This window comes from Culex quinquefasciatus, chromosome 3, assembly GCF_015732765.1.
Source record: "Culex quinquefasciatus strain JHB chromosome 3, VPISU_Cqui_1.0_pri_paternal, whole genome shotgun sequence".
Lineage (NCBI taxonomy): Eukaryota > Metazoa > Arthropoda > Insecta > Diptera > Culicidae > Culex > Culex quinquefasciatus.
Genome location: NC_051863.1, coordinates 151,298,737 through 151,436,921, shown reverse-complemented (window position 1 = coordinate 151,436,921; position 138,185 = coordinate 151,298,737). Strand labels below are relative to the sequence as shown.

General features: G+C 37.4%; 9 protein-coding genes and 1 long non-coding RNA gene across 14 annotated transcripts; 5 read left to right on the top strand and 5 right to left on the bottom strand.

Moving 5' to 3' along the window:
• The first annotated feature begins 5 nt into the window (after nucleotides 1-5).
• Nucleotides 6-5,222, top strand: LOC6041329 (neogenin). Its single transcript, XM_038262241.1, is given in 23 exon segments — nucleotides 6-616; nucleotides 863-881; nucleotides 884-911; nucleotides 914-979; nucleotides 1,287-1,848; nucleotides 1,945-2,435; nucleotides 2,438-2,555; nucleotides 2,557-2,723; nucleotides 2,784-3,102; nucleotides 3,104-3,158; nucleotides 3,160-3,697; nucleotides 3,700-3,726; nucleotides 3,729-3,830; nucleotides 3,833-3,935; nucleotides 3,937-3,994; nucleotides 3,997-4,027; nucleotides 4,030-4,065; nucleotides 4,126-4,248; nucleotides 4,251-4,323; nucleotides 4,540-4,559; nucleotides 4,562-4,692; nucleotides 4,725-4,784; nucleotides 4,787-5,222. Coding segments are annotated over 23 exon segments (3,912 nt in total). The 3' UTR covers nucleotides 4,961-5,222.
• Nucleotides 5,223-16,850: 11,628 nt separating this feature from the next.
• On the top strand, nucleotides 16,851-47,659 carry LOC6041328 (probable cytochrome P450 301a1, mitochondrial). 2 transcript variants are annotated; one of them, XM_038263534.1, is made up of 7 exons: nucleotides 16,851-17,095; nucleotides 33,497-33,874; nucleotides 38,265-38,415; nucleotides 39,043-39,155; nucleotides 46,220-46,615; nucleotides 46,680-47,094; nucleotides 47,169-47,659. In XM_038263534.1, exons 2-7 carry the CDS (start codon nucleotides 33,549-33,551, stop codon nucleotides 47,490-47,492), a joined length of 1,725 nt encoding a protein of 574 aa, XP_038119462.1. In that variant the 5' UTR covers nucleotides 16,851-17,095; nucleotides 33,497-33,548; the 3' UTR covers nucleotides 47,493-47,659. The 2 variants fall into 2 exon arrangements, with proteins under 2 accessions (XP_038119462.1, XP_038119464.1); XM_038263536.1 differs by having other exon boundaries at nucleotides 16,851-17,144.
• Nucleotides 42,290-45,039, top strand: LOC119769839. Of its 2 annotated transcripts, none has more exons than XR_005278536.1 (3): nucleotides 42,290-44,750; nucleotides 44,809-44,877; nucleotides 44,937-45,039. XR_005278536.1 is itself a non-coding variant. In XM_038263537.1 (3 exons), the coding sequence occupies exon 3, from the start codon at nucleotides 42,953-42,955 to the stop codon at nucleotides 44,627-44,629; it is 1,677 nt and encodes a 558-aa protein (XP_038119465.1). In that variant the 5' UTR covers nucleotides 42,290-42,659; nucleotides 42,718-42,786; nucleotides 42,846-42,952; the 3' UTR covers nucleotides 44,630-44,958. The 2 variants fall into 2 exon arrangements, 1 of the variants encoding a protein (XP_038119465.1); XM_038263537.1 differs by having other exon boundaries at nucleotides 42,290-42,659; nucleotides 42,718-42,786; nucleotides 42,846-44,958.
• A 45-nt stretch (nucleotides 47,660-47,704) lies between the features above and the next one.
• On the bottom strand, nucleotides 47,705-48,829 carry LOC6041352. The gene is made up of 4 exons (XM_038263538.1): nucleotides 48,475-48,829; nucleotides 48,291-48,407; nucleotides 47,981-48,226; nucleotides 47,705-47,794 (listed from the first exon to the last, which is right to left on the bottom strand). Exons 1-4 carry the CDS (start codon nucleotides 48,673-48,675, stop codon nucleotides 47,711-47,713), a joined length of 648 nt encoding a protein of 215 aa, XP_038119466.1. The 5' UTR covers nucleotides 48,676-48,829; the 3' UTR covers nucleotides 47,705-47,710.
• Nucleotides 48,830-49,190: 361 nt separating this feature from the next.
• LOC119770342 lies at nucleotides 49,191-50,126 on the bottom strand. Of its 2 annotated transcripts, XM_038265022.1 has the most exons (5): nucleotides 50,058-50,126; nucleotides 49,951-49,992; nucleotides 49,788-49,892; nucleotides 49,458-49,731; nucleotides 49,191-49,395 (listed from the first exon to the last, which is right to left on the bottom strand). In XM_038265022.1, exons 1-5 carry the CDS (start codon nucleotides 50,100-50,102, stop codon nucleotides 49,334-49,336), a joined length of 528 nt encoding a protein of 175 aa, XP_038120950.1. In that variant the 5' UTR covers nucleotides 50,103-50,126; the 3' UTR covers nucleotides 49,191-49,333. The 2 variants fall into 2 exon arrangements, with proteins under 2 accessions (XP_038120950.1, XP_038120951.1); XM_038265023.1 differs by lacking the exon at nucleotides 50,058-50,126 and having other exon boundaries at nucleotides 49,971-49,992.
• A 17,075-nt stretch (nucleotides 50,127-67,201) lies between these two features.
• On the bottom strand, nucleotides 67,202-68,097 carry LOC119769987 (general odorant-binding protein 68-like). 2 transcript variants are annotated; one of them, XM_038263992.1, is made up of 5 exons: nucleotides 68,012-68,097; nucleotides 67,914-67,955; nucleotides 67,700-67,855; nucleotides 67,416-67,668; nucleotides 67,202-67,354 (listed from the first exon to the last, which is right to left on the bottom strand). In XM_038263992.1, the coding sequence occupies exons 1-5, from the start codon at nucleotides 68,048-68,050 to the stop codon at nucleotides 67,308-67,310; spliced, it is 537 nt and encodes a 178-aa protein (XP_038119920.1). In that variant the 5' UTR covers nucleotides 68,051-68,097; the 3' UTR covers nucleotides 67,202-67,307. The 2 variants fall into 2 exon arrangements, with proteins under 2 accessions (XP_038119920.1, XP_038119921.1); XM_038263993.1 differs by having other exon boundaries at nucleotides 67,416-67,689; nucleotides 67,751-67,855; nucleotides 68,012-68,088.
• Nucleotides 68,098-71,429: 3,332 nt separating this feature from the next.
• Nucleotides 71,430-72,387, bottom strand: LOC119769823. Its single transcript, XM_038263509.1, is given in 6 exon segments — nucleotides 71,430-71,620; nucleotides 71,681-71,789; nucleotides 71,791-71,955; nucleotides 72,016-72,123; nucleotides 72,182-72,223; nucleotides 72,295-72,387. Coding segments are annotated over 6 exon segments (540 nt in total). The 5' UTR covers nucleotides 72,334-72,387; the 3' UTR covers nucleotides 71,430-71,543.
• A 2,478-nt stretch (nucleotides 72,388-74,865) lies between these two features.
• On the top strand, nucleotides 74,866-75,679 carry LOC119770171. Its single transcript, XR_005278688.1, has 5 exons — nucleotides 74,866-74,976; nucleotides 75,042-75,083; nucleotides 75,145-75,252; nucleotides 75,312-75,582; nucleotides 75,639-75,679. It is a non-coding gene; the product is annotated as an uncharacterized LOC119770171 (long non-coding RNA).
• A 2,146-nt stretch (nucleotides 75,680-77,825) lies between these two features.
• Nucleotides 77,826-91,086, top strand: LOC6038610 (general odorant-binding protein 67). The gene is made up of 3 exons (XM_001848334.2): nucleotides 77,826-78,140; nucleotides 78,206-78,466; nucleotides 90,764-91,086. Exons 1-3 carry the CDS (start codon nucleotides 77,922-77,924, stop codon nucleotides 90,938-90,940), a joined length of 657 nt encoding a protein of 218 aa, XP_001848386.2. The 5' UTR covers nucleotides 77,826-77,921; the 3' UTR covers nucleotides 90,941-91,086.
• Nucleotides 91,087-91,185: 99 nt separating this feature from the next.
• On the bottom strand, nucleotides 91,186-115,871 carry LOC6038609 (palmitoleoyl-protein carboxylesterase NOTUM). The gene is made up of 5 exons (XM_038263016.1): nucleotides 114,678-115,871; nucleotides 93,665-94,166; nucleotides 93,306-93,602; nucleotides 93,036-93,242; nucleotides 91,186-92,974 (listed from the first exon to the last, which is right to left on the bottom strand). Exons 1-5 carry the CDS (start codon nucleotides 114,801-114,803, stop codon nucleotides 91,947-91,949), a joined length of 2,160 nt encoding a protein of 719 aa, XP_038118944.1. The 5' UTR covers nucleotides 114,804-115,871; the 3' UTR covers nucleotides 91,186-91,946.
• Between the last annotated feature and the right edge of the window lie 22,314 nt (nucleotides 115,872-138,185).

Genomic DNA, 138,185 nt, shown 5'->3' with positions numbered 1-138,185 from the left:
TGCGAATGGATCTCACGCGGATGCTTCTGCTACCATCCGGCGCACTTGAAATCGATGAAGTCATCCCAGCCGATCGAGGAACGTACCAGTGTAACGTCACATCCGGAACCTTTTCGCGCCTCAGTAGTAAATCAAACCTTAACATCAAATCAACCGCCGGACAACCGCAAAGCTTCGCACCACCCTCGTTCGTGATAGTTCCGCAGCCTCAAACCGTCAAAGAAGGTGACACCGTCATTCTGGACTGTGTGGCCAACGGAAATCCGAAGCCAACCATCAAGTGGCTTCGCAACGGGGAAGAAGTAGACATGAACGATCTGGACTCGCGATTCCGAATCATCGGAACGGGTTCGATGCAGATTAACTCCATCCAAGATACGGATGCGGGGGATTACCAGTGCAGGGCAAGTAATTCGGAGGACTCGCTGGATGCCTCGGCGACGGTGCAGGTTCAGGTGCCGCCAAAGTTCATCCTGAGTCCGGAGGATAAGGTTGCCTACGAGAAGGAGGAGCTGGAACTGCAGTGCAGCATTCATGGCAAGCCGACGCCCGTGATTCAGTGGTTGAAGAATGGAGACCTGATTACTCCGAACGAGTACATGCAGATTGTGGCTGGGTAAGTGCTTCAAGTTTCCCCTTGATGCAATTGTGGGTAGTCTTTAAAAGGTTCAATCTCTAGCTTCAAGAATCCACCTTAAGATACACCTCCTGCTGCAAGTCTATCCACAATTGCATTAGCATAATCGATACTGCATGCCATTGACCTTGCGTCAGGAGCAGCACATGAAACTTGGCGTTGACTCAAACTTTTCATTTCTGTCTACTTTCTTTCCTGTTCCGCCGCCGCCGACACCACCTCCAGCCACAATCTCAAGATCTTCCTTCATCTCACGGTTCCGACGCCGGCATGTTCAGTGCATCGGCACGAACCCTGCCGGCAGCGTCCAGGCCGCGGCCCGTCTGGAAATCGTCGAGCCAGGTAATTTATCGTTATTTGATGCAACTTTGGTGCTGGCGCAGTGCGCTGGATTTGAGTTTGTCTTTTTTTGCTATAAGTTTTTTTTCTTACTATTTTTATTGATGTTTTTTTCTTCTTCTGTTTCCGATTTACTTTTCGTCTTCATTGGTTCATTGCGATGTATCGATTTCGGTTACTGTTCGTTTCGTCACGCGGCACCGGATTGTGTTGATTATGATTTATTGCCATTCTTTGCGACAATTTTGCATGCAAATGGTTCTGTTTGTTTGGCACGCTGGTTGGATCTTCCTTGGGGTGGTGACACCAGGGCAATCGAAACGACACAAGGGCAAAAAGTACCACCAGAATCAATCCAAGATGAAATCGTACGAGAAACCCATCATCCCTTCCTATCCTACCGACCCCAAGCTCAAGGTGGTTCTGGACAGTTTGCTCTCCAAGACCAAGGACAAAGCGAACGTGAACCAGAACAAGTTCCAATATGACGAATATACGGACGACGATTATCTCGAGCACGAGGAAGAACACGACGAAGACGAGGAGGAGGGCAAAATCTACTCGCTGCGACCCAACGAAGATCCAAACAAGCTGTACCAATTGACCGTTCGGTTGCGGTCGGCGGAAGACGGCGGTGGCGACATTGGCCACTTTTCTAACTCACACTTTCCCAATGCTGTCACGCGAAAATACCCGAAATTCACCCTAGATGGTGGAGAGAGACTGGCGGCACCACTTCCGGGACCCCCGCGGGATCTGCACGCGCAAATCGTGAAGCCCCGGTTCGTCACGCTCAGCTGGCTGGAACCGGCCAAGAATCCGGACGAGGTCATCTCGTACTCGGTGTACTACAAGATGCACACCAGTGATAGGTGAGTGTTCCGTTTTCTATATTTTAGAATCTTTAAGCTTCAAGCTTAAGCTTAAGATTTCCGTTAAAATGTCTCAATTCTGTACACTTTTCTCAGGGAGCGCAAAATCACCACCAAGTCTCGCGACGAACAGGAAGTGAACATCCAGTCGCTGCTTCCGGGCAAAACCTACCAGTTTCGCGTTGTCGGCAACAGCAACCACGGCTCGGGGGAATCGTCCGCGGCGTATGAAGTCCGCACGCACTCGGAAGAGAACATCGCCGGGCCACCGCAGAACCTCCGCGGCCTCGCTCTGACCGACAAGGAGATCCACCTCCAGTGGGAAGCGCCCCTCGTCTCAACGGCGGAAATCTCCAAATACCGCGTGTACTACGCCGAAATCGAAAACGGCGACGAAATGTACTCGGACACCACGTCCACCGAGATCACGATCAACGAGCTGCGACCGTACACCGAGTACACGCTGTACGTGGTACCGTGGAACCAGATGGGCATGGGCGACCCGTCGCACGAAATCGTCGTCAAAACGCACTCGTCCACTCCGACGGAACCGCCGTCGAATGTGACGCTGGAGGCGACGAGTTCCACTCGATCACGGTCCGGTGGCAACCGCCTCCGGTGGAAGATCGCAACGGGCAGATCACCGGATACAAGATACGGTACAGGAAGAACAAGAAAGCGCTGCAAGTGGAAACGACTCCGGCTAACGCGGCACTGGGAGCTGAAGGGGCTGGAACGGCTGTCGGCGTACCAGGTGAAGATCGCCGCCATGACGGTAAACGGATCCGGGCCGTTCACCGAGTGGCACCAGATTGAGACTTATGAGAATGATTTGGACGAGTCGCAGGTTCCCGGGCAGCCGGGGTGGATTAAAAGTGAGTATTTTTTGTTCTGGGATTATTTATAATGGGTTGTAACGTTGCTTGTTCTTTCAGCACGTCCTGGAGCGGACAGCATATCAGTCACGTGGACTCCACCGATTCACCAGGAGATCAAGGTGCGAAACTACATTCTCGGCTGGGGTAAGGGCATTCCGGATGAGGACACTACCGACGTAGAGGAGCACATTCGGACGTACGAGATTCGAAATCTAGAACCCAACACGGAGTACGTGATATCACTGCGTGCTAGAAATAACATGGGCGATGGTCCACCGATCTACGACACCGTACGAACTCGAGAAGATTCGCCGATTGAGGCACCAACTCCGCTGGAAGTTCCCGTAGGCTTGCGAGCCATCCCAATGTCGGGTACTGATCGTAGTGTACTGGACGGACACCACCCTAAGTAAGAGTCAACACGTGACCGACAAACAGACACTACGTGGTCAAGTACTCGCAAACGTCTGCCTCCAGTAGATTCCGGTATTACAACACGACCGATCTGAACTGCATGATCGGTGATCTACGTCCCAGTACGCAGTACGAGTTCGCAGTCAAAGTAGTCAAAGGCCACCGTCAATCGGCGTGGTCAATGTCTGTGATAAACTCAACCCATCAGGCATCGCCAGTTTCACCTCCACGGGATCTAGTCGTGTCCCACGACGAACGCAACCCGTTAACGGCGATCCTCCAGTGGGAACCTCCACGTCACACCAACAGTCCAATCACCGGCTACGTGGTCCTTTACACCACCGATCCGAATCGACGCGATCGAGACTGGAACGCCGAAGCGGTCGTCGGAGACAAGACCAGTGCGGAGATCAAGAACCTGGAACCGCACACCATGTACTACTACAAGGTTCAGCCGAGGAACTCCAAGGGTTACGGCCTCTTTTCGGCTATGGTGTCCCAGACGACGGGCGCCGAGGTAGACTCCAGTGGAAACATTACCATGCCCCAGTCAATCTCCCCGAAATGGTGTACGTGATCGTTGGGTTTCGCTAGTCACGGCGGTGATCGCCATTGTAATCGTAGTCATGATTTGCCGGAAGAAACCGGAAGGAACGCCGGAGCACGCGAAGAAGAGCTACCAGAAGAACAACGCGGGATCATCAAACCGCCGGATCTTTGGATCCACCACGACCAGATGGAGCTTAAGAATCTGGACAAGAGTAATCACAGCACAACAACGCCCGGCTCGGTTGACGGGGAGCGTCCAGCAGGGGGCGATGACACTGCCGCGATCGGTCGCGGGCCATGAGTACGAGAGAGTGAGACGCCGATTGCGCACGTGACGAACTCCTGGACAAGCGGACCTACGTTCCTGGTTATACAGGTGGGTGGATTTTAGTTTAAACTCAAATGATAATGTTGACATCCAGATCATTTCTTTCAGGAACCACTACCCCGCTCAGCTCCACCATGGAACGTCCGCAGTACCCGCGGACGCAGTACAACATGGCATCCCGACCGCATATATCGCTCGAACAGCAAACCCTGTCCCAGCAGAGCTTGCTCCAGCACCCCAGCTGCCGCCGGCCAATCCGATGGTCCAAACGCCGGAGAATCCGTACACCTACGAGGGCAACTACAGGTACGACTCGGGGTTACTCTTGAAATTATAATGCGCATTCACTTGGGGATGGTAATCTTAGAGGGTTGTAGACTGGATTTCGTCATGTATACAGTCACTTTTTCGTTTGAACAGGTTGAACAGAAGTTGTTTAATAATTGGCCTCCGTTTCACTTTGAGGGGAGCTCGGGATATCTGTTGACATTTTTATTTATGACTGACCTCTTACTTTTACAGTAATCCAAACGTGACGTATGCTCCGGCATGACCGTGGATGCCCCCAAACGGGGCAGGGTCATCCCGAAGAGCTTCAGCGTACCTGCGCCACCAGCCTCCACCCCCATCATCACCAACCAGGGAAAGCACGGTAAGAATTTCCGGCTCTGACGCGTTGAACGATTTTACGAAACCCCTTCTTCCAGTGCAAACCCTCCGTCACGATACGCCCCCAGAACTCCTGTCCGTACAAGAAGCCCCGCTGTCAACGACCGGCTCGCTAACGAACCGACTCCAAACGGGGCCGCCGTCCCACTCCACAGACGAGATCCAGCGGTTAGCGCCGTCCACGTCGACCGAGGAGCTCAACCAGGAGATGGCCAACCTCGAGGGCCTGATGAAGGATCTGAGTGCAATCACGGCCAACGAGTTTGAGTGCTAGTAGCGAGAGGAGCGCGCGATGAGGAATACGATGCGAGTGAATCATGAGCCGTTGCTGGTGGATCCGGATTTTTTGTTTGGATCCTAGCGACGAAGTATTTAGTCATTATTAGGTTAGGGCGTGTCGCCGGTACTTGTGACGAGTCGCTAAGCTGCGTTTAGTTTTATTGTGGGCTTCTACAATCGATTTGCCGTTGTCTCAAAATGATATTGATGCAAACCTAAACCAGTATACCTGGCCCCGGTGGTTGGTCACATCTTCGTTTGACACTTTTAGCTTGTACCCAAGTTGGTTGGTCAAAGTAAAACTAAAAAGTGACGGACTGTCACTTTACACGGCGCTCACGCACACTATCAAAACAAACGTTTGGTAGTGTGTGTGAAATCTATATAAAAGGGTGTCATTTAAAAGTGACTGCCTTCGTTTGACAACAGTTGGTGTCAAACAATCGGGCTGAGAGTATGAAAAAAGAGGTGAAATTGAACCCATTTCTCCATGGCAGCTGACCGAGTTCGAGCGAAGCGTCAAGTCGCGAAACGCATTAGTGCTAATCTTATTTATTTGCTGTTTCTACTAAAACGCGAACGCGAATGGCGAAGGGTTGTCCTTCGTTCGGAGCAGGAGTGACAACCCCCTAGACAGGCGACATCTGCGTAATTATTCTGTAAATAGATAAAAACATCCCCCTCTAGTGAGTAAGGCTTTCCACACGCTAAACAAGACACACAAGATATTGAGAGTCGCGCATCACAGCGGAATGCAAAAAAGTAAGAGCGACTGAGCCACTTTTGACTTTGTTTTATTTAATTTATGCTAATAGATACTATTTAAAATATATATTTTAAAGCGTCAGATAGGTAGCATTTCATTCCCAGTGATTTTTACTTTTAATGCGTAGCCGTTAGTACGTGTATAATTTTAAAAACAAGAATCGAAAAATGTGCATTTATTTTGAGAGCTGTATGGTTAATCGTGCGTTTCTCCAGCAAACTAGTGAGAACGAATAACTCAACAACTACAAAACTAGCACCCAGGATCAAAACAGTTGCAAAACTCGATAGGTGAATAAAAAAGCTTACAGTTTCAGGTATTTGTTAAAATTTGGGCGGAGAGAACTTTTATTTTTAGTTTGTTTTAATCAATTTGAAAAGCTCAAACTTTTGTAATTTTTTACCAAGCGTTCATTAATTTTGTCGCTTATAATTTTATAAGCGAAATATTTTCGCTTTAAATGCATTTTTTCTGATTTCAAGTTGATTTTAAAATTCACCGTTTGAGATTCCACATATCTACTGCCGTAATGGAGCTTAAAATTCCTATCTACTCAAAATTTTACAAATACCTGAACACCATCCATCCACTTCAACTGCCATAAAGAGCTCCATAATTTCGTTAAATCCATACTCTCGTTAGTGTAATCCCTTTCTTCTCTCACGTTTGTAGTTCACGCAGATAAAGACTTATCAGCTCATAATGACTTTCCCACTCTCATATTATCACACTTACGCATCACTGTAAAATGTAAATTGTCATTTACAATTAAAAATATTTTCCAACAATATCGAGTATACAAACAATTGTAAATGTAACAAACGTCACACATATTCACGTGAGATTTTTCGACGTCTCAAAGCGTTCTTTTTTTAACTGCCCTCAGTGTACAAATTAAAACATCCAAGATTTTACACAACATCACAATTTTCACTCATGAAATTATCGCCAAATTTGATTTTTACTCCGCTTGTACACAGAAACACTCAAAATCACACAAACACACCTATTCGATGTCGTGCGAAGGATACGAGCAAATTCCAAAACTTTTATACGTATACATAAAAAATAGTCACAGTCGTGCTAGGAAGAGAAAGTGCAGATGATTTTTAACCAAATATATGCCAGATTTGATGAGAGAGAGGTGAAAAATATGTATAAGAAAATCAACAAAAAAAAAAGGAAAAGCAAACGAAAATGCCTAACTTGTGGACTAGCGAAATATTTATATTTGAAGCGTCAAATCAAACTCTAACGTCTCTCTTTCTCTTAAAAAAACATACAACAAATTGAAACATTGGTTTCCTTTCTACAAAATGTACGAAAACAATGCCCTTGCATTGTTTTGTCGCAGATATTTGAACAATTGGCTGCTTTAGATAAAATTAATTAACAGAAAATAACGTTAGTCTCGGCCTGTGTAAATATTATAACGTACTAAATCTACAAAAAAAAAACAACTTTGAATACACGAGGTTTTGTATTTTTATTCGTAACGCCTGAGATCCAAAACTGAATTGGTGATCCGAGAAAAAAAGGAATCGTTATTGTTTCAGGTTAAGTTTCCGTTCTAGCAATCAGACAGTCACACACAAAACAAACAAACATCAACAAGTATATGAATGGAAAATTATTAAGTAAATATGGTACGATTTTTTACTACATATTGTATTTGTACATTGTATAAGTGAATACACGCAAATTGATGAATCGTGGATAGAGAAATAAATTCAAAAATAATTGAAAAAGCTGGTCTGTGTTTGTTTATTCCGAAATTAATTTTAATCCCCGGTCGCGTATTTTTCAGCGTTTCACAATCGGTATTCTCAACTTTTTATTACTTCAACTTTCATTCATTATTTACTAGAAATTTATCACAGACTCAATGAAAAAGCTTATTCAAATTTGAACGTTACAATGAAGATCGCTGTGAAGCAGAATGAATTAGTCGAGACACATGTTAGTTTCTGATTTCACGTCTAGGTGGCATTGCTAAATACGGGCTGCCCTATCGAAGAAACGGATTTGTTTGATGAGTTGGATTCCGATTCATTGGTAAATTTCATGTTGAAAGATCGTATGTGTCCCATGCCAGAAGGCTCATTGCAGTGGTTCTCAACCATTATTGATCCATTCCCCCCTTGGCTGAATTTCAAGAACATCACTGGCAACACTGGCTTTTTGAAATTTCACATTAACTGTAACCGTCATCTGGGGCAAATAGTGACATTTGCGTGAATAGGGTCCTAAAGCCCTATTTAAATTTTCATTTACAACGGTAACAAACACGATTTAAAACGATTTTTGATCACTTTTTTTCATTGTAATGCTAAAAAAATCCCTTGTAACGAGCTGGACTTTTTTTGACTAGGTCCTTTAAAGAGATGAAAGACAATTGGTTAAAAGACCTTTTTTTTAAAAAAAAAAACGCTTTTTTCACAATAATTGTTATTGTACACTCAAAATATCCTTTTTTCAAGTTCACCCGTCGTCACCCTTCAAAAGGGTATCGAAAAAGTACTGATTTTGACATACCCATTTAAAAGACTGACGCCGGGTGAACTTGAAAAAAGGATAGAAAGTACTCGTTTGAGGGATACTTCTGATTTTGAGTGTAAATAGGTTTTGCTAATAAGGCAAATGCGAATTTTATTTAAGTTTTTTCTCTCCTCCTCCCATTTGAAAAAAGGGGAAGACATTTTTTTTTGGCTGGAAATAAAAATTTGATTCATAACATTGTTAAATCAATTGTAAACTATTTGTAATACATTAAATAACGTTTATTTATGCATTTTAAATCAAATATGAGTTCACTTTTTTTTGAGACTGTATCGGAAAAGACGTAAAACTGTAAGAAAAAAAAGAATATTTTCAAAAAAATATTGGTATTTTGCTAACTTGTGACAGCATAACTGTGGCAAGCATTTTGTGATACTTGTTTCTGCTTTAAAATAGTGAAAATTGGGCTTGACATTTTTTGACACGCTCTCACCTTTTTGACGATATCTCAAAACTATTAAACGTATTGCCTTTTTTCATCCATACAAAAATGGTACGTAATTATTCAAACAGCTGTAACTTTTAGTGAATTTTCTGATCAATTTGGTGTCTTCGGCAAAGTTGTACTTATTGTTGAGGAGTATTGAGAAGAAAATAGGTATACGGAAAAAAATTGCCAATTTTTGAAATAGACTTTTTTTTCACAAAAACTCAATTTCCCAAAATACGTATTTTTTTTATTTTTTTTTATTTTTTTTATATGTTTTAGGGGACAAAAACCCGCAACTTGTGAGCCATAGAGAAAAATGGTAAAAAAATTTGCCGTCAAGTTATGAATCTTGGAAAAATACTGATTTTCGGAAAAAATCGAAATTTCATGCAATAACTAATTTGACCTAATTTTATTTATGGAGCAATTGAATGTTTGGCCTTTTTGAAATGTTAGTCTTGATTTGAAAATTTTGAAAATATTTTTTTCGAAAAGATCGGAAAATTTCACAAATGTTTCATATATTAACATTGAAAATCGGACCATTAGTTGCTGAGATATTGACGATAGAAAATGGTGGGTTGTTTGGGTGAGACTTAGAAATCATCAATTTTCCTGTTTTTAAACCTTTGCATTGCAATATCTCAGCAACTAAAGGTCGTATCAACAAAGTCCGAATAAGCAAAATATAGAGAATTTTCTCAGCTTTTCAAAAATATTTTTTTCAAAACTGGGCAAACATGTGCACTAATTTTAAAAAATGAAAAACTGCGACTATTTTCAAAAAGTCACTTAAATATGGCTATAACTTGAAAACGGTGCACTTTATCAAAATTTCACTAAAGTACTTTTTGATTGCAAATTTAATTTTACATCGAAAAATGAAGTTGAAAAATTTTTACGACCAAAATTTCGATTTTTTGAAAAAATCAGTATTGATTAAAAAATTCATAACTCGGTCAATGATTTTTTGCACAACCTGGAAATTTCTGAAAAGTTGGCATTTTATGTCCTCTAAAACATATCAAAAAATAAAAAAAATTAAAAATAGTGTTTTTTTGTAAATCAAGTTTTAGTGACAAAAAGTTAAATAAAAAAATCACCAAATTTTTTTTACCGTGTAGTCCGTATCCATACCTACAACTTTGCCGAAGACACCAAATCGATCAAAAAATTCCTTCAAAAGATACAGATTTTTGAATTTTCATACATCATTTTTGTATGGACAGCTGCCAAATTTGTATGGAAAAATTATATGGACAAACTAATGATGCAAAATGGCTTCTTTGGGCATACCGAAGGCACCAAAAAAGTTTCAGTCGGATTAAAAAATACAAAAAAATCGAATGACCGAAATCCTAGAGAACTGCTCAAGGGCGTAAGGTATTAAAATATTTTTGTATTTTGCAATTTAAAAATTGCTGTATCTCGAAGCCGTTGCGTCGTATCAAAAAGTGGTCAAAGACAAACTTGTAGGAAATTGAACGGGCTTTCTAAAAAAATACACGCTACTCCTATGAGATTTTTTGATTTTTATGTCTAAAACTTAAATTTAAAGGTGATGTCACGATTTTTTTTCGTTCAAAATTTTTGAAGGAATAGCCTAAAATGTTACCAAAAGACTGACGAAAAATGCAAGATGGTATGTCTCTTCTAAAAAAACACAAAAATCATTTACTAAAACTGTTTTTTTGAAAAGTGGTCGAAATTTAAAAAAACCGGTAGTGGGAATCGATTCCGCAGACAATACATAAAAGTCTCAATATGGCCATTGTCCTATGTTCAATCCTTGGGAAGATACAGCGGTTTTAAGAATAAAAATGTTAAAAAACGGTATTTTTGTAGTTTTTAGTAATTTCTATATGACAGACTTGATTTTTCAGTCTCGTAAATATTTTTATCGGAAAGCTCGTCCAATTTCCCATAAGTTTGCCTTTGACAGCTTTTTGATTTGACTCGTTTTGATATTTACGTAAGCTAATTTACTTACTATCCAGGTTTCTACTACACTGAAAAAAATATTCTATTTTCAATTATTAGCAATGTAAGTAAGCTAATTCTCCGGGTAATTCTCCGCCAACTCACACAGCAGTTGCCCCGACCCCTCTTCGATTTGCGTGAAACTTTGTCCTAAGGGGTAACTTTTGTCCCTGATCACGAAGCCGAGGTCCGTTTTTTGATATCTCGTGACGGAGGGGTGGTACGACCCCTTCAATTTTTGAATATGCAAAAAAAGAGTTTTTTTTCAATAATTTGCCGTCTGAAACGGTGATGAGATATAAATTTGGTGTCAAAGGGACTATTATGTAAAATTAGACGCCCGATTTGATGGCGTACTCAGAATTCCGAAAAAACGTAATTTTCATTGAAAAAAAAAACACTAAAAACGTTTTAAAAATTCTCCCATTTTTCGTTACTCGACTGTACAAATTTTTGGAACTTGTCATTTTATGGGAAATTTAATGAGCTTTTCGAATCTACATTGACCCAGAAGGGTGATTTTTTCATTTAGAACAAAATTTTTCATTTTAAAATTCCGTGTTTTTTCTAACTTTGCAGGCTTATTTTTTAGAGTGTAACAATGTTCTACAAAGTTGTAGAGCGGACAATTACAAAAAAATTGATATATAGACATAAGTGGTTTCCTTGGAAACATTACGAGTTATCGCGATTTTACGAAAAAAAGTTTTGAAAAAGTTGGTCGTCATCGATCATGGCCGTTCATGGTCACCCGCGACAGACACGGACGACGAAACAAAGAGAAACGCAAAAAGTAACTTTTTCAAAACTTTTTTTCGTGAAATCGCGATAACTCGTGATGTTTATAAGCAAACCTCTTATATCTGTACATCATTTTTTTTGTAATTGTCTGCTCTACAACTTTGTAGAACATTGCTACACTCTTAAAAATAATCCTGCAATGTTAGAAAAAACACGAGATTTTAAAATGAAAAATTTTGTTCTAAATTGAAAAATGACCCTTCTGGGTCAATGTAGATTCGAAAATTACATTAAATTTCCCATAAAATGACATGTTCCAAAAAATTTTACAGTCAAGTAACGGAAAATGGGAGAATTTTCAAAACGTTTTTAGTGTTTTTTCGATGAAAAATACGTTTTTTCGGAATTCTGAGTACGTCATCAAATCGGGCGTCTAATTTTACATAAAAGTCCCTTTGACACCAAATTTCTATTTCATCACCGTTTCAGGCTGCAAATTATTGAAAATTACCTCTTTTTTCGCATGTTCAAAAATTGAAGGGGTCGTACCGCCCCTCCGTCACGAGATATCAAAAAACGGACCTCGGATTCGTGATCAGGGACAAAAGTTAAGGGGTAACAAAGTTTCACGCAAATCGAAGAGGGGTCAGGGCAACTTTTCCCAATTTCGTGTGAGTTGGTAGAGAATTACCCATCTGTAAGCGCTTACATCCAATTCAAATGCTGTTAAAGACAAACTTATGAGAAATTGGACGAGCTTTCCGGTAAAAATATTTACGAGACTGAAAAACCAAGTCTGTCATATGGGTCATTCCACCTGAAGCGGAACACCATTTGAAAATTACCATCTCCGATTCTGCTCAAATTTGGCAGAGCTGTTAAGACTATCAAAACATGCAAAAATCCTGAATTTCATCCAAATCGGACCACCTCCTCCATTTTTGTACCCTCCCAAAAAATCGACTTTTTGGCGATTTTTGAGCGAAACCCCTATCTCCAAACGACGATAACTCAGGAACCACAAATCTTAGAGGGTCGGTCTTAGACTCAATTTTGAAGGAAATTAGAATCCATTTCCGCGATCAAAATTTAGATTAAAAAATGTTTTCTACCTGTATTGCGCAATTGAAAACTTTAAATGGCCGTATCTCAAAACAGCCCTATTTATTTTTTAAATTTGACCTCACCATCGTATTCCCCGTCCAATTTTACATAAGAATCACTTATTGACAGAAAGGAATATGTTTCCTTCCAGAGATATCGAATTTTAAAGTTTTAAGTATTTGAAATTACCTATAATATCTACACTCGCCGCATCTGCTAGAAGCACTCAGTCGTGCTGATCAATAATAACTACCTGGTGTTCTGTAAGATGAATTTTTTTTTCAATTTTATACGATTTTGAGATAATCAATACCTTGAACAATCTATTTTTTGTTTAAGGAATATTTATTGGGTAATTTTTAATGCACAATTTTTCCTGATCTCAGTGTCATTGAACCATATTAAGTAAAATTTGAACTTTTAATATTTATTTGCAAATGCTACAGTTTTTATAATACAATTTTCGAAAATTTATCATTATTCTATTATTTTCAATTTTTTTCAATTTTTTTCTAATTCCTCATTTCTTCCCACTTTCTCAAATTATTTCTTTTATTTGAAACGAGAACAAATGTAGAGCTGGCTGTAGTAGATGAAATAATTCTCATGGGTTCTAGAGCTTTTGCCACGTGCGGTAGCGAAATAGTGCCATTCAGCAAAAACCCCAAATTCTGCCTTAGGGTTTGAAAGATTTATCATATTAAACCGATTTTTATAATGTGTTTCATCAGAATAATAGATGATTTTTTTTTTTCAATTCTGGTACATTTAATTTCAAAAGCAATACCATATACTTCTGATACATGTGGATAGCAGCTGTATCGTCTTCCTAGATTTCGGAATGATTGACAAACAAAAAAAAAATTATTGTTCGGACGGTGTCGAAATGAACACAACTGAATAATAACACAACTAGATAATAAATCAGATTAATCGTTGTGATTTTCTTACCTTTTTCCAGTTTTATACTTTCCAGAAATCCTCCTCCTTAATCATGCTTCACGAGAGTTTTATTGGCAGTGCGTGGCCGAATGGTTACGCTGTCCGCTTTGTAAGCGGATGATTCTGGGTTCGATTCCCATCTGCTGCAACCTTCCATCGGATGAGGAAGTAAAATGTCGGTCCCGGCCTTGGTTGTTAGGCCGTTTAGGTGTAGGAGTCGTCTCCATGCCACAAGTACAAACAACACACCAAACCAAGCCTACTCCGGTGGAATCGCTGGTGGCGGTTGGACTCGCAATCCGAAGGTCGTCAGTTCAAACACTGGGGTGGAAGGTTCCTTGGAGTAGAAAGAGGTTTGGGTGCTCTCCCCATTCAAGCCTTCGGACTCCTAGGATCGAGCAGAAACTTGCAATAGAGACCACAAAAGACCCGGGGGTCGTTAATGTGGATGGTTTGATTTTTTTTGAGAGTTTTATTCATATTAATTCATAATTTTTAACACGATAATGTATCGTACACTTTTTCTTAAGTTACAAGATCAATTACAATTTCCTGCTAGCTCTGCGGGAATTTCATTCTGCCCTGTATTGCGTGTCGTTCTTGCTTTGTACTGTGGGCTAGCACACAAATTTATCGTATACAGCAGTTTCCTACAGTGGTGTACATTACATTTTTGCCTTATTTGCTAATGATTATTTGGGATGAAATCTTAATTCAATAAATAACCAGGTAGCAGTTATTGAACAGCGCTTCTGAGTGCTTCTAGCATATGCGGCGAATGAAGCTAATGTAGGTAATCTCAAAAACTAAAATCTTTAAAATTCGATATCTCTGAACGAAACATATTCCTTTTGTCGATAAGTGATTCTTATGTAAAATTGGACGGGGAATACGATGGTGAGGTCAAATTCAAAAAATAAATAGGGCTGTTTTGAGATACGGCCAATTAAAGTTTTCAATTGCGCAATACAGGTAGACAAATTATTTTAATCCAAATTTTGATCACGGAAATGGATTCTACGTCCAATTTCCTTCAAAATTGAGTCTAAGACCGACTAAGATTTGTGGTTCCTGAGTTATCGTCGTTTGAAGATAGGGGTTTCGCTCAAAAATCGCCAAAAAAACGATTTGTTGGGAGGGTACAAAAATGGAGGGGGTGGTCCGATTTGGATGAAATTCGGGATTTTTGCATGTTTTGATAGTCTCAACAGCTCTGCCAAATTTGAGCAGAATCGGAGATGGTAATTTTCAAATTTGCATTTTTTCTTGCACACTTCAGGTGGAATAACCCATATAGAAATTGCTAAAAACCACAAAAACCCCGTTTTTTATATTTTTATTCTTAAAACCGCTGTATCTTCCCAAGGATTGAACATAGAACAATGGCCATATTGAGACTTTTATGTAAAATTGCCTGCGGAATCGATTCCCACTACCGGTTTTTTAAAAAAATGACGTTTAGACCACTTTAAAAAAAAACAGTTGTGGTAAATGATTTTTTTGTATTTTTTTAGGAGAGACATATCATCCTGAATTTTTCGTCAGTCTTTTGGAAACATCTAAGGCTATTTCCTCAAAAATTTTGAACGAAAAAAAATCGTGACATCATCTTTAAATTTAAGTTTTAGACTAAAAAATCAAAAAATCTCCTAGATCTGGCGTCTATTTTCGTTTCAGTGTATTTTTTCAGAAAGTCCGTCCAATTTCCTACAAGTTTGTCTTTGACCACTGTTTGATACGACGCAACGGCTTCGAGATACAGCAATTTCAAATTGCAAAATACAAAAATATTTAAATACCTAACGCCCTTCTCAAATATTATTTTCGAGTACTATTGGATCCATATACACAAAAATGGCTTATATAGGCCTATGATAACATGTCTACAAAGTTTCATTGAACTCGGAGAGGGACGGGTACAGAAGTACCAGAAAAATTCTTGATTTGAGCTGGAATTGCTCTATGGAAAAATGAATTTCCAATCGAAAAGTACTTTACAGATTGTTTGATAAAGGGCTTTGTTTTCAAGATATAGCCACCGATTTTTTTGATTTTAGCGAAATATTTGTAGTTTTTTGATTTTTTGAAAATAGTGACCATGAGTGACCATTACTAATTTTTTTTTGTTAAGCTCAGAAAATTTTCTATAAAATTGTCTAAGAGACATTGCAGATTGGACCTCTGTTTGCTGAGATACAGCCGCTTTAAGAAAAAGAAACACGAAAATTGAAGTTTTCTAAGTCTCACCAAAACAACCCACCATTTTCTAATGTCGATATCTCAGCAACAAGTGGTCCGATTTTCATTATAAAAACATGAAACATTCGTAAAATTTTTCGATCCTTTCGAAAAAAATATTTTGAATTTTTTTAAATCAAGACTAGCATTTTAAAAGAGTAAAATATTGAATGTTACGCCCATATAAAATGCTAGTCTTGATTAAATTTGCTTCAAAATATTTTTTTCGAAAAGTTCGGAAAATTTCACAAATGTTTTTGCAGCCTGAAATCAAACATATAAAATCAATATTTGACATATTAGGTATGAGTAAAATAAAACCATAAATTGCAGTTATAAGCGTTACGCAACAAAACTGTCCAAAGCGTATTTGTCGCAAATTGCAAATAAAACTAAACCTACCCCTTTGTACCACAAAATCGAAAACTTGTTTTCAACATTCTAAATAGAAAAAAAACTATCAACACAACTCATTGCTACGATCCACACAGCAAACGCGGACATCATATCGAATTCAGAATCCAAAAATTTGTCGTAATTTTTAGTGGTTCGTTTCCAAAACCGGTACCACCACCAGAGTCAAGTCTATATTGATTCAGCCATCGGCGCGGGAACTTGGAAGCAATTCGATTTTCTAATGCCACGGCGAGCCGATACCGTTAGGTGGTGCTTGGTTTGAAATAAGAACACTTCATACGACATTTGTCCACCGCCGGCCCCTGCAACGGTCATTGCGACAGACCCGATCTCCGCGCTGGTTCGGACACACCGATTGCCGATGGTTGTTTGACCACTACTTATGAGCCCGGGTGCGCGCGCAGCATCTCTCGAGCAATATCCACTTCACACGCAAGACCGGACCGGACGGACGGACGCACAGTGGTGTGAGGGTGCGATTTTTGGCCAAAAACTAGAAATGTATGTTAACCCTCAATAAGTTCGTTTTTTAGTGTCATGTCTTTTTGAGTTTAATTTTCTGCACCAAAATTTGATTAGTTATGATATTATTTTAATAAATCAGCTCATAGTGATTTGACCGGACGGAATGCCCCAGTCACAGATTCAGCCTCAGCTACCTCACTCATTGACCATCCTCAGCTTGACGCAAGCACTCTCTGGACTTTGACGCGGTAGCTTAGCTCTACGCGACGACCACAATCAGCCAGCCAGCCGGGCCAACTCAAGTTCAGCGCTCAGTCTCGACTCAACGTTCGTTCCGTCTACACGCGATTCCGGTTTGCGCAGCTCTTCTCGCGGTTCCTTACAGCCTATGCTTTGTGGGTTCCTTCTAGACGGGGTGAACAATCTAGGCCGTGGAAGCAGCGCCGAACGCAAAGTTGGTGTTCACTGGGTTATTTGATCAGTGCGTGGTTAGTAGCTCGGCAACAGAAGTTCTTCAAGTTTTTCCAGATCTGTCTCGTGAGTTTCGAAATCAGTGCCACAATCGTGTTGATTTCGATCGAAATGCCTTCGCGTACATGAAAAGTCCGAAAAGCAAAAAAAAAAGGGAAAAGAAGTTTCAAGTGACCTGGTTAACGTGAAGGGGAACCGTGGCTCGCGTGTGCGTGTGTGGCCGGAGACTCTCGCCGGCGACGAACCTCTTCAGCGTAGTCCAGTAGTAGTGGCCAAAAGGGGGATCACAAGTGATTGTAAACATGGGGCGTCTTTGCCGTAGTTAGTTCAAAGTGAAACTCGAAAAATCGAGACGAAACTTCCTCAATTGAGGCAAGAAATGAAAAAAGTACCGGGTGATTTAACTCGCTGCTGGACGAGAGTGAAACTATGCCTGAAACACAACATGAGCAGCAGTAATCAAAAACTCGACACTCTAACCAGCGACAACAGCGACTGGGTGATGGGGTCCGAGAGGAAAAACAAAAATACCGGAACAGGCAACACGAGTGTGGCAATGATAGAGTAGAGAGAAGAAACAAAAGTGTTTGCACGTGTACCGTGGTCAGGGGAGAAATCGAAAACCGTTGGATGGTGGTGATTTATGACTCTTTTTTTGTGAAATGACCTTTTATGCTAATTTATTTTATGTTAAGTTATGTTTAACAATGGTCAGATGAAGATACATTATAAAGATAGCCTTTGAAAAAATGCGGACTTAAACTTTTACTTTATTTACACTTATTTTATCAGGCTGGTACAAATTTATGGCCAGGTACCACAAATAAATCTGGAAGACGAAAATCTTACAGTTATGAATGGGGGAGAGGAAGCTGTGATATGAATTAATTTAATTTTAAATCTCAAAAGGGTAGAATTTATATTTTTATTAAAATAAAACTTTACTATTTATTTTCAAATTTTCAATTCAACCCGTACACCTAATCAAAAAAATTTAAGAAAATGTAAAATCTGTCAGAACTTGGCACAGATTCATCATTATCTGTGCCACGTTTTGACGTAGTCTGGCTGACACATGAAAAAGTTGGTATTCCCAGATTTATCTGGTAACCTGTCAACCCGGGTTCCTTGGCTCTGATCAAGGTCGACGCCTTCTTCCATCGCTATCGGAGAGGGAAATAAATAAAAATCTATTTTCTAGTCTAACTTCAAAACATTTTAAACATTTCTCTACTATGCTTGGTATGATTCCATTATGTTGATACAGTTATGCCTCGGTTTAGCACCGCATATGGGGGATGCAAAACAGAGGCGTGCATAACTGAAGCACAGAGCTTATGGGATTTTGGCTATATGGGAGACATTGGCTGTAATCGTAGGAAAAATCATGCGAACATAAAAAAATTATAGTGTTTTGGAATTGGGATGATGTAATAGCTATCTATTGATTATAATTTCCTAGAATTTTTCACAAAAATACGTGCTTTTCCTATGTTTTGAAAATGCAGTTTTTTTTCTCTAGGAAACCTAAACATAATTATTGTTGCAATATAGGTATCAAATGATCGTTTTTTATCATTTTTTTAATACTCAAATTTTCACAAAAATACAGTCCAGACTCAATTATCCGAAGGCCTCGGAGAAATTTTACTTCGGATAATCAAAACTTCGGATAATCGAATCACGAAAAAAAATAATTTATTTTCGTTGCCTAATTATTGATTGTCGAGCTAAGGATGACCCCTGAACTATGCTAAAATGATTAAGAAATTTTAAATCCAAGATGGCGGCCAAAATGGTGGTGACACATTATTGAAATAATGCATTTTATTTTTTAATAGGTAATCAACAACTCAAATTTTACTTAAATCGGGTCACAGAACTCTAATTTTATGTTAAAAACAAGAAAATGCAAAAATACAGGAGCGGCCGTGGCTGACTGGTTACGGTGTTCGCTTTGTAAGCGAATGGTTCTGGGTTCGATGCCCATCTGCTCCCAACGAGAAAGTTTAGAACATAGAAAATTGAAATGATGAACGAAAAATCAAAGTTGCTCGGGGCGGGGTTCGATCCTCCGTTCTTTGGATTGGTAAGCAAAAATGCTTACCACTAGGCCATGACGACTTGGTGAGCGTGGACTGGAATTAGGAATACTGTTACAGAGAGCGAGTTGTGGCGCTATAACCACGGCAAATAGAGTCCAGGGCATTCGTGGAAATACAATGTCCCATCCCAGAGGGTCCCGGAGTACCAAACCTTCTTAGCATGGTGCTCCCAACGAATACAACCAAATCACGGAGCATATGGTGGTGTGTCCCCACGCTTCTTCCTCCCCTGTCGATTCAGAATTGTGTTGCTGTTCGAACACTCCGTGCTCAAACTCAACCCAATTACGAGTCATCTCTGCGATACGGCTTTACGCAGTAGGCCTGGCCGGTTTAACGCTTGTGATGTTTCAATGCATTCTAATGCAATGGCGCACTACAAATGTTAATAAATGACAAGAAGAGTGCTAGGCGTCATCTAACCTAAGGCACTCTCCAGGATCCCTTCGAAAGATTGGCTGCGCTAGGGTCTGATTAGATTAGATTAGATTAGAAAAACAAGAAAATGCAAAAATACGCAAACAATTTTTTTTGTTCGTGATTCGATTATCTGGAGTCCCATATAAACCTTCAGATAATCGAATTTCGGATAATCGAAACTTTGGATAATCGAGGCTTCCGATAATCTAGTCTGGACTGTTAGTATTTTCGAAAAAAACAGTCAAAATTTAAGTTTTTACCAATATGGGTATCAAATGATCGTGATTTTTTCATACATTTCGAATGTAATAGCAACATTTTTTGAAAGGACTGAAAATTTTCACAAAACTACGTATTTTAAAAAAATATTAAAAATTTCCGTTTTTCATAATATGGGTATCAAACGATCGAGATTTTTTCTACAATTCAAATATATTAGCATGTTTTTTGAAAATACTCAAAATTTCGATCTTTTGATACCCATTTTGTGAAAAACTGATTATTTTTTGTATTTTTTTGAAAATACGTGATTTTCTGAAAATTTGGACTAATTTCACAAAAAAATGGTAATACATACGAAATGTATGAAAAAATCCAGATTGTTTGATATCCATATTGTAAAAAACTTAAATTTTGAGTATTTTTTTCGAAAATACGTGGTTTTGTGAAAATTATTTGATACCCATATTGCAATAACAATAATTTTGAGTATTTTTTCGAGAAACATTGCAGCTTAACAGAAAGCAAGGTATCAAGTTTCCATCCTAAGATTTTCAGAATAGTTTGGTTGTACACTGAAATACAGATCTTCCTTTTAAATTTTGGTACGTGCAAAGTACAAAAAGTCATGGAATTATCACATCTTTTATGTCAGAAATTATGTGTAATTTCATCTCTGAAAATATGTAATTTTACCACTTTTCTTGAGGGATGCCACTTTTTCAGTCTAAATTGCGTTAAAATTATATCATAAAAGAGATAATATTGAACCATCCAAAAAAACACCTTCCAAATTTTTTACAGTGTACTGTCCGAATTTCGATTATCCTAAGGTTTGTAAGGCCGTTGCAAAAAAAAAAAGTATAAAAATTTAATTTACGAGCCTTGGTTTGGCCATCATTTGTTTCCAAAATATCTGAGTATTGACGAAAATTTTATTTTTTTGTGAAAAATATTTTTTGTGCGGTGCTGTACATTGGAATTTCATAAAAATTGAAAACATTTTTAAACAAGCCCAAACATGCTAAATATGATTATCAATGCAGAAAAATGCATTTTAGATTGTTTTCAGTTGATTAGACTTCAATTTCATGGAAATTTGGAAGTTTTTTGGAAAAATAATTTGTTTGCCCCCTGATTTTTCCGACCAATTTTGAAGGGGGGGGGGGGGGGGGGACATAAACTTTGAAAAATTTTGCAACGGCCTAAGGGACTTTTAATAATCGAATCATGAACAAAAAGTTACTTAAAATTCGTGTTCTGCGATCTCAGTTTAGTAAAAAAGGAATAGTTGATAGCTTATAAAATTACAAAATGTACTTTTATTTTATTTTTAAGGACAATTTGACCATTGCTTAAAAAATCTAATTCAATTTAGCGTGGTTTAGTAGTCATACTTGAGCTCGACAATCAAAAATAAGACAGCAACATATACAATGGACACTCTCGTTGGCGATATTGAAGGGACCGTCGAGAGCGGGAGTTATCAAATTATAGAACGAAAAATCAAAGCAATCTATTTGAAGAACTTAAAAATTTATTGATTCATGCATTATTGATATCGAGAAGATCGACAGCCAGAGAGTCCACTGTAGTTTGATTTGTGTGATTCATCATTAGCTGTAATAACAGTCAGGGTTGTTAAAATATCAAAGTATCAGCTCTCAGCAACTACAATTATCTCGCCTGAATATTCATGCCTCAAATACAACTGCTCTTCTCTCTTCATTGAAACTCTCAGCGCCGAACATAGCCGAACACGTTTTCGTGTTTACCCACTCGCGATTGACATTTTCCTTTTCTCTCTCATTCCTGCTTCCACGATCATGCTACCGCAACAGCGTTAAACCACAAAAGCCGCCACAAAACCAATTTCGCAAACGCAGTTTAACAGGACGTCATGCGTGGTCGGCTCCTAATCGCCATCTCACGTTCTCTCATTGCAGTTTTCGGAGAGATTGAGAGACTCAGCGGTGAGAGCGCATAGTCGAGGAAAAGGGGAGGAGTGATAGAGAGAGAATGACATCGCTGGGAATCACGAGACACAAGAAGAGATCTCACAAGCTACAGTGACGGCCGCTATACTCTCGGATATTTTTGGTGCAGAGATAATCTATTGATAGCTTTTTTATCACTCATTTGCAACACTGATAACAGTAAAATAATTTAGAAAACAAACTTCAATAAATGAGATAAGTTTAAAAATAAATTTAGCAAAAAAAACAAAATACAACAAACAACATATTCAAACCCTTCTCTTCATGCCATTTAAAGTCAAGGTTACGCTTTGCCAGCCCTTTGTACTGGAACAGGTTGATTAATCTTACTCCATGCTCCAAGCATTCCACCATACAGTTGGATCGCGTGAAACGATCCACAAGCTCAATATGCGCTCACGTTGAATGAAAGTGAAAAAAAATGTCGGTCATAACCGGCGAGCCCAACTGCACCTCCACCAGAGATCATCATCATCACCGTGGGGAGGGCTGTGAAAACTCATTTGTTGTGCTTAATCTATCCGTTTCGGTGCAATACACGGCGGGGGGCACTTTATCTGCATTAAAAACCACAGCCCAAAGCAGCCAGCTGCACATCTCACTATCAGAGACCGTAAAATGAGCTTTATTCCAAGCGCGCAAACCCGAAATGCCATTATGGTGCCACTATAGTGCTTTCAAGCCCTCCAGCCCCATTGCAGTGCCAATGAATGTTTGCTCTTTCGCGGTACGGTGCATTCAAAACTAAGTGGCTTTACACTATATGTGTGAGTTTATTTGAGGGTAACTTTTTTTTAAATACGCGATTGTGGGCCATTCTTTTTCGATACACGACGCTCGAACGTATGTGTGTCACGAAGGGAAACCATCGTCTCCGAGGGGGCAGAGGAATTTTTATTGGCTTTTGGTGTGGTTTTATGATGAAAATATTGTGGCGTGTTTCATGCGATAGTGGGGAAATATGACTCTTTTTTGTTGCGTTTGCCGTAAAGATGAATACTTCGGTAAGAGGTAGAGTGCATCTTGAGATGGACCACGCTGTTGAACGTACACTATACAAAGTAGTTTTAAAGTTTTTCTTTAAGTTTGTGTTTTAGTTTTTCATTACAAGTTTTTAATTGCGTCAGCATATTTTATCTCTTTTAATCATGAACTTTTCAACAAAATATAACAAAAATATACTTCGGATTGGTTTTGATAAAGACGTAAGAGCCAATTGTAAACAAGGCTTTTTTTTTACGTCGGTATTCGACCTACTTACGAAAAATCAATTTCAAAAATGCTTTAGATTGTTCACGTCCTACAAGTGCCCTAAACTAAACATAAATGAAATTTTGTTACAATTTGGAGAAAAATGAAGATAAGTGTTGGAGGCTTTTTGGCAACTCACCCGAGATATTTTGAATATCATGGCCAAAGAACAACCACCTGCAAATTATGTGCATAAATTATCGAACTATTATAATTTTCGGTCTGTCAAGCTATGTTGGTTTATTTCCTGGTAAAACCCGTTTCGGCCTGAAGTCATCTTTAGAATAAAATCATTCTCAGTTTGCCACATTTTATAGTTTCCTAGTGGAGTCATTTTTTTTTAATATTATTCCTACAAATTCAACTATTCATTATTCAATAATAGCAGCTGATACCAATCCCAATCGTATCATCATTCGATTTTGCTCTTAAATGTCACTTGAGAAATTCTCCAATAAGTTGGTCAACCGCTTTATGGTAGGACTGTCATGTAAGCTCGGTAATGAACACGTCACGAAACGAAACTTACTGAAATTTGTTCGATCTATATTACCACTGTTGTGAGCTTCAATAAAATGTGTTTTTTTTTAATGGGAAGGCACCCACGTTTCACGCCCCAAATTGAAACACAAATTTTAAAACATTAAGTTTTAACAAACACCACCAAATGCAGGTGGTTGGACGTGGGCAAATTAGACGCACACGATGCATTTTACAGTGATGCCCCGGTTTTGCTCTGCCCCGGTTCGTACAGCTGCCTCGGTTAAGCACGGCCCAGTGCTTAACTGAAGCACAGAGCTTATGGGATTTGGGCTTTATGGGAGACATTGGCTTTAAACGTATGAAAAATCATGCAAACATAAAAATATTATAGTGTTTTGGAATCGGGATGATGTCAGCTATCCATTAAAATTATAATTTCATGAAAATTTTCTCAAAATACGTATTTTTCCTGTATTTAAAAAAAAATACTCAAAATTTCAGTTTTTACAATATGGGTATCAAATGATCAGGATTATTTCATACATTTCGAATGTAATAACAACATTTTTTGAAAATTCTGAAAATTTTCACAAAACTAAGTATTTCCGACAAAAAAATACTCAAAATTTCAGTTTTTACAATATGGGTATCAAATGATCAGGATTTTTTCATACATTTCGAATGTAATAACAACATTTTTTGAAAATACTCAAAATTTTCACAAAAATACGCATTTTCGAAAAAAATACTCAAAATTTCAGTTTTTACGATATGGGTATCAAACGATCGGGATTTTTTCATACATTTCGAATGTATTAACAACATATTTTGAAAACACTCAAAATTTCACAAAACTACGTATTTTTGAAAAAAATACTCAATATTTCAGTTTTTACAATATCGGTATTAAACGACCAGGAGTTTTTCATACATTTCGAATGTAATAACAACATTTTTTTTGAAAATTCTCAAAATTTGTACAAAACAACGAATTTTTGAAAAAAATCTCAGAATTTCTGTTTTTACAATATGGGTATCAAACGATCGGGATTTTTTCAAACATTTCGAATGAAATAATAACATTGATCAGTAGTGCGGTGCCTGTGTGGACGCTCAGTTCTGTTTTTTCGTGTTATTTTCCGTCTCTTTTGTGTCGCTGTTCGAGTGCATGGGGTGATTGGTCAGTATAATTAAATAATGGCATCAGTAGTGCGGTGCCAGTGTGGACGCGCAGTCCTGTTTTTTTTTCGTTTTTTTTTCGTCTCTTTTGTGTCGCTATTTGTGTACATGGGGTGATTGGATTTTTTCTTCTGCTTTTTTCATTTATTTTTTGTTCGTTGGCCGATGAATTTTATTTTTGTTCTCCTTATAAAGTTTTCGATAGAAACGATCCGATTTTTTTTTTTAGGCAAGCAAGTCGTATTGCTGGATTAAGTCCTTTCCATATCATCGAGGATCGGAAGGCACGTCGACGGATATGTTTTAAGGCTTATGATATAAAATAATTTTAATGAATGAAGCCCTTCCTACATCACCGTTGATCGGAAGGCACGCCGACGGAGAATTTTTGGAGAATCGCGGTCGAATTAATACTATATTTAAATCCCTAGATAGGTATCTTTCCGCAGCCGGCTGCCTAAGATTTTTTAAATTTCAACCGATAAACAAAATGCTCATGGTCACATCACTGCCACTCGTGAATCCTGACCTCATACCCATCTACTAACCCCCTCAAAACTCATGTGATACTTTGTCGGAGACGCAGTCGATTTGGCGGTCCCATCACTCAAGTATCGGACTAACATTCCCATCCACTTCCCCGTGTCCTACCACTGGTCGTGGCCGGCGTCGGTATTGATCAGCACGATAGGGACATTTGAAAATTGCGAAGGGGTGATGATTGGTTCCTACTTTTCATCTGTGGTCCACGGAGCAATGTTTGGGGGTCCTGGTCAATAACGAAGTAGCAGCTACGGGTAGACACCAATGCTATGCTATGCTATGCTATGCATTTTGAATGAAATAATAACATTTTTTTTGAAAATACTCAAAATTTTTACAAAACAACTTCCAAATGTATGAAAAAATCCCTATCGTTTTATACCCTATTGTTAAAACTGAAATTCTGAGTATTTTTTCAAAAATACGTAGTTTTGTGAAAATTTTGAGTATTTTCAAAAAATGTTGTTGTTAATCCTGATCGTTTGATACCTATATTGTAAAAACGGAAATTTTGATTACTTTTTTCGAAAATACGTAGTTTTGTGAAAATTTTGAGTATTTTCAAAAAAAATGTTATTTCATTCGAAATGTATGAAAAAATCCTGATCGTTTGATACTCATACTGTAAAAACAGAAATTTTGGTTATTTTTTTTTTCGAAAATACGTAGTTTTGTGAAAATTTTGAGTATTTAGAAAAAATTGTTATTACAATCAAAATGTACGGAAAAATCCTGATCATTTGATACCCATATAGCAATAACAAAAATATTTTTGGTTTCTTAAGAGAAAAAAAATGCATTTTCAAAATACAGGAAAAATACGTATTATTGTGAAAAATTTCATGAAATTATAATTCATCATCCCGATTCCAAAACACTATAATATTTTTATGTTTGCATGATTTTTCATACGATTATAGCCAATGTCTCCCATATAGACAGAATCCCAAAAGCTCTGTGCCTCGGTTATGCACGCCTCGGTTTTGCATCACCCATATGCGGTGCTAAACCGAGGCATGTCTGTACATTATAGGTGGTACTTAGGTTCACAGCAAAAACATGTGTAAATTTGGAAGGTGTAATTTTTCAAGGTTGATTATTACCTCTTTTTTCTGTAGTTTTATCTCAATTTAGACTGAAAAAGCGACATTACAAGGGGTGGGGAGGGGGGTGACAAAAACTTCAAATAAAATTTGTACCAGCCTAAACCAAAAATAAACTAATAAACAAAACTTAAACACACAATTACTGAATAACTATTGAATTACACGAATTACTACGGAATTACATAACTGCTGAGTAATTCTGGAATTGCTGAATTTAGCCACCACTTTGAAACGGCGCCGGAAAATCTTTACATGAAAATTAATAGGCAATCATAGACTTATGAAAGGTTTACCGAGATTATTTTTAAACAGTCTTTTTTTAAATTTTATTTTCAATCTTCTGTAGAACGTTTTTACAAAAAAAAATCTTGTAATTACCATTGAGTATTGGAATTAACAGGAATTATAAGGATTATTCCGGTATTACTGAGTAATTCCGGAATTGCAGAAATACATGCTCAAACTCCGAGTAATTCCGGATTAGTGACCAGTCTGACATGATGCTGGAAACCTCTTGATAATTATGTCAACATTGATCAGTTGAACTATTTTAATACTATAAAATTGTTTTGATTTTCTAATAAAATTGAGTATGTTTGCCAGTAATAAGCCAAACTTAACCAGCAGATCTAGGTTGCTGGCTTTAGCGAAAAATGTCGCTGGTTTAGCTAGATATTTGCAAAATATCTGTGAAATCTATCTGCTAATTTGGCGTTGGATTCCCTTTCCGTGTAAATTTTTAACGCTTTGCAGATTTAAAAATTATTTTAAATAAAATTTTAACAATTTTTGAGTTTTGAATGCTTTATTGAGCCGGTGGTGTAGGGGTAAGCGTGGTTGCCTCTCACTCAGTCGGCTTGGGTTCGATCCCAGACGGTCCCGGTGGCATTTTTCGAGAGGAGATTTGTCTGACCACGCCTTCCGTCGAACGGGGAAGTAAATGTTGGTCCCGGTCTAGCCTAGAGGTTAGGTCGATAGCTCAGTCCAGGTGAAGGAGTCGTCTCCCTGGATCCTGCCTCGGTGGAGTCGCTGGTAGGCAGTTGGACTCACAATTCAAAGGTCGTCAGTTTGAATCCCGGGGTGGATGCAAGCTAAGGTGTAAAAAGAGGTTTGCAATTGCCTCAATAATCAAGCCTTCGAACTCCTAGTTTAGAGTAGGAATCTCGCAATCGAGAACGCCAAGGCAATGCTGTAAAGCAGAAGTGACCAAAGCATGGCCCGCGGTCCAAACGTGGTCCGCGAGGTGATTTTTTGTGGCCCGCGGACCCATTTTGAACGATCATTTAAAATGGTCCGTTGACCACTAAAGTAAAGTGATTTTATACTTTTAATCTTTTTTATGGTAAATTTTATATTCTATTTTTTGTTTAAAAAAAACTAATGATTTATTTTACGACACGAAGATTTTGTTAAAAAAAATTAATAATTGATACAATTTCACACAATTTAACCCCTTCCTGCCCAGAGCAAAATCGAGATTCTTTACGTTTTTCTACATTACTTTTAACTGGATCGTCTAAATTTTATGAAATTTTGATGGTTTTAAGTTTACTTTCTATATAAGCAAATGCAGGTTGAAGCAAGTTGAAAAAATGTATGGTTGTAGAGAAATTTAATTTTGAACACATAAATTAGTGGTGCTCTGGTGTAACCATGGGCGTTAGAGGGATAATGTGAGTGAAACTAGTAAATATCGTCTAAACTTTCCTCAAACATGTTTGGAAATGTTTAAAATGCGTTTAAATTTGACGTAGGTAGAAATCTGTAATAATTGCAAAAATATATGTTTTCCATAATAATTTGAAAGTATAAATGACCCTTTTAATGAACTGACACTCAAACTTACTTTACACTTAGAAACCTTCCCTCGGAATTTGAACTCTTGACAGTTGGATAACTAATCTGATTAAATACCATCTGATTCAGGCAGACAAAATGTTAAATCGGGGAAATAAGACTGTTGCAAATATTTTACAATGCTTTTGTCGACTAACCCTCCTTTTCCTCCACTATGAAAAATTGGCTAAAAAAATAAGGGCAAAAACTATTTTTTCAAAATATTTCAAATATTTCTGATTGTTAAGTGAAATTAGCCAAATTCAATTGAAATGCATTCCTCTGCGCTAGGAATCATTTTGAACATTCAAAAATAAATTGAATTTTAGTAAATTTTCGGTGAACAGTTTTTTTTTATAAATGTTTTGTTTAGTCGAATCTTACAATTTTTGAAAATAATGATTGCAAATCAACTTGGATGATCGAAGCAAGCTGTGCCTGGGGTCGGACGCGTTTTTTTTTCGTTTGCTGCCATTTTTCAATTTCTGATCGTCTTAAAATTTTCTTTAAAATTTGTGAAATAAGTTAAAATTTGAAGGTCTTGTTACAATTGTAAGCCATAAGAACATAAGAAATTCACTTCCACATCAACGAAAGCAAAAAAGGCAGGAACAACAATCGCGAAGTGGTTGTTAATTCAAGCGTTGCTGGAATATCGAGGAAGAAGGTGTGGGTGGTGATCTTCGTCCGTTTACTTCAAAGTCGTGTTTCGGTACAAGGTCCGCTCCCCGGAATTCTACAGATGATTTTTCCTGCTGATGATTCAAGAGGAACGTGTCGAGAAGATTGGAATCAAGCTGTTGAAGATTTCGTGTTTTTGGTGAGAGCTTTCCATAATATTGTTCAAATAACTCTTTCATCTACTCTAACATCCATACAATCCAATTAAGACAACTACGCCAATCTTACTAAGGAGCGGCCGTGGCCGACTGGTTACGATATTCGCTTTGTAAGCGAATGGTCCTGGGTTTGATGCCCATCTGCTCCCAACGAGAAAGTTTAAGACTTAGAAATACTTGAAATACTGAATAAGAATGAAAAATCAAAGTCGCTTGAGTCGGGGTTCGATCCCCCATCCTTTGAATTGGTATGCAAAAATGCTAACCACTTGGTGAGCTATGACTGGAATTAGGAATACTGTTACTATCAACTATATACGCGCTGGGTCCTTGTCCATTTGACAAGGGTTCGGAAGTTCTAAATAACGTTTGAATCCGATTGATACAAACGTTCTTCAGGGCAGGGCTTGTCGATAAAGCTGAAGTACCTCGCGCTCGGCTAGCCAGCGTAGAAATGGGTCACCGAAGCTCGGCAGAGCTAACACCTTCCAAATGCCTATGCGAGTTATTTGAATGTATAGAGTGTAAATCTAAAAATACATGAAAACAACTCAATTTGTAAGAAGTGGCCGCGTGGTCCCGTTTGGATGGTTGCACACACACACACACACACACACACACACACACACACACACACACACACACACACACACACACACACACATAATGATTGCAAATCTACTTGACGAATGTTATTCTAACATTTTTCTCAGCGAAATGTTGAAATTCTGGCTCTCAACGATTTTTCTTTAGATACGCCAAGATTCAAAGATAAAATTACGCCGTTCTATAAATTGTTCAGATTACAAAAAAAACTTTAAAATTTTAGTGAAAACACAAGTACATTCAACAAAATTTTTATTTTCAAATGCCTTAAACAATAAAATCAACAATAGTGATAGAAAACTGTCATTTAATGTTTTCTATTATTTTAATAAACGAAAATGTTCAATAACAAAAAACTTCAACGGATTATTTTTCAAAGTCTTTTAAATTAAAACAATTTAATGTTATCAAATAACCTATTTTATGAATTTGGCCCATAAAATCATTTGAGCTTGAAAATTGGCCCGGCTTCCAAAAACTTTGAGCACCCCTGCTGTAGAGTGAATAATTTGATTTTTGATTTTGAATGCTTTATTGTTGATAATCGTTGTAATTAAATGCTTTTTATGTGAAAACCCTTATCCAGCAAGTGAAAAGTTCATGTAAGATGTTTAAAATTAATTAAAACACTTTCCCAAAAAAAAGTGGTGGTAATTTTCCGATGCTGAATTTTATTGGCTTCCGAATCTTCAGCTCACACCAATAAGTAGCTAAAAGTTGGCAAAGCAAAATTGATTGGTATTGCGTAGTTCAACCTTAACCAAACGAGTGTTTCTTAACCACCAAACAGACCATTCAATGGTTCTGAGCAGCTGTGTCTTGTTTTTCGTACACGAGGGGGTCGATTGTCGATTGACCTTCAATAGTGCACCTGACGAGAGTTTTTTTTTGTTGTGCTGTTGCTTCTCGCAAAAACCAGTTTCTTCGGATGCTGAGTGGCCCGAAGTTCTTGTGGCGGTGCCCATGTTTGCACCGCGATCAACTTCATTGAATCAATGTCGGCGCACTCGGTATGTTCGAGCTCAGATCGTTAAATAGTGTTATTTTTTGGTTAAATCCCCGCTGGGTATATTGCGGCTTCAAGGATACAAAGTGATGGTCCTTTCGTATGGATTGTTTTTGAGAGGGTTTTCGATACTTATTGTCGATCGAATGAAGTCGCCATGGTTAATGTAAGAAAACTCTTTTTTTTATTGTTGAGCAATTCTCTCAGATTTCGCTCATTCGATTTTTTTGGTATTTTTTAATCTGGCTGAAACTTTTTTGGTGCCTTCGGTATGCCCAAAGAAGCCATTTTTCATCATTAGTTTGTCCATATAATTTTCCATACAAATTTGACAGCTGTCCATACAAAAATGATGTATGGAAATTCAAAAATTGTAGGAATTAATAAGGACTACACTGAAAAAAAGACACACGGTAAAAAAATGATTTTTAATTTAACTTTTTGTCACTAATACCCGAACAGACGGTAATAACTAAATTCATGCCATTTCAATAACAAATACTGTTAAAATAACAGAAAGTGTCATGAAAAATTCTTGCAAAATCCATTTTTGCATAAGAGTTTAATAACAGTTTATGTTATCATAACAAAGTTTGTTATTGGTCTGATATTGGTTGAAAGCCAAAACAACTTTGGAATAACGTTTTTTGTTATGAACGAATACCTCCAACTGTTATTGGGATGATCGGATTAGTTGTTAAAATAACAAAAAATAATAACAAAGATTTGTTCGAAGAATAACCAGAAATGTTATAAGTCTGTTATTACAATAACAATCCAATAACAAAAAAAATCATAACGACGAATAACAAATCCTGTTATAAATAACATAAAATGTTAGTGGCCTAGTATTTTCAAATATCAAAAAACTTTATTCACAAGTTATTTCCGTCTGCTCGGGTACTTGATTAGCAGAAAAAACACTTTTTTTATTTTTATTTGATATGTTTAAGGGGACATGAAATGCCAACTTTTCAGAAATTTCCAGGATGTGCAATAGATGTTTGACCGAGTTATAATCCGATTTTCAATGTTAAACTATGAAACATTTGTGAAATTTTCTGATTTCCTGTTTTTAATATCAATATCTCCACAACTGAGGGTCGTATCAACAAAGTTCAAAAAAGCAAAATATAGAGAATTTTCTCAGCTTTTCAAAACTATTTTTTTCAAAAAAGGGAAAATATGTGCACAAATTCTAAAAAAATAAAAAAATGCTGCTATTTTCAAAAAAGTTACCTAAAATGGCTTTAACTTGAAAATGGAGAACTTTTTCAAAATTTATCTAAAGTAATTTTTTGAGAGTAAATTTGATTTTACATCGAAAAATGAAATTGAAAAATTTTTGGGACCAATATTTCGATTTTTAGAAAAATCAGTATAGATTAAAAAATTCATACTCAGTCGAAGATGTTTTGCAAACCTGGAAATTTTTGAAAACTCGGCTTTGGATGTCCCCTTAAACATGTCAAAAAAAAATAGTGTTTTTTTTTTGCAAATCATGTTTTAGTGACAAAAAGCTAAATTAAAAGTCACATTTATTACCGTTTATCATTTTTTCCAGTGTAGTCCTTTTCAATACCTACAACTTTGCTCAAGACACCAAATCGATCTCAAAATTCCTTTAAAGGATACAGATTTTTGAATCTCCATACATCATTTTTGTATGGACAGCTGCCAAATTTGTATGGAAAATTATATGGACAAACTAATGATGCAAAATGGATTCTTTGGGCATACCGAAGGCACCAAAAAAGTTTCAGAAGTGAAGTTCTTCAAAATACAAAAATTAAAATTAAAAAAAGACTGATTTCGTAGAGAACTGCTCTCTTATGGTGTCAAGTGCATTTGAAATCCTGCTCATAGTCTTATATGCTGAAAAAACTTAATGTTGATGGCATTCAGCTGTTGTGTTACTTTATTTTCATGGAAAGAGTTTAAAAAAGCCAACAACCCCAAAAAATAGCTTGAAGCAAAACTGGTTGATCGAAAATTTTGGATAGCATTTGCCAGCTTATTTAAAATGCACATAATTTGCATGTCTCAAAGTCGAACAGCTCACATCCTGGAACGATTTCTGCAGCATTTTGCATTTGACCATGACCGTGGCAGAGAGTTTGGGTATGCGGATTAAGTCTGCTAGTGAAATGAATAATCCTTGCTTCAGGATTATCAGTTTATTTTAAGGTTATTTTACCTTCCTTTTTAAGGAATGGGTATAAATCTAAAATTTTAAATAATTCATTTATGTTTCGAAAAGTAGCCAACTCAAATAGTTAGTAGAAATTTAGTTAACTATTGTTTCATTCTATATTTCCCAGGCAATGACAAGATTTTCTTAACTGATCACATGGTTTGAAGATACACAGAGAAAAAAAGAGTTCTTAAAATCGTGAAAACGCGTTCATGAAATTGAGAGCACTTTTTTTCATGTAGGTGACATAATACCTTACTTGTGGGCATTTTTGAAGATGTATTTCGATAATTTTGATGAAAATCATGTCTGTATCTATCATGTGGCTTATCTTTGCTTGAAGAAAAGAAAGCTCTACCTTTTGCACCAGTTTAGGCTCGAATCACTCTGGTCATGCAACAGTTGTTGATCTTACACTTTCCTAGTATTTTGGTTTATTATTTCACACCCTGTTACGCAAAGGCTCGATCGAAATCGATACTCACAACAAACGAAACTGTACGATGACGATCTTCAACCACCGGGCATTGCGGCATCAACGCAGCAGCTGCAACAGAAAGTTGCCGCTCCGGCCGCCGGTTCGCGTTGTCAGTCCTCAAAGAAATTTAAATTCACACTGGTTTTTGTATTGCAGCATTCCTCCAACCTCCTCCGGTAATTATTGGCAAACCATAGCCGCAGCAAAAATGAACAGTGCACGTCACCGGTTGATACGTGGCCTGAATCGATTAGCGTCCACATCGGCCACATCGGCCGCTCCCACGGCACCGTCCACAGCCGCCACCAGCACGTCCAATCCGTCCAACAGCACCAGCAACGCCGTGCCCCGGTCCAGCTATGCCACATCGACGTGTCCGCACATGGTGGACATGGCGGCAGCCGAGGCTGCTACCATCAACACCCGGTTGCAGTCACACCAGCAGGCCCCGCCGACGATCAAGCTCGAGCAGGCCCGGCCGTACTCGGAAGTGCCCGGCCCGAAGCCGTTGCCGATTTTGGGAAACACGTGGCGGTAAGTTTGGGGGAATTTTATACAGATTTGAATTTTATCAAATTTGCCTCATCCCAACTGGTCCGGCTAACGTCATTAGGTTCTTTGCGAACCTGTTTGACTGGGTTTGAAAGGAATTTTGGGTTCATCTTAGATCGGGCTACTCGTAAGGTTTGACGCAGAAGCAAGTTTTAGAACAAAAGATGAAGGCGTCATTTAAAGACACGTATAGTAGGGTACGTTATCCATAAGTGGACCCCATTCCTATAGTGGACCCGCTAAAAGGTTTTTGATGAAAAATTCAATAAAATCACAATTTTAAGCGTGTTGTTGTCTACAAATCATTTATTTGGCATGTTAAGCATCATTTAAAACAATGTTGACTGACATTGAATTGTCCTTTTCACCAAAACAAGTGTTTTGAGTTCGACATCTGAAATCAGCCATGGCCACTAGCATTTTCACAACAAAACTGCATTGATGTTTTATGATTGAATTAACTACAGTATGGCCCATAAAAAAATGCGACATGTGCATTTTTTCACCGAAAAATTGTTCCATTCTAAAATGTATTTAACAAACTGATTTTGTTATGTATCATGGTGTTAGTTTAGTATGTTTTGAAGATATTTTCATGACAGTTTTTTGCAGTTCGCCAAAATTGGGCATTGGTGGGCTACAATAATGGATGTATTTTTGGTACAACATTTACCTAAATTTCATACCTTATATCTTCAAAACGAAACATGTTAAAATATCCAACCCTGTGTCCAGAGCATTGTTAGAAGCCCCTCTTAAATACGCCCAATCGAAAAAGTTCATAAATTTTGATAGAATCGGTAATTTTAGAGGAAAATGCCATTTGGGTTATCATCTTGAGTGATTCGGTCTAAATAAATTAATAACTTAAAACCTATGACGAATGGCTTTAAAGAGTGCCCAACGGCTCTATACTGTTAAAAATCATATCAGGGCATCTGTTAGAGTCAATTACCATCATTTGTTGAATTATTTTTCCCCCTTGAATCATTGCAGGCTCCAAAAACTCCTAAAAATTGAAGCATTTTCAGAATCAGGATATTTTTGAAAAGATCACTGTTTTAGTATAATTGGTAAATAGAATGTGTAAAATTCGATGAAACTAATTGTGACACGTCTCAAAAACAGTAACCTTCGAGGCTGTTTACTTTTTAATCCATACAAAAATTCAGAGGTGGCTCTTCAGAACGACCAACATAGAAAAGTCATTTTTCCTTTATATGGCCTGAACTGGGAGCAAATTGGAGAATTTTAAGTTTAAATGTGTTGTGACATTTTTTAAAGCTAAAGAAAAGGTTTTCAATGCATTATTCGTTTGTTTGGATCCCATTTAACATGTACACATGCTACATACATCGTAAATAGTCAAAACAGGGGCCGATTTTCACCAAATAAAGCCAAATTTGTTAACAAAACATATTTGTTTATTATGAAAAGTGAGCAAAATCCATCTTTTATTCATTATATCTATCATTAGCCATGCATCAAAACATCAAATATCGGTTATATTTGGTATCAAAGTAACAGTTTGCTTACAGTGGACCCGGGTCCACAATTGGATTATGGACCCGGGTCCACTATAGGAAAAGGGGGTCCATAACAGGAAAAAAAACTTTTTTTTCAAATGGCTATTTTTCTGCTCAAAAACAAATAACTGATGAAACAAATAGTCAAAATGGTTTAAAAGACTTCAGATTTCATTGTTTTGTACAAAGGGTTATGAAAAAGTGCTTAAAATAATGAAAATTTGTGAAAAATGTGCTTCGGCTCGACTAGGGGGTCTACCAATGGTTAAAATACCCTAATAAATTTCAATTTTTTTTTTTGAAAAATCTTGAAACAGCAAATAAAGTTGTGCCACATATTTTTCAACATGATATAAAAGCTCACTCGACATTGTTTCAACAAGATCTACAGTCTACTTTCTTGTAAAGCTGTGTTTAAAAACAAGTTTCAAGTCATTCAATCTCAATTTAGAAAAAAATAATCATAACTTATAAGATGAAAGGATGTTCGATGGAAATATTTAAAAAAGAAATTGTTATAAAAATTTAAAAAAAAATATCATTATGTAAGGAGAAAAGCATTTTTTTGTGTTTGGTTCATATAGAGCTTAACAAATGTTTGACCCTTATCAATTCATGGATGTAAGATTTCCGCTAAATTGGGATTAATTTTCCGAAAGTCACCATATTAGTAACAAGCTTTCGAAAATTTATTTTTTTACGCAGCTGGCTCTTAGCTAGTGACCTCATGTTTAAAAATTCGCCCTAATTTCACCTAGTGATAGGTCATTCTTGAATATTTAATTTTTGGTGGTGATTTTTTTTTTTTTGCTAATTCATCACCTCAAAAATAATCAAAATACATTTATGTCAACAGGGGCTGTATTGTACATGGAAAACAGTTTAGGTTAAAATTGTTATTTAAAAAATACAGAGTGATTTTGAAAGTCATTGTGTTTTTTCACGAATTACAGATAAAAAGTTGGAAAATCGTCACACAGTCCAGTAGTACGGTAAATTCTAATGATTGATTTGAAAAAATACAATTTAATGTTTATTGAACTAAGCTTAAGAACTAACATAACAATCGTATAAATGTGATTCATGGTTAGTAAAGAGTTATTTAGCTTTACTGAATATTCACAAAAAAAGCTGTTTTAATTCAATTTTGTGTTTCCGTCAAACCCAATTTTGAGTTATAAATTTTTGCAATAACAATTTCAATTGCTCTACTGAAAATGTTTGCAAATTTGAAGATATTTTTAAAATCTATATGAATAACACGTAATATTTGGGTAATTCTCAGATAACTCAAACAGTAGTTGACCAACCTCTCTTCGATTTGAGTTAAATTTTGTTCGAAGGGGTAATATTTGTCCCTGATCATGAAACCGAGCACCATTTTTCGATATCAAGTGACAGAGGGGCGACCCCTTCCATTTTAGAAGATTAGAAAAAAGACGTGTTTTTCAATAGTTTCTTGCCTGGTTTGGAAATTTGGTGGCAAAAGGACTTTATGTAAAATTGGACGCCCGATTTGATGGCGTTCTTGGAATTCCAAAAAAAAAACGTATTTTTCATCAAAAAAAAGTTCAAGAATAGTTTCAAAAACTTTGCCATTTTTCGTTGCTAAACTGTAAAATTTATTGAACTTGAGTTTTGAGGGAAATTTTCATTTATTTTTTAAATTATAATAAAAACTTGAAGGGTAATTTTTTCATCGAACACAAAAAAAAATCATTTTAATGTTTCGCGTTTTTTCTAACTTTGCAGGATTGTTTTTTAGAGCGTTTAAAAATGTATGGGTTCGTACCGCCCCTTTGTCACGAGATATCGAAAAATTTAGCTCGGATTCGAAAATAATTCATTCCTACATCTTTTACCAATTTTGTGTGAGTTGGCGCAGAGTTACCCATTTGTTTGTAGAAACTATCGAACGCAGTAGAAAATTGTTCTAAGCATCAGAAAATAAATTCAACGATTCAAATTATTTGTAATAACAAAACTCGACATTTTCAAAGTTGATTCCAGTAAACGCACAGTCAAAAAGGTAAATTTCAACAGGAAACAAAACCAACCAAAACAATTGCGTGACCTTGCACTTCAAGCCATTAAGTCGTGCTCTCAGCATTGTTTGCGAGGTGTTTTCCATTGACACACTTTCATGAACCTAAAAAAATGTCAAGGAACTGAAAGCTACATTCGAATCAGATGCACATTGCAACTTAATTTAATGTTATTATTTGGTGTGAAAAACGCATTCGATTTGCAAAAAAATCAGCATTTTCCAAGGTTGCACTTAAATTGATTGCTTGTAGCCAAACTTTTTAGCACATTGAAAAATAATATTTAATCACCCAAAATGTGCAATAATTAGCACCTTGCATGCATTCGTTTCGTCGGCGCTTATTTTGCAAGTCAAAATTTTTATTGCTTTTAATAATGTTTAAAATTAGTGACAAATACAACATCAATGCTTCTGATTTTTTTTTATTATCGGAAAAAGGGAATGGTCCACAGATTTATTGGTTCAAATAAACGTTTGCAGTACGTTTCTTCCTCTTTCTTTTTACAACAAATGATGATTCATTCTTGAACTCGTATCTTGACTAGTTTGTTTGACGCAAATGAGTATTTAACACATTTAACTAGGATGCGAAAATTGACGCCTAAAATTTTTTAGTAAATCCCCGAAACTTGCAAACTAATTGGTCATTAGTGTTGATTTTATGATCATTTGATTTATTAGTTGTAACCAGTTATTTTAACTTTAATAATTTTATTTATGAAATTGTTTTTTGAATACAGTTCTCAGGAAAGTTAAATTTTGTGGCAAATCCTTTTAAATTTATAATCTTCTTTTTCAGCGTCTTTCCCATCATTGGTCAATACAAAATCTCCGATGTGGCGATGATATCGTTCCTGCTGCACGAGCATTACGGTCGGATCGTCCGGCTCGGAGGCTTGATTGGCCGGCCCGACCTGCTGTTTGTGTACGACGCTGATGAAATCGAAAAGGTATGTAGATTTCGAAGTCACGCTGGACGAATTCCAAATGAATATTCATGTGACGGTATCGGGAAGACAATTTTTCATTGCCGTACCGGGCGAATTGACTAAACAGTGAAAAATATTCTTCTGGTAATCTGTAGTTATTGAAAAATACAAGCTTAAACAGGCTACAATAATCTAAAAAAGTCCTTATTAACCATCCAATCTTGTTTAAACCTTCGACCTTGACAATTACCCAAACCCGTTCCATAACAAAAATCACGTTTTCCAAAAAGTAGACAATCTTGACCTTCCATCAACGCCGCAGTAGAAGCTTCACATAACAATGCTAGATTAGCGATTTACCCGGTAACCGAGACAAAAAAAAATCGCCTAACGGCTCCAAAACCGGTGTCAATCATTCACACCAAACCACCCAAACCGGGCTTGTTGAATGGAATTCAAGGTTCGTCGCTTGCACTAACCAGCCAGCCGTTCAAATCACCTCTCGTTGACGTCGCGTTTTTTGTTTTGTTAATCTCCGCGCTTGTATCAATGAACTTGACTGTCGTCGATGCGTTCCGCGGCGACTTGTTACCAACTGTTTTGTAGTAGTAGTAGGCGAAGTTAAACATGTTTCACCAATACACGCAGGTTTATCGCCACGAGGGCCCAACCCCGTTCCGGCCATCGATGCCCAGCCTCGTCAAGTACAAGAGCGAACTGCGGAAAGATTTCTTCGGCGATCTGCCGGGAGTTGTTGGAGTGTAAGTATTTTCAAACTATTTCTTAAATAACTTTATGGCCGAAAATCAGTACAAAACATCTTTATTTTACATTGTTGTCACATGTTACCCATCAGACCTGAATGGGTTGAGCTGAGCTGTGGTCAACATTTATGAGCTATTTTTGGACATGGTGAAAGCCAATCGTTGTTCACGTTTTATAACCTTGGCGTCACAAAGTCTGCGACTAAAATTAAATCTGAAAGTCAGGTGAAACAAATATGATGAAATTAAATCGAATCCATAAATCTATTAATTTTATATTTTCTCGTTCATCAAATGATATATAAGTGATTCGGTATTGTTAAAAGATTAGAATACTTGTTTTTAGTTAAAAGCAGTTAGTCATGTTTATTTTGATCTTGATAAAAAAACTGATATGTTTAGGGAATGTTTAGCTTATTAATATTTTCGATTTCCATTTATTCGTTTTCTTCAGCAAATTCGTTCTGTCGCTGGTGACCATCAGTATTTTTGATTCGTTGTATATACCAAATGATCCATGGCCTTCAAAACGTAGTACTAGGATTTACTTCAAATCGCTTACACTTCGAGAACCAGGCAATTGCTCTAAAAACATGAAGTGCGCACCTTTACCCCGTATGTGCAGCGAAGGTGCGCACTTTGCGGGGCAAAGTGAATTTTTAGTTATTTTTGATAATTAAGATCCCCAATCAAGAAGGGGTTGATAGTCAAGAACCCCAAATCAACATAGTTTTATGATACATATATTGACTTATTTGCACTTATTAGAACTTATATAGCTGAAGTTTCATTTTTAGGACTAAAAGCCTAACATTTTTCGCATAACTTATATTTGTTGGTTCTGTTTTGGCAGAAATACTATTTTTTTTTATTTTGAATCAATTTTCCCGAACAGACGGTAATAACTGAATTAATGCCGTTTTAATAACAAATACTGTTAAAATAACAGAAAGTGTTATGGATTCTTCTTGAGAAAACAATTTTTGCATAGGAGTTGAATAACAGTTTATGTTATCATAATAAAAATTGTTATTGGTCTGATATTGATTGAAAACCAAAAAAAACTTTGGAATAACATTTTTTGTTATAACAGAATACCTCCAACTGTTATTGGGATGATCGGATTAGTAGTTAAAATAACAAAAAATAATAACAAAGATTAGTTCGGAAAATAACTTAAATTGTTATTAGTCTGTTATTACAATAACAATCCAATAACAAAAAAATCATAACGACGAATAACAAATCTTGTTATAAATAACATAAATTGGTATTGGCCTAGTATTTTCAAATATCAAAAAATGTTATTCCCAAGTTATTTCCGTCTGCTCGGGTTGTCAGAAATAAAAGTTATCCAATGTGTTTGAATTTTTTTCATACAAAAATGTATGGAAATTTTAGGCTAAAGACCTGGGTGCTGAAAAGTGGTTCGCAAAGCGGCCTAAATTTTGAACTATCAAAGTGGAACCAATTTACTTTTCGCCAAAAGTAGAGCGTATTGTTATCTATTATTAATTTTTTTTTTTTTGCAAAAATATAATATGAGTGGCTTTTGAGGACATAGAAATGAAGTCAAGAAATCTTAAGAAAGTTAAAGGCGAGATCGTAATTTTTTTATAATTTTGAATGATAGATGTTTAAGGGATTGATGCGATTGTATCCATTCAGAAGCTGTCTTCATTGCTTAATTCCGTTTGAATACCTACTGGTTTAGTTGAAAAAAAAAACTGTTTGTTGGATCAGCTTCGCTTGAATGAGCGATGTTTTTTGCTGGACTACGAAGAGCTGCAGGGTTCCAAAATCTGCGACATCGCAGAATAAAACTCTCGCCGCAGTTCTTCATCACCCGTAAAAAGAAAAACCTTTTGTAATCGATCGGAACTTGAAAACACACACAATTTTCCAGCAAAAAATGTCAAAAACTACTACTGATTATAAAACAGCTCATTTCTCAGTAAGAAAAAAGTCATGCTTGCGCTTGAACAGCCTCCTACTTTGTAAATGTAAACAAAGTGGGATCATTGGAAAATCACGTTACAAATTTTCTCTATTCATCACCCAGCTAAAGACCAGTTAAATGGTTTCAAAGATTTCATGAACATGAAGTTTTGTAAACCTTATTTTGTAAACTTCAAATATTAGAACAAAGTGGCCCAAAAACGACTTTTCCCAATAACTGTCACATACAGTCCAGACTCGATTATCCGAAGGCCTCGGAAAAAAAATCACTTCGGATAATCGAATCACGAAAAAAAAATTATTTTCGTTGTCTAATTTTTTATTGTATGACCCCTAAACTACGCTAAAATTATTAAGAATTTTTAAATCCAAGATGGCGGCCAAAATGCATTTTATTTTTTAAAAGGTAATCAAAAACTCAAATTTGACTAAAATGGGGTCGTAGAACTTAAAATTTATGTTAAAAACAAGAAAATGAAAAAATACGAAAAAAAATTGTTTCGTGATTCGATTATCTGAAGTCCCATACAAACCTTCGGATAATCAAACTTCGGATAATCGAAACTTCGAAACTTTTTCGACTGATCTGGCCACTTTGGCGCCGCTTTCAGGTTCTCCGGAGGATCCCGGAATAAGGCCAATCGCGGAGCTTGTTCTAGATTATTATTTTATATGCAATAAACTGCCGCTCTAATCTAGTCCGTCCCATATGTAAAAAGTGAGTGCTGAGATAACGCTGTGAGAAGCCCAAAAAAAGTTTCACAATTTTTCTCATTCTAAACCAAAATTTTCGATCTAATTTTTTATACAGTTATTTCGATATCAGTCTAAAAAACACCACTATCATAAATTCAAGTTAAAAAACTAACAATTTGAAGCTAAATTTGTGGAATTTTCGACAAGAGACCGATTTGACTTTATTTGTCCATAAATAAAGTCAGGTCAGTCATGGTATCAAGGTAGGCTTGAACATTTACACCAGAGGTTCAACCTTATTCAACTGTCATTTCCAGGTTTGTTTTGGTAGTTTTCCAAGTAAATCATGGTCACCAAATGATACAAATTTGTTTATTTCAGATTTTTATAGAATTCCAAGTTACAAAAATATGACCAGCAACGACACCAGAAATTTTTTAAATAATACAGAGGCAAATGAAAAAGGGATGCAAATCTCATCTGCTTAACCCCTCGAAATTAATTACAAAAAATCCGCTTTTCGGAGGTGGAATCTTTTCCAGAACCAGGATCAAGCCTATTCATTCAAGACAAAATAGAACTAATTGTATGGTGTAGATATCAGCCATAACGGTATGCATTTTTTTTCTATTCGTGGTTGTTGCGACGAAGTCCACCGTCAAATATTACCGCAACGACTCACTGTCCACCTGATGTCAACGGAATCGAGAGACGCGACGCTCTAGCTGCCAACTGATTGCAGGACAGTAGTTGTGACCATGAAGTGCTTAGCAAATCGTTTAACATGCTAAACTAATTTATTTAATCTATTTGCTTCCTAAAACGTGTTCCAAAACATATACTTATGTAAGATGCGCATATTTATATTTTCTCAATTTATTGTAAATTAATATTGGTCATCTAGGTTGTTCGCCACAAACCCTGAAATCATTGACCCACATTCCTTGCCATCAACAACGGCGCACTAAAAATTGTAAGAACTACCGACTAAGAATTAACTATGAATATTGCTAATAAATCTATTTCCTACAGCTTGAAGCTGGCCATATTGAAATTGCCTGCTGTCGAGATTTAGTGATTCCGAAGAACCTCATTCTTATCCCAACAAACTTCAAGAATTTTTAATTTGAGGTTAGGGAATGTTGGATGATCATCACTTTACGGGTAATGAAGTTCCCGGCCATAAACTCCGCCCTTCTTGCTACGTCACGACTCTCGGAGGGCAAGTGCATATAAACATCGTCGACCTCCTGACGACCGAAGTTCGCTCCGAAATCCAACGAGATGAATACGCCGCCACTTCTCCGCACCGTGTCGTGTCCAGTAGGCGAGCTCTCCTCAAGGAGAAATTAAGAACGATCGAGGCAGAACAATTACGACAGGAGCAAGAAATTGAACGGAGGCTTGAAGCCAAGCAGCGCGAATTCGACGAGGCTATGCACCGGATAAAAGAGAGAAGGAGGCAAATTGAAGAAGAAACCGCTGTTCGACTTCTCCAGTTGCAGATTTGCAAATCCACCTCCATCGCCGAATCGAAGCAACGTCAATCGTCGTGTAATTCTCCGACCCCGCAAAAGTTTGTTCCACAACCACACTATCTTCCCCCAATAGTTGCGCTAGGAACAGATGAACTTTCGTCATCCCCTCAACTTCCCCCAGGAACTGGGCGTCGAGGACGAGATGACGAATTCATTCGAATGGATTCCCAGCAACAGAAATCCCGGAATGAGTTGCCTCTGGTCAAGCGCATCCTCCAAGATCCGTCCTGCATCAACAGTAGCCACACGTCTTTGACCTTTCCTGGCCGCTCAGATGTGAATTTTCGACCGCCCAGCGTACCGCACGTTCTCGAGACTCTGCGTACGTCATTCTACAGCTCCAGATACTTGTATTCAGCCGTGCATCAACGACACCTTTCCGAAACGCTGCGCAAATGGCCGGCAGGAGCTGAATTCTGCAATTGGACTAGTCGTGCTAAAAAACAAATCCACCACTCGATGACAACAAACGCCCGATCGCTCAAGCAGACTCCACTGAATGCAGCTAGCTCATCGACCCAACACCGTGACACAAAGCTCCTCACACTATATCCCATTGCCTTCGATGATACTGGGCAGCAGTGGTTTGTTATTGTGTTTCGCTATTGTGACGATCGCAATCAGTCTGTAAGAAGTAAGCACCAAACCCACACATATTTCGGTTTACATTTGTATTGGTTTAACACTTGGGGTTTGATAACACGGACTGATCATGCAAACGCGACTAGCTTGAGGCAGGTGATCGATCTTCTCTCGGAGGGTAAACAACATCCCTGCGTAGCCATACGAAATCAGGTCATCGTTATCTTCGGTGGAATGGGCCGTAACCGGAGGAGTCCAGTCGGCAGCAGTAAAGGGACCTGGCGAAGTGGACGTCGTGGGAACTGCTTCACGGACATCGCAGCTGAAAATGCCATCGAACGCGCATCCCAAAGCTCGAGATTAGACCATTCTGTATTGCAGCTCAACAATGCCTTTGAACCTTCCGCAAGATCGCAACCCATGCATTCGAATGAATGTGTAGCATTGTCCCCTGATGAACAACGATCTGGTGGTGTTGGACATCCGACGGTAGATCAAGGTGTGACGGTGACTTTCCGGAGAGCAGCAACCTTGGCTGTTTTGGACGTCTTGGGAGATAGTAAACCTACGATTGCAACTTTGCCAACACTCGGTTCACGGGTGGGGGTATGTTGCGACGAAGTCCACCGTCAAATATTACCGCAACGACTCACTGTCCACCTGATGTCAACGGAATCGAGAGACGCGACGCTCTAGCTGCCAACTGATTGCAGGACAGTAGTTGTGACCATGAAGTGCTTAGCAAATCGTTTAACATGCTAAACTAATTTATTTAATCTATTTGCTTCCTAAAACGTGTTCCAAAACATATACTTATGTAAGATGCGCATATTTATATTTTCTCAATTTATTGTAAATTAATATTGGTCATCTAGGTTGTTCGCCACAAACCCTGAAATCATTGACCCACATTCCTTGCCATCAACAACGGCGCACTAAAAATTGTAAGAACTACCGACTAAGAATTAACTATGAATATTGCTAATAAATCTATTTCCTACAGCTTGAAGCTGGCCATATTGAAATTGCCTGCTGTCGAGATTTAGTGATTCCGAAGAACCTCATTCTTATCCCAACAGTGGTTTTCCCTGGAAAAAGAAAGAAAGCAAAAAGGTTTGGATTATTTCGTTTCCAATATTCAAAAATTTCTTCAGAAATGAACAGTTAATGATATTTTCAAGCTTTACGTATTCATAAAGACATACTCTGTAAAATTTAAACAATTCTGCATCCACTCAGACGATTTGCGAGGCATTTCTATATGAGGAACTGATTTGCCTTTATTTTGCATATGGGACAGCACGAAAGTCATATTTATTTTGGAATTTATAGAACAAACATGCCTTGTTTATTCGATAGGCGAAAATAATATGTAAAAACAAGACTATTGTGAAGTTTATCTCATTTTTGATAAAAATACATATGGGACGGACTAGATTGGAGCGGCAGTAAAGGTATCGTAAATTATTTTTTTCCATATCCAGCTGATTGATGTTCCCCAAAAACCCAAAATCCTATTTCACGAACCATTGCAAACTAAGCAATTGTAGTTTTTTTTGTGACGGGACAACGCTTCCATGTACCCCATTTTAAAAAAGTCCTATATGATTTTATACTTACAGAATCTTCCTTTACTAATAAGAGGGCTATTTTAAATGAGTAATTTTACTATAAAATTCCGTATGAAGAACAGTTTAATATTTGAAATCCAGCCATTTATTTAAGTTATTTTGTAAAATTGTTTCTAAAATTGTTAAAATTCCAACATTTCATGACTTTCACAAATGTAGCTCACAAATATTTTTAGAAAAAGATTCTTGAAAGGATCTATGCTTTGAAAATATGTTTTTTGTATGATTCAAAAAGTTGTTAAACATGAATACAGAAATTATCAGTTCAACTTGAAAAATTTACTCCTTGGTAAACAAGTGCTGAGAGTTAAACATTGTCGACCAGCTCAACCCATTCCATCATAAGGGTTTACAAAGCACTCACTTAGAGAGTAAGCTCCAGAAATGTCACCAAATTTTCATATTGATCAGCAGTAAAATTAAATTCGTTTAAAAGAATTTAAAAATAGTTAAATGGGACCTCACATTAAGACTTTGAAATATCACCGATTAACAGCTTAGAACAATTATTAATTTGTCATATGGACTAAACACTAAAATGTATCAAAAATGCCTTAGAATCTATGAAAATTTATCCAGAATTGCTAAAATCTCTACTCACTTTGCAATAAATAATCAAAAAGAATAGTAAAAATTTGGTTTTATTAACTTCCAGCCACGGCGAACAATGGCGCGAGTTCCGTTCGCGGGTCCAAAAGCCCGTCCTGCAACTATCCACCGTCCGTCGGTACGTGACCCCACTGGAGCAGGTCACCGAGGAGTTCATCGATCGGTGCAACAAGCTGCTGGACGACAAGCAGGAACTGCCGGCCGATTTCGACAACGAAATCCACAAATGGTCCCTCGAGTGTATCGGTCTGGTGGCGCTGGACGCCAGATTGGGCTGTCTGGAGCCCAACTTGGATCCCAAGTCGGAACCGCAGCAGATCATCAATGCTGCCAAGTACGCTCTGCGGAATGTGGCTACGCTGGAGCTGAAGGCGCCCTACTGGAGGTATTTCCCGACTCCGCTGTGGACCAAGTACGTCAACAACATGGACTATTTCGTCAAGTGAGTAGTGAGGGTTGAATGGGAAGGTTTTCAAAATGTCTTAATGATAATCGTATTTTTTCAGTATTTGCATGAAATACATCAAGAACGCCACCAAGCGGATGAAGTTGAGCGAGGGTCGCGCCCTGGACGGGGAACCATCCCTGCTGGAGCGCGTAATGAAGAGTCAAAACAACGAAAAGCTAGCGGTCGTAATGGCGCTGGATATGATCCTGGTGGGAATCGACACCATCTCGATGGCCGTGTGCTCGATCCTGTACCAGCTGGCAACGCGGCCAGCCGAACAACAGAAAGTGTACGAAGAGCTGCGACGAATCATGCCCGATCCGAAGACTCCGCTGACGATTCCACTGCTCGACCAGGCCCACTATCTGAAGGCGTTCATCAAGGAGGTTCTGCGGGTTTACAGTACGGTGATTGGGAATGGGCGGACCCTGCAGGAGGACACCGTCATCTGTGGCTACAGAATTCCGAAGGGGGTAAGTTGTGTCCTCGTGTTGATATAATCATGTAAGCATACTAATTTCAAACTTATCATCAACTTCCACAACAGGTTCAGTGCGTCTTCCCGAACCTGGTGACCGGCACGATGGAGGAGTACGTGACGGACGCCAAGACGTTCAAGCCGGAACGTTGGCTCAAGCCCAGCCAGGGTGGCACCGGAGACAACCTGCACCCGTTCGCGTCGCTGCCGTACGGTTACGGGGCCCGCATGTGCCTGGGACGTCGCTTTGCCGATTTGGAGATGCAAATTCTGCTGGCTAAGCTGCTGCGCTCGTACAAGCTCGAGTTCCACCACGATCCGCTGAAGTACGTCGTCACGTTCATGTACGCACCGGAAGGGGCACTCAAGTTCAAGATGACACCGCGGGAGTGAATGCAGGGGAGGTGTTTACGACTCGTTATACTAGGGTTTAAGAAATGCAAATGTTTATTACCGTCGGGTGGTTTCGAGATTCGCCAACTTTTTTACAATGTGTACATAACCAGTTAGCATAATTATCAACTCTAATGTGTACGGAATAAATGACATTCAAATACAGACTACCGATTGTTGCTGTTGATGTTCTCTTAGTTGTTAGTGACTTGGGTGGTTTATGTCGGTATGGGACAGTTCTCGATGAACTTCCGCAATGTGATGCAACTGCTACTATCGGTCCAGTATTCCTGTAGGCAGGTCTGCAACGGGAAAGAGAGTACTTAATATAATTGAAATTAACCTTGAAATTGCTATGACTTGAAAACGGTGCATTTGTAATTACTTCTTTCAACATTGAATAATAAAGAGTATTGAAAAACTCATATCTCCGCGGAAAAAAAATAAATTGCTACAATTTGGCACAAATCTGATTGCATCACAATTACCTTAAACGTCTCCATGTTGACACAGCTTAGAAACTGCGCTGCTTCGCTGCTACAGAACGTCGCTGCTCTCGGCTGTTGCACCGTCTGCAGCCTCTTCTGGAAGCACCTGATACAGGCTGCACTGGTGATACTCTTCAACGCAGGACTGCCAGTGCTAGACGCCGCCACAAGCTGCAGTATCCGCTCTTGGTCCAGCATTCCGTTGGTCATGGTTCCGGTGGCGTTCATTGCACACTCGACTAGGCACTTTTGGAATTAGATGAAATTTAGTAGCTCAAGTTTAGCTAAAAACAATTTGATGGAAACGTACACTTCCTTTCTCGTGGGCCACACCCCGTTTCAGGTCTTCACCACCATGAATTTGCTTACATCCGGCCAGTAATGCTTCATCCAGCAGCGGTGGCATCCGGCAACAGTCCTTTGGGTGCTTTTGGAAAGAAATATTTTCAAAAAGGCCTAATACAACAAAACAAAAGATAGAGAGTTTAACTTACCACATCCAACGGTGGCCGGTGGCACTCTATCGGTTGCCCATCGCTGCCCGTGACCGTGAAGATTAGCCAAGCGAGCAGCAAGACGCTGTGCCTTACAACAGACCCGGCCGGACGAGGAACCGCCAGCACACTCGACATGTTTCTCGCACCTTCGCAAACGGTTAAATAAGCACGCGATGGCGCTGCTAGGTCGAAAAACATTTTACGGTGACAACTGTTGGAGGGCACGCAGTTTGGGGGGAAAATTGAATGGCTCTTTTTTTTGGTCTGGGAGACTTACAGTCAATTGAATGGGTGTTTTTTTGTTTGTGTTTAGTTGGAAAGTTGTGGCGTTTTATATTTGGAATTGGGTTCATTCGGAAATAACGTACGTTTATTTTCAATTTGTACAAATCTCTCCTTTTCATTTATTGAGAAGGAACAACCATACGAACAATAAACGAGAGACAATAATTGCTACATCATTTTTGAATGATTCATTATGAATGGCGTAGGCTATTTTTATACACTGGAGCAGATTTAATTTAGAAAAATTAGGCAAAGTTGTGAAATGCACCCATAATTTAAGCTATAACATTCTGGTAGCACTTTAAACTAATAATGTATATTTAGCATAAACTGGGGTGGATAAAGAGTGCATGGTGTATGAATAGTAGTGGAAGCATTTCGGATATAACTACCTTAATCACTAAACAAAAAATACTTTAGTCAAATTATTTTGCTCAAGGAAATTTCAAGGAAAAAATGTCTTAACCAAAGTATATCACTTAAATCCCAAATATTTTTTGTTATTTTTTTCCACAGAAACACATTTTAATAATAATTTTAAGATTTATATATCTGCATCGAACTAATCTTATTATGCTCCATTGCTGAAAGTATTCAAGCATTGGGACTGCTTTGCATCCTCGCAGAATTCAGCTATAAAAATAAACAAATATATTTGAAAATAAAATATAACATATATAAAACCATGATCTCACATGAATGCCATTCCCGAGCAGGGCAGTAAACAAACATGCGATTCGCCAAACACATTTGCATCATCATGTAAAAAAGGGGACATTTCGTGGTTCTCTCAGCTGAAGCTTGCTTCATGGCATCAAGTTTGGCCCAACATGATTGCACAATGTCCGCCACTTGCTCACGCCACTCGTCCTGCTCGATATGGTCCACATAATCGCGAGCTTTTTCCTCGTTCAGCTCATTGTTCGGGCCCAGAATGCCATTTTCCCGGAAATTGCACTCTGCTGCGCACTAAAAAGATTTGTGGTTTTATGAAATTTCTTAAAACATGAAAAAAAAGTGCTCACAATTATTTTTTCCTCGTCAGTTCCCTGAGCTGCATTGTAACACTTCATAAAAGCCTCCCTAGGAAATGGATCTTGAACTGTGCAACATTTTGACAATTCTTCTGTCTGTTGTGGAAAATGAACATATAAAGAATTGAATTCATTCAAGCAATTTGGTACAAACCCGATCAGCAATTGACTCACAATCACTCGCAAATACGCCATTCTGTGAATAAATAGTTCAATCAATAAATTCATAAAGTTTTTTTTTTGTATATCCACAGTTATTACAGTAATTACTACCAAACTTAAAATCTTAATCGATATAGTGGACATTTTGGTATATTTTACGCGGTTCAACGAAATTATCAACCTTTTATAGTGATCGTATGTTGTCGAGAGAGGATAATTAAACTTTCGACATGAAGCAGTGTGATAGTCCATCGGGATCATGGAATTCGTCACAGTTAGATGAAAAAAAAAAATGTTTTTTTATGAGGAAGTATTCAATTCCATTAGTAGTTTCATATCATAAAAAGTACTACTAGCTCGCATTCTTTTTTGATTCATGAGTGTGGAAAACCTTCTGGATCGAAATGTCTAGTTCTTATTTGTGTTAATCCTATTCTTCAACGATCCTAAAGTGTTCCCTAACAAAGATATCATCAAGATGTGTAGTAGAAATCGTTTCATTTGAATGAGGTTTTTTTTATTTGGGAGGATCAACAACGGTAGATCTTTTTATTTTTCTCGCCAGCTTCAACCTATGACCATATATACCATATCTGGAGTTTTTTTTTGAAAAGAACCAATAAACCAATTTTTCAGTTTTTGCTTTTTGGGTGTTTTTGAAACCGCCTTGAGTCAGCGGTATTAAAAAACACCCAAAAAGCAAAAACTGAAAATTTGGTTTATTGGACCTTTTCAAAAAAAACTCCAGATATGAACTCTCAACGAAAAGTTACAGTTATTTTGTTGAATTTCTAAAAATGTATTTTGTCTGGATGTCTAGATGATCCTAGAATTTGTCAGAACTTGATTTGATCAAATCTGTATTGATCCTTGCACTGTTACTTGGGTTTGGCCCGCACTTTTCTCTCGCGCTTTTGACAACAAAATTTCCAAAAACTAGGCAACCACCTGTTATTTATTTACATTTCCAGTCGCAGTTTCCACCAAACTATTGCGCAATTCCCACTAACTCGGGCTTCACACTAAATTATTGCTACTGATCGCACTATTGCGACTTGTCAGACTGGCTTGTGAAGTTTTGAATTTCCTCAAAAATGTTCAAAGCAAGCCGAGGTTAATCGCTTGTTTTCCAGCTGTCACTCGCAGTTTTGGAGTGCAAAAGTCCAGTTTGGTGGAAACTGCGACTGGAAATGTAAATAAACAACGAGCGGTTGCCTAGTTTTGTGAATTCTTGTTGTCAAAAGTGCGAGAGAAAACTGCGGGCCAAATCCAAGTTACAGTGAAAGGATCAATAGATATTCGCACTTTAAAATTGCGATTGACAGGTGAGCAATATCGGCTCGCTCATTTTTTGAGAAAATTAAAATTTCCCAAGCCAGTTTGACAAGTCGCAATAGTGCGATCGATAGCAATAATTTAGTGCGAAGTCCATATTAGTGAGAATTGCGCAATAATTTTTTCGATAAAAATATGCGGAATTCTCGACGATTTTTTAACACGTTCAAAAACAGTTGGAACGATGTTTTTGGTCGCGAATAATCTGAAGTTTTTTTTAAAAGGTCCAATAAACCAAATTTCCAGTTTTTGCTTTTTGGATGGTTTTGAAACCGCCTTGAATCAGGGGTATTAAAAAACACCCAAAAATCAAAAACCGAAAATTTGGTTTATTGGACTCCAGAAATGTCCCCTAGTTTTAGAGCGTCAAATTTCCCGTTCCGGGAAAAATTTTGTAAATTTCCCGGGAATTCCCGAAATTCAAGTGGAAGTACACATTTTCTTAAATTTTTCGAACTATTTTTTTAAGTTGCTCTGAAAAAATAAAAAATGAACAAACTCATCATGATTTTGTTCAATTAAATGTACTGTTTGGTTTATGTATAAATAATTAGATTATCAGAAATTATGATATCAGAATTATTTCTGAAAATATTAATTTTTGAAGCAACTGTGAATAAATCTTGCTGAATGAGTATTAAATTATTACAATTGGGTAATTCTCCGCCAACTCACACAGCAGTTGCCCCGACCCCTCTTCGATTTGCGTGAAACTTTGTCCTAAGGGGTAACTTTTGTCCCTGATCACGAATCCGAGGTCCGTTTTTTAATATCTCGTGACGGAGGGGCGGTACGACCCCTTCCATTTTTGAGCATGCGAAAAAAGAGGTGTTTTTCAATAATTTGCAGCCTGAAACGGTGATGAGATAGAAATTTGGTGTCGAAGGGACTTTTATGTAAAATTAGACGCCCGATTTGATGGCGTACTCAGAATTCCGAAAAAACGTATTTTTCATCGAAAAAAACACTAAACAAGTTTTAAAAATTCTCCCATTTTCTGTTACTCGACTGTAAAAAATTTTGGAACATGTCATTTTATGGGAAATTTAATGTACTTTTCGAATCTACATTGACCCAGAAGGGTCATTTTTTCATTTAGAACAAAATTTTTCATTTTAAAATTTCGTGTTTTTTCTAACTTTGCAGGGTTATTTTTTAAAGTGTAACAATGTATAACAAAGTTGTAGAGCAGACAATTAAATAAAAAATGATATATAGACATAAGGGGTTTGCTCATAAACATCACGAGTTATCGCGATTCTACGAAAAAAAGTTTTGAAAAAGTTGGTCGTCATCGATCATGGCCGTTCATGGTCACCCGCGACAGACATGGACGACGAAACAAAAAGAAACGCAAAAAGTAACTTTTTCAAAACTTTTTTTCGTAAAAACGCGATAACTCGTGATGTTTATAGGCAAACCCCTTATGTCTATATATCCAAATTTTTGTAATTGTCTGCTCTACAACTTTGTGGAACATTGTTACACTCTAAAAAATAACGTTGCAAAGTTAGAAAAAAACACGAAATTTAAAAATGAAAAATTTTGTTCTAAATGAAAAATGACCCTTCTGGGTCAATGTAGATTCGAAAAGTACATTAAATTTCCCATTAAATGACATGTTCCAAAATTGTTTACAGTCGAGTAACGGAAAATGGGAGAATTTTTAAAAATTGTTTAGTGTTTTTTTCGATGAAAAATACGTTTTTTTGGAATTCTGAGTACACCATCAAATCGGGCGTCTAATTTTACATAAAAGTCTCTTTGACAACAAATTTCTATCCCATCACCGTTTCAGGTTGCAAATTATTGAAAAACACCTCTTTTTTCGCATGTTCAAAAATGGAAGGGGTCGTACCGCCCCTCCGTCACGAGATATCGAAAAACGGACCTCGGATTCGTGATCAGGGACAAAAGTTACCCCTTAGAACAAAGTTTCACGCAAATCGAAGAGGGGTCGGGGCAACTTTTCCCGATTTCGTGTGAGTTGGTAGAGAATTACCCAATTAGGTAAGCTTTGAACAGATTCATGTTATTTCATCAAAATAATATTAACTACTTACCTCCAAATTAAAATTGAGATTTTTTACGTTTTTGTTTACCATGATCAAATGAAATGAAAATCGAATTTGTGCAAAAAGAATTAATTCATTTGGTTGAACACCTAGTACTAAAGAAATTACAATTTGAAGTAAAAGAACTATGAAGCACTAATGCAATTACTGGTGTTAGAGGCCCGCATAAAGATTTACTATAAACCAACAGTAGATTTTATGGTTATCACACGATAAATTCTATGGTTATTTTTACCATGATTCTACAGTAGCCTTTATGTTTTTTCACCATAGAATATATCTTATTTTGGGAATTTACTATAAAAAAGGGGTATTGTTAGGCACAGTCACCATAAAAATTTCGACTTTTCCCCATACAAAAAAAAAACCAAATACTATACATTCTACCGTATTTTCATTGATGCCTTTTCCGTCAAAAAATTGACCCAAACCATAGAAAACATCATGCATCTATAATAAATACAGTAACCATTACTATGGTTTGCACAGTAAATTCACAGTTCTTCATGGATTTTCCCATACTAAATGATATTGTAAAAACTATAATCGGACAATGAAATAAATAATAACTACAGTAAGTTTTATTGTATTTTTATGTTATTTATTTTTTCTCTCCACTAAATTGTACTGTAAAAAGAATATGGACAATGAAATATATAATTAAATACAGTATTTTTATGGTTCTTATTGTATTGGCCCAAAAAGCTGTGTACGTTTGTGTTCGTGTTGGTGCGTGTTACAAACTTTGGCTTTGGTTTCTCTTCCACCCAGTCAGTTCAATTCGAATTCTGAAACGAAATCAAATTAGATTCGAATTAGGTTCCATTTCGAACGCAACAACCGGTTCGAACACGGAACCGGTTGTTGCGTTTGAAACGGTTTCTATTTAGAATCTAATTAGATTCCGTTTCCAAATTCGAATTGAACTGCTGGGCTCTTGCAATTTTTCAGCGACAACCTTTATGAAAATCCGTCCGCCATCATCGAATCGGCCAGGTTCGCGCGAAGGCTCCGGTTGATTTCGTCCTCTTGTCACCACCAACACCACAGGAACTCCGTCTACGTTGTCGGTCTACCCTTTTCGCATCTGTAGCAACGCCTTCCAGGAAACGGCCAGGGAAAATTTGGCGATCCAAACAAGCAGCCTGCGGAATTTGAACAGTAAATACTCCGCTTTCTGTCTTCCCCCGCTCCTGCTTACCTGGTTGCAGTAGGATTGCCCTCTTGGTGATCAGTTGACCCGTGGATGAGATTGTTGCACTGTTTCCATTGATTTCATCCGGAAAGAAACTCCCCGGCAGCATTACTTGGCTCATCCTTAATCCACGATCGAAATAGTCCCTGCAATAACGAAAACAAATAATAAAAAAATAGTCAGCAAAAAAAAAGTTTTTTTTGTTTGTTTATTCTCAAGCAGGCCAAGGAAAATGTCTGCAAGTGCTGCAAAGTGAGATTCCACGAACACGGAACCGGTTGTAGCGTTTGGAACAGGATTTGTTAACTATTCGAATTGAATTTCGTTTCAGAACTCAAGTTGAACTGACTGGGTTGTTACGTTTGAACCGGAATCCGAATCGAGAACCGTTTCAGAATTGAAAATACTGGGCCGTAGCTCTGTCCTCCTCCAATAGCGTAGAAAAAATGTCCCAAGAAACAACCACACTTCAAACTCACCCTGGTCCGTCACTCGGCAGAACCAACACCCGGAACGTCATGACGGCGGCCGGGAAAGTCCGCAGCTGGAGCCGGGCCTTCTTTCCAAAACGAGCGCCTCCGTTGTGTTGAATCCCGGTAAAAAGAGAAACACAAAAAGCAGGCCATGAAAATGCCTACTGCTGATTCCGCCCTTTCAAGTTTCACAAAACAGCAAATACTCACCCAGATTTGCTCATTCCGCCATTTAGAGCTGTTCCGGTACGGCCACCCGCACGATTAAACGACAGAGGATCCTTTTTCACAATCACACACTACTTGACCCACGTTGAAAATCTCAAATAAATCCGCGGCCACCACCAACGTGATTGAACACGCACGCAAGTGAAAATTTTTGACAGCTCGCTGCGTTGGTCATGGTGCGTTCGTTTGGTGAGCGTTGCCAAGTTCAGTCATGGTGCGTTCGTTTAAGCTAAGTATGCAGATCGGAAGGAACGTGGTCAAGAAATCAGGGAATTAAGGAATTAGGAAATTTGTAAATTAGGAATAAGGAAATTTGGGAAACTATTAAATTATGAAATAAGGAATTAGGAAATAAGGAAATAAGAAAATTACGGAATTAAGGAATTAGGAAATTTGGGAATTAGGAAATTTGGGAATCAGGAAATTTGGGAATTAGGAAATTTGGAAATTATGATACTAGCAAATAGGTAAAATAAAGAAAATAAGAAAATTAGGTTATATGTAAATATGTTAGGAAATTAGGAAGTTAGGAATTTCGGAAGTTAGGAAATAAGGAAATTAGGAAGTTAGGAAATTCGGAAATTAGGAAATTAGGAAGTTAGGAAATTAGGAAATCAATAAATTAGGAAATTAAATTCTTAAATTCTTAAATTCTTAAATTCTTAAATTCTTAAATTCTTAAATTCTTAAATTCTTAAATTCTTAAATTCTTAAATTCTTAAATTCTTAAATTCTTAAATTCTTAAATTCTTAAATTCTTAAATTCTTAAATTTTAAATTCTTAAATTTTAAATTCTTAAATTCTTAAATTCTTAAATTCTTAAATTCTTAAATTCTTAAATTCTTAAATTCTTAAATTCTTAAATTTTAAATTCTTAAATTCTTAAATTCTTAAATTCTTAAATTCTTAAATTCTTAAATTCTTAAATTCTTAAATTCTTAAATTCTTAAATTTAAATTCTTAAATTCTTAAATTCTTAAATTCTTAAATTCTTAAATTTTAAATTCTTAAATTCTTAAATTCTTAAATTCTTAAATTCTTAAATTCTTAAATTCTTAAATTCTTAAATTCTTAAATTCTTAAATTCTTAAATTTAAATTCTTAAATTCTTAAATTCTTAAATTCTTAAATTCTTAAATTCTTAAATTCTTAAATTCTTAAATTTAAATTCTTAAATTCTTAAATTCTTAAATTCTTAAATTTAAATTCTTAAATTCTTAAATTCTTAAATTCTTAAATTCTTAAATTCTTAAATTCTTAAATTCTTAAATTTTAAATTCTTAAATTCTTAAATTCTTAAATTCTTAAATTCTTAAATTTAAATTCTTAAATTCTTAAATTCTTAAATTCTTAAATTCTTAAATTCTTAAATTCTTAAATTCTTAAATGCTTAAATTCCAAATTTTTTAAGTTTAAGTTTTAAAATTGTTGAATTTTTAATTTTAAAGTTTTTTTTAATTAAATATTTAAATTTGTAAGTTTTTAAATCTTTTAATTTTTAAATTTTTGATTCTTTAATTCTAATTTTTTTTTAATTTCTAGAATCTTAATTTTTCATTTTAGATTTTATTAATTTTTTCTAATGTTCTATATTTCCGATTTTTCAAACTTTTGGAATTTTGACTTGTACATTCGTTTTGTATGTTAACATTTTTGAGCTATTGAAATTATAAAAACTTTAATATTAAAATTAGTATTCAATTCTGCATATTTCCAAATTTCAGATTTTTGTTGAAATTGTCTTTAATTGAAAAAAATGTTATTTGAAATTTCTGAAATGTTTGTTTTTTTCATATTTTTGAATTTGTTTTTTGGTTGGATTTAATGATTTCAGATTATTATTGAATTTTCAGTAAGAACATATCAAGAGTTTTAATATTTTAATATTTTAATTTTTAATATTTTAATATTTTAATATTTTAATATTTTAATATTTTAATATTTTAATATTTTAATATTTTAATATTTTAATATTTTAATATTTTAATTTTTAATATTTTAATATTTTAATATTTTAATATTTTAATATTTTAATATTTTAATATTTTAATATTTTAATATTTTAATATTTTAATATTTTAATTTTTAATATTTTAATATTTTAATATTTTAATATTTTAATATTTTATTATTTTAATATTTTAATATTTTAATATTTTAATATTTTAATATTTTAATATTTTAATATTTTAATATTTTAATATTTTAATATTTTAATATTTTAATATTTTAATATTTTAATATTTTAATATTTTAATATTTTAATATTTTAATATTTTAATATTTTAATATTTTAATATTTTAATATTTTAATATTTTAATATTTTAATATTATAATATTTTAATATTTTAACATTTTAATATTTTAATATTTTAATATTTTAATATTTTAATATTTTAATATTTTAATATTTTAATATTTTAATATTTTAATATTTTAATATTTTAATATTTTAATATTTTAATATTTTAATATTTTAATATTTTAATATTTTAATATTTTAATATTTTAATATTTTAATATTTTAATATTTTAATATTTTAATATTTTAATATTTTAATATTTTAATATTTTAATATTTTAATATTTTAATATTTTAATATTTTAATATTTTAATATTTTAATATTTTAATATTTTAATATTTTAATATTTTAATATTTTAATATTTTAATATTTTAATATTTTAATATTTTAATATTTTAATATTTTAATATTTTAATATTTTAATATTTAAATATTTAAATATTTTAATATTTTAATATTTTAATATTTTAATATTTTAATATTTTAATATTTTAATATTTTAATATTTTAATATTTTAATATTTTAATATTTTAATATTTTAATATTTTAATATTTTAATATTTTAATATTTTAATATTTTAATATTTTAATATTTTAATATTTTAAAATTTTAATATTTTAATATTTTAATATTTTAATATTTTAATATTTTAATATTTTAATATTTTAATATTTTAATATTTTAATATTTTAATATTTTAATATTTTAATATTTTAATATTTTAATATTTTAATATTTTAATATTTTAATATTTTAATATTTTAATATTTTAATATTTTAATATTTTAATATTTTAATATTTTAATATTTTAATATTTTAATATTTTAATATTTTAATATTTTAATATTTTAATATTTTAATATTTTAATATTTTAATATTTTAATTTTAATATTTTAATATTTTAATATTTTAATATTTTAATATTTTAATATTTTAATATTTTAATATTTTAATTTTTTAATATTTTAATATTTTAATATTTTAATATTTTAATATTTTAATATTTTAATATTTTAATATTTTAATATTGTAATATTTTAATATTGTAATATTTTAATATTTTAATATTTTAATATTTTAATATTTTTATATTTTCAATACTTTTATTACATGATTCGCATTATTTAAAAAAATCGCCCGAATAAAATTATATGATGATTTGTATTGTCAAAACCATGAAGTTACAATAGATATTATAATATTTATGGTAAGTTTATGGTTGATTTTTTTTTACTTCATTGGAATGACGATAAAGTTATCGTAGATTTCATGGTTACAGCAAATTTCATGGTTTTGTTATTGGCAATGTTATAAATTGAAACAATAAAACTACTGTACATTCCATGAATACAGCAAATATTATGGTTTTGTTATTGGAAATCTCATAACGCATTTTTTTCCAATTTTTGTTACAGTAAGTTTCATTGTAATGTTATAGTTGCATAGTGTAAACTTTTTTTGAACGATTTTTTTAAATAATGCGAATCATGTAATAAAAGTATTGAAAATATAAAAATATTAAAATATTAAAATATTAAAATATTAAAATATTAAAATATTAAAATATTAAAATATTAAAATATTAAAATATTAAAATATTAAAATTGTTTAATTGTTTAATTGTTTAATTGTTTAATTGTTTATTTACATTCATCTGACAATGTTTGTCTTAATGAATAAAAGTTTGAGTACGGTTGATTTTATCACGAAAACGGACAGACGATTCACCAAATTCAAACAAATCTTCTACTGCTGTGAAGGCTCGGATCATGCTGGAAACTGTTTCGTTGAAACCATAGGCTGTACGGTGGAATCTGCGGGCTAGTAGCGTTGAGTCACGAAGCGTTCTTTGCGGTGTGCGGAAGTTGATAAGAGAGAGCAGATTCGGAGAGTCAACTTCACCGTTCAACAACTTAGCAACAAAAGTTGCCTGCTGCGTTGTACGCCTGGACTGAAGGGGTTGGATGTTCAGCAGCCGACATCGAGCTGGATACGGAGGCAAATTAACTGGATCCCTCCAGGGCAAGCTTCTCAGGGCCCTCCGGATGAACCGCTTCTGCACACGTTAGATTCGCAAAATCCACGTTAGCTGGTAGGGCAACCACACAATGGCAGCGTACTCTAGGATGGGCCGAACGAGGGAGCAGTACAGTGATTTCAAGCAGTACGGATCTCGAAAATCCTTCGAAATTTTGGAAATGAATCCAAGCTGCCGATTGGCCTTGGAAATCACCGAAACTCGTTGGAGGTCAAATGTCAGCTTAGGATCCATCAAAACTCCAAGATCTCTCACTTGGTCAACCTTGCAGGACGACTCCATCGATGCTGTAGTCAAAATACTAAAATATTAAAATATTAATGTATTAAAATATTAAAATATTAAAAAATAAATAAAAATATTTAAACATTTAAACATTTAAACATTTAAACATTTAAACATTTAAACATTTAAACATTTAAACATTTAAACATTTAAACATTTAAACATTTAAACATTTAAACATTTAAACATTTAAACATTTAAACATTTAAACATTTAAACATTTAAACATTTAAACATTTAAACATTTAAACATTTAAACATTTAAACATTTAAACATTTAAACATTTAAACATTTAAACATTTAAACATTTAAACATTTAAACATTTAAACATTTAAACATTTAAACATTTAAACATTTAAACATTTAAACATTTAAACATTTAAACATTTAAACATTTAAACATTTAAACATTTAAACATTTAAACATTTAAACATTTAAACATTTAAACATTTAAACATTTAAACATTTAAACATTTAAACATTTAAACATTTAAACATTTAAACATTTAAACATTTAAACATTTAAACATTTAAACATTTAAACATTTAAACATTTAAACATTTAAACATTTAAACATTTAAACATTTAAACATTTAAACATTTAAACATTTAAACATTTAAACATTTAAACATTTAAACATTTAAACATTTAAACATTTAAACATTTAAACATTTAAACATTTAAACATTTAAACATTTAAACATTTAAACATTTAAACATTAAACATTTAAACATTTAAACATTTAAACATTTAAACATTTAAACATTTAAACATTTAAACATTTAAACATTTAAACATTTAAACATTTTTATTCAATAATTGAAACGGCAAAAAATATTAAAGATCACAAAACGAACACACCATGACACCTAAATTGGGCGACGCTCCCTAACGAACGCACCATGACACCTAAACTGGGCGACGCTCCTAATGAACGTACCATGGCGAGCTCTCATTTGTTTTCAATCGCGCGCGTGTTCGATCATGTTTGTGTCGATCGTGTTTGGCCGCTGTTTAATCGAAAAAGTGTTAGTGAAATCGCGTGTGTTCGTGAAAAAGGCAACATCCGGCGTTTGTCCAACACGGTCTTGGACAAATTTGCCGGGTGACCGAACCGGAACGGCTCTGGGATGGCGGAACTTTTTCATATTTGGGTGAGTATAAGGAGTTTTGTTGAACTTGGAGAGGGCGGAATCGCCCCGCAACAGCAGCAGGCAAATTTCCCAAGCTATTGGTTGATGCACAAAGTGATTTGTTTACCTTTTTTTGGTACTCTCCGCAAACTTCAAGCCATACAAAATTGTTGCCGGATCTTTTACGGAGAGATCCGGAGAAAGATCCGGCAGCAATTTGTTTTGATTTGACGTTTGCTGAGGGTGCGGACAAGTTTGGTTATGTTCAAAAGAGAATGGTCAAGGTCAAGTTTGCGAGAGCAATGGTCTGAACAAACTGTGTGTGTTCCTCTTTTACAGGGACTTCTTCTACCAGGCCCGGCGCCTGCTGCGGACACTTCCGGCCGGATTTGTTCAGGATGGTCGTTTCGTCTGGAGGCGAAAATCGTTAGGTAAGTTGTGTGTTGATGCTCAACGGTGAACGTCAAGGAAAAGGTCACGAAAAGAATTTTGTTGAGTGGTACGCAACTGAAAAATAATAGAAACAGAAAGTAGCGTTTGACGTTTATTGGCACGGTGCCTGTGTGTGTGTGTGTTTTTTTTTAAATAGAATTTGCAAATTTGAATGCTACTGATTATTACAAATGTTCATATAATTTTGTTTGGAAATTCGGAAATTCGGAAATTAGGAAATTAGGGAATTAGGAAATTAGGAAATTAGGAAATTAGGAAATAAGGAAATTAGGAAATTAGGAAATTAGGAAATTAGGAAATTAGGAAATTAGGAAATTAGGAAATTAGGAAATTAGGAAATTAGGAAATTAGGAAATTAGGAAATTAGGAAATTAGGAGATTAGGAAATTAGGAAATTAGGAGATTAGGAAATTAGGAAATTAGGAAATTAGGAAATAAGGAAATAAGGCAATTAGGAAATAAGGAAATTGGGCAATTAGGAAATTAGGAAATTAAGAAATTGGGCTATTAGGAAATTAGGAAATTAGGAAATTGGGAAATAGGGAAATTAGGAAATTAGGAAATTAGGAATTTAGGAAATTAGGATATTATGAAATTCGGAAATTCGGAAATTAGAAAAATTCGGAAATTCGGAAATTAGGAAATTTAGAAATTAGAAAATTAGGAAATTAGGAAATTGGGCAATTAGGAAATTAGGAAATAAGGAAATTAGGAAATTAGGAAATTAGGAAATTAGGAAATTAGGAAATTTGGAAATTAGGCAATTAGGAAATTCGGAAATTAGGAAATTTAGAAATGAGAAAATTAGAAAATTAGAAAATTAGGAAATTAGGAAATTAGGAAATTAGGAAATTAGGAAATTAGGAAATTAGAAAATTAGGAAATTAGGAAATTAGGAAATTATGAAATTAGGAAATTAGGAAATTAGGAAATTAGGAAATTGAGAAATTAGGAAATTGGGCAATTAGGAAATTAGGAAATAAGGAAATTAGGAAATTGGGCAATTAGGAAATTAGGAAATAAGGAAATTAGGAAATTAGGAAATTAGGAAATTAGGAAATTAGGAAATTAGGAAATTAGGAAATTAGGAAATTAGGAAATTAGGAAATTAGGAAATTAGGAAATTAGGAAATTGGGCAATTAGGAAATTAGGAAATAAGAAAAATTCGGAAATTCGGAAATTAGGAAATTTAGAAATTAGAAAATAGGAAATAAGAAAATTAGGAAATTAGGAAATTTGGAAATTGGGAAATTAAGAAATTAAAAAATTTAACATTTAAAAAATTACAAAATTAGGAAATTCGGATATTTGGAAATTCGGAAATTAGGAAATTAATAAATTAAGAAATTTAGAAATTTATAAATTTAGAAATTAAGAAATTAAGAAATTTAGAAATTAAGAAATAACTAAATTAGAAAATTAGGGAATAAGGAAATTAGGAAATTAGGAAATCAGGAAATCAGGAAATTAGGAAATCAGGAAATCAGGAAATCAGGAAATTAGTAAATTAGGAAATTAGGAAGTTAGGAATTCAGCCAATTAGGAAATTGGGAAATTAGAAAATTAGAAAATTAGAAAATTAGAAAATAAAAAAATTAGAACATTAGAAAATAAGAAAATTAGAAAATTATAAATTTAGAAAATTAGAAAATTAGGAAATCAGGAAATTGAGTTATTAAGAATTTAGTAATTTTAGAATTTTAGAATTTAAGAATTTTAGAATTTTAGAATTTTAGAATTTTAGAATTTTAGAATTTTAGAATTTTAGAATTTTAGAATTTTAGAATTTTAGAATTTTAGAATTTTAGAATTTTAGAATTTTAGAATTTTAGAATTTTAGAATTTTAGAATTTTAGAATTTTAGAATTTTAGAATTTTAGAATTTTAGAATTTTAGAATTTTAGAATTTTAGAATTTTAGAATTTTAGAATTTTAGAATTTTAGAATTTTAGAATTTTAGAATTTTAGAATTTTAGAATTTTAGAATTTTAGAATTTTAGAATTTTAGAATTTTAGAATTTTAGAATTTTAGAATTTTAGAATTTTTGAATTTTAGAATTTTAGAATTTTAGAATTTTAAAACCTTAGAATTTTAGAATTTTAGAATTTTAGAATTTTAGAATTTTAGAATTTTAGAATTTTAGAATTTTAGAATTTTAGAATTTTAGAATTTTAGAATTTTAGAATTTTAGAATTTTAGAATTTTAGAATTTTAGAATTTTAGAATTTTAGAATTTTAGAATTTTAGAATTTTAGAATTTTAGAATTTTAGAATTTTAGAATTTTAGAATTTTAGAATTTTAGAATTTTAGAATTTTAGAATTTTAGAATTTTAGAATTTAGAATTTTAGAATTTTAGAATTTTAGAATTTTAGAATTTTAGAATTTTAAATTTTAGAATTTTAGAATTTTAGAATTTTAGAATTTTAGAATTTTAAATTTTAGAATTTTAGAATTTTAGAATTTTAGAATTTTAGAATTTTAGAATTTTAGAATTTTAGAATTTTAGAATTTTAGAATTTTAGAATTTTAGAATTTTAGAATTTTAGAATTTTAGAATTTTAGAATTTTAGAATTTTAGAATTTTAGAATTTAGAATTTTGAATCCTAGAATTTTAGAATTTTAGAATTTTAGAATTTTAGAATTTTAGAATTTTAGAATTTTAGAATTTTAGAATTTTAGAATTTTAGAATTTTAGAATTTTAGAATTTTAGAATTTTAGAATTTTAGAATTTTAGAATTTTAGAATTTTAGAATTTTAGAATTTTAGAATTTTAGAATTTTAGAATTTTAGAATTTTAAATTTTAGAATTTTAGAATTTTAGAATTTTAGAATTTTAGAATTTTAGAATTTTAGAATTTTAGAATTTTAGAATTTTAGAATTTTAGAATTTTAGAATTTTAGAATTTTAGAATTTTAGAATTTTAGAATTTTAGAATTTTAGAATTTTAGAATTTTAAATTTTAGAATTTTAGAATTTTAGAATTTTAGAATTTTAGAATTTTAGAATTTTAGAATTTTAAATTTTAGAATTTTAGAATTTTAGAATTTTAGAATTTTAGAATTTTAGAATTTTAGAATTTTAAATTTTAGAATTTTAAATTTTGAATTTTAGAATTTTAAATTTTAGAATTTTAGAATTTTAGAATTTTAGAATTTTAAATTTTAGAATTTTAAATTTTAGAATTTTAGAATTTTAGAATTTTAGAATTTTAGAATTTTAGAATTTTAAATTTTAGAATCTTAGAATTTTAGAATTTTAGAATTTTAGAATTTTAGAATTTTAGAATTTTAGAATTTTAGAATTTTAGAATTTTAGAATTTTAGAATTTTAGAATTTTAGAATTTTAGAATTTTAGAATTTTAGAATTTTAGAATTTTAGAATTTTAGAATTTTAGAATTTTAGAATTTTAGAATTTTGAATTTTAATTTTAGAATTTTAGAATTTTAGAATTTTAGAATTTTAGAATTTTAGAATTTTAGAATTTTAATTTTGAATTTTAGAATTTTAGAATTTTAATTTTAGAATTTTAGAATTTTAGAATTTTAGAATTTAGAATTTTAAATTTTAGAATTTTAGAAAGAATTTTAAATTTTAGAATTTTAGAATTTTAAATTTTAGAATTTTAGAATTTTAGAATTTTAGAATTTAATTTTAGAATTAGAACAGAATTTTAGAATTTTAGAATTTTAGAATTTTAATTTTAGAATTTTAGAATTTAGAATTTGAATTTTAGAATTTTAGAATTTTAGAATTTTGGAATTTTGGAATTTTGGAATTTTGGAATTTTGGAATTTTGGAATTTTGGAATTTTAGAATTTTAGAATTTTAGAATTTTAGAATTTTAGAATTTTAGAATTTTAGAATTTTAGAATTTTAGAATTTTAGAATTTTAGAATTTTAGTAACAGCTAATTTAATAGCATTTGTACCGAAACAAACATATGAAAATATTTCCTATGTCTAATTTAGTGTGTTTTCTTTTACAGGGGCCTATTCCACTGAGGATTGTGCTTCATAAATACTGAGAGTTCATCCCAAGTACGAAGCAGTAGTTCCGGCACCGGCTACAAACATTTCGAACAACGTCAGAAAGTTCGGATTGAAGCAGAATATTAAAAGAAACGACGCGGAAAAAAGTACTATTTTTTTAAATCTACGAAAAAACTATAAAAATACAATAAAACATACCGTATTGACCATTAATTTTAATGTGTAAATATATGTTTTACAGTACAATTTAGTGGAGAGAAAAAAATAAATACAATGCAAATACAATGAATCATACTGTAGTTATTATTTATTTCAATGTACGAATATAGTTTAAACCGTACTATTTAGTATGGAAATCCATGAAAAACTGTGAATTTACTGTGCAAACCATTATAATGGTTACTGTTTTTATTATAAATGTATGATGTTTTCTATGGTCAGGGTAATTTTTTGGACGAAAAAGGCATCAATGAAAATACGATAGAATGTATAGTTTTTGGTTTTTTTTTGTATGGGGAAAAGTCGAAATTTTTATGGTGACTGTGCCTAACAATACCCCTTTTTTATAGTAAATTCCCGAAATAGGATATATTCTATGGTGAAAAAACATAAAGGCTACTGTAGAATCATGGTAAAAATAACCATAGAATTTATCGTGTGATAACCATAAAATCTACTGTAGGTTTATAGTAAATCTTTATGCGGGCGTTCAAAAAAAGTTCACACTATGCAACTATAACATTACAATTAAACTTACTGTAACAAAAAATTGGAAAAAAATGCGTTATGAGATTTCCAATAACAAAACCATAATATTTGCTGTGTTCATGGAATGTACAGTAGTTTTATTGTTTCAATTTATAACATTGCCAATAACAAAACCATGAAATTTGCTGTAACCATAAAATCTACGATAACTTTATCATCATTCCAATGAAGTTAAAAAAAATCAACCATAAACTTACCATAAATATTATAATATCTATTGTAACTTCATGGTTTTGACAATACAAATCATCATATAATTTTATTCGGGGGGTTAAATGTGAATTTTTTTGTTGGATGATGTTAATTTATCGTTTATCATGTTGCATAATAATACAAAAAAAAATCATTCAAAATGCCTTCTTATTGTTTGTTCTCAAAAAATGCAAAAATATATGCAAAACTTGCTTCAAATATTTGAAAACATTTGGTTGTTTAGAGTAAAACCAACACTAAAAAGATTTACCATTTGTTCAAGAGCTGAAACCAGTATTTGTGATGAAAAACATAATTTCTGCATTTTTTTCTCATTTCAATAAACTGGTCACAGAGGCAAGTTTAAAATTTCTCATTACCAAAATACCAAAATACCAAAATACATTTTCTAGTAGTTGAATGATTTTTTACATGCAGTCAAGCTGTTAATTGATCTTCACACTTATTTAAACCATTAATGTTGATGTCCTATACAATTTTGTTGCATAATATCAATTAAAACCAAGATCATAACAATTTTCAATAAATTTAAAATTTCCCGGGAATTCCCGGGATTTCCCGGGAAATTGGCTGAAACTTTCCCGTTTCCCGGGAAATTTGTAACCCCGGGAAATTGGACGCTCTACCTGGTTTACTATTCTCCCCTATTCTCTTTTTCGTTGTATTGGAGTCATTTGTTTTTTTTCCGAGAATCTTATCCGTAGTAGAGCAGACAAAAACAAAATTGCAAATCTGAATCTGGTTTGTTTTATTGATTTTTGTTTTGTTACAAAAAATGAAGTGCACCTAAATATTTTATTTTCAGAACGTTATAACAATATGTTGTTTTATCCCATGTTTCAATCTTGAAGGCAATTTGACTGCTTGGCCTCCTCACAGAACGGGGCTGTTTGAATAAAAAAAAAACTTAAACATTTACGCATTAAATATTCAAATATTTTTGTTACTTGTGTGCCATTCCGCGGCCGGACATTCTAAAAATATTTTTTTGCCCAAACAGATTTGCATCATCATGTACAGCAGGGGGCATTTGGAGGGTTTTTGGGCAGACAGTTCCTTCATGGCATCGAGCTTAGCCCAACACGATTCGATAATTTCCTTTGTTTTTTCACGCCACTCGCCTTCCTCAATGGTGGCCACATATTCCAGTGCTTTTTCCTTGCTCAGCTCGTTGTTCTCTCCTAGAATGCCACTTTCACGGAAATTACACTCCACGGCGCACTAGAAATAATGCATTGAGATAAATCTCTTTCAAAAAATTGACTGCATCAAAGTTCATTACAACAATCTTTTCCCCTTCGTTTCCCTCCGCTGATTGATAGCATTTCGGGAGAGCTTCCTTCGGAAACGGATCCTTGACAGTACAACATTTTTCCAGCTCTTGCATCTGAAATGATTTTTGAGTTTGAATTTTGAAGCTAGCATTGCAAAGTATTGTATCTCACCCGGGTCATAAATTTATAACACTCTTCAGAAATGGAAAAATCCTATGAAACAATCATTAAATGTTAAAATTATTATCACTTTCAAAAGCAAGCCTTACCACAGCCATAACCAAGATCAAAAGTAATGCTGAGTACATTGTGTTACAACTTTAAGTCCGGTACATTTTTGTGTTGCTCCATCATTTTATACGTTTGTGTTCAACCATACTAAATTTAAAATGGAATGTCTCATGAACATAATTTGTTACGGTTGTATTTTCATTTTATCATGTAATCATGATATCAACATTTTGTTTTCATGCATTCGACTCATTCATGTTCTAGCGTCGAGTAGCCGAACATGGCATTGGCTGGAGTTGAAATGAGCCTGGATTTAGGCTTTTTTGTTATCTAGATCATCCACAGACCTCGTTTACCTGGTCGATTAGGCAAATATTTAAAAAAGTTTTTGTCCCTTGGCCCTGGCCGAGGTCAAAGGGGGTTTAAATAACAAGCCATAATCTTCACATTTAAATGAATAAAGTGTTTTAAAATGCATTTTACACTAGTTCAGTTGTTTTGCAATCATTAGTTTTCAAAAAATCTAAGATCTGACAAAAACAAAAATTGTATCGAAAAAAAAGATTTTGCATCGAAAATTTTCAAAAAATCTTAAGATTTTTTAAGAAACCCAAACATGCTAAAAATGATTTTAAACGCAGGAGAATGTATTTTAACTTGATTTCAGCTGGTTGCCCTTGAATTTTCATTGAAATTTTGAAGTTTATTGTAAAAAAAATTTTTTGCCCCATGATTTTCGGGCAATTTTGAAGGGGGTGACAAAACTTTTAAAAATATTTGTACCAGCCTTATTACTATTCTCTTAGCTCAAACCCCTAAACAGGTCATGTGGATGGTTTAAGATCCTCAGAATCACCTTGCTTTAATTTTGATTTATGGACAAGTGTTAAGCAGCGTTGTACAAGAAATTGTTTTTAAATTTGCACGGTATCAATGGAAATGTCAAATTATCCAGAAGCTTTTTTTCATCTGAAAGCCTGATTAAAAATCCAACAATCAATTTATTGTCTCGTGTTCAGGCAATTGTAAGTTTAATTTCAAATCTTTGCCCCCTCTCTTTTATAAATTCCTCAAAAATAAAGAGGCAACAAATGAAAAAAAATCATTGACAGAATTTGAAAAATCTTTAAAAATTCCTTAAAAAATAAACAGGCAACAAATGAAAAAAAAATCATTGATAGAATTTGAAAAATCTTTTGGAAACTATACAGAATATACATTGCATAATGTGTGTTTATGGATTTTAAATATATATTTTTTTAATTTTGGGACCACCGAAGATAAAGTTTGAAAAAAAAAATGCATTGATATAATTGCAAATTATTGATAGTAGATTAACTGTAATTATGTAAAAAGCATTTTGTGATACTGTTAGCATTCAATTTTGGACAATCCGGCTAAAATGATTTTTTTTTTCGCAGGTTATGGTTTTAAAATTTCAATAATAAAAAATGAGTTTTAAAATACATTTTTGCAATTCGGTCGTGAAACTACTAACTTTTCCTGTCATTCTTGAACGATGAAAAAGCCTACTTTTCTGTACCAAAAATAACAAAATCGAATATAAAACTTTTCGAAATAAATGCTGAAAAGTTCTACTTTTCAGCATCGAAATGGATGCTGAATAGTTTTCAACAAGTTTTTGATTCAAATGGTTAATTGACAAAATACATGAACATTTGACTTACAATTCCACTCAAAGGGTGTTTTTCGGAATTGCAAAAATGTTGTAAACTCGTTAAATCATGATTTTTTCAACACTCGTTGTATTTATCCGACTCGGTGAACCTCGTTGGATAAATGTACGACTCGTGCTGAAAAAATCTTCTTTTGCAACTTGTAGCATAAACTACTATTTAAATTTTACATTGATTAGATAATCCGTACTGAAGATATTTATTATTGTATTATGATAGATTTTTTGTATGAATAGGTACCAAAATTGTATGAAGATTTGTATGAACAAACTGAGGATTCATGAGTCTGATGGTTATAGGGATTTTTTTTTGTAGAGTTTCAGCCAATCCAAAAATGTCTATAACTGTTATGAGCAGTTCTCCACCAGAACTGGAAATGGATTAAAAATATATTTTTTAAACTTGGCTCAAACTTATAGAGGCCGAAGTCACTTTGTGCTGTCCACACAACAAGAAGACTAACATTTCAAAAAGGTCTAATATTCAATATTACGCCCTTATACAACTGATTCTAAAAATTACAAAATATTTTTTTCATTTTTTATCATTTAAAGTATGATTATAACTTACTGAAATACTCCAATCTTCAATGTTTCACTCGCAAATTGATTGAAAATTTTCTCTATTGAAAAAAAAAATATTTTCAGAGATGGACATCCACGGACACTATTTTTGTTTACCTGTGAAAAAATCGATTGTATTTTGCATTTAAAAATAGTCCAGTTAAGAGGCAGTATTTGTAGATTCTGCTCGGTTTGTCCTAGAGCTCGTATCGAGGTGCTCCGATTCGGATGAAACTTTCAGGGTTTGTTTGTCTATACATGAGATGAACTCATGTCAAATATGAGTCCTCTACGACAAAGGGAAGTGGGTTAAAACGGGCATTGAAATTTGAGGTCCAAAACACATGAAAAATCTTAAAATTGCTCGCATTTCCGTAAAACTTCATCAATTCCAACTCTCTTAGATGCATTCGAATGGTCTTATGAAGCACTTCAAAATGTGCCATAGACATCCAGGATTGGTTTGACTTTTTCTCATAGCTTTTGCAAATTACTGTTAAAAATTGATTTTTTTAAAACCTTAATAACTTTTGCCAACAGCCTCCAACACCCATACTCCCATAGGTCAAAAGTTAGGGAATTTCATGGACTATAAGCCTACAGTATTAACTTTTGGCCAATCGCAATTTTCTCATAGTTTTACGATTTTCTAGAACAAACATTTTACAACGTTAGTTTTTGCCCTGTAGACCAAGAAGACGGCACTTTTTGGTCTCAATTTTGTCATATTCGGAATCCTCGGACAATTTCACGTAAGTTAGAAGTATCGGAGTTGTAATATTGATTTAAAAAATAATTAAATAAAACATTTTTGAAAAAAGAAATAGATCTTATTTACCCTATGATCAATACGTCAAATGCTGTGTCAAGTAGGCGAAAACTTGTTTTACCCTTAATCCGACAAAATTCTAAATAATATTTTTATTAATTCTAAATGGCATTTTTTCCAATCAAATTCAAAATTCCAACACCTCAATATAATGTAAAATGACCCAATCTCACCTCCAGACCGAATGTCACCCCTGATGACGGAATGTATAAAATATAAAATTAAATAAAAATATGGACATCAAACATTTCACAATATTTCTTCACGAGGTACAGGTTTTCGAATATTTTCGTACCATTTTTGTGTGGACAGCTGTCAAAATTGTATGGAGCCTTGTATGGGTGATTCAATGACACAAAATGGTTTTTTTAGTCATAATGAACCATTGATATTTGTTTATTTTATCATCTGTATCTTTGATAATGTACAGATTTCGAATTATAGTTTCCAAAAATATTTAAAGTGTCCGACAGCGTTTGCCTTACTCTGGGGGTGGTCCACCCTTGCCTCCCTTCTTGGGATGACATTCTCCACTCTTCACCTTGTTGCACAGCTCAGCTAAAATTAAAAAAAAAGATATTAGAAATTGCTTCATTTCATTTGCAACTAAATACTCACAATCATTCCACTGCGCGGCCGGACAATTCTGGAGGTAATTCTTGCCCAGGCACATGTTCATGAAACCAGACGCAGGGTGGCAGCCCTCCTTCTTCTCGCCACCTCCGTGCTTAGCCTTCATCTCCTCGTGCTTTGCGAAACACCTCGATCATTTTGATAGACGTTTGCTTCCACTCACCCTCGAATCCTTCCACCTTGGCTAGCAGCTTCTCCTTGGAAGGTTCACCGTTATCGTCCAGGACATTGTGATGCTTGAAGAAGCACTCGAAGGAGCACTGCAGTCGAATGAAATCAGCAAAATTGATTGAAGTTAAAATGAAAATCAGTAATTTTACCGCGAATTTTTCACGTTTCTCCTTGTCCTTGTTCTCTTCGAAACATTCCTTAAGGCCATCCATGCTCAAAATTGGTGGAGCCGAGCAACAGTCCTTGATTTCTTCTCGCTGGAAAATTTAGAAATGTGTTCATCAGTTTGCCAAAACCAAGCAAAACATTTATTACTCTTTCCATAACTTCCTTGCAATCCATAGCAAAGGTCACGTGCTGTTTGAAAATTTAAAAGAGAAAGTTAGTAATCACCTGTTGGTTGTTATGGCTAGTTTAAGCACCCTTACCAAGAAAGCACATGCCATCACGAAAAATCTAACACCCATTGTAGCGGAAAACAAGAATCAACTTTCGTCAGCGGAACTAAAACTTTGATTCTAGCGTTCAAGTGCAACGAATGCGCGTTTTATACCGTGGAAAATCGTCGCCATCAGATGATTGTAATTATAAGTTGCACACTCAGATATGCCACATGCACATCCTTCATATTGTGGTAGTAAACAATAATTACTACTGTGAAAAGTGGACATTTGACGTGAAAGTGGTGCATGGTGAAATTAATCGAAGATCGATATTTTGGTCACCCTTACAAGCATTGTTTTTTTTTGTAAATTGTTTTAGAAAATAAAAATAATGAAATATCATATATTCTAAATTTGGTACCGTAAACTGGGGTGACTTTGATAGCCCGGGTGACATTGATAGAAATTTGATTTGGCCACTAATTTTGATACATCCAATGTAACAGTCATATTTTTGCATAAATGTTCGATAATAAGCTATCCCTTAATGTTCACATACTGAAAATTCTCAAAAATGTTTAGATATTAATTTGACGGGCATTTGAAAAACCTATCAAAGTCACCCCGGGCTATCAATGTCACCCCAGTTTACGGTATTGATATTTTAGGAATGTGTGCCGGGACCGTGGTGTAGGGGTAAGCGTAATTGCCTCTCACCCAGTCGGCCTAGGTTCGATCCCAGAAGTTCCCGGTGGCAAATTTTGAGACGAGATTTGTCTGATCACGCCTTCCGTCGGACGGGAAGTAAATGTTGGCTCCGGACTAACCTAAAAAGGTTAGGTCGTTAGCTCAGTCCAGGTGCAGGAGTCGTCTCCCTGGGTCCTGTCCTGGTGGAGTCGCTGGTAGGCAGTTGGACTCTCAATCCAAAGGTCGACAGTTCGAATCCCGGGGTGGATGGAAACTAAGGTGTAAAAAGAGGTTTGCAATTGCCTCAACAATGAAGCCTTCGGACGCCTAGTTTCGAGTAGGAATCTCGTAATCGAGAACGCCAAGGCAATGCTGTCAGGTTTTGTGGGTCCGTGTTTTAAAAGAGGGTTACATTGTTCCTGCCAAATGCGTCTTCCATGAGAGTCTGGAATACACTAGCGTGCACAGGGTGGGGCAACATGGGGCAGATGCCCCACCAGCTTCAAATTTTCCAAATTTGGCCAGGGAGCGTCCATAAAAGACGTTATTTAAAAAAAAGTCCATATTACTGCCCACCTTCCTCAAGAAGCTGCACACGCTAGTGCTGGAATATCTTTTACAATTTTCCAAACAAATTTGGCAGCTGTCCATACAAAAATGATATACATGATAATTCAAAAATCTGTAACATTTGAAGGAATTTTTCGATCGATTTGGTCTTTGGCAAAATTTTAGGCATGTGTAAGGACCAAACCAGGAAAAAATGATAGAAGGTAAAAAAAAGATGATTTTTATTTTACTATTTGTCACTAAAACTTGATTTGCAGAAAAACACTATTTTATTTTTTTTTCTATGTTTTGATAGGTTTTAGAGGAAATTAAATGCCAACTTTTTTTTTCAAATATTCGAATTATTAATAGCAAACAATTTTCAACTTCATTTTTCGATATAAAATCGTATTTGCAATCAAAAAGTACTTTTGTGACATTTTGATAAAATGCACCTTTTTCAAGTTATAGTCACTTTTAGGTATTTTTTTATTTTTTTTGAAAATAGTCACATTTATTCATTTTTCAAAATTAGTGTTCATGTTTGCCCCCTTTTGAAAAAAATATGTTTGAAAAGCTGAAAAAATTCTCTTTATTTTGCTTTTTTGAACATTGTTGATACGACCCCAAATTGGTGATATGTTGCCATGCAAAGGTTTAAAAACAGGAAAACTGAGGTTTTCTAAGTCTTATACCCAAACAACTCACCATTTTTTAAAGTCGATATCTCAGCAACAAATGGTCCGATTTACAATGTTAAAACATGAAATATTCTTGAAATTTTACGATATTTTCAATATTTTTAAATCAAGAAAAATTTTTCAAAAGGGCCAAATATTCAATATTACGCCCTTTTGACTATTATGATTTTTAAAATTAAAATTAAAAAAAATACCGATTTCGTAGAATTGCTCAATTTAAAAAAGACTACCAATATTTAGATGTCGAGATGTCATCAATGGAAAAATTGAGGGTCCTCAATTCGTTAGGGTCTCAGTAACCTGATGCATCATAGATAAAGTCCATCAAAGACATTCGTAGTGATGAAAACAGCCAATTGTGAAAATCTAATGGATCACTCATGTGCACTACTCAACAACCCGAATGGGATTCCCAAAGGGGTCATTCATAAATGATGTGAATATTGCATCGGCAGTTACTAACAAACGACAGTGCTCCGAACTAAAGAGACACGTTTATCAATAGCATTGATCACTCCAGGCCGCTTTTTCGCACCTACACTTTGTATCGTGATTAAATGCATCCGGTTAGTAGACGCAGGTAAATCACCTTTTGTGACTCTGTGAAATTGCAAATTGATGAGCTCGTTTCATTTTCAATATTTCTGCTCGGTATAAAATACGTTTGCCATGTAAAAAGTACAATAGAAATCTTTAGTTGTGGCCTGAAAATTATTCTTCATTCGCGACTATGTATTTTGTAACTCAGTTAACTGTAGTTGCATCTTTGGCGATAATTTGTTCAATTTTGGTAAGAATTTTGGCAAATTAAGTTTAACTTAATGAAAACTCTTAAAAAATATTAAACGTTCACAGCACATGGCTCATGCAATCAGCTGCAAGGAAGTATTTGATAAAGTATTAATTTCATTTTTCCCAATTCTCAACAGTTTATTGATCATAGTTTATTTCTGTTTAGAAAAATGAAATTCAAGACTGTTGCTCGGCTCCAACATACTTAAATACTGAAGGGCTCAAAGAATGCTTTGAAGAAAACAAAGACAAAGAAAAACGCGAAATGTTTGCTGTAATGTCCTAGGCAAATTTCAAAGTTCTTCGAAAAAACTACATTTTTTCAACTTTCAGTGTTCACTTGAGTGCTTTTTCAAACGGTACCAAGTTCTGGAAGATGACGGTGAAGTTTCCAAGGAAAAGATGCTTGCAAAAGTTGAAGGATTCGAGGGCGAATGGAAACAAACGAGCACAAAAATGATCGAAGAATTGCTAAATATGATGGACTGAAGGCCAAATATGGCGACGGTGGAAAAAGGAGAGCTGCAATCCGTCGTCTAGTTTCATGAACATGTGTCTAGCAAGAAGTTTATCGAATATTGTCCAGCCGAGCACTGGAACGATTGTGAGTTTTGAGTCAACTAATCAATTGTGATGTTCTCAATGGTGTTTTTTTTGCAGCCGACCTGTGCAACAAAATCAGAAGTGGTGAATGTGAACCCAAAAAAGGCAAGGGTAAGCCAGAATAATCTAAGCAAAAAGCTAGCTGAAAGCAAATACATATTTGAATAAAATTAATTATGTGATTAACTATTCACTGAAAAAAAAAGTATTTTTACAATTGTTTTTTTTTCGATTCCTTTCGAAACAACATTAATTGTTCCACTTGTTGTTTCATTTGTTGAGCAAAATTAACCTACAGAGATACCAATCAGACATGAGTTTACCTATGATTCATCCACACATGGCACAGCAGCAATTTTATCGATACCATGATATAATATCAATTAAATTGTTCTTGTAGATTGAAAATAAAAAAATCCAGATTTAAAATATTAAGGATAATATAAAAAAAACATTCCGACTTAAAAAAAAGGTGAAGTCAGGGGAAATATACCCATTTAAATTACTCTAAGCCGTTCGACCGATTCTCATCACTTTTGCCGTTTCCGCTATTAAATCAACATTTTCAGATGTATCAACAATGAAGAGTTGCTTGCTCACATTTATTTGAGCTATTTATTACTTTGGAACAGTCAAAAACACTTTATGAAAGCTGTAATTCATGATAAAAGTGCTAATAGGCCGATAATAGAAATTAGCTAAAAAAGGGTATAGTTCCCCTATTTGGTTAATACACAGTCCAGGTTTCATTATCCGAAGTTTTCAAAAAAAAATGTCACTATGGACAAATAACAAAAAATAAACATAATTGTTGCATTCCATCTTTTTTTATTGTTATTTTTAAATGATCAACTTTAGTGTAATTCTCCCTAGAAAGAGACATTTGTGTGATCTATATTGAACTATCAAAGTTTAAGTACGGGTTTCTGATCACCATTATGAGGATGGTATCTCCATTAAAAAAATATATAATTTTACTTAAATTAATTTTACATGGTTAACATTTTGATATATTTAATTTTGAATATCAAAACATAATTTTTAATAAAGTAAACAAATTAATTTTATGTCCAACGTTTTTATAAAATCTTAATAGGGTACCGTAAACCGGGGTGACATTAATTGGATTTCAGTTTATTTTTAGATTATTTTCCAACTGTTAAAATTTTTCTCAAGATTATTTTTTGGCTCAATCTCCGCCAACTCACACAGCAGTCACACTTTGTCCCAAGGTGTAACTTTTGTCCCTGATTACGAATCTGAGGTTTTTCGATATCTCGTGACGGAGGGGTGGTACGCCTTCAACTTTTGAACATGCGAAAAAATACATGTTTTTCAATGATGTAGATGGATTTTTGATAGATTTGTTGTACTCAAAATTCCGAAAAACTTTTTTTTATTTAAAAAATTCTAAAAGTTTAAAAACTCTGCCATTTTCGTTATCCAATTGTAATTTTTATGGAACATGCCATTTTAAGGGAAATTTAATGTACTTTTCGAATCTGTATTTACCCAGGAGGGTCATTTTTCATTTAAAATAAAAAATCAGTAAAATTTGTGTTTGTATTAATTTTGCTGGGTTTGTTTTTAGAGTCTAACAATGTTCTACAAAATGTAGTTGTATAAACATAAGGGTTTGCTTGTTATCATCACGTTATCGCGATTTTACAAAGTTTCGCGCATATCAAAAAGGGTCGGGGCAATTGCTGTGTGAGTTGCCGAAGAATTTCTCAATATGGTGTAACTCTGATTTGGGGAAGGAATGATAATACCGAACTACATACCATGCCATAATACCGAACTGCGTAGTGCAAAAACGAACAATTTCGTAAACATTTGTAATTTACGTTTCCTGTTGTACTTAAGCACATAAAGAAACACTTAAATGGTGGAATTATAAAATGTTTTGTAAATTTCCACTATTGATAAGATAACATAACATCAACCAGCATTAGGGTGATCGAAATTGACTTTTCTCGGACTGTAAGATACATGAGTTTTGAACATTTATTTCGAATATGAATCAATTTAAATTAAATATTTTTTTGCATATATTTTTACATACCATGTACAAAAAAAACAATACAATTTTACAATACAATAGTATTTCAAATTTGAACCACCCTAGCCTGCTAACCCTTTATCTATTGCACAATCGTTGAATCACTGCATGTTCTATTCCGCATGTTTTATAGTCTATAATTATTCAATCTGATAGGAAAAGTCACTCCAGTCAACTATTCGAAACTTTTTTCCCTATAAATCATCAACCCACTGGCCCATAAAAACTAAGTTAATACGCCACATCAGACCGAGTCGGACGCAGCTAATTAATCAACCATGGTGCTTAAACTAGCACTATACTGCTTCACGCTGACCACCACGCTCGTCCTAGGTCAGTTCCGCGGCCAGTCCGGGGACGAGTCCTGCTTCGAGCACCAGGATATGCCCGATCCGAACGAGTGCTGCACGCGGCCCATGTGGGTCAACCGGTACATGCTGAAACCGTGCCGCTATGCCACGTCCGAAACGGAAACCTATCGGAACGATTTCGATTCGGTAAGTGTTTAGAACATGAACCTTTTTTGTTGGATTTGATTTAAGAACAATGATTTTAACTTTAGTGCAGCGTAACTTGTGGGGTGTTCAAAATCAACATAACAATGGTGAACAATCGAGTGGAGATCGTGCGGTTGTTCAAGCCGACCAACTTGAAAGCCGGAAGCGATCAGCAGTGGCGGCAGACGATTTCCAAGTCGTTGAAACTTTGCAAGGAAAAGATCACCCGGATGGTTGGCCAGCATGCCCAGGAACACCGAGAGCAGGAGCAGTGTGAAAAGGCGGCTGTCGTTTTTGAGGATTGCCTGTACGCTCAGATGTTTCTGGTAAGTATTGGAGACGGAATGATAGCATTTGTCTAATGTTTTGGTTGTGTTGATTTGAATTGGATAAGGACTTACTCTTATAAAAAATTGAAATTACAAGCCTAGGTTTCAATATTTGAATGAAAACAGTTTTACACGCGTCCAGTTCCAATGATTCGTTTTCAAATATCGATGTATTGACGGATTTTTTTTCGCGAAAAAAAACTTTTCGTGGGACTGTACATTGGTACTTCATGAAATTTTAAATTGTTTTTAAAGGAGTCCAAACATGCTTATAAACTCAGGAAAATGCATTTTAACTGGTTTTCGGTTGATTAAACTTTAATTTTCATTAAAATATTGAAGTTTTTTTAAAAAATATTTTGTTTGCCCCCAGATTATTCAAGCCGACTTAGAAGGGGTGCGATATAAACTTTGAAAAATGTTTGCAACGGCCTAAATTAAAATAAATAAAAAATATGAAAATCACATTATTTGACAAAAAAAATACTTTGAGAGCGAATTCGAAAAAAAAAGTCAAAGTAGTTATGTCACAGACATAACCGGAATGGCGTAGACTTACGTAAAATTTAGATATGTGGACATGTGGGTTTTCCATATATTAATTTGAAGAATTAGCTATATTCTTTAAATAGATTTACGGAATATGATCATGAATGGGAGATGGAATTCAGCTAAGGCGTTATTTCGGAGTGGTTTTCTTTCAAAATTGTATGTAGTGTTTGTGGAATGATGAACAAGAAGAACTCTTTCGTGAGAAATTGGTGGCCCTTAAAGGACCGATTAGAGTTGGATGGTGGCGTTGGTCGCAAGGCTGGTCTTGGCATCAGGCTCGATCTTGGCGTCAGCTGCAGCCGGGAGACAAGGTCCAGATGGGTGAGGCGGTGGATGCTGGTGCTGGCGTTGTTGATGGATGCGAAACCGACAAAGTTGTTTAGGAAAGCGTGTATTTGCAAATGATTGTGGTGCGAAATTTAGATTAGGCTGGTGTATCAACCAAAGTCAAAATCGGCCGATGATAACTAAATGAAACATACTCTTCGTGACTGTGTTACAACATTTCTACCAAAACAAGGTCAGTGCCCAAATGTCGTTGTCTGTAAAGGATCGGAAAGCAAGATCAAGCTTGAGGTACTCTTTCATAAAATCAACAAATTTCAAATTTTCCGGTTTGAGGATAATAATGTTAAAATCCCTAGACACAATCCGGATGTCCTGCTTTTTGCATACTGTGAACAAATTCCGGATCAAGAAAAAGAAATTTCTGTTTGTATGTTGCACTTGGCGAAATATACACAACAACAAACAATGTTTGAATCCCATTTTCTGAAACTTTTTGTGGCACAAATATCCCCAAACGAATCAGCCTCGAGTAAAATTGGATCATGTTCCTACTTAACTGCTCAAGATCGTAGTGGCCGTCGAAGAAGACGAACGAACGGCAAAGAGAGGAAAGAAAGAGACGAAGGAATTTTAGCGAGCCGAATGGGGGAGGGGGAGAGGGGGCATAGGGGTTGGGGGCGAGAGCAGCCTCAGAAAGCTGTGCAATCCGTCGCCCCCGAAGACCAAAATTTGTTCCTGAAATTTAAATTCAAATTAGTTGCTGCCTCGTCCCGGGTGGGACGAGGGCAAATTCTTTCAACACTAGAATTTGATGAGACGTAGCGCTCGCCGCGAATGCGACGAGCTAGTTGATGTCCCGATTGTTTAACAACCAAGGTTTGACCCACGAGAGGCTTTTTGAAGCGCAGCAGGCGCGCGCCTCATCTTAGTTGATGCCTCGTCCCGGGTGGACGAGGATGGGGATTAGCATTCGAACCACAGCAACCACGAAAGATCCTAACGGTCCTGCCATCGAGAGGCAACTGGCTGACGGTGACGACGAGAAGGCGATGCGCACTTTTCCAGTTCTGGTCCTCTCTCCTGCTGCTGCTGCTCTGGTCTCTCTCCTGCTGCTGCTGTTCTGGGCTGAGCTTTCCTGCTGCTGCTGCTGCTGCCGGTCCGACGTCTGAGACGTGAATGATGGAATGGGCTCTGGCGCGCGTTCTTATGTATGATTTCGGCCCGCTACTTCCCCTCCTTTTTCGCGACCGACACTCGGTCGCGTTGCTCGGATGATTTTCCCCTCAAAATAGGTACTTGACATTCCCGTCCGTGAGTGGGAAGCGCTCATTTTGCTTGCAAAATCTCTGCATTTTGAAAACTGTACAGAACCGGATGGGGCCGGATCACTCTGGAGAGTTCCGGAGGAAATCAAACACGGCGGGCTACTTAAAACGCAAACTTTTATTTGCCACTCGCACACGGAACGAACTACTTCCAACGGACTTTTATTGGGATCTAACGATAATTACTCTAAACTACATGGAACATACATGGCGCATCGGTGCACTTCGCGCCACCGATCGCAGTTAGCTGAGAGGGTTAATTCTCTTAGTGGGACCACAGAGAGTTAGAAATTAGAGAGAATGAGCGACTTCAGAACTGCCACCTAAACAGGCGAGAATTAGTACTGCGCTGGGTAGCACCAGCCGCGCGTACCACAGTACATCACCCATTTGCTTCCTCTTCCAATTCTAAACATCCCGGCCGCCTTGAAAGACCTTTCAAACCCAACCTACTGACCATGACATTACTACACCTAACATCTAACACACCTAACAACTACTTACAAAAACTAAACGTAAACAAATATACATGGAGCAAATATAGCAAAATCACTTTCACTCTCGATCGCGGTGCATCATTTTTCGGCACAATAGGTGCATCCTCATTGTTCGCCGATCAGCTGATGACGATCTGGCTCTGCTGCTGCTGCTCGTGGTGTGTCTGCTGCTGTCGATCGATTTCTTCATTCGCAGGTCAGTTGTAGCTTTTTAATCGTCTCTCGCTGCATTTTAGGGCTGCTGCTTGCCGTGGGGCGTCTCTGACGGCGGCAATCTCGTTCTCGATCCTCGGATGGTCGTCCTCGACGACGGATGATTCTCTGTGAACGAACATGGGCGGCTTTTTAAAGAGAAAAACAGGGACAAAAAAAGACTCGCCTGGAGCGGAGGCCACCGTGGCCTCCGCGGTGCCTCCGGCACCGATGCTACTGGCGCGGACAGTGTGGGTGGATGAGCGGCGTACGTGCGACGTACGGTGTGTGCGACTTGTGCGATGCTTCGAACTGCGTTGATCGTCGAGAAAGCTGGCCAAGCTGTACGACGACCGGTGCAGGGTGACTCCAGCGGCCGAATTACTGCAGTTTTCGGTTGCTGAGTTGATCGTGGCTTTGCGCGTGCCCCCATGGGCACGAAGCGATTTTTCTGGCGGTATAAAACAGAAGAGCATTACTGTTTGCTTTGCGTGGAGACCACCGGTCTCCGGGCGCGTTCGCGCCGAGTCTAGTGCGACTAGACCAATCCCCTGGAATGCGTCCAGCGGGTAGATGCGGTTGGTGATGGGACCCTTGATTGACGGTTTGTTGGAGAGATACGGACCTTAGAGCGAGTGGGACAACAGCGAACAGGTGCAGGGGAACATGGACATCAACGCTGGCAGAAAAGAAATAGGATTACTTTTTGCTCAAGAATTACAATACATTAACTTAACTGGTGTGCGGGAGTGCACATCTGCACCCCCGCAGGCGCGTAAAGCACCTCGATGGAGAATGTTTAGTTCTCCTTTTGTGTGTTTTGGAAATTGTCTGCTATAGGAAGGATGCAGATCTTGGAGATTCCTCTCTCGTAGACTCCGTCCTTCGTTCTGACGACCGCAACGCGCACGTTACCATCGCTCCCAGTGCGAATGTCGGTCACTCGCCCTAGGTGCCACATCTGTGGCGGCAGGTTCTCCTCTTTCAGCAGCACCATCATTCCGCAGGACAGGTTGTTGCGCTGTCTCGTCCATCGCGTTCGGTTGTGGAGGTCCGACAGGTACTGCGTCGACCACTTCCGCCAGATCTGCTGCACAAAGTCCTGCGTTCTCTGCCACGCTGACAGCCTGTTCTCTGGGACTTCCGCCAGGTCTGGTTCTGCCACCGCTGCCAGTGGTCTTTGGACCAGAAAGTGACCAGGGGTGAGGACGTCGAGATCGTTCGGGTCACTGCTGAGGGGTGTCAGGGGGGCGAGAGTTCAGGCATGCTTCGATCTGCACCAACACAGTCACGAACTCGTCGTGCTGCAACACTCGCAAGCCAATCGTCTTCTTGAAGTGCGTCTTGAACGACTTCACCGCTGCTTCCCACAATCCACCGAAGTTTGGGGATCTTGGCGGAATGAATTTGAATTCGATGCTCTCCTTCGCCGCATCTCTCACCACCGCTTCGTGGAACTGTTGATCGCAGAACAGCTTCGCCAGGTCGTCCAGTTCTCTCTTCGCTCCCACGAACGTCTTCGCGTTGTCGCACATGATCAGCTGCGGCTTTCCTCGCCGCGCGGTGAATCGCTTCAGCGCCGCCAGGAATGCTTGTGTGGTGAGGTCGGTCACAACCTCGAGATGTACTGCCTTCGTGACCAAGCACACGAACACAGCTACAAAGCATCGGACAGGTCTCGCCTTCCGACCGGGGTACGACAGCTGAAACGGTCCGCAGTAATCCACACCCGTTTTCAGGAACGGTGGAGCTGGATTTACGCGTTCTTGGGGTAGATCGGCCATGAGCTGATCTTGCACCTTGGGCTTGTTTCGGAAACACGGTACACACTCGAAGATGACTTGCCTCGCTGCGCGCCGGACGCTCAGCGGCCAGAACCGCTCGCGCACACTAGAAATCAGCAGCTGCAGTCCAGCGTGGAAGTACTTGTGGTGGTAGTGCTGTAGAATTAGTTTAGTTAGCGGATGGTGGTTGTCCAAAATCATCGGATGCTTCCTCCCAGCTGAAACTGCAGCGTTTCGTAGCCGGCCGCCAACCAGTATTACGCCCTCCACGAGCCTAGGATTGAGCGCGTTCAACTTCGAAGTCTCGTTAACTTCTCCCTTCTTTTCCAGATCTGCGAGCTCATGCGGGAAGCATTCCTTCTGCGCCAGCTTCACCAGATCCAGCAGTGCCGCTTCGTGCTCGGCGTGCGTGATGTACCCGCTCTTTCGGCACTCACGGTTGGCAGGTCGAGCGTTGTGAGCGAATCTGCGGCAGAGTGCGGTGACTCGAATCAGCTCAAACAACGACGAATATCGCGTGAACAGCTGCTCCGGCTGAAGAATCTGGACAGTGCAAGCGTACGACGCTCTCTGCTCCAGCAGTGCAGCCTCCAACTCCTCCTGCGTGGGATTTCGTCTGCGGCCACTTGTCTGGACTTAAGCACAGCCATGTGGGTCCAATCCACCACAGCGATGCGTACGCGAGCAATGCTGGGATCATGCCTCGAGACAGCAGATCCGCCGGGTTTTCCACACCGGGTACGTGGTGCCAGACACAACCTTTGCTCAGGTGCTGCATCTCCGACACGCGGTTTGCCACAAATGGATTCCAGCGAGATGGTGCGGACGCCAGCCAACTCATTACGACCATCGAATCCGTCCACAGATGGATCTCGATGTCGACCGAAACAGAGGGCGTATCTTCTGCAGCAAGTGACACATCAGCAGTCCTGACGAGCACTCCAGTCGCGGGATCGTCTCCTCCTTGGTTCGTCGCTTCAAGTCGGTCATCGGCGCCACCTTAGTCTTCGACGTCAGCAGGTTGACCGACACACACCGTTGCTCCAGGTGCTGCGCGTGTAAAAACACGCTCCGTACGCCTCAAGCGACGCATCGCAAAATCCGTGCAGCTCAAGCTTGACACACTGCAGGCTAAAACCGACCCAACGTGGCACAGCGATGTTGTCAAAGCTCATCATGTTTCGTCGAAACTCCTCCCAAATGTGCACAAGATTTTCTGGCAACGGCTCTTTCCAATCGACTCCTTTCTTCCACAGCTTCTGGAGGAAGATCTTGGCGATCACAACAACTGGTCCGACCAGTCCAACGGGATCGAAAATGCGTGCTGTGTCTGACAGCACCGTTTGTTTCGTGAATACCGTAGCGGCATTCCACGTCGGCGTTTTGAACTTGAACTCATCGCTGCTCGAGTCCCACAGCAGACCCAGTGTCTTCACAGCGGCAGTCGACGAATCCAACTCTTTCGCACCTCCTTCGTCTCGCAGCTCCTCGGGGATGGCTTCCAGCACGGCGTTGTCGCTGCTTCGCCACTTCCTGAGCAGGAACCCGGCCGCCATCAGCCGCTCGCTGGTCTCTCCAACCAGCTTCTGCGCTTCCTCGATCGAGTCGGCTCCCGAGAGCATATCGTCGACATAAAAGTCATGCTTGATGGTCTTCGCCGCCAGCGGATGTGTGGTTTCCACCTCTTCTCCGACCGTGCGCAAGCATTTCGTGGCCAGGTAGGGCGCCGACGCCGTTCCGTACGTCACCGTAGTGAGCTTGAAGGTTCGCACAGGCTCGCTCGGCGAGTCCCTCCACAAGATCCGCTGCAGATCCTGGTCATCTGGGTGAACGTTCACCATGCGGTACATTTTTGCGACGTCTGCGACGACGGCGATCTTCCGCAAACGAAAGCGAAGAATGATGGTCAGCAAATCATCCTGGACCACCGGTCCTACCATCAAAGCATCGTTCAGCGAGACTCCAGACGACGTGGCACATGAGGCGTCAAATACTACCCTCAGCTTGGTGGTCGTACTATCTGGTCTCAGCACAGCATGGTGAGGTAAATAATACGCTTGTTTCTCCTCCGTGTCTTCTTTCACCTCCTCCATGTGTCTCATCTCCAGGTACTCGTGAATGAAGTCAGAATACTGCTTCATCAGTTCTGGATTAGCGGTGAGCCGCCTTTCCAGCCCGTAGAACCGCTTCATCGCGATCGATCTCGACTCGCCTAGACTCTGCAGGATCGTCTGCTTCTTCGGCAGTCTGACGACGAACCGACCGGTCTCGTCGCGCACGGTGTTCGCCCTGAACAGGTCCTCGCAGGCGCTCTCCTCGAGCGAATGTGTACTCGGCGTCTGGCACGACTCCAACTCCCAGAACTTGGCCAGTAAATCGTTGATCTCCGCCAATGCTTCTGCTTCTGCTGAGTTCTGGTTCGCTACGACTCGTGGCAGCTTCGCCGCTACTCCGTTGACAACGCCAGACACCACCCAGCCGAGCTCGGTGTTCTGGATCGTCGGGCTTGCTTCTCCAAGCTTCATCTTACCATCGGACAACAGGTCATAGTAATGCTCTGCTCCAATGATCATGTCCACAGGTCCAGGACGGTAGAAGTGCGGATCCGCCAGCTTCACGTCCTCTGGAATGCTCAGCTGCTCGGCATCGATGTTGTTGAACGGCAGATTCGCCGTGACCTTCGCCAAAACATGGAACCTCATCGATGCTGCGAACTCCGAAATCGTCGAAGAACGAGCGCAAACAGTAGCGGTCACCGCAAAGGTGGAAGTGGATTCTGCAACGCCGATTCCTTTCAACCGCAGGTAGTCGGACTGCGGCTTGCATTTCAGCTTGCGCGCGAACTCCTTGGTCATCAGGTTTCGCTGGGAGCCACTGTCAAGCAGTGCTCGAGCGAACAGTGTGTGACCTCGCGAATCGCAAATCCGTACAACAGCCGTGGACAGCAACACTTCTCGAACCTCCTCCGTACGACTTGGAACAAGGGACGACGACAGGTTGCACGCTGCTGTGTGGCCTGTGGCGAGCTGTGAGCTTTGTGGTTGTGAGCTTTGCGAGACTGGTGTCTGTGTAGGGTTTTGTGTAGATTGAGTGGGTGTGTGACGGGTTTGGCTTTGTGTCTTCTGTTGTGGGTAGTGTGGATGGTGTGTTCCCTGAATGAGGTCGCGACGCGTTCGGGCCTGCAGCGGCAGCGTTCGACCTTTGGCCAAAGTTCTCGTGAAGAAGCGTGTGATGTTTCCGCTTGCACATCGAACAGAATCCTCGCGTACACTTTTCCACTACGTGACCAGGCTGCAAACAGTTGAAACACAGCATATTCCTCCTGGCAACCGCGACACGCTCTGCACAGCTCATCTTCTTGACCGCAAAACACTGGAACACGTTGTGTTGTGGTCCGTTGCAAAAGTAACATCCGCTTGGCTCAGCAGACGCAGCGTGACTTGACGCGTATTTCGGCGGGCGACGCTCGTTCCTCGTAGCTTTCTTCATGGAATCGATCGTCTGCAGCACTCCACACTGTTCCCGCAGAAACTCCAGCAGCGTCTCGTACTTCACGAACTCCGGACTTCTTGTTGTGTTCCTCCCAGTGGCGCAATGTTGCGGCGTCCAACTTGCTAGTGACAACGTGAGCGAGCAGGATGGACCAATCCTCAGTCTTCACCGAGCTTGTTGATCATCTGCAGGTTCTTGTCCACCACGCTCAGCAGATGGTTCAACGCTTCAAGCACTCGTCTCGTACGGGCTCAACAGCAAAGATGGCGTCGAGATGGCTCTTCAGGATCAGCTTCATGTTCCCGTAGCGATTCTCCAGCACGCCCCACGCCACCTGGTAGTTCGTATCCGACACGCGCACTGTGCTGATCTCAGCAAGCGCTTCTCCAAACAGTGAAGACTGAAGATAAGTAAACTTATCGAAATCTGATAGGTTTTCACTATTATGGATCAGCGACTTGAAGGAATCCCGAAAAGTAATCCACTCGGTGATGTTTCCTCCAAACGACGGCAGCTTGATTTCGGGCAGCTTCACGCGCGAAACAGTCGATTTCGCCTGAGCAGGTGCCGCTTGCGTGGGTGCTTCCTCCTTCCGCTTTGCCAGCAACTTCGCCTTCAACTCACAGTACAAGTTCTCGAACTCCCATAACGCCTTAGTGTGCTCCTCTACATCCTGTGCTTTCTCCTTTCCAGCAGCATCAACCCCGAAAACATCAGTGAGGACGTCGATCTTGCGCCGCACGACGTAGAACTTCGCCAACGCATCATCCAGCATGTTCAGCCGCACGTCGATCTGAGCTTCGTCTTCGCCATCCTTGAAGCCATCAACGAATTTCTTCGTCATCTCCAGCGTACTACGAAGCTGCCTCTCCTGCATCTGGTACTCCCGCAACGTAGTCATCGCGATGCACTTCTTGGACCACAATTGACACCTGAAAACCCGACGCGCGCGACCTCTCGAAGACAGATGACAGAGAACAAGACCAACCCACTAAGCCAGGGACCCCAGAACCGTCAATCAAAGGGAGAATTTTCACCACACTCAAGAACCCAAGCTCATATAAAAACTCGCATCAACTCAAATCGGTTCAGCTTTAATTGTGGATCACCACAGCTCAAACAATAAAATCAATTTTAATTGCAATGGCTGGCAGCGCATGCATCAGCTCCAAGCCACAGACCACTTGTACTTCCCTTTGAATCCGCAAATCCGTCTGCAGCTCGAAGTTCCGTCCGTCCAATCGTCGACTCCAACAGCAACAGCAACCGTAGCAGCAACAACACCAACCGCCAAACTGCAACCGCCGCCGAATCCTCCAAATCCAACAGCACCTTCTTCAGCGCCAACTGCAGCTCGTCGACGGTCAACTCTGGGTCGTTGAACTCCAGCCAGCGGTCGTTGAACTCGTCGCAGTCGTTCACCTCCGCACAGCAATGGCCAACACTGCTGCACTGCACAAATTTCTCCGGAACTGGTCCACCGGTCGAGTGATCCGGTTCGAAGGACCAAAATGTACAGAACCGGATGGGGCCGGATCACTCTGGAGAGTTCCGGAGGAAATCAAACACGGCGGGCTACTTAAAACGCAAACTTTTATTTGCCACTCGCACACGGAACGAACTACTTCCAACGGACTTTTATTGGGATCTAACGATAATTACTCTAAACTACATGGAACATACATGGCGCATCGGTGCACTTCGCGCCACCGATCGCAGTTAGCTGAGAGGGTTAATTCTCTTCTTAGTGGGACCACAGAGAGTTAGAAATTAGAGAGAATGAGCGACTTCAGAACTGCCACCTAAACAGGCGAGAATTAGTACTGCGCTGGGTAGCACCAGCCGCGCGTACCACAGTACATCATTAGTCACCCATTTGCTTTCCTCTTCCAATTCTAAACAAAAACATTTTAAAACATTTAATTGTTTCAATAGTTAAACTATTTTGCCAACAATGAAAGTTTTATAGCAAATTGCTGAATAATTTTCGAATAGAATGGCACATAAATCGTGTCGATTCGATTAGAGGGAAGGAAGATATAAGCGTTTGACGGATGACGCAGTAATCCAGGGCCTTCGGCCCAGGTTTTTTGGAATGACACCCCAGTACCTTCGACAAAGACGTAAGTCTACGTCAAAACAATCTCGTGATTTCACGACAAATGTATACAGAAAAAAAATGCAAACATCAAATCATCATTTTCTGATCCGGGTCAAATTTAGTTTGTCATTTTCGTGAAAATAGAAAAAAACTTCACTTTCAAACTGCGATGTTTCTGAAACTACAGAAATCAGTGTTGCGATTTTGAGTGCTCATCAGCTCATGAGCTAGCATTTTTCGCTCATTCGTGAGGAGGAGCGCCTCGCGGGCTAGCTCACGTTTGCTCGTGCTCATGTTTGCTCATTTATTTTATGAGCAAAAATGCTCATTGCTCGCGCTCGCGCTCATTTTTACTCATTGAGCAAATTTAGCGGTAGTTTTTTACCTGTAACGGGTATACGATATATTTTTTCAAGCAGAGCATCGAGGATGTCCTCGATCCTCATAACATTTGATGAAGATATTTTTCATAATTTTTGATTTGAAGCTTGTTTTGGAATCAGAGTTGAGGTGTTAAATTCGGATCGGTAAATCAAATCATGGTAATATTTGACCTGGGAAGGGGTATATCTTTTTTGTCAGAAAATTGCGTAATTTTACCTCTGAAAATGTGTAATTTTACCCCATTTCTGGTATAATGCCACATTTTCAGTCTAAATTGAGGTAAAATCATAACATTAAAGAAATAATATTCAACATTTTAAAATAACTTTTAAGGAACACACAAATGTTTTCTGGGAAAAACGTTACATCATGTTTTTAATTCCCGGGCACCTCATCTTGTTCAATCATTTAGTTGTAAATATTTTTTCATAATTAATATCAAATCTGTGTCTTAGATGAAATTCACATCAACTATCTTAGTTATATGCTGGAGTCGATCCAAATAAATAAATGAGAAATGAGCGTGCTCACAAGTAAACACATGTTTTAATATAAAAAAAAAATCAATTGCCATCCTGTTAACAGCTTATTTAAGACCTAAAAAATCCGTTCCTTGAATTCAATCAAAACTAGTTTTCTTAATCATCAAACTCTGAAATTTGTAAGTTGACAACATTAAATGAGTTCATGTCTCTTTTTCGCGATAAATCCAATTGGCCTGTGCCAGATTCATCAACAAAACTTAAAATCGATGACTGATCATCGATACTGATGAGCGCTCATTGAGCGCGAGCGCATGCGATGAGCATGAGCGAGCACAAGCTACCTGTTAAGTCCTCATGCTCATTAATGAGCGAGCACGACTTCTGGCTCGCTCGCTCATTCGCAACCCTGACAGAAATATCGCAGTTGTCAAATGGAAATTTTTCAAAACATTTTATTTTATTTTATAATATTTTTGCTTTTGGACGTTTGGAGAAAATGTTTGACCTTGAATATACAAAAACTAGAGCACGCAATGTAAACACACGTTTTGATTAACTGATTTTGAGCATTGTTCTGAAGTTTGGATGATTTGGTTCTACCTAATTTGGCATCTACCACATTGATCGCACAAAAATCTGTGGTAGAAAAGTATCCACCGGTAGATGCTTTGGTGGATTTTTGACAGTTCGAATTATTCCAAGAAAATCCACCGCGGTTAACCAAATCAAATTAACAAAAGCCCTCTAATCGAAAATGGTTACTAACAGTAGTTGGACATGTACATGTGTCAAACTGCTTCTGACTAAATTCCCTTTGGCCAGTTGTCGCACTTACAGTAATTTTAAGGGTGTGTCAAGTCAGAACGACAAGTTCGAAACATTCTTCATATAAAAAGTGACAACAATGCACGAAGTTTGTTTCGGTTTTTATTGAATATTTCAGAATTGAAATCAATTTTTAGGGCTCTTTGATGGTCGCAAGGTATTGAGAACTGTATAAAATGACGTTCTTAACCCAATTTGGCTCAAAGCCGACGTGCGACAAGACAGTTCACGACGATATGAAAATATTTGTGTTGAAACAGAATTTCTGAATGCTTAAAGTTGTATAAAATTTGTGTGTGGAGAGTTTCAAATGCATGCAGATGAATAATTCTTTAGTACTTCATATAACCCAATTTTTTACCGTTATAGAACTGCCCGGAACGATCCTGGATCCGCAACGATGGCTGTGATATGGTCAAAAATCATCTGATGGAGGGCTGCCCGTACGAATCGCTGGATGCAGTGTCCACCAGGGATCGTAACAATGATGAAGACGACGACGATGACGATAACGATGGCTTCGAGCCGGTCAACTCTCGCCAGTAGACTAAAACAAGCGCTCGTGTAGGGTAAAATTCAATTCATCATTTTTATTCGTTCGTGTTGTATCTTCACTTGGCATTTTCGAACATCTTCAACATTACTCTCTCTGGATCTATCAGTATAAATAAATATGTACAAATACAAGAACTTTACAGGTAAAAATCCTTAACCGCTAGTAATTTTGACAAATTGTGGTTTTTGATCTCGTGGCCAGCATCCGCTGGCACTGAGGCTGTCACTGAGACGGATTTATTGGTGATAGTTTGGAGTGAAAAAATATAGTTTTTGCTACACTTTAGGCTCTACATCTATGACTAATTGCAGGTACAAAATATGATTCGTTGCAGTTGTTTGTTGCTTCCAATTAACCAATTGCTATTCGAACGCTCCAAAACAGGCTGATTTTTGTTGTTGTAATGCTAGTTATCGGTGAGGTAGTCATTTGATGGTTCCTTAACGGCTAGCTATTTACAGGGCTAATTTGTTCGCAAGCAAATAAATACGACTACTGCCTAAATCAACCGCTAGTATCTTACAAACATGTCTCTTAAATAGAGCCAACTTTCGCTACGCTAAGTACTGGGACAATGTCGCTATTCATGTAGTTTAAAAATAACTTTTCCATAATTTACACGTCACTAATAATATCAGAAAATAAATAAATTAAACATTTGATTCAGTCTGGTGTGGTTTGTATCGTAGCCCCTCTCGCACTGCTTCACACTCCTAACAAACACGCGCGCGCTCTATAGAAAGTTAATCTCAAAGAAAGGTGAGCTGCATTTCTAAACAAAACTGGACCGAATCGAATAAAGGATGGGGGCAGAGCGCCCCTAATTTAGAAACATTTAGAAATACATCTTGCTCAATTACCGTTACTCATTTGAACTTGTTCAAATATTAGGCTAGCGTTAAAAAAATAAATTATATCTCCTAACTATAGTTTGTTCAAGTATTTACAAAACTTGCTCGCATATTCACCCACACCCACACGGGCTGCCTACTCCAGCTACGTGACCTGCTGCGTCAGCAGATTGACCAGCTCCGCGTGGTCCATGTTGTTGAGCGTTTGCATGTCGACGCCGAGCGCCGTCGCGACCGCGTCCATGTCCAGCCCGAAGGAGGCCAACAGCTCGAGGAACTTCATCTCCTCGCCGGTCAGCGGGTTCGTCAGCGTCGGACACGAGTGGTTGCACTGGGGCCAGCTGCACCGCTCCAGCAGCCTCAGCGAGCATTTCTTTGGTTCCTGGATTTCCCAGGCAGCGGCGAACGAGCCTCCTCCCTGCTGCTGCTGCTGCTGCCTCTGTTGGTTCTTCCGATTGTTCATGTTCTTGCGGTTGCGATTTTTGTGGTTGAGGCGTTTCTTGTTCTGATTCCGCAGCCGATGGTGGCCACCGTTTTGGTTGACCAGCGGCTTGTTTGGGTTTGTACTGCTGCTGCTGCTGCTGTTTCCGGTGCTATTTGGCGAACGCTCAAGTCTAGGAACTTTCGTTGATAAAGAAGATTCTTCGTGTTTTTGCTGATGCCGGGTGTGATTGCGGGCACCGCCGTTGTTTTTGTTTAGCCGATTCAGCCGTCGCTGGTTCTGCCGCTGGCGACGTTCCTCCCGACGTCGTTCTCGCTCCTCTTTGGTCAGCTTTGGTTTCGCCACCTGTTCACCCTGGCCATCTGCTCCAGCACCGGGATTTTGCTTCCTCCGACCTCCGTTGTGTTTTCTCCTCAACTTTTGCGGATTCGCATTCCGGTTCGACTGTCTCCGCTGAACCTGCCGTTCCCGTACGTCCGACTGTTCCCAGCACCGCAGCGCATCCGCCAGGCTGATGTCGTCGATTTTGATGCTCAGCCAGTCGCGCTTCGTCAGAACCGAGTGGCCGATGCAGGACGGAGCGAACACCGCTGTGACGTTGTTAAGTGATTCTCGCAGTGCTCCGCCCATGTCGTGAATGTAGTCCCACTGCTGGGGCGTCACCGGAGCGCCAACGTGATCCGCACGCATCTGAGCCTCGTCAAAGAGCCACTGGAACACGAACAGGGGAGCTGGAAGGATGAAATTGATGATAAGATAAGATTTATAATGGTAACATTTTAATCAACTTACATTTCAGTGTATTGTACAGTCGATGCCCGAAGTAGCACCGCCACGGCTCCTTCACATGTTCGGCAACGCACGCCTCGGGAAGGGCGCCGTCCCACAACTTCCAGCCCTGGCGAACTGCCTCCGACGCGGCAACCGCTCCTGGCGTGTACGGTTCCCGATCGAGGAACCAGCCGGAGTCGCTAACGCCACGGACGCTCACTTTCAGTCCTTGAATAAAATAAGGATTGTTAAAACATAAATTCGGAATTGATTAAATAGCTACAAACTTACCCTTTTCGTACTGCAGAAAGCTGCGCACCTTGTCCAAGTTCAGCATCACGCCCAGTCCACCGGCAGATGATCCGGCCATGAGCAGGTCAGCGCCCTGCGAGTGTCCCAGGCCGAGTGGGATCAGATCGGCCACCACTTGGCGCACGATCAGCGATCCCATGAAGCGCAGCCCGTCGCGGGTGTCCGGCTTGATTTTGGTTCCGCTCCACGAGTCACTGCTGCAGTACGGGACGAACACGTGGTTGGCGTTGTACCAGTAGGGATTCTCCTGAGGCAACGGGGACAGCAGACCACCAACTGAAGTGGGAGAGATTGATGAGTGAGGGTTCTAAACAGGTTAGAATATCGCTATGACTAACCATCTCTAGTTTCCGGCCACTGCGCCGACGTCATCAGATGTCGCAGCTTGAGCCACCTGGCCCGGCACGACTTGTGATCGTAGCAGTGCCATCCTCCTTCGAAGAACACCACCCACCGTCTCGAGCCCGGTGACTTCCTCAGATAGAACCCAGCCTGGGACCCGTCATTACAGGTCACTGTCCGGTTGGACAGAAATACCCGCTTCAACTCCTTCTGCACGGAACCGGCCGACGCCGTCACCACCGGAGGTTGCTGATTGTTTCCATTGTTGGCGCCTGCTGGCGCCGCTGGCAACGCCGTCGCAGCCAACGGCTCACTTTCACTGCCCACCAGCCGCTGGATCGAGTTGCTCTCGATGGAGATGTTGCCCATTCGGGGACGGTTGCCGGGGGCGGGTGTTACCGGAACTGCCGCCGCCCGGCTCGTTGGCACGACACAGAGGGCCGCCAACAGCAGCCACAAACACGCCGCCAGGGTCACTTCAACTGTCCTCGTTGTCGCCTGCGGAAGAAGAAATCGATCAAGAAATTAATCAAACTGTCATTAAATAATTTGCGACGGAGAGCTGCCGGGAGGGACAGGGTTGTTGGAATGTGAAGAAAACCGTGTTGAAGGAGTGTACCCCGGTTGGTATAAATACGTGTGATATAAAGACTTTATTGTAACAACGACGATCATATCAAACAAATGTAAATAAACCATCATGTTCAAATGACCATCTCGTCCAAATGAACATCATGTCTAAGTAACCATCATGTCCAAGTGACCATCATGGCCAAGTGGCCATCATATCCAAGAGACCATCATAACTAAGTAATCATCATGTCTAAATGATCCTCATGTAAAACAAACCATAATGCCCAAAGGATTTTCGTCTCTTAACGTCTTAACGTAAGGACCATAATGTGAAACGACTTTTATGCCAAAACAACCCTTCTGCCAAACAGCTGTATGCCAAATGACCATTATACCAACCGGGCACAGCCAACCCGACGAAACCCAACCCCTGAAGCGATCACCGCGAGTGTATTTTTAACTGACGGACAGGTGTGTGGGCCCCGCCAGCGGCCGCAACCCAAAAGACATCAATCACTGAGTGGAGGCAGCGGCGACGGCGGCACGCCTGAACTGGATAATTTCACGGCGTCGTCGCACGCTGGCAGGCGACGAACCTGATCGATTTGTTAGGCGGTCGGTCGGTGTGATTCGCCGCGCGGTTCTTTGAAGAGTGCCGCCACTGGCCGCGCGACTTCTTCGTTGTTGTTATTATGTAGGTTTTGTTTTATAGGACATTTTTATTGAGGAGACGCATTTTTTAAAAGATTTTTTGTATTCAAATAAAATGTAAAATTAAAAGTTGAGTAGATTTTGTTTTTTTTTTTAACAATTTCCAATTTTTTTTAAATCTAAGAATGATGTGTTTGAAAATGTGAAACAGTTGAACTTTATTATTGAAAGCAAAATTCTGTTCTTCAAAATTACACAATTCTTAAAAAAATAATCTTTACATGTAAATCCCACTTGACTGAATTTCCAAGATCACAGCAAAGAACCCAAACAACATCATCGTACCCTTAGAGGTACACCTTAACTGGCCCAGCAAAGGCACTGCTGGTGTGGTGGCCGGCGGTGGGTGCATCGAGGCCCTCGCCGGGAGACCCCAACCAGGGTATTAACCATCACCGTCATCATCATCACCAACAGTAGCAGCCGGTGCTGGGCTGGCGGCGGCACTTTGTTGTTTTGGCGTTGCGCTCTCCAGGTCTCCTCCAAACTCCTCAAGTAAAAAAAAAAATAAAAACGACGATGACCAACGTCGCACTTTAGTGGCGGCGATTTGCTACCGTCTGTTCGGGAGCCAACCGACCTGCTACCAAAGTGTGAAAGAGAGCATAATACCGGGGAGTACGTTCTGAGCCATGACACCACTAATGGGGCTTTGAGGTTTTCTTGGTGGTGTCTTTACTGGGTACTCCATCTGGGGGTTCTTTGCGGGACGACGATCGGTGCGGGGAGGTAATGACGATCTGGGGATACTGCCTTCACGAGTTCTTGCTTTTGCTTTGGACTTGGGCTACCGCTCTGACCGCCGCCGCTTTCACGCTTCATATTTGGACGACGAGGAGGGACTCTCAAGACCGGGTGCAAATTTTATTATGGTTATGACGCTTTTCGATACGGATGCCGCTACCGGAGTTTCTGTGGTCTGTGCGGTTTTTGTTTGACTTTTTTTTTCATGCAATTATGCTTGGTTTACCTACTTTTTGTGCTTTAAATAAAACTTCTTAAATAAATTGTGTACGTTATATGTTAAGGGAATGTAACTCTCCTAACAAATTCGCGATTTGGAAGACCCAGAACATCCAAATGGTTGTTCAAAGAGTTTATAGTGATATCAGAACGTCCTACGGGCACCTCTGAGTATAAAACATGATCAAAGGCAAGGTTGAATTATGATGTTATGGCAGTAGACTATTGGAGGACTCACAAAATCCCAAAGGTGGTCGACAAACGTCGAAGAGACATCACTTAATATGAACCACCAATGCGAGTTCGGAAGAGTCGTGTTGTTATGTTGGTAGACTCAAGATTTGTATTCCAGAACAATTTGGAGACCCATAACTAGGGCAAGGGATTTTGACGGCTCAAAAATTGAAATTTCGTGGCATGCCAATTTCAAAACATTGTAATTTCACGGTACTCGAAAATTTGCTTGAAAAAAATGCAAAACTTTTTTATTTTAGTATTTTTGTGTAGAGTAAAATTATTAAAAAAATCAAAAATAGTTCAAAAAAATGTTATCCCCTGACACAAAAAATCGTTGCAAATCTTTATGAGTTCATTTTTTCCTGTTTTACATGTGAATGAATTTGAAATTTCAATATTAAAATAATTGGCAAAAGTCTCTCCAACCGAAAACCATTCTTAATCCATCAAAAGTACAATTTTAATATATGATTATTTCGAATAAGTTTAGGCAAGACTCCATTTGAAACATTTTTGCAACAAACAAAATTAAATCATTCAAAAATTCTTTAAAAATGTAATTTTTTCAACATGTATTTTATTTCAAAATTGATCAGTAGTGCGGTGCCTGTGTGGACGCGCAGTCCTGTTTTTTCGTGTTATTTTCCGTCTCTTTTGTGTCGCTGTTCGTAGTTCAGTAGTGTGGTGCTTTTCGGGACGCGCAGTTCTGTTTTTTTTACCTTCTTTTTTTTTCATTGTTTTTTTTCCACTCGCGTTCGTTGGCCGATGAGTTTTTTTTGTGTTGTTCTCTATTTATAGTTTTCTATAAAAAACGTACTTATTTTTCTTGAGACAAGCAAGTCGTATTGTTGGATTAAGCCCTTTCTATATCATTTCAATAATTATTTCAATAAATGAAGCCCTTCCTACATCACCGTTGATCGGAAGGCACGCCGACGGAGATTTTCTGGAGAATCGCGGTCGAATTAATACTATATTTAAATCCCTAGATAGCTATCTTTCCGCAGCCGGCTGCCTAAGATTTTTAAAATTTCAACCGATAAACAAATTGCTTATGGTCGCATCACCTACAGTGAATCCTGACCTCATACCCATCTTACTAACCCCTCAAAACTCATGTGATACTTTGTCGGAACGCAGTCGATTTGGCGGTCCCATCACTCAAGTATCGGACTAACATTACCATCCACTTCCCATGTCTTACCTGGTCGGCCGGCCCGGTATGATCAGCATGATAGGAACCTTTGAAAATTGCGAAGGGGTGATGATTGGTTCCTACTTTTCATCTGTGGTCCACGGAGCAATGTTTGGGGGTCCTGGTCAATAACGAAGTAGCAGCTACGGGTAGACACCAATGCTATGCTATGCTATGCTACATGTAGGGTAGAGTAGTCATCAATGAGACACGGGGAACAATGATAAAATGGCTCTCACAAGTCGTAGTTTCAACCAATCAGGCTCATATTTGGGGGAAAGGTGTGTCTACTGGATACACGTCTGCCATAATAGTGGCTTTGGTTATGGACGCTCCCTTGACAAGTTATTCATAAATGTTTGATTCTGGGGTGTAAAAGTAAATTATGGAAAAATTATTTTTCGCTCGTAGTGCCATTTACCAAAACTAATATTTCTTCAATTTCTTTCGACGTTCCATAGGGATTGAGTTGGGCTACAATGTCCTTTTCATTAGATTTGGCCAAAATTTAGAATATACCCAGAATCCAGCTGTCTCATTTGTTTCATTCAACCCATGGGTAACAATGAGACACTTTGATTTTTCTTCAATAAACTATTCAAAATCGATGAAATCTTTCAAAACATGAATCAAAAAGTGATTTTGGCATATTTATAGAGTTTAAACTTCATTTAACAAAAATACAAAGTTATTTGGTATTAATATGATTTCAAAATTTTAATACTTTTTAATATAACTTTTGTTAATAAAAGTTTCATGTTGGCAAAATTTCTCTAAAATGTTCAAGGCAAGTCACCTGCAATGGAACAATACAAAAACATGATGTTTTGCTAGAAAAATGTTGATTTTCGTAGAGTGTCTCATTGTTCCCCAGCTGTCTCATTGTTCCTGCCAAGTGCGTCTACAATGAGACAGTTGAATAACTCTGGCTGTAGACGTCAGATCGATCTCATATTTTGGTCAATGTTTAAAAGCTCATTAAAAATACTGATGAAAAAATTTGAAAAATCGTTGAAAGTTGAAAACCAAAAGTGTCTCATTGATGACTACCCTACCCTATTTTATTTCAAAATTGAATAAAAAACATAATTTCTACCTAAAATATTCAAATCATTTTGAATTTTTTCTCACGTTATTCAATGCAACTTATTCATCGTTATTTTACTAAATTTAACAGAGATTTAAAAGTAAAATAGCTCAAACTGTTTGGTGGTTTCTTTTATTGAATTTCACATTGTGTCCATGGCATCCATGGCATGTTCCTAGATTCAAGGATTATTTTAAGTTTAAGTTTATTTTAGGTTAGGTTATGATTTCTTTACATTTTTTTATTGTACCTAGTGTTACAAACACCTTGAGTCCTTTCACCGAATGGGATGAAATCAAATTGTGTAGAGTAAATCAGTTGTTAAATGGTTTAAAAAAAAGTTAGTTTCGAAGTTTTTACATTCTTTCAAACACGAGCAATTTTTTGAACTTATTAAAGTATGCTTTAATTTATTTCTGCATGCTTTTAAAATTCTTTTCGACATGACTACTGCCCATGTTCGTATAAATGTCCCATATGCAAAAACAGCAAGCTGAGAAAAACGTATTTGAAGTTTGTCCCATACATAAGGCTACGTGTTAAGTTTTCGCGAAAAAACTGGATTTCCTCCTGATTTCTAGAACAAAGTATTGGATATTGTAGGCTTTCTGGAAGATTTAACATTCTTTCAAACACGAGCAATTCGTTGAACTTATTAAAGGATGAATTATTTATATCCTGCATGTTTAAACTTTTCGATATGACTAACGCTTAAAAAAAATTTTCAAAAAAATCTGAAAGTTGCATTCTATTGAGCATGATCAGTTCTTTGAACTCAAATTTATTTTTAAAAAAATATGAAATATATAAGCAGTTTAAGAAAAAAAAAATTCTTATGGATTTTATTATTCTTACAACCATGAGGAGTTTGAAAAACTAAAAATAAAAGATCATTTACCCAATTTTTTTATTTTTTTTTTCATTTATTTCTTTGAGGATTTTAGCAATTCATTGGGATTAAAAAAAAAGAAAGTTTTATTAATTATTCTGATGCAGAGCTCTGAATTCTATTGACCATGGTTAGTTCTAAGAAACATTATTTTCAAAAATATGCTTTTGTCAGTTTCAAATCCCAGTGAAAAAAAAGGAAAAAAGATCAATTTTGTGAGTTTTCAGGCAAAACTAAATACAAAGCATTTCGCATGATTTTTAAAGTAAAACAAATTTTCAGTAGATTGTCTTTTTGACAAAACGTCCATCTATGAAAAAAAAAAAATGCGTTTGGAATGGTTTTCGTGCTAATAAGTCAGTTTTATTTAAAATGATGTGCAAATTCAGACGGTAAGTTTGAACCTAAATTTTTATTGAAATCTTCAGACATAAAGCTTGCTGTGGAGTTAATCATTTATTTTTTCAGAAATCTGCACCTAAACAATTTACTTTTAACTGTAAAACAACCGACGTACACATAAACATTTCTACGGAAAAAGCGGCACTACTTTATCGTACAATTGACAGTGCGCAGATTCGCTCAGCGCCACCAACCGTGCAGATCGAATAAATACGGCCCAACTTTCCGAGTTGGCGGCTTTTTCCTCAAAAAAAAAAAAAAAGAAACGACTCTCAAGTGCTCCAAAAAGCCCAGCGGGTCAGCGAGCACTTGTTGATGTTTACTCGATGCCGATACTGACGCCGAAGAATGCGTCCGGTTTGGTTCGTCGAACGTCGGTCTCCTGTCGTGTCCGAACGCGCTTCAACTTTGCCGACCTAGACACACACTCGCTCTCTCTCTCTCTCTCGCAGGTGATTTACGGTCCTCCCGCGGTGGAAGCCGGCGTCTGCCACTCGTTGAAATCCGAGCTCTCCTCCAGCTGATAATTAATTGTTGAGCAGGTTTGTGGCGGCCGCCGCCACCATGTCAAAGCGGTTTTGCCGACGACGATGCCCGAGAGCATCGTGTTTCTCCGGTATTTGCGTCGGATGAGCCCCCGCGGTGGTTGGTCCCGGGGTCGAAGAAAGATTTATACTCTGCGTGAGTCCGCGCTGAAACAAGCTCCGATCGTCAAGAACAACAAACAGAGAACGTTGGCGGCGGCGTCGGCGGCGACTGTCTGTGGTCCTAAGTAAACAAATTCTAAGAACTAGGTGTGAAAGCGGGTCCCTCCTGCTGGTTTCCTCTCTGGGTGGAACACGAACCGGAGATGAATGGTGCCGGCCGTCGCCGCTCAAACCAGAGACCACAAAGCAAATATTTTCGGATAAACGACCACAGATAATCTGCGAGGACTCGTTCGTTGTTAATCCCTGCGAGTGCGTGTGATGCTTGTTGGGAACATCCCGACAAAGCATTCCGTTCTTTCGGCTTAGCCAACCGGCTCAGCGTGCTGAACAAAGCATTGTTGTTTATGTTAAAGTCCGCTCAGAACTGATCTGATCATGACCCGGAATGCTCAAACGAATCGTGCAGCGTGTGCTCGCGCTCGTGGGAGAAAACTGTAGAGGGATGGCAAGGCATGGAGAACGAACCGGAGACGAGGAGGATGTGCTGCTGCAAGGTGGAAGTTGAATGTCGGACAAGTTCCGTCGCCGAAGCCGCAACCCTGCTGATCAAGAGAGAGTCGCTAAAGGGAAACGATCATTCAAAGCAGACGAAAAGAAAAACAACCACCGCTCTCGAAGAGATTGCAGAGAGCGAGAGAAATCGAAGGAATTTTCCGGATGACAGGGTTGCCAGAATTTTAACAAAATTAGTATTGACTTGTAAAAAAACAAAAATAAATACGGAGATCATGATGTAACTTGAATAAACAAAACAAAAAGAAAGATTCTGGCACCACTTCAATGGTATGCCGAGAGCGAAACTACAAACATGAAAATATTTGGATGGTGCTTCCCCCTACAGCTTTGCAAAAAAACGAAAGAAAAAAGAGCAAAGACGCGCTTACAGCGCACGAGCACCAACTGAGCAATTTTCCTCATTTTCATATTTGAATGTGTGAGTGTGAGCAATATAGTGCCAGAGAAAGAAGAGGAGAGAGAGAGAAGAGAGAGCTGAAATATTCATACATATAAATTGTCAGGGCGGCATGTTTGTTTGAAGTGGCCCTGATGGCGTGGGGTTCCTTGCTCGAGTTTTGATCAAAGATTCCGCCAAAACATGTTTACGTTTTTGCTTCTACTTTCCTTCTATTTTGTAGCGTGTTGTTGGACTTTTTGCTGTTGTTGTTCTGGAGTGCCTTCTTGTTCTGCTTGTGCAGATTGAAAAATAAAATAAAAAGTTGAGGCAGTTTTGTTCCTGCTGCTGAGAGTTCTTTCAGAACATGCGATTGAATCGGGGGGTTTCTGCAGAACTGACTGATTGATTGAGAATGCAGTCAAGCTTTGTAGTAGATATAGTTGGTTTGAATATCATACTTTCAAATCTGAACTGTAATAGTTGTGTAATAGGTTATTGAAAACTATTTATGAATAAAACAGCATAGATCTAAAAACAAGAAATCGTTTCATGATAATTATTTCTTTTTGTGTGATAAATATTTAAAAAAAAACTTGATACAGTCCAGACTCGATTATCCGAAGGCCTAGGAAAAAATCCACTTCGGATAATCGAACTAAAAAAGTTTTCAAAAATGTAAATTTGACGAAAACAAAAATACAGTCGACTCTCTGGCTGTCGACTTCTCAGATATCAATAATTTCCAACTATCGATGATTCTTTGACCCTTCATTCTGTATGCTTCAATTATCTTCATTCCTCAATATTTTTTGCTTGGAGGATCTCTTCCTCGACGGTCCCTTGGATTCTGTTTGCTTTAAAAATCTCTTCCGGTTGTCAATAATTTCACATTCTCATGGCTTGCATAGACATTTTCTTGGCGAAACAAGCTTTGAGGTGTTTGACATTAGTTTGTTTTTGTTTGTGGAGTTGCCATGATTCTCTCCCAGGCTGGGTATCAAGAAAAATTTTTCAATCGAGTCTCTCATTTCATCGTTTGTAAACTGATGTTCTCTTCCTCGACTGTCGTTGGATTGACTTGAGTCGACTGTATTTGCGAAAAACATTAGCGATAGTAACATCAAAATTTCAAAGTTTAAGATTTTTATTCTCTCAAACATGCTAAAAATGTTCTAAACGCGGGATTCATTTTAAATTGTTTTAACTAATTGCACTTAAATTTTTATAAAAATATTGAAGTTTGAAAAAAAATTTTTGCCCCATGATTTTGGGCCAAATTGAAGACAATTTTGAAAATTTTTGCCAGCCTAATCGAACTTCGGAAATCGCGGATTGGATAATCGGGGTTTGCTGCATAATTTGATTTGAATAATAAAAGATAAACTATGAAGTTTGAATTGTCAAACTTTTAATAGCCGATGTTGAAACTATTTTTGAAACTTGAATAATCGAATAAGGTACATTTTTCAATTTTAATTTCTTATTTTTGACAAAAAAATCGAGTTTAGCTCAGAATTTACATGGACTGGCTTCTGACTGTACTTTCATTGCGAAATAGGGGGCAAACATTTTTCAAAAAACTTAAAATTATGGAAATTAAGACGGCTGAAACCAATTGAAATGTTTTCCTGCGTTAGAACACTTTTGACAGAACGAGGATTGAACCATCAACTTTCTGAAAATTTCGATGTTTTTTTCCGCTAAAATTTTAGTTTTCGTCAAATCTTTCATTTTTTGAAAATTAATGATTGTAAAACAACTGGACTAGTGTAAAATGCATTTAAAAACACTTTTTGCAATTCCACTGTGAAACTGTCAACTTTTCCTGCCCTTCTGGAGAAACGAAACGGCCTACTTTTCCCTACCAAAAATAACAGAATGGAAAATTAATACCTTTCAATGCAGTGCTGAAATTCTACTTTTCAGCAGAAATGGTGTTGAAAAGTTGAACTTTTCAACATAGTATGATATTTTTCAATATTGTTTTAACTTTGAACAATAATTTACTAAAACATGAATGTTTGACAAAATTTCATTAAATAAGCGTTTTCGAATTGCAAAAATATTTGAAGCAACTCGTTGCAAAATTGATTTTAGCACTTCGTATTTATCCAACTGGTAAACTCGTTGGATAAATGTACAACTCGTTAACTGAAAAAATTTTTTCAACTTGTTATAAACTACTATTGTCCATGCAAATGAAATAGTTATTTCAATATTTATATTTTTTTCCATTTTTGCTCCCTCGTGGTCATGAATTAGAGCCGAGGACAAATTTCAAAAATATTTGCATCAGCCTTATGTTGCATTTTAAATTGCATTTTTCAATATTCCATACATCGCCATTTTAGTCACCATCGTATTTTTATTTTCTTGCATTTATCATTAAATTCATTTTCAACAACTCAATTTTAGTCAAATTTGAAAAAAATTACAAAATTCATTTTTTTTAAATACAGCCTTTCTTGTATTTTATATGAAAAGTCTGGCTTTCTAAAGTCAAAATTAAGAAAATCAATAATTACTTTTTCCAAAACTAACAGAATCGAATAGCAACACTGAACACTGAAAGCAAGTTCTGAACTTTTCAGCACTTGTTGGAAAAGTAATACCTTTCAACATTTTTTTTATTTGAACGATTTATTGACAACATACATGAAAATTTTACTTATAATTTCACTCAAAGAGTGTTTTTCGAAATTGGAATAAATGTTGTATGGAACTCGTTACAAAACTTGATTTTTTTCAGCACTCGTCATATTAATCCAACTCGGTGAACCTCGTTGGTTAAATGTACGATTCGTGCTGAAAGAAAATTGTTGCAAAAAAACTACTATTTTGTTATTCGATTAGGCTTGTACAAATTTTATTTAAAATTTGCAAATTTTGAAAATAGAAAGAAGACGAAAAACATTGTTTTGGTCATGATTCGATTATCCGAACTTGCAATTTCGCTCTCAAGGTGATAATATTGTTGATTCTACTCGCAAGTTCAAAATTGCAATTCAAGACTGCTTCCAAAATATGCCTTTTAGAATTATTTATAAAATATGTGAAAACTTATGTGATAACTTGTAAAATTGCAAATTCGTAAAAAAAAAACTTGATGAACAAGTTTTACAAGTTCAAAATATTAACTAAAATTTTTCAGCATTTGACATTATTACTAATCAATTTAAACTTTATAATCTGATTGAACAAAAATATTGTGAATTTTTCCAGCAGCTGATAAGTCCCACAACCACAACAAGTTGCCCAACACACCATCAGGCTCTCTTTCCCTCTCATTCTCAACTCTCTTATGCTCCACGTTTTCCTCGCGAGGTCGGAAACTACCACCACCACCACATGGTTGGGTGTCAGACTCTCCCATGCACACCGATACGCGCGCTAGTACTCTGTTGGAGCGCGACTGTTACTTCTTCAGGTCCGGCGCGGCGTGTCGGCAAAATTCCTTTGATCTTTCGTTTGTTGTGTTTCTCCTTTTTTTTACCTCCTTCTCTCTTCTCTGCGTGTTTCTGCCGCCGCCGCTTGCTGTTTGTGGTTTGTGGTCGATCTCTTTCTGGTTTCGTCGTCGAGTCTTTTTGGCTTGCGCGGCCGCGGCTGGAATCGAACACTGAACTGCTTCTTGGTGTCGCGAGAGCGCCTACAGTGCGTTATCGAGCAGTTTTTGGGCTCACCGTTTTTTTTTTTCTTGCGGAAGGGGCTCCCCTACAACCTTGCCACAACTTCTGCCACTCCACCTCCGGATGACGAAAGTTTTGTCGGCAATTTTCACGCGACCGTAAATCACCGGGGTTGCCCGCTGCTGTAAGGCTTGTCATGGGGCCGGCCGGCCGCATTCAGAAGCAACTGGAGAACGGAGAGAAGATGGAGGAGGTGTGGAGCCCGTTGGAGCCACTTCGCATACCAACAGTGCCAAATGCCAGCCTGCAGGGTTTACAACAAGTCGAGCGATCGCGCAGCTGGAAGAGCGACTGTTTGTGGGGTTGTATGTTTTAAATAATGCAGTTTTATTTTTTGAACAATTTTAAACAATAAAGGTTGCGCAACAAGGTCGTAAAGAATCTAGTTAGAATATTGCATTTGCTAAGTTAAGCTTTTGCAGAAAATGAGATATGTTTTATCAAATTGCTCGTAATTTCCAGAGTTGTGAAAATCTCAAGAATGAAACTTAGCATCTTCGTTCCTCTTTAAATAAAACTCAAGAATTGTCTCAAAAGGATTTTTTATTCAAATCAGAAAATAATATCACAGGTAAAATCATGTATTTCCATATGATTTGTTGACTCATTTATATCTTTTTTGAAAATTTAAATATCAAATCGCAATTCAATTTGAATGTTTAATGGCGTGGAAAATTGTAAAATTAATGATGTATATTACATTATCATTTATGCAACAATTTTGCACGTCACTAAAAACACATAAAAATTTAAATAATAATTTTCGTTTGGAGTAAGTTCACATTTAATTTTGACGGGAAACACTTGGAAAATTTCTTTATCTAAATTTCTGTTCTATCCTATTTGAAATCTCAGAATTAATTTGTAAAACTTTCAATGTCTTAAAATGAAAACTATGAATAAATTTCTAAGTATTTTAAATATCATTTTCAAAAGTGATCGAAAAATATTTTCGAAAATTAAATTATACTTAAACGGTTTTGGGAATTTAATATTTTCGTATTATTTATTTTGAACATTTAACATCAAACTTGAGTTCTGCGACCCAAGTTTAGTCGAATTTGAATGGTTGATTATCTATAAAATCAAAAAATGCATTTTTTTTCAATATATCTACACCGCCATTTTGGCAACCATCTTGGATTTAAAATTCTAAATCACCTTCGAGTATTTAGTCATCCTAATGCTCAAAAATCAAAAATAAGACAACGTAAAAAAATTGTGATTCGATTATCCGAAGTTTCCATTATCCTGAAATGAAATTTTGCCAAGGCCCTCGGATAATCGAGTCTGGACTGAGCTTTGTTAAAAAAGGTGTTTGAAAAATGGGTTGTTCTTTGAGTGTAGCCATATTTTCTGCATGCAAATATTCCGATGCCTCTGTGCTCTTCATGCTAACCAGCAAGGCATCGATTTGTCAAAGTAAATTTCTTAAAATCAGCTAATTGCAAAATAAAAAAAATAATATATTTTCTTTTATAGTTTAAGGTTTACAAACCATAAATAAATGTGTTTTGATCAGCCCGGGAGCATGCTGACAGCTCCCATACAAACTGAGCGTACCCTGTTTTGTGGGCCCAGTGGGCCTAAGATGGCGGCTTTCGATATTATCTAGCTAAACATTTGAAAATGGTAAATAATTAAAATTAATGTAGTTTTTGCCTTGTTTCGGTTTAAAACGACAAAATAAGCATTCTGCAATCATTTTCTTGAAAAACTTGTTGAGAGATACGCCAAGTTAAAATATTAGTCTCGAACAGTTGAAGGGAGTGTGCCGCGAAAGCCGTCACGAAAAAAAAGTTTCCCATGCAAATTTTGAGTTGCGTATTTAATGGGCGGACTCCGAAGCGGCCCACTTGCCATCTGTCGGTGGATATGCGCAACTCACGAAAACTGTCATATTAGGGGACGGCTGGTTTTGATGATGAGAATTTTCCCAAATATCGAAACCTTTCCACTTATAACCACGTAATTAAAAAAACTAAAAAGTAAAAAAAAATATCCAACAATAGAATATATGTTAAAAGCATTTATCTCGAATAAGATAATAAATCAAAACTATTACTCAAATTATTCATTTCTTTAGGATCGCCGTGTTAAGCCAATGGTTATTTAGGCTTCATCCATAAAGTACGTCACGCTAAAATCAGCTAAAATTTATCCCCCCTTCCCCCCTTTGTCACGCTTTTCCTATACTTATAACATGCAATGTCACACTTGCTCAGACCCCCCTCCCCCCTAGAGCGTGACATACTTTATGGATGACGCCTTACTAAGTTTTTTAGATACATGATTTTTTTTTTAAATTTAGATCAAAATATTTTTTTCTTGGGTTCAAAAATTACTCATATCATACCATACATTTCCGTGGATACCATTTTTTTTATTTTGTGGATGTAGATTTGATGAAATTTTGAACAACGTATCAAAAAATGGCGTACATAAACAAAAATATATTCTTTAATTCCCATTTTGCAATATTTCATCCTAATCTTATTTTTTAACTTCTTCAGAATATCACTTTATTGTTGTACAAAAATAAAAACGTTTTTAAAAATATCAACCATGGGTTTAAAATCTAGAAAGATCGTCATCTCACAACCCTGCCCCCCCGATGAGTCCACCCGTCCGCGCGAGCGTAAAACGGCTCGAACTTGATCGGCCCGGGACCGGTTTCGGCCGGGCCAGCCAGCCTCTGGAGATGGCGTTTATCAACTTGCGTATTGATGCGGCGTCGCCTTTTTATCAAACGGGCGCGTATATGTAGATTTTCAGGCATATATTTTGGGGGTACAAGACACCGACGACCAGCGCCGACTCGCGAGGACTCGTTTTTCGCGCAGTTGATTTTTTTTTGTTGGCAATTTATTTTACTACCTTTATTTTGAAAAATTAACTTTATGGAGTAGCGCCTTTTTAACAGCTCACGCCAAAGATAACGAGCCGCGAGTTGGCGGGACCGCAGCTGGTGAACATTATCGGTACCGCATTCCAGACGTGTGCCACTGCGAGGTCGTTTGACCTTAGGTTTTTGGAGTTCACCGCGTACTTTATTTGAGTGGTAAGAAGTTTCCAATTCATCTTTGAGCATGCACTTTGCATCCCATTTCGTTGGCTTCCATGGTCCAAAACTGCATCGGCGTGAACTCCGCCAAGAAGAGCACCAAGAAAGCCGCCGCCGTCTGCCGTCATTTATCTGACACCGCAGGTGACGGCGCAACATTTCAGTTTATGAAACACACCAACGTCCTGCCCCGTTCCCGGAGGGGCGGTTCTCCGCCTTTCTGGATCCAGGGTTCTGATTATATGCATCGCGCAACCGAAAGTCTTTTGCGCAGCTGCTTTGGCGTGCATGCATGCTTGCATGCATCGACGACGTCAACAACAGGTGCATCACGTGGCTTTCGTTCATTCTTGGTGAGCGAGCCTCCAAACGACCGCAACCTGCAGTTCTACAGCAGAATTGAGGTTCAATTCTTATCACCAGAGTTGCATTCTTTGTGGTAAAAGTGCAGGATTGGTTTAACACTTATGGACAACTATAACAGCAGCAATTTCTTCATAATTTTATCGAAAAGCTCACTGTAAGGTCTATGTTCTAGGACCTCAAATCTAGCAAGTCGGATTCTCAAGAACATCCTAAAATGAAAACAAAATAGCAAATGTAGGTCACAAAAGCCCCTGTCGTTATATGATTGGTCAGAACATCACAGCTTAACCCTAATCTGTGGTTGATCTCTTAACTTTACTTGTTCAATCTAGTAGTCCATCTATGGACTAATATTGACTAATAATCTCTATCGGAAGTCCGATGACCAATGCCAACATTTTAAATAGTGCCATGTCTTGACGGGACACATAGATCTATTAAAAAAAGTTAGCGTTGATATGATCTCTATTAGTCGACGTACCAAATTGTGCAGTTACTCCCACAGCTCCAACACAAATCGCCAAAGACTCGAGCTAGTTCCTCGACATCTGAAAGTCACGCTAATCACCACCGTGACATCCACGTCGATTGCTCATGGTTTTTCGCGCCACCATCACAACTAGGCCGTCCAATTTGCCCTCGGCGCACCATTTAGGGCCGATTAGCGAGAGTGCCGCGGCGGAACTCTCTGTGAGTGTGTAAAAAGCCGCCCGAGAGTGATTAACGGTCCTGCCGTCGTCGTGACGGATGATCATTACGCCTTTACCATCTGCCGCGACCGGCCGACAGTGCGTGAGGGATATTTCAATTAGCTACTGCTGCTGCTCCGCAGCGAGATCCGCAAACACCGGGTGCGGCGTTGCAATTACTGGCCGAGAATTAACGGCACGCAAGGAATCCCACACCTAGCCTAGCGTTGTCCGCGTACAATACCAGGCCGACCAGCTCGGAGAGCGGACGACCTGCAGCGCGAGCGGTTGCCGCTGACATACAAACAACTACCCTTCGCGAGGTACCAGCAGCGTAGACCGTCCGACTGACAAGGGGGCCATCCGCCGTGTAAAACATGACTAGGAACACAAATATCTACTTATGTTGCGGCGTCCGACCGCGCTGTGTCGGAACGCTGTGATCACACGGCGGCGGCAGCTTACAGACGGAACAAGCCGGACGATTGTTGTCAAGTTTTGTTGTTTACGCCGTTACGCCCCCGTCGTATCTGGTTTGGGCGTCCGGGAAGACCTTTGCCGCGTTGATCCTTGCGTGTTGACCTGCACACCCAAGTGGGAGATGTTGGATTGTTTAACAAACTGTCACCGTCGAGCAAGACTGTCAGACCTCGCTTATTTGAGTGCACGGATCTTGATGACAATGTTCGCTGCGCGTACTAATTACTCCGGCAAAGCCACGCGAAGATTTTCCAAGCGATGAACCCCACACAGCAAAGTCGGCAGACCAATCCCATCCAGCCAGCAGCTCGACCGGACTCGGCGAGCTGATCCAGCAGCCGTCAGGCCGCCGAACCAAAGAGCGAAAAATGAGAGAAGAAATATCATTAATGATACAATAATAATAGTAAACTGTATCTGAAATTATACATAATTTAATAATAAGTGATGGTGGCGGTATCGCGCCTCTTTTAGCCGAGCCTATCAAATTCATTTTGCGGCTGTGGCGGCAGCGGCCGCGGCGGAACCTTTGAAGTTGCCTTCAACGCGATGCTCGTTAACGCCAAGAAAGGGCTCGTTCATCATCCCGGACCGGGTCTACGGCGGCGGCAGGTACGGTGGGGCAGACACACCACGCGTACGCGCAACAGACGGACAGAGAGAGAGAGAGAGAGATCCAACAACCTGGCCGCCCATCAACAGGCCCAGGAAGGAAGGCGGAATTCGTGCTCTGTTATCGAGCAATCTCCAGAAGACTTGGAGCTCGTGCTTCAAAATTCAAACCATCATTTTCGGCATTACACACACACACACACACACACACGCACACACAGACGCGCGCGCGGTCTCTCAGCTATGTACTTAGTTGATTGGTTCTGAGCGGGCTAGATCTGGAGCCCTCTAGGAGGCCGGTTCTGAGGGCACCGCGCGGAGAGAGCGCGTGCGCGCCCAGATTAATCGCGTTATAATTGCCCACGCGCGCGCCCCTGTGTGATCTTTGCCGACGCCGATGCGTTACGGCGCGCGGGATAATTACAATGTGATTTGAATAATTTCCTCCCCTCTGCGCTAATCAGCGGCACTGTCAGGATATCGGCCCAGTTGAAATTGCCTTATTCGGAAATAACTCACGTGTACTGGGGCAGCGGAAGTTGGTTGAGTAATCTGGAGCCCAATTAGTTAATCAGCGATGATCTTCGATGATTTGAAACGCATGCTGAAGCTTCTTTCAACAGAACATTTTCAACAACGTAATTCCAGATTATGAACTTCTTCAAAGACAGTTTCAGATAACCGACTGTTGACTTGCATCAAGCAGATCAAAGAGAAATTCTACAGACGAACCCGTATTTACCGAGCATTCCTTTCAAGTTTCACCCCATGGAAGCAAAACATCACGTGCACGGGACGATTAAATCTGTACTGACATCCTCCGCTCGCGGCGACCAACCTGATAAATATAGCACCTGTTGGTGCCGCCGCCCCCGCACGCGTCTACCTGTCCAGCGTGAACCCACCGGCTCGGATGATCAAAGGAGATCGTTCCGGAACGGCCCAGACCGATTAATTGACCGAGTGAACGCTGACGTGTGCGACTTCAAAGCCAAGTATTTGTGGGTGTGTGTTTGTTGTTTTTCCACCGTGCTCTCTCTCTGATGTCTGATGTTCTTACAGCAGCGAGTTAAGGTCTGATTAAGATCACTTCGGGGTGTCAAAAGTGTTCCCCGGAAGATTAAAGGGTCGTGTTAGGGAAGCCTTTGAATCGGGAGATCAAAGGGGAGTCACGTGGAGTGAAGTCGAATAAAACTCGATTAACTTTTTCAAAGTGTTTTAAAGATACTAATAGATGCTCTAAAAATTCCTTCATTCAACATTTCAAAAGTAATGATCTCAAGTTTATAGCTCTTTTTAACTTTTCAGGCAAGTTCAATAATTTTCCAAACAAAAAATATTTTTGTGTGATAAACTTTTCATATTATTTGTTTTTGTCGATTTCTTATGAGAAACCCTTCAATTGTTAAAATAAAATATGTGAGCGTGGACAATCGCTGAAAGTTTTATTTTTAAATTGAGACTCATCGATATGACCTCTAGTACGAATCTAGCAAATTATGTAAAAGCACGCTCTTAAAATAATTGTTCCATTTCACTATAGGTCTTATTTCAGCCTAACTAGCTAAAGGAGGTATTAGACTCTGACAAACAAACAATCTTGCACTTTTAAACAGTTTGACACTTTGTCTGATTTATTTGTATGCAGAAACGTCAGCCTGCATACATTTTGCTTTGTTTGCGAGTTTGGCAAACTGTCAAACACGAAAAGTGCAAGCTTGTTTGTTTGTCATAGTCCAATAGCACTTTTACTTGCATCGTTGGACTTTTTTTCTGTTGTTTTCTCGGAAAAGTACGAAAACTGATTCAAACACGGTTTTGTATACAAACAGAGAAAAAAATATAGTTTGTTTTAAAAACGCTGATTTTTTTTGCAGTATATATTTAAAAACATGACTTTATCCACCTTAAGGTGGTTAGTGCCTTCCTCGCATTATAAAGTGTAGTACACTACACAGCCTCAAGAAAGTGTATAAATATCTCTTATTTTTATAAAAATATCTGAGATCCGGCCTCAAAAAATGTGTATTAAAAACACTAGAGTACTTATAACTTTTGATAAGGTTGTCAGATCTTCAATCTTTTGGGCTTATCTGAAAGGTCTTTTGATTACCTTTCCAACGATAGGTCGCATGATAGATCCTGACAACTTTTTCATCACAATATTTGAGATCCGGCCTCAAAAAAGTGTATAAATAACACTTAGGCGCTCATAACTTTTGATGTTGTCAGATCTTTAATCTTTTCAACGCGTTGGAAAGGTCTTCCAAATACCTTTCCAAAAATGTATAGCATGACGGGTTCTCTTACAAAAACCACCTTTTTACAATCTTCCAAAGTTTAGCTAAAATCATTTTTTTAGCATAACTTTCGAAGTACTTTTCTAAACTTCACAATATTAACTAGGGTCTTGTGGGACCCCAAGACGGATCGAATGAGACCAAAACGGTCCAAATCGGTTAAGCTAGTCCGGAGATAATCGAGTGCATATTTTGCGGTCCACGGACTCACAAGCGGATGATTCTGGGTTCGATTCCCATCTGCTGCAACCTTCCATCGGATGAGGAAGTAAAATGTCGGTCCCGGCCTTGGTTGTTAGGCCGTTAAGTCATTCCAGGTGTAGGAGTCGTCTCCATGCCATAAGTACAAACAACACACCAAACCAAGCCTACTCCGGTGGAATCTCTGGCGGCGGTTGGACTCGCAATCTAAAGGTCGTCAGTTCAAACACTGGGGTCGAAGGTTCCTTGGAGTAAAAAGAGGTTTGGGTGCTCTCCCCATTCAAGCCTTCGGACTCCTAGGTTCGAGCAGAAACTTGCAATAGAGACCACAAAAGACCCGGGGGTCGTTAATGTGGATGGTTTGATTTTTTTTATTTTTTTGGACTCACATCCAGACACACGCACAGATATTTTTTCAGAATTTGATTCTGAATCGCTAGGTATACGTGAAGGTGGGTCTACGAGGTCGAATAAAGAAGTTCATTTTTCGAGTGATTTTATAGCCTTTCCTCATTGATGTGAGGAAGGTAAAAATACCTACATATATCTGTATTATCGAACATTGGCCACAATCATTAAGGAAAATATTCCCTGTTCCGTTCCAATTTAAAAACTTTGTTCGTGGTTTCAAATTTCAGTAACGCTTGTTCACGATTTTGGGAACAGATTTCCCTCTGTGTATCCAACAACGGGATTGGTATTTGATTTGAAGTTTGAACCCCTTTTTATGAAATATCGGTATGTAAAGGTTGATGATCTGATTTTAAAGTTAGAGTGCTGTGAATTTTACTTTCAAAATGACACCCTGCTATCATGAGACTTTGAAATTATGCTTAGATTACTGGCTTCCAAGGAATGATGATATATCTTAGAATACAAAGTTATATAAATGTGAAAAAGGCAACAACTACTCACACAAACATAAAACAACGAATATTCAGTAGTTTTATGAAACTCAGAAAAAAAATCTTTTTTTTCCCTTTAATTTACAAAAACTGAAAATTCACTCACAGAGCACATTGCAAAGAATCCTTAAAAAATGAATATAAGCTGTATAAAAAGGATTGCTTTTTTAAGATTAACTACAAGCTATTTCACTTGGCATGCATTCTAGAGATTGTCACCATGACAACATTTGAGTACATTTTGAAGAGGTACTATTTGCATACCTTCGCTCATTGTATATATTAAAAATCTGTCAAGTGTCAGTGATATGTTTTTTTCTTCGAAGATATAAATTTGGCTTCGCTCTAAATATTTTGACAAAATTCCTTATACAATTTGTTAAAAGTAGTCGTCGTGATACTTTTTGGAGATGGTTTTCCTATTCCTTGAAAAATTATGGAAACCGTCATTTAACAAGGATTCCCAAGTAACATTTTTTCCCAGGAGTTCTACAAGAGCTCTTCAAGATAGCTACAGCATAGCAGTTTGGACCGCGGTAGGATAAAACTCTCTTCAAGTACTCTTCCAAACTCCTGAAGAAGTTTTGAAGAGAATTTTATCCTACCACGGTCCAAACTGCTATGCTGTAGTTATCTTGAAGAGCTCTTGTAGAACTCCTGGAAAAAATGTTACTTGGGTTGCCAACGAGGACGTCAATGATTGTATCACAAAATCATATGAATTTAGAGAAACATTTACCTTAGATCCAAAATTCTTTCACTGGCTTTAAGAAGGGTACAACCGACACATGCTGATTAATTTTGGTGCAGATATTCATTAATCTGAATTAAATACAGAGCAGTTAAGAGTGATGATCAAATTAATATCAAAATAGTTGACGGCTCAAACTTAAATTGATTTGAAATTTATCAGAGTCTGATGTATTACGTAGAATATAGAAATTGTATTACATAGAATATGTCAAATATCAAACAAGTTGCATTCAAACTGCAACATCGTAAGCTAAAAAAAACCCGCATCTTTCCAAAACATTCCCAACTCACCGTGTTCACATCGCCTCTTCGCCCAATCGACGACCTCCTCGCCATCTGCAGGTTCTGCGCTGATGCATCCAACAAACCAAAACACTGCCCCTGCTTCACCTTCACCAGCTTCGTCACTCCACCCATCGCGCTTCTCAACCTCCCTCACGACCACAACAACAACAATATTTTTGCGCGCGCAAACAACAAAACCGTTTGAACTCGGGCACCGGCCACGCGAGTTTTTCCTTTGATCTACTGCGAACGGCTGCTGCTGCTGCTGGTACAGCTTTTAATTTTCCACAACACACCACCAGCGTAATTCACTTTGATCCGATCGACTTTACTTTCGCTGGTACGACTGCTACTACTGCTGCTACGACGACTGCTACTTTTGCTGTACTTGGCCATGCAATTGCTTTGATGTCGCTCTCTGTCGTCGTTGCCGTTGTTTTAAGGTTTGTGTTATGCCCTTTCCCGTACACTTTCTCAGCGAAGCCCGCGGTGATCTATTCTTCACTGCTTCTTGCTGCTGCGGCATACCGATCACATTCCGACCGGGCTGCTGTACACCGTGATCAACATTCCGCTCCGCTTGCTCGCATCTACCTGCTGAACTCGGCACCTTCAACACAGAACACCACTCATTACACTTTCTTCCTCGGAAGGTACCCCCAGCGGGATCAGCACAGCCGTCACGTTGTGGTCACGTTAATTTTCAATTACCACACCATTTTCCGTACTTTCATCATCATATATTTTTATTCGCGCTCTTTTTTTTCCTTGCTTTATCAACCCTCTTCTTCTTCTTCCCCAGTACGCGCGCCTCACTTTCTTTCACCTTCTTTTCCGTAAGGTGAACTGCCGCGCAGATCAAAAACAAAATTCCGAACTCTTTTCCTTCTGATGTGTGTGCGCGTTTTGTTTCGCGCGAAGTAGCGTACACCGCCAACACACTTAATCAATCAATTCGCCGCCAAACACGCATGCCGACAACACCTCACCCGAGTTGTCTCCTCCGAGTACTGCTGTACTGTACACACACGCACTTTGCGTAGATTCTTGTCCACGCGTATAACAATAGTTCATCAGCGAATCAGTTCCTTGAACAGGTCCGAGTACCTTCTACGCAAACGCCTTGATCACTTGAACTCTCACTCACAGATCCTCGCGGTTCTTCTTCTGCCGGAGAGCACAACGGTCAAACATCTCACTCCGTCGACTGATCACTGGGTAGTGTCGGCCCTGGATGTTGCGCAGGTACGGAAAACTTCAACTTGTTCCCGTCCGCACTGTGTTGGTGGCTGGAACCACGTGAGAGAGAGCCGCTCTCTTCTATTCTCACAGAGATCTGCGTGCGTATACGATGGAGGATTTTCCCACGGCTGGCCATGTGTTGGTGTGCACTTTCCCGGGAAACCCAGCTAGGAGCATTCTCTCTCTCCCGCATGCTTCATGCTCTCTTCACCAACACTTCCAACTACGAACGTGCTGTACTCTCTCTCTCTCTCGCTCTCTCACTCTCAAACCAATTCCTTCGTTGCGTAGAGACCTGCTTCGGGGTCTCTCCGTTCGGTTCCGCCTCACCACGGAAGCAACCTCTCTCCCTCTCTGATCGTGGTGGTAATCTCGGTAATCGGGGTCCTTTTGCGGGCGGCTTTCTTTGACCGTTGTCGCTCCCTGTCATCTTTTGCCGCCAATTATACCGTCCTGCTGGACCCGTTCAGGCCGGGGTTCATAATTGGTAGGACCTGGGGAGGCGGGGGTGCCGCACCGATCAACGCATGCAAGCGATCAGGGGGTGTGTGGGTGTAATCGGAAGACACCGATCGGTTGTCGGTGTTTGGTGTCGCATTGGGGTGGGTTTATGCTTGTTTCTTTTTAGGGGAAAGTTTTTAGTCCTGGGAAATAGAATAAATTTCACAAAATGCTATTGGAGTGCTTATGACTTGCACGTTTAAAAGTATTCATAAAATAAACCGTGATTTGAATCAAATCATTACGTTCTTCATTTTTTTGTCAACTTTGCTTTTACGAATAATATTGTTCTTAGTGTTTTCACGAACACTTTTCCTGAATTTTTTTTATTGAAAAGGTCCTATAACATGTGAAACACAACAGTTTATAGGACCTTTAAAAATCTCTAGATTTGTTAATTCAAATGTATTCACAAGGCTTTCTAATCTTTGGAAATGGATAAATATATTTAGTAAGGAATTTCTAAAAGAACAATTCTAGAGTTTTTTTAAAGGTCCTATCAACATATGAAAGACAATAGTGAAAAAAAACTCTAGAATTATTGATAATCAAGATTGAAATGAGGAAACCCCGGAAAACTCTCTCTTTTTAAATCAAACTCACAGAAAAATAAAAAAAACTTGGTTAACAAATGCTTCGAGCAATTCAATGATTAAAAAGTTGTTAAAATTCCGTACAAATCCGTATTATGCGTAAAATTCCGTACCAAAATTCCGGCCTGTTAAAAATCCGCGAAGAAGGTCGAAAATCCGTATGGTAAGGAAAAAATCCGTACAGTTGGTAACCTTAATTATGTAACACTAGAAAAAATAAGCTTAAAGAGCTTGCTTAGCGAGATCCATCTCAATAACCAGCTGAGGATTTTTTCAGCCTTTGAAAATATATTTTGCAGGGGAGCCAGTCAAGAAAAACTAGCTCAAAGCATACACAGAGACCCGTCCTTCAGGCAATTAGGCGTAGATCATTTTCCAATCTTAAGAGCGAGTCCACGAGCAAAGCATACCCATCTCGCATCGACCTCACCAATCTGCCTGAAATTTTCATGGGTTGTTTGTACATATAAAACTAGCATCTGCCCAAAATATGAGCACTCTAGGTCAACGGGAAGTGGGGCAAATCGGGACACAATGTTTGAAGGTTCAAAAACGTCAAAAATCTTAAAAAGGCTATAACTTAGGCAAAATTTGATATAATTTCAAAACTCAAAATGCATCTGAAAGGGCTTGAAAAATGCAACTAAATGCAGGAAGAAACATCCAAATTAGTTAAATCTAACGGAAGTTATTGGCATTTTAGTGAAAAAATAGCATAATTTTCAAACTCAAATAAAAAAGTGTTCCATCCAGATATCAACTCGGTTCGACCTGCAGCTTGTAGGGGACATCTGGGACTACCATCTGAGACTGATAACGCTTTGGGTAAGGCAGTTTAACATATTAAATAGACACTTTTACTTTTAGTGAATTTTTTGGTTGTAAGTTTTTGCTCGGGGGACCCCTTAGATCCCATTTTCTGGTGATAATTTTATCATATTCGTGTTTCTGAGACAATTTCACAATAGAAACATGCATAAAAATGTTTATTTTCATACATTTTAACCCTTTAAAAAATGAAAGTTAAAAAAAATTAAGAAGCTGCTTTTTTCTGGTGTCATCTAGTATCCTTGGAAACGAACTTGATTTTCAATAAATGTGAATCGAAGATTTTTTTTTTACTTTCATTTTTTAAAGGGTTAAAATGTATGAAAATAAACATTTTTATGCATGTTTCTATTGTGAAATTGTCTCAGGAACAAGAATATGATAAAATTATCACCGGAAAATGGGATCTAAGGGGTCCCCCGAGCAAAAACTTACAACCAAAAAATTCACTAAAAGTAAAAGTGTCTATTTAATATGTTAAACTGCCTTACCCAAAGCGTTATCAGTCTCAGATGGTAGTCCCAGATGTCCCCTACAAGCTGCAGGTCGAACCGAGTTGATATCTGGATGGAACACTTTTTTATTTGAGTTTGAAAATTATGCTATTTTTTCACTAAAATGCAAATAACTCCTTTTAGATTCAACCAATTGAGATGCTTTCCCCTGCATTTTGTTGCATTTTTCAAGCCCTTTCAGATGCATTTTGAATTTAAAAATTAAATTGAATTTTAGTAAAGTTACAGCGTTTTAAAGTTTTTTTACGTTTTTGAACCTTCAAACTTTGTGTCCAATTTTGCCCCACTTCCCGTTAACCTAAGGTGCTCATATTTTGACCAGATGCTAGTTTTATATGTACAAACAACCCCTGAAAATTTCAGGCAGATTGGTAAGGTCCAAACGACGTCTCATACAAAGGGGTATGCCCTGTTCGTGGACTCGCTCTTAAATTGATTTTATTGTACCCAAGTAACCACAAGCACTAAATTGAAGTATTTATTCAGTACTAAATCAGCACTCGAATGTTTTGAAGTAGTAAATAAGCTTTGCGAATGCCTCAAAGTACCAAAACTTTGCAGCATTACAACTGGCATTAAATCACCATTTACGACCTTGAAAATGTGCTTCAAAGCATTTGATGTTTATCAACAAAGTAAACCATCCATACGGGAAACATTTCAGCCAGTCACGCTCTTATTGTCTTTTATCCTTCTCCCGTTATACTGTTCCAATAAGCGTGCGGGCTAAGGCGCATTTCCCCAGTGTGCAACAGTTTTATTTTGCGTGAACTGGGTTCATTCCCGCTGACTGAAGTGTTTTTTTGTTTATTTTTTTTTTGTGGAAAACTGCTGCCTGTAATTAAGCCAAATTTTTCAAAACGTATGCCCATAGCACAAAGGACATTATCAAAAGTTCTCTGGTAAATTGAATGACTTTTCTCGCAAGCAAAAAGCTGCTTTCCGGAAGTCTGATACACTTTGTGAAATTTTGCCAACCGTGGACCAAGCACTCCTCGGAAAACAGTTTACGTTAGCCGTTAGCCATTACTTGTCCCTATTAACCCCAAGCCTTCCGTAATTGATTGTACTGTACTTGACTGGATGGCCGCAATTTGCTGAGTGACTCGTCAATAATTTTCGTCCAACAAAATGACAACGGGTTTTTCTCATGAACCAGAAACTCGAAACAGTATAAAGAAAGTCTTCCTTAATGTTCGATGCATCAACCACATCGATTTAAACTTTCAAGACAAACACTCATTTCAGAATACATCAGTTGGCTGGCGCGCATCCTGGAGATCGACGAGAAAAATGCAAGAATAACATCAAAATGTCACACTCACACATGAAACGCAACAGGAGAAAAAAAAACAAAGGTGGCCCACCACCAAGTAGTGTGTGGAGCAGCTAGCTGTCCTTTTTTTCCCCCAGCCTTGACGTCGATAAAGCAGTTATTTTTGTTCGAGCTTTCGGTGAGGCATTAAATCGGCATCACTGTGCGCCACTTGAAATATTTCTCAAGGGAAAAGTGCTGATTTAATGTTTTGAAGCATTATTTGCTGGTATTAAATGCCAATATAATGCTGATTTAATGCCGCTATTTAGTGCCTCTCGGTTACTTGGGTATATTACGCACAATTTTTATTTTATTTTATTGAAAATCTATGGATCGAAATAAATTTTAGAGCACGTTTCTTAGCGATATGTTTATGAGTTGCCAGTCAATATGAATGCGATTATCATTGCAATTAGGGTTAGTGAATTTTCACGATCGCGGACAGCGTATATTTTTTTGCAATTCTATTTTTTTAAAGATAAAATATCATTGACCGGAGTAGCGAACAATAAGAATATTGATTGGAAAATTGAATTTAATCAAAATAGAGAAAAATATTGAGAAAAAATATTGCCGTTTAAAGTATCAATAATACCCAAGTAACCGAGAGGCACTAAATAGCGGCATTAAATCAGCATTATATTGGCATTTTATACCAGCAAATAATGCTTCAAAACATTAAATCAGCACTTTTCCCTTGAGAAATATTTCAAGTGGCGCACAGTGATGCCGATTTAATGCCTCACCGAAAGCTCGAACAAAAATAACTGCTTTATCGACGTCAAGGCTGGGGGAAAAAAAGGACAGCTAGCTGCTCCACACACTACTTGGTGGTGGGCCACCTTTGTTTTTTTCTCCTGTTGCGTTTCATGTGTGAGTGTGACATTTTGATGTTATTCTTGCATTTTTCTCGTCGATCTCCAGGATGCGCGCCAGCCAACTGATGTATTCTGAAATGAGTGTTTGTCTTGAAAGTTTAAATCGATGTGGTTGATGCATCGAACATTAAGGAAGACTTTCTTTATACTGTTTCGAGTTTCTGGTTCATGAGAAAAACCCGTTGTCATTTTGTTGGACGAAAATTATTGACGAGTCACTCAGCAAATTGCGGCCATCCAGTCAAGTACAGTACAATCAATTACGGAAGGCTTGGGGTTAATAGGGACAAGTAATGGCTAACGGCTAACGTAAACTGTTTTTCCGAGGAGTGCTTGGTCCACGGTTGGCAAAATTTCACAAAGTGTATCAGACTTCCGGAAAGCAGCTTTTTGCTTGCGAGAAAAGTCATTCAATTTACCAGAGAACTTTTGATAATGTCCTTTGTGCTATGGGCATACGTTTTGAAAAATTTGGCTTAATTACAGGCAGCAGTTTTCCACAAAAAAATAAACAAAAACACTTCAGTCAGGGAATTGAACCCAGTTCACGCAAAAATAAAACTGTTGCACACTGGGGGAAATGCGCCTTAGCCCGCACGCTTATTGGAACAGTATAACGGGAGAAGGATAAAAGACAATAAGAGCGTGACTGGCTGAAATGTTTCCCGTATGGATGGTTTACTTTGTTGATAAACATCAGATGCTTTGAAGCACATTTTCAAGGTCGTAAATGGTGATTTAATGCCAGTTGTAATGCTGCAAAGTTTTGGTACTTTGAGGCATTCGCAAAGCTTATTTACTACTTCAAAACATTCGAGTGCTGATTTAGTACTGAATAAATACTTCAATTTAGTGCTTGTGGTTACTTGGGTAGTTTATCAGTTTTATTTACACAGAAAAAAATAATGTAAATTTGGATGCTGTCATTTTCGAAGGTTGAATGATACCTCTTTTATGATGTAATTTTACCTCAATTTAGACTTAAAAAGTGACATTACACAAGAAAAGTGGTAAAATTACACATTTCTAGAGGTAAAATTACATCTTTTTTTCTGACATAAAAGATGTACCCCTTCCCAGATGTAAAATTACCATGATTTTTTTTTCTGTGTAGTAAATTTAGTAACATTTTCACTCGCTGTTTTATAAGTTTGACTATTTTTTAATTGTAAGATTTAATTTGAAAGAAATTAAAAGAGTCTAGCTTGGTTTATTAAAAATTTAATGAATAGATTTTTTTATCTTCGAAATCGCCTTTTAAAAATAATTAAGTTTTTTTTGTCCCGCCCGTGTGGATCAATCGGATCGCGCACTGGACTCACATTCCAGCTGTTGCTGGTTCGAATCCCACGGTGGGCGCCCTAAAAATTCTAAGTGTAAATATGGGTACTCCGTGCCGTACTCAAACACTTAGGAGCCCAGAGCGACGAAGTCCTTGTAGTTAAAAGGAAGACACAAGTGTTTGGTACTAGGAATAGTGGCCGACAGCTATAAAATCAACTTCGTTTTTTTCAGATTTTCTGTCTGAGTCCTGTTTTTTTTTTTTTTTTTCACGATATTCGATTATTTGGATGGATGGTTCTCGAGGAAACAAAAAAAATACAGTTTTTCTGTTCTGAGTCTGAATAAAATTTTGAAGATTTCGTTACAGATTAAATTATTCTTGCCTATTGATTTTTAATTAAGTTTTTAAAAAGTGAGATGAAAACTTTAACATATTTTTACTGGGAAAAATGCCACAGAAAAGTTTTTAGTAATTTTTGTTGAATCATGTTCTGATATGAAATTCACTAAATTTTCAAAAGATTAAGTAGTATACTACGATTAGTGCGCTGACCACGGGGACGCGTTGTCTTGTTTTTGCATGCTCATTTTCATTTCTTTTGTGTCGCTGTTTGTGTGCTTGGGTGCATGTTATTATATATAGGTGATGGTGATAATACAAAACACATATGAAACTGTAAACCGGAGCGTTTGGTACGGTATGTCCACGCTTCCTTCCTCCCCTGTAGGTTCTGTGAAATGTGATCCGTTCTCAGAATCCTCTCTGCGGTAAACACAACGTAGTAGGGCTGGCCGCTTTAATTTTTCCAATGCATTTTCGGGTGTTCTCGGATGTACTGCAATTATTAATAATGACAAGAAAAGTGCTTGGGGCGTAATCTAATCACAAGACTTTCCAGCATGCTTTCATCGGACTGGCTGCGTTTGTGTTAGATTATATTAGATTAGATTAGATTACATTAGAGCATGAGCATGAGCATGAGCATGAGCATGGTTGACTGCCAATGAGCTGCTACTCCGTTATTGACAGATGCTGAAGTTAAACAGACTCATCAAGCACATAGTTTTTAGCTATATACTTGTTGATACCGCTTGAGTCCGTTGAATCCACAGCATCTCCTTCAAGCATCACGTGATTATTTTTTTTTTTGGGTTAGTAGGATAAGGTATTGGCTTTTCGATGCCTCCAGAGCTACGATGCTATGGGGAGGACTTTCATAACAAACCCGTCGGCGAGCCTTCCGAGCAACGATGCTATGGGAAGGTCTTTCTAATTAGCACACCAAAACACTCGCGCACAGGTATTTAAATAATGAATAAATGTAATTTGTCATCACGATTACCCAGACGACATTGATGATATAGGAAGGACTTTTTTACAGTCATTTACAGTAATACTTAAACTTATTTTAATGCAACAATTCACACGACGTCGTGCCTCCCGATCAACGAAGATGTAGGAAGGACTTGAGCAAGCCAATCAGGATGAAACACGAAATAAAATTCTTTTCTTTTCACACACAATGCCACATAATTGACCGCGCGTCACCACCCAACAAATTGAACTGATTTTCTTCTGCTTGTGGGCAAGCCAACCAGGATGAAACACGAAATAAAATTCTTTTCTTTTCACACACAATGCCACATAACTGACCGCGCGTCACCACCCAACAAATTGAACTGATTTTCTTCTGCTTGTGGGCAAGCCAACCAGGATGAAACACGGAATAAAATTCTTTTCTTTTCACACACAATGCCACATAATTGACCGCGCGTCACCACCCAACAAATTGAACTCTTAGATTAGATTAGATTAGATTAGAAAAGATTAAGTAGTATACTACAAATCAGCGAAAACTGTTTCATTACATTAACTGAGCATTAATAAAGCAGTTCAATAAATGACAATACGCATGCTCTACATTTTGTAAACCAACCAAAATTTTTTGCTGTTCGAAGATTTTTATTAGTTTTATTGAACAAATATACAACAAAGCATAAACAAATAAATAAACATTTAAAAAGAATCACGTTCCGCGAAATTTCCGTGAAATTTGGTGATTTGAAATTAAGGCCTAGTATTTTTTTTATTTTTGAGCGTGAAAAATCACGAAGCCTAATAATTTACTAATGCATTTTTATTTTATCTTAAAAAACATTTGTTTGTTTCTAAAAAATCTTCTATCTTTTTGAACAGCCAACTTGAATCTTCTTATGTTATCTATTATAAAATTGAAAAAATATGTTTAAAAACCTAACGAAGTTTAAATAAAATTGGCATCTTTTTTGGTGGTGTTTTTTTATGTTTTTTTTTTCGAAAGAAAAGTAGTATACTATTATCGTGGGCATGAGTTAGTAAATACAATTCTGCTGAATGAAAAAGAAATACTCTTCGTGATATGTTTTTACCAAAAAAATCTTGTTAGGTAATTTATAAATAATACAACAGTTTTCTTAAAATTTTACAGAATCATTTTTGAATACTCTCCTACATCTAGCATAAACGACCAACCAGTGCCCTTCGCGACCAGCACTGCCACCGCCCGGCTACGGACCTAATCCACTTATGCCTCACCCCGGGAGAAGAGTCTGTGGCGAAAAAAAAACACGGCAACCGACTTCAACATCAAACGGACCGCCCTTAGCCACCTGCACCTGCGTTCGGAATAGCCTCCTATTAAATCTTTAATATCCCTAAAAGCAAATACTAATTAGATTCGTTCCACGTCGAATCAATTAAGTCATGATTTCCATTAAGGCTCAGCCGCAGGTCCCTCCGGCTCTGTCTGATGACCTGGAAGCAAAAGTCAGTTCCACGAAAGAACAATCACTCCTGAGGAGGTGTGATGGGACCTAGGATTGATCCTTGGGTCCCCCCCGAAGTGGGTTCCTCTCCCGGATCGTCGCAGCCAGATCGATCTGTAACGAACCGTTAAAGGCGATCACGACGACCCACACGCTGCGTCAACTGGTGGGAACGTAGGGGAAGTTGGGGTAACTTATCACTTTGAACAAATTGTAAACCTAATCGTATTCAATCCCCAAAGGTTCATCTTGATGCTTCCGATCATTTAGTATCGGTGAAAAGACACCAAGAAATCGAAGACCCAAGCTCCCCTACCCCAGCTGGGACCCGAAAGAGAGTGGCAAGTTGTTGCCATCATATCTTTAATAAGAAAAGTACCGCCTCTCGGGGTTTCCTTTTCCCTTTTGCCGCTTCATAGTAGAGAACACGATTCTACGGAACACCAGTAGTAAGGAGCGACCGGAGAACATGCTGGCAGAGCCGAACGAAATGGTTCATGCTGATGCTGCAAGTAACCTTCGGACGCAAATTACACAATTAGTCTCACTAAAAGATGTCGATGTGCGACTGGGCTGGCTGGGGCTAGGTCGTTCTCGTTCTGATTGTTCCCAAGACGCACTGTGGGATTGAATGGTCTGATTTGGATTTTTGGAAAATAAAAATTAAGATGAAACTAGTCTGTTATTCTTTCATGTTTTTTTTCGATTTCTTCATAACATATAATTCCTAATTTATTTGTAATTGATTGAGGTCTCCTTCAAATTTTTAAAAGGGACCTTTGAAGTATTTCACTGTCAATACATTTTTATCGAAAATCAAAAGAAGAGCTTGCTATATCTTTAATTTTTGTTATTTATCAATTTGGAACAGGTGAAAGTGATTTTTGACGGTTGTTATTACATTTTATAACGCTTTTTATAACGCTTATTCCCTATGAAATCAATAGTTATAAAAAAAGAAAAAAAAAGATTTTTTAATTTATAATTTTAAATTTTTGGGAGCTTTACTTTATTTGACTGTGTGGATCAATCGGACCGGGCTACATTAAAAAAAAAATCTGTTTTTTGTATTCGATTACCACCACATTTTTGGTTTTGCTCCTCATTTTGTGTGGATTTGCTCAATCAAAGTAACTTAATAGTCGAGTTTATGTCTATGATCTCAAAACAATTAAGTGATTCTCCATAGGCGCCATTTATCTGGCAGATCGTTATTTAATACTCATCATCTTGTTTCAGCTGGCGCCGTGATTAACGATCAATTATAGCTGATCTCCATAATAGGAGGTTTTACGTTGGTTTTGAAAAAAAAAAACTATTAAATTGCTAGCAAAAAAATCTAAAATCGTGTCCATGCATGTCGATCAAGGATGAATAATTTAGTTAATGAGCAGTTCTCTACGGAATCGGTCTTTTTTCTTTAATTTTAATTTTTGTATTTTTTAATCCGGCTGAAACTTTTTTGGTGCCTTCGGTATGCCCAAAGAAGCCATTTTGCATCATTAGTTTGTCCATATAATTTTCCATACAAATTTACAAATGATATGTGAAATTCAAAATCTGTATCTTGAATGATCGATTTGGTGTCTTCGGCAAAGTTGTAGGTATGGATATGGACTACACTGAAAAAATTGATACACGGTAAAAAATTTGGTGATTTTTAATTTAACTTTGTCACTAAAACTTGATTTGCAAAAACACTATTTTTAATTTTTTCATTTTTGATATGTTTTAGAGACATAAATGCCAACTTTCAGAAATTTCAGAATGGGCAAAATTTGACCGAGTTATGATTTTTGAATCAATACAGATTTTTAAAAATCGAAATATTGGTCGCAAATTTTTCAACTTCATTTTTCAAAATGAATTTGCAATCAAAAGTACTTTAGTGAAATTTTGATAAAGTGTACCGTTTTAAGTTATAGCCATTTTGTAACTTTTTGAAAATAGTCGCAGTTTTTCATTTTTAAAATAGTGCCCATGTTTGCCCACTTTTGGAAAAATATTTTGAAAGTTGAGAAAATTCTCTATATTTTGCTGACTTTGTTGATACGACCCTTAGTTGCTGAGATATTGCCATGCAAATGTTAAAAACAGGAAATTGATGTTTTCTAAGTTCACCCAAACAACCCACCATTTTCTAATGTCGATATCTCAGCAACTATAGGTCCGATTTTCAATGTTAATATATGAAACATTCGTGAAATTTTCCGATCTTTTCGAAAATACTTTAATTTTAAATCAAGACTAACATTTCAAATGGGCGTAATATTGAATGTTTGGCCTGTTTGAAATGTTAGTCTTGATTTTGAATTTTTGAAAATATTTTTTTCGAAAAGATCGGAAAATTTCACAAATGTTTCATATATTAACATTGTGAATCGGACCTATAGTTGCTGAGATATCGACATTAGAAAATAGTGGGTTGTTTGGGTGAGACTTAGAAAACATCAATTTTCATGTTTTTTAACCTTTGCATGGCAATATCTCAGCAACTAAGGGTCGTATCAACAAAGTCCGAAGAAGCAAAATATAGAGAATTTTCTCAGCTTTTCAAAAATATTTTTTTCAATAGTGGGCAAACATGGGCACTATTTTTAAAAAATGAAAAACTGCGACTATTTTCAAAAAAGTTACCTAAAAAAGGTTATAACTTGAAAATGGTGCACTTTTTCAAAAATTCACTAAAGTACTTTTTGATTGCAAATTCGATTTTACATCGGAAAATGAAGTTGAAAAATTTTTGCGACCAATATTTCGATTTTTTGAAAAAATCTGTATTGATTCAAAAAATCATAACTCGGTCAAAGATTTTTTGCCCATTCTGGAAATTTCTGAAAAGTTGGCATTTTATGTCCTCTAAAACATATCAAAAAATGAAAAAAATTAAAAATAGTGTTTTTTTGCAAATCAAGTTTTAGTGACAAAAAGTTAAATTAAAAATCACCAATTTTTTTTTTATCGTGTATCAATTTTTTTCAGTGTAGTCCATATTTATACCTACAACTTTGCCGAAGACACCAAATCGATCAAAAAATTCCTTCAAAAGATACAGATTTTTGAATTTTCACATATCATTTTTGTATGGACAGCTGCCAAATTTGTATGGAAAATTATATGGACAAACTAATGATGCAAAATGGGTTCTTTGGGCATACCGAAGGCACCAAAAAAGTTTCAGCCGGATTAAAAAATACAAAAAAAATCGAATGACCGAAATCTCAGAGAATTGCTCTAATGTAACCTTTGTATTTAAAGTATGTAATAGTAGTTTATGCAACAAGTTGCAATTCCAAAAAAACGCTTCTTCAATGTTTGATTATGTAAAAAATTCATGTGTTTAGTAATTTCATCGTTCAAAATAAAAAAAATATGAAAAATTTTACTTTTCTATACTAGTGTTGAAAAGATCAACTTTTCAGCACCCATTTCAGTGCTATTGGTATTGAAAGGTATTAATTTTCCATTTTGTTATTTTTAGTAGGGAAAAGTAGGCCGTTTCGTTTCTCCAGAAGGGCAGGAAAAGTTCACAGTTTTACAGCGGTATTTCAAAAATGTTTTATTCTTTTTTTTTGTGGGGAAACTTAACCATTCATAGCATCCAATTCGTATCAAATAACAGTAGTCATTTCTTTATCCAAACAAGTCTCCATAAAATGTCGACAACTTTTTGGAAAGCTGCAACTAGGGAAAATATTTTGTAATCATTTTAATGTCTTCGGCAAAAGTTGTAGGTTTTCTATTTGTGATTCAAAATTTGTTGCCGTTTTTACTAAGGCCGAAGCAAATATTTTTCAATGTTTTTGTTTCCTGGACTCTGGGGGGCAAAAAAATAAAAATATTGAAATAACAAGCCATAGTATAAATATTTGCATGGAAAAGGGGTTTTAAAATGCATTTTACACTAGCACTGTTGTTTTGCAATCTCTAGTTTTTCGAAAAATGTAAAATACGAACACAAAAATTTTAGCGAAATAAAACTTTTTGCGATAATAAACATCGAAAATTTAAAAAAAAAAATCAAACGATTTTTTAATCAATCCAAACATGCTAAAGAAGATTCTAAACGCAGGGGTATGAATTTTAAATTGATTTCAACTGATTGCACCTAAATTTTCATTGAAATACTGAAGTTTTTTGAAAAAATATTTTTTTCGCCCCCTTATGTTCCGGGCCAACTTTGAAGGTGGGGAGACAAAAACTTTAAAAAAAATTGTACCAACCTAACTATAAAGATATATCTTCTACCGTTCCTGAGATCAGAATATGCTAAATAATTTACTTCAAAGTTTTGCTTTGATGAAGAGTTTAAATAAGTCATTTTAGGGTACTATTTTGTGGGTGTCAAGAATGCCAGCCATTATGTTAAAAATTTTAATTGAATATCTTCAAAATTAAACTTGACAGAATTCAAAATTAAAGACCCAACTATCAAAACATTTGAACACATGGCAATGATGTTTTTTTCTAAATCACAAAATATCAAATCATATACACTAGAATGAGAAAAATTAACCTCATGTGGTTACAAACCACAATCAACAATTCAATTTAAAGCAATAAGTGCGATAAAGTAGTAAAAAAAGAGGCTAAATCAAGTCCCACCACTGATCGATCGCGTTAAAACGGAAAGAAGGAATGAGTGAGAAAAAAGAGAGAGAGAGAGAAAGAGAGAGAGGGAATAAAAACGGGCACATCAGATGAAGAGAAAAGAGAACGATTTTACACAGCTGTTACTGGAGCGGTGTCTTTCATCCTGTCAGTCTATTGTTTCCGTATCAAAAGACCACTATTATGTAAACAACGGGCCCGTTTGAAGTTTGCCGACATATCAAAAGGTGCCGCCGCCGCCAACCAACCAGCGGGAGGGCTCCGAAAGTGGCAGCAGCAGTGGCGGTACGGTGTTTGTGTGTATGTCGAGTAGTAAGGGACCCTGAAAGGTGATTTGTGGAGAAGTGTTGGAAAGGAAAACTGATGGAAATAGTTAGGAGAGCAAATCACAATCAAATCATACAAGAGAGGAGAGAGAAATACAAATCTTATTTGTGATACATTTATTATAAATTTTGTGTTGGTTTCATGAAAATCGTACCTACTATTTGAGAAGCATTAAAAAATATTTATGTCAGCTGTATCACTTTATCAGGACTCCTAAGGGAAGACGATCTACACCAGGACTGCCCTACATCCGGCCCGCGGACCGGATCCGGCCCGTGAAGCCATTCGGCCCGCGACGGCTTTTCAAAATAGTTCTGTGACCTGCCCTTAAGGCTGTTCATGAAATATTAAATAAATTAATTGATTGTCTGAATTAAAAAAATAAGCTTGAGTTCAAATTTTATCACATTATAACAACATTCTAAATGAATATTTTTAAATTGAAAAATAGCGCAAGAGAACAAAATTGTCAATTTCGTAAAATTGTGGAATAAAAAAAACTTGGTTTGTTGTCTAAAGATGTAAAAAAAGACACTAAATTTAAATTTCTGTCAGTTTTAACTGTGTTTACTTAAAATTTAAGTTTTTTTCTATCTTCTATTTTTTTTAATAAATAAGTAAGCATAATCTATTGTATTTTTTTTCAAAATGTTCCAACAAATCAGGGAGCAAAAAATAACTTTTTTTATAAACTTTGAATATCGAAGAATAGCGAATTGGAAATGATTTAATATTTTTTTACAATTTTTAAAATTTGTGTGTTAAAAATCATTTTAAAATATTTGAATAAATGTGCACAACAACTTAAAAAGTGTTTTTTGTTAAGGATATTCGAATCCAAATTTTGTTTGGATACATTTTATCATGTTTTATTGTTTTTTTTTTTATATATTGAGGAAATTAAACTTAAAAAATTGCAACGACCATTGAAATTTTTATGTTTTTTCAAATATATATAAAGATATTAGGCCGTTGCAAATATTTTTCAAAGTTTATGTCGCCTCCCCCCCCCCCTCATCGTTTCAAAATTGGTCCGAAAAATCAGGGGGAATTTTGTTTTTTTTTTCAAGAGACATGAAAATTGTTTATGGAAATAGAAGTGTAATCAACTGAAAACAATCAAAAATGCGCTATTCTGTATTGATCATCTTATTTAGCATGTTTGGGCTCGCTTAAAAATATTTTGAACTTTTATAAAATTCCAATGTTTATCTACGCAAAAACTTTTTTTTTCTCGCAAAAATAAAATTTTTCCTCAATACTTGGAAATTTGGAAACTTATGATTGCAAAACAACTGGATAGATGTTCAATGCATTTTTAAACACCTTTTTCATTGAAATGATGAAACCGTGGCCTGTAATTTCAATTTTTTGGCAGGGCAAAAGGTTGGGCACCCCTGATCTACACGGTGAAAAATCAGTTTCCAAAATCGTGAACAAGCCTTCTTTAAATTGGAAACCACGAATAATTCAACGATATACGTTTTTGAAAAAAACTTTCCATGTAGGTAATTGTTATTCTTTGTGTAGCATTAAACATTAAAAATGGTTTCTTGGTTCTCAGTTTCGTGAACAATTATTCACTGTTTTGGGAACTTATTATTCTCTATGCACGGAATGTTAACAATAGCAGTAATAATGGAGCCTTAGAACTGAGAATATAACTGCTTCCTTATTGATTAAAACAGTTCTCGAGAAATTGTGGATCTCAAAAAGAAGAAAAATATCCAATTTTAATTTCTTTTTTTTTGGAACCAAAAGTGGATACTTTTTTTGAAATCTCAAATCCTCTCCTCCGCCCCTTGTGGACAAACTTCTTACAAAATAAAGAAAATTAAAAAATGTTATTCGATACTAGTGCTGAAAAGTTCAACTTCTACTAAATCCTTGTAAATCTTCAATCTCTTGAAATGGCTGGTAACCAACCAATCCCAATCAGCGCGGAAATGTTCATTTTTGGAGGCTAGTAACTTTTCTGAAAAAAAAACTAACTTAATCCACCTATGTGCTTGGAGCCTTCCTCACTTATTACCAACAATGGCTGATATGATGGAATTGTACAAAAATTTCATCTATTTTTTAGATCCGGAATAAAAAAGTACATAAAAATCACTTAAGTGGCCATACCTCGACACAGGGTTGCCAGATCATCAATGTTTAGGACTCGTTGGAAAGGTCTTTTGATAACCTAACCAACGATGGGTCGGATGGTGGATCCGGACATAGTTCACATACAATTAAGTGAAATCCGGCATCCAAAAAGTACATCAATATCACTTAAGTGGCCATATCTCGAGACAAGATTGCCAGATCTTCAATGTTTTGAACTCGTTGGAAATGTCTTTTGATAACCTAACCAACGATGGGTCGGATGATGGACCGGGACATAGTTTACATACATGTAAGTGAGATCCGGATATATGTGAAAACACATTTTTATACATAACTTTTGAACTACTTATCGAAACTTCAATCTGTATAAAACTCGATCTATGGGTTCGGGTCAAACCGGTTCAGCCAGTGCCGAGAAACATGAGCTAGTTTGTTGGTCACATACATACATACTAGGGTGGGTACGTTTTTCAAAAAGTTCTCGGATCAAGTTTTAGTATGGTTCCCCTTGTAGGGTATGCCCATAGGGACTTTCATGCCAAATATCAGCTTATATTTGGCTGCGCGCATCAGGGTTGTTTACATGGGATTACTATGGGAAAATTGAAATTTTGTTCAAACACTACAGGTTCGGGAAAATAACGCCAACTTCTGGTATGGTCAGGCCTATGGTCTGGAGAACACTTTTCCCGAAGAGATATAGGATCGTTGTCCCTAGACCTGGCGCATCGGCAAACAATCCGACGTCTCCGAAATCAACGGTTTTTCAAAGCATTTCCTTAGCATGCTATGAATGGTTGATGAACACCGCGACGCCATACGTCAGGCAGCTACCACGTGGTTGAAATATTTGCAAAAAAATACAAATTTGCTATCCAAAGATTCTGAATTCGACTTAATAATATCAGGATTGCTCGAAATGATCATTTTCTAGTTCAAAGAAGGTTTGCAATTGAATATTCCAGCCGTTTCTCACCCACGTGGTAGCTGCCTGACGTATGGCGTCGCGGTGTTCATCAACCATTCATAGCATGCTAAGGAAAATTTGATGCTTTTTGGGGGAAAACCGTTGATTTCGGAGACGTCGGATTGTTTGCCGATGCGCCAGGTCTAGGGACAACGAATCCATATGCTCTCTTCGGGAAAAGTGTTCTCCAGACCATTCCCCATAGGCCTGACCATACCAGAAGTTGGCGCGTTATTTTCCCAGACCTGTAGGAGTGTTTGAACAAAATTTCCAATTTTCCCATAGTAATTCCCATGTAAACTTTAACCCTGATGCGCGCAGCCAGTTTACAACCAAATAAGCTGATATTTGGCATGAAAGTCCCTATGGGCATACCCTACAAGGGGAACCATACTAAAACTTGATCCGAGAACTTTTTGAAAAACGTACCCACCCTAATACATACACACACACATACATTTGTTCAGTTTTCGATTCTAAGTCGATATGTATACATGAAGGTGGGTCTACGACGTTTTTATACAAAGTTTATTTTAAGAGCAGGATTATAGCCTTACCTCAGTGACGAAGGCAAAATCTTAAAAATGTTGTGCCTTTGGGATTGTTTTCCAAATTTAATGAAGATCTTAGTTTCGAAAATTGGTAAGAATTGGATATTTATTGACCGTCCACAGGTAAAAAAGAAAAAAAATGCTTTTTAAGGACTTACAGGGAGGGGTTCCCGTGGTCAGAACGAGCTCAAATTTGGAATTTAGTCTAGTGAAGGGTCAATCTTTGATTTCAGGGGGTAGCCCCGAAAAAGCCTGGATTTGGATCACCCAAATACACACAGATATTTGTTTTGAAGTTTTTTAATCATTTGTATTGTTTTTTTTTCAAAAATCGTAACTTGGCCGAACTTAAAATGTCCCCACAGTATTAAAACCACCACTAAAACATATAAAAAACTTAAAAAAAACGAAGAGGTTATAGTTTGTCAAAATCTAGATTTTAATCAATACATTAGGTTTATTACCAACATAAAAAATCGCCTGTGAATTTGCAAAATGGTAGAGAATTGGCCAGCTATTTAAAGTTAAAAAAAAATGTTTTTGAACATATGATCTTTCAGCAACAAACCTTGAGAAAATTTTGAATCAATTTAATGTTGTATGATGCCATCAGTTCATATTATGATGAACTAACGTATTTCACCCATTTTATACAATTTAAGTTTTTAGCGTTCACTTTGGGATTTGAACCGGAGTCCTGCGCGCGGTCCGATTGATCCACATAGCCAGACTTTTTTCTATTCACTATAAACCAAAGTTTAAAAAAAATAAAATCATTTATTCGGAATCTCTACTGAAATTTCAACCAGCCCCGACGTAACCAAAATCGGCTACATTGCAGCACATTTTACCCGGCCTGGCTGATAACCGCCCTTTCGTCGCGTTTGCCCGCGATGCTGCTGGGGTCATAATTTTGTGCATCTTCGTTCGCGCGCTCGCCGTAATAGTATTTTTATTACAAACTTCTCATCGCGCATAACTTGCGCAGAACGCGCCATCATAAAATAAAACTTTTTTCCCCCCTTATCACTGGCCTTTGAAGCGTGCCGCGGCATCGCTGGTTTTGCCTGATCAGCAGCTTCCGACGACCCGCGCATAAAACCAAAGTGCATAAGCATAAAATTGATGCACCGCAAGCGCGCGCTCGCACACGTTCTTCCTCCAGCTGGAAGTTGTGCTCGTTTTGACGAAGATAGCTCATTCTCGTCGTCCAACGAGATCGTAGTGGGTTCGTCGCTGAGCTTCTCGCTACCAGCGTTCAAGTCATCCAAAGCCGACTTAAATCCTATATTTATTAGCGCTGATGGTTTGGATTATGGCGAAATATATTACTATTTTATTGTTTTAAATATACTTTGAACGCTCATAATCTCGGATGTAATGCGTTTTAAATGTAATTTTTATTTTAATCTAACGTTCTTGTTGAGTGGCAAGCTTTTCAGTCGGTTCGCTCTGATTCTGGAAAGTCGGTGGTGGCGTGATGGTGATCCTTGGTCAGGTTTGGTTATACCTGGACGGATGATAATCGAGACACTTTGTGCCACTGTCGTATATCTCTTTCACTTGAGCTTCGTGCATCAGAAGTTATGTAAGGGTTGGACGTACTATTTTCGGTTTTTCGGATCTTACTTTTAAACCTTTTTTACTGATTTTTGTTGTTGCATGGGGAATTCGATACAACGTCCTATAGAAAACAAAAAAAAACAGAGCACTCTACCCTGCCGCGAAGCCTGCGTTCAAAACCAGAAGTCAGCCGGCAAAGTCTCCTCATCGCCGATTATGACTATCATCATTATGATCAATAGAGCGCATGCGCGCACCATCAACAAGAATAAGCCAACACTCCCGGGCAGGGCATGGTGAGGTGGCCAAGGACCAACCTTGTGGGACCTCGTCGCCACGGTTGGAAGTCGGTCGGGGTGTTAAGTTGACCGTTCGTTCCTCTTTGATGATTCTTTTGAAGTCTCGTCCCGAAAAGCCGCTGCCGCTGCTGCCACCGCCACCATTCATTAGAGGAGCTTAAACGCGTTAGGTTTATCAAGCGAATAAAGTAGCTTAATGAATATACAATCGACTACTAGTTTTACGATTAAATTTATGTTTGGAGCCTAGAAAGTGAGGAGATTAATGCTGACTTATGAGTTTGCCGCAACCCAATGGCCGCTTGCTGGTGTGGCGGCGTCCAGCTTAGAACTTTGAAGGAGAATTATTCATGTCGGTGAGTGATGATGGCATTTGTAAGCGTTTTACGCATAATTGCGTGATTTCAGTGGAATGTTGCCTTTGAATGGATTTATACAAAATAGTCTTTTGAGGAGCGCTTAAAAAAGAGTTTATGCATAGGGGAGAGTGGGGAGACTTGATCCCCTTTTTTTATCACACATAACTCTGTCAATTTTTCTCAAAACTTTGAACTTTTTGCATTAATTGAAAGCTTTAACATTCAACTGTGTATGGCTGATAAGGGTATTTATTCAGATAAACTATGATTTGAAGAGCGCCAAGCGTTTTAAAAAAATATTTCAAACCAGCATTTTCAAAATGTTAGGGGTAACTTGGTCCCCCTTTCAACATTTTGAAGAAATGTCAAGCAAACTGTTTCTTATTCATCCAAACTAGTGATTTACTATAAGTTAAAGCAATTTCTCATAAAACCTGTATGTTCACGGAGAAAAAAGAGTTCCCAAATACCATGGTACGTTTTTGGAAATCGTACCATGGGATTTGAACACTTTGTTCGTGGTTCTCATTTTCATGAACGCTTGTTCACGATTTTGGGAACTCTTTTTTCTCCGTGTTTGTGTTCAAAATATAACAAGTTTAGTATGTAAAATATTTGAAAACTTAAAATATTCTTTTTTAGACCAAAATTGAGCATGTTTACAAAAGCTGGTAATTTTTGTTTTGTTTGTTTTGTTTGGAGGGAAAAGCCCGTTTGAGTGGATCGCCAACCGATGGGTCCTTCTCAAATAGGCATAAAACCTCTTTTTTTATTGTCAACAGATTTACAGTCCAAATGACAAAAAGGCTCCAGGGACTGTAGGGATCAAGTCTCCCTAAACGCACTTTTTAAAAAAATGGGTTGTAAAAATAGTATGACGATACATTTAACGTCAAATACGCAAGGGTATGATATGTTGATATGTTTATTAAACAATTCATGTATAAGCAGTATTTTTTTGAATAAATTTTAAGTGTTTTGTATGGATATGGTAACAAAGAAAAAAGTTCTCTTGAAAGTTTTTCGCCGCACTTTTCAGAAAAATGTGTGTAACTCAATCCAAACATTTTTAATTTTTTTCTTTGTTTTCTACAATGAGTTTGAGCCAATTTCGCACAACTTTCTAGAACAAATCTAATTTTTTTACCCTCATGCTGACGAGATACAGCCTTGGGTTTAAGTGTCCTTGGGGATCAAGTCTCCCTACTCTCCCCAAAGATGCTTGTGCGTTGTCTCCGAAAGCTCCAAAAAAAGGGGGCCGGCACCAGATACAGTTGACGGTTCCATTTCGTAACTTGTGTGCTATCTTGTGACAACAACATGTTTTATTTTTCGATTAATCTTATTTCTTTATACATTTTAAAATAAAAGATGTCATTGCTTATGAAAAATGCGTACAGTCATTCCACATATTCGGAACACCCACAAATTCGGAACACTTTGATGATAATTTGTCAATAGCATGGCAAAAGTAGCTTTTCCGTCGACCTTACTATTTGTAGAACCTTTATTTGGACATTATCTTGCTATTTCATTAGTAAAAGTATGATTTTTTGAACATTGGCCGATCTGGAAACCGTTCCGAATATGTGGGATGACTGTATCAAAATAAATTTGAGAAGAATAAGAATTAGTTTTTCGTCTTTTTGAACAATGCGTTGAAGTCTCGTTAGTCTTTAAAAAAAGAAAAAGAAAAGAAAACAGTATGTATGATGAGTTACAAGATAGCACGATCATTTTGATGATGATAACTGGAATATACTGAACAACGGAAGTAGTGCGTCCATCCCGGGAATTCCCGGGACAAAATTCCCGGGATTTTTCCAAAACCGGGAATTCCCGAATCCCGGAATTTCCCATATTTTGTCCTGGGATTTCCCGAAATCGAAAAAAAAACAAATTTTGGTCTGCAAATTTAGATTTGGTTAAGGAAATAGATGAACAGTTGAATACTTAGTAATCGATAAGAATTTTATAGCATTAAAATTTGTTTGCGGCATGTATCAGCATTAATTTAGCTTATTAAGAGGCAGTTTTTGTAAATATTGCTCGGTTTGTTCTAGCGGTCGTATCGAGTGCTCTATTCGGATGAAAATTTTTATTTTCTATGCATGAGATGAACTCATGCCAAATATGAGCATCAACACAAGTGGTTAAAGGCTTTGAAGTTTGAGGTCCAAAACCATGAAAATCTTAAAATTGCTCGCATTTTCTAAAAGTTCCATCAATTCCAACTCTTAGATACTGAAAGGTCTTGAAACACTTCAAAATGAGCCATAGATATCCAGATTTTTGATTTCGGTAGCTTTTGCAAATTACCGTGAAAAAATGCCATTTAGAATGAATAAACATTTTTTAAACAATTTGATGGATTAGGGGTAAAACAGGCATTCGCCTACTTGATACAGCATTTGACGTATTGATCACATTGAAAACTAAATTAAACTTTTTTTTTTCAAAAATGATTTATTCAATTATTTTTTAAATCAAATTTACAACTTCAATACTTCTAAATTACGTGAAATTTTCCGAGAATTCCGAATATGACAAAATGGAGACCAAAAAGTGCCGCTATGACGGCCTACAGGTTAAAAACTTACATTGTAAAAAGTTTGTTATAGAAAAATCGAAAAACTATGAGAAAAACTGCGATTGGCCAAAAAGCTATTACCATAGGCTTCTAGTCCATAAAATTCCCTAACTTTTGACCAATAGGAGTATGGGTGTTGGAGGCTGTTGCAAAAAGATATTAAGGTTTTAA

Coding starts and splice junctions, on each gene's coding strand:
- LOC119770342 (XM_038265022.1), bottom strand. CDS start 50,102: ATGTCCACTATATCGATTAAGATTTTAAGTTTGGTAGTAATTACT. Junction 49,893..49,950: donor GTGAGTCAATTGCTGATCGG/GTTTGTACCAAA, acceptor TTTCCACAACAG/ACAGAAGAATTGTCAAAATG. Junction 49,732..49,787: donor CTGACGAGGAAAAAATAATT/GTGAGCACTTTT, acceptor AAATCTTTTTAG/TGCGCAGCAGAGTGCAATTT.
- LOC119769987 (XM_038263992.1), bottom strand. CDS start 68,050: ATGTACTCAGCATTACTTTTGATCTTGGTTATGGCTGTG. Junction 67,669..67,699: donor AAGAGATTTATCTCAATGCA/TTATTTCTAGTG, acceptor GAGTGTAATTTC/CGTGAAAGTGGCATTCTAGG. Junction 67,355..67,415: donor GGCCGCGGAATGGCACACAA/GTAACAAAAATA, acceptor TTATTCAAACAG/CCCCGTTCTGTGAGGAGGCC.
- LOC6041352 (XM_038263538.1), bottom strand. CDS start 48,675: ATGTTTTTCGACCTAGCAGCGCCATCGCGTGCTTATTTAACCGTTTGC. Junction 48,227..48,290: donor TGGCCCACGAGAAAGGAAGT/GTACGTTTCCAT, acceptor TAATTCCAAAAG/TGCCTAGTCGAGTGTGCAAT. Junction 47,795..47,980: donor TCAACATGGAGACGTTTAAG/GTAATTGTGATG, acceptor TTCCCGTTGCAG/ACCTGCCTACAGGAATACTG.
- LOC6038609 (XM_038263016.1), bottom strand. CDS start 114,803: ATGGGTGGAGTGACGAAGCTGGTGAAGGTGAAGCAGGGGCAGTGTTTT. Junction 94,167..114,677: donor GAAGAGGCGATGTGAACACG/GTGAGTTGGGAA, acceptor CTTCTTCCGCAG/GCGACAACGAGGACAGTTGA. Junction 93,243..93,305: donor CTTTCTGCAGTACGAAAAGG/GTAAGTTTGTAG, acceptor ATTTTATTCAAG/GACTGAAAGTGAGCGTCCGT.
- LOC6041328 (XM_038263534.1), top strand. CDS start 33,549: ATGAACAGTGCACGTCACCGGTTGATACGTGGCCTGAATCGATTAGCG. Junction 38,416..39,042: donor ACGCTGATGAAATCGAAAAG/GTATGTAGATTT, acceptor CAATACACGCAG/GTTTATCGCCACGAGGGCCC. Junction 47,095..47,168: donor GCTACAGAATTCCGAAGGGG/GTAAGTTGTGTC, acceptor CTTCCACAACAG/GTTCAGTGCGTCTTCCCGAA.
- LOC119769839 (XM_038263537.1), top strand. CDS start 42,953: ATGTTGGATGATCATCACTTTACGGGTAATGAAGTTCCCGGCCATAAA.
- LOC6038610 (XM_001848334.2), top strand. CDS start 77,922: ATGGTGCTTAAACTAGCACTATACTGCTTCACGCTGACCACCACGCTC. Junction 78,141..78,205: donor ATCGGAACGATTTCGATTCG/GTAAGTGTTTAG, acceptor TTTTAACTTTAG/TGCAGCGTAACTTGTGGGGT. Junction 78,467..90,763: donor TGTACGCTCAGATGTTTCTG/GTAAGTATTGGA, acceptor TTACCGTTATAG/AACTGCCCGGAACGATCCTG.